General features: G+C 44.1%; 5 protein-coding genes across 12 annotated transcripts; 3 read left to right on the plus strand and 2 right to left on the minus strand.

Moving 5' to 3' along the window:
* Nucleotides 1–5409: 5409 nt before the first annotated feature.
* On the plus strand, nucleotides 5410–12912 carry LOC135524008 (male-specific lethal 1-like 1). 3 transcript variants are annotated; one of them, XM_064951110.1, is made up of 10 exons: nucleotides 5410–5508; nucleotides 6245–7023; nucleotides 7125–7321; nucleotides 7409–7737; nucleotides 7879–7943; nucleotides 8089–8156; nucleotides 8348–8472; nucleotides 8650–8722; nucleotides 9160–9221; nucleotides 10413–12912. In XM_064951110.1, coding segments are annotated over exons 2-10 (1581 nt in total). In that variant the 5' UTR covers nucleotides 5410–5508; nucleotides 6245–6363; the 3' UTR covers nucleotides 10415–12912. The 3 variants fall into 3 exon arrangements, with proteins under 3 accessions (XP_064807182.1, XP_064807181.1, XP_064807179.1); XM_064951109.1 differs by lacking the exon at nucleotides 9160–9221; XM_064951107.1 differs by lacking the exon at nucleotides 10413–12912 and having other exon boundaries at nucleotides 9160–10406.
* A 384-nt stretch (nucleotides 12913–13296) lies between these two features.
* Nucleotides 13297–18471, minus strand: LOC135524009 (charged multivesicular body protein 2a). The gene is made up of 6 exons (XM_064951111.1): nucleotides 18314–18471; nucleotides 17613–17780; nucleotides 17315–17494; nucleotides 16996–17126; nucleotides 15177–15238; nucleotides 13297–15024 (listed from the first exon to the last, which is right to left on the minus strand). The coding sequence occupies exons 2-6, from the start codon at nucleotides 17778–17780 to the stop codon at nucleotides 14903–14905; spliced, it is 663 nt and encodes a 220-aa protein (XP_064807183.1). The 5' UTR covers nucleotides 18314–18471; the 3' UTR covers nucleotides 13297–14902.
* Nucleotides 18472–28071: 9600 nt separating this feature from the next.
* LOC135524010 (autism susceptibility gene 2 protein homolog) lies at nucleotides 28072–52183 on the plus strand. 5 transcript variants are annotated; one of them, XM_064951113.1, is made up of 17 exons: nucleotides 28072–29972; nucleotides 34418–34570; nucleotides 44308–44343; nucleotides 44461–44490; nucleotides 44602–44650; nucleotides 44801–45161; nucleotides 45350–45570; nucleotides 45783–46102; nucleotides 46208–46249; nucleotides 46412–46498; nucleotides 46585–46668; nucleotides 46899–46937; nucleotides 47434–47505; nucleotides 47738–47891; nucleotides 48380–48463; nucleotides 48563–48752; nucleotides 48950–52183. In XM_064951113.1, exons 1-17 carry the CDS (start codon nucleotides 29664–29666, stop codon nucleotides 50520–50522), a joined length of 3804 nt encoding a protein of 1267 aa, XP_064807185.1. In that variant the 5' UTR covers nucleotides 28072–29663; the 3' UTR covers nucleotides 50523–52183. The 5 variants fall into 5 exon arrangements, with proteins under 5 accessions (XP_064807185.1, XP_064807184.1, XP_064807186.1 ...); XM_064951112.1 differs by having other exon boundaries at nucleotides 28073–29972; nucleotides 46400–46498; XM_064951114.1 differs by having other exon boundaries at nucleotides 28073–29972; nucleotides 46400–46498; nucleotides 46600–46668.
* A 958-nt stretch (nucleotides 52184–53141) lies between these two features.
* Nucleotides 53142–82955, plus strand: LOC135524011 (helicase SRCAP-like). Its single transcript, XM_064951117.1, has 32 exons — nucleotides 53142–53352; nucleotides 55100–55174; nucleotides 55316–58452; nucleotides 60588–60842; nucleotides 61004–61189; nucleotides 61362–61701; nucleotides 63490–63674; nucleotides 63846–63924; nucleotides 64048–64137; nucleotides 64333–64509; nucleotides 64745–64956; nucleotides 66233–66410; nucleotides 66518–66654; nucleotides 67061–67230; nucleotides 67531–67723; nucleotides 67940–68076; nucleotides 68344–68530; nucleotides 68637–68964; nucleotides 69219–69440; nucleotides 69614–69778; nucleotides 69944–70105; nucleotides 70235–70741; nucleotides 70824–70966; nucleotides 72223–72533; nucleotides 72741–72943; nucleotides 75145–75314; nucleotides 75551–75747; nucleotides 75877–75991; nucleotides 76086–76211; nucleotides 76518–76700; nucleotides 76799–76882; nucleotides 77016–82955. Exons 3-32 carry the CDS (start codon nucleotides 55570–55572, stop codon nucleotides 81423–81425), a joined length of 12735 nt encoding a protein of 4244 aa, XP_064807189.1. The 5' UTR covers nucleotides 53142–53352; nucleotides 55100–55174; nucleotides 55316–55569; the 3' UTR covers nucleotides 81426–82955.
* Nucleotides 82956–83974: 1019 nt separating this feature from the next.
* LOC135524013 (syntaxin-4-like) lies at nucleotides 83975–93938 on the minus strand. 2 transcript variants are annotated; one of them, XM_064951119.1, is made up of 12 exons: nucleotides 93910–93938; nucleotides 93686–93762; nucleotides 93232–93336; nucleotides 92764–92863; nucleotides 90086–90160; nucleotides 89887–89957; nucleotides 89693–89801; nucleotides 89443–89516; nucleotides 85817–85954; nucleotides 85423–85533; nucleotides 85246–85332; nucleotides 83975–85107 (listed from the first exon to the last, which is right to left on the minus strand). In XM_064951119.1, the coding sequence occupies exons 2-11, from the start codon at nucleotides 93713–93715 to the stop codon at nucleotides 85255–85257; spliced, it is 891 nt and encodes a 296-aa protein (XP_064807191.1). In that variant the 5' UTR covers nucleotides 93716–93762; nucleotides 93910–93938; the 3' UTR covers nucleotides 83975–85107; nucleotides 85246–85254. The 2 variants fall into 2 exon arrangements, with proteins under 2 accessions (XP_064807191.1, XP_064807190.1); XM_064951118.1 differs by lacking the exon at nucleotides 93910–93938 and having other exon boundaries at nucleotides 93686–93902.
* Between the last annotated feature and the right edge of the window lie 50241 nt (nucleotides 93939–144179).

Raw genomic sequence — 144179 nt, forward strand, 5'->3', positions numbered from 1 at the left:
GGACAACGTAGCACGCCCGGTGAACAGGTCAGGATTCCATAGCCGCAGGTAGAACAGTTGAAACTGGAGCAGCAGCACAACCAGGTGGACTGGGGACAGCCAGGCCATATAGTCCTGAGGCATGGTCCTAGGGCTCAGGTCCTAAGGCAAGGGAGGAAACGAGGGAGAAAGAGAGAATTAGAGGGAGCATACTTAAATTCCCACAGAACACGAAATAAGACAGGAAAATTACACCAGATAAAACAGACTGACCCTAGCCCCCCAGCACATAGACTATTGCAGCATAGATACTGGAGGCTGAGACAGGTGGAGGGTCTGTGGACACTGTGGCCCCATCCAACGATACCCCCGCACACAGGATATCAACTTACTACCCTGAGACAAGGCTGAGTATATCCCAGAAAGATCTCCTCCACAGCACGAGCCCGAGGGGGTGCAAAACCTTACAGGAAGATCACGTCAGTGATTCAACCCACTCAAGGCATGGAAGATCACCAGTAAGCTAGTGACTCAGCCCCCATAATAGAAGAGATGAGTCTTCAGTAAAGACTTCAGCCGAGACTGAGTCTGCGTCTCTCACGTGGATAGGCAGTAAGTTCTATAGGAGAAAGTCCTGCCTCCAGCTGTTTGCTTGGACATTTTAGGGACAATAAGGAGGCCTGCGTCTTGTGACCATAGCGTACGTGTAGGTATGTACAGCAGGACCAAATCGGAGAGATAGGTAGGGGCAAGCCCATGTAATGCTTTGTTGGTCAGCAGTAAAACCTTGAAATTAGCATTAGCCTTAACAGGAAGCCAGTGTAGAGAGGCTAGCACTAATATGATCAAATTTTGGTGTTCTAGTCAAGATTCTAGCAGCCGTATTTAGCTCTAACTGAAGTTTATTTCGTGCTTTGTCTGGGTATCTGGAGAGTAGAGCACTGCAGTAGTCTAATCTAGAAGTGACAAAAGCATGGATTAGCTTTTCTGCATAATTTTTTGACAAAAAGTTTCAGATTTTTTCGATGTTACGAAGATGGAAAAAAGCTGTCTTTGAAATATTCTTGATATGTTTGTCAAAAGAGAAATCAGGGTCCAGATTAACGCTGTGGTCCTTCACAGTTTTATTTGAGACGACTGTACAACCATCAAGATTAATTGTGTTTCCAATCTCTCCAAAAGAATGTGGTGATCGATGGTGTCAAAAGCAGCACTAAGGTGTAGGAGCATGAGGACAGATGCAGAGCCTTGGTCTGATGCCATTAAAAGGTAATTTACCACTTTCACAAGTGCAGTCTCAGTGCTATGATTGGGTCTAAAACCAGACTGAAGCGCTTTGTATACATTCTTTGTCTTCGGAAAGGCAGTGAGTTGCTGCGCAACAGCTTTTTCAAACATTTTGGAGAGGAATGGGAGATTCGATATAGTTCAATAATTAGCTTTTTCAAGAGGCTTTATTACTGCCACTTTTAGTGAGTTTGGTACATATTCGGAGGATAGGGAGCCATTTATTATGTTCAACATTGCAGGGGCAAGCACAGGAAGTAACTATTTCAGTAGTTTAGTTAGGATAGGGTCCAGTATGCAGCTTGAAGGTTTAGAGGCCATGACCAGGATTTTAAAAAACTTGAGTGGCTCCATTGATCCTAGGTCCTGGCAATCCTGTGCAGACTCAGGACAACTGAGCTTTGGATATTTTTGTCACTGCTGAAATGAAAGCCATCCTCTCTTGGGGAATGCTGCTTTTTAGTTAGCTTTGCGTCAGTATCAAAGATGCATTTAGGATTTTTCTTATTCTCCTCAATGAGTTTGGAAAAATGGATGATCGAGCAGCAGTGAGGGCTCTTTGATATTGCACAGTACTGTCTTTCCAAGCTAGTCAGAAGACTTCCAGTTTGTTGGAGCTCCATTTACATTCCAATTTTCTGGAAGCTTTTTTTTGTGTATACCATGGAGCTAATTTCTTGTGACAAAAATTTTTCCTTTTTAGGGGTGCAACTGCATCTAGGGTATTACTCTAGGTTAAATGTAGATCCTAAATTAGGTGGTTAACCAATTTTTTTGTACTCTGACGTCTTTGGGTAGGTGCCTCCAGTATTTATGCTGCAGTAGTTTATGTGTCGGGGGGCTGTCGGGGGGCTGGGGTCAGTTTGTTATATCTGGAGTACTTCTCCTGTCCAATTCGGTGTCCTGTGTGAATCTAAGTGTGCGTTCTCTAATTCTCTCCTTCTCTATCTTGGAGGACCTGAGGCCTAGGACCATGCCCCAGGACTACCTGACATGATGACTCCTTGCTGTCCCCAGTCCACCTGGCCGTGCTGCTGCTCCAGTTTCAAATGTTCTGCCTTATTATTATTCGACCATGCTGGTCATTTATGAACATTTGAATATCTTGGCCATGTTCTGTTATAATCTCCACCCGGCACTGCCAGAAGAGGACTGGCCACCCCACATAGCCTGGTTCCTCTCTAGGTTTCTTCCTAGGTTTTGGCCTTTCTAGGGAGTTTTTCCTAACCACCATGCTTCTACACCTGCATTGCTTGCTGTTTGGGGTTTTAGGCTGGGTTTCTGTACAGCACTTTTCCTATATCAGCTGATGTACGAAGGGCTATATAAATAAATTTGATTTGATTTGATTTGGAGGGAGTTTGGAAGGGCATCTAGGAATCTTTTTGTTGTCCAAGAATTTATAGCATAGCTTTTGATGATCCTTGGTTGGGGTCTGAGCAGATTACTTGTTGCGATTGCAAATGTAATAAAATAGTGGTCTGATAGTCCAGGATTATGAGGATTTTTTTTTAATCCACAATATTTTTTCTAGGGGACAAAGCTTGATCCAGGGTATGACTGTGACAATGAGCAGGTCTGGAGACATGTTGGACAAAGCCCACTTAGTCGATGATGGCTCCGAAAGCCTTTTGGTGTGGGTCTGTGGACTTTCCCATGTGAATATTATCTGCCATGACACAAGGTCCGATAGGAATTCAGGGAACTCAGTGAGGAATGCTGTATGTGGCCCAGGAGGCCTGTAAAACAGTAGCTATAAATTGTGATTGAGTAGGCTGCATAGATTTCATGACTAAACGCAGTCATTTATTTTTTAGTAAATTTAAATTTGCCGTCGGAAATGTTAGCAACACCTCCACCTTTGCAGGATGTGCAGGGGATATGGTCACCAGTGTAACCAGGAAGAGAGGCCTCATTTAACACAGTACATTTATCAGGGTTATTTCAGTCAGGCCAATCACATCAAGATTATGATCAGTGATTAGTTCATTGGCTATGACTGCCTTGGAAGTGAGGGATCTAACATTAAGTAGCCCTATTTTGAGATGTGAGATATCACAATCTCTTTCAATAATGACAGGAATGGATGAGGTCTTTATTCCAGTGAGATTGTCAAGGCGAATACCGCCATATTTTGTTTTTCCTAACCAAGATCAAGGCACAGTCACGATCTCAATGGGGAAAGCTGAGCTGACTACACTGACTGTGCTAGTGGCAGACTCCGCTAAGCTGGCAGGCTGGCAAACAGCCTGCTGCCTGGCCTGCACCCTATCTCATTGTGGAGCTAGAGGATTTAGAGCCCTGTCTATGTTGATAGATAAGATGAGAGCGCCCCTCCAGCTAGGATGTTGTCTGTCACTCCTTAGCAGGCCAGGCTTGGTCCTGTTTGTGAGTGAGTCCCCGAAAGAGGGCCAATTATCTACAAATTCTATCTTTTGGGTGGGGCAGAAAACAGTTTTCAACCAGCGATTGAGTTGTGAGACTTTGCTGTAGAGCTCATCACTCCCCCTAACTGGGAGGGGGCCAGAGACAATTACTCAATGCCGACACATCTTTCTAGCTAATTTACATGCTGAAGCTATGTTGCGCTTGGTGACCTCTGGTTGTTTCATCCTAACATCGTTGGTGCCGACGTGGATAACAATATCCCTATACTCTCTATGCTCGCCAGTTTTAGCCTTAGCCAGCACCCTCTTCAGATGAGCCTTTACCTCGGTAGCCCTGCCCCCTGGTAAACAGTGTATGATCGCTGGATGCTTATTTTTAAGTCTAATATTGTTGCTAAAGGTGTGACAAGGTTAAGCCCACCTGTGTCTCACAATATGTATCACAGAGAACGCAAAAAATACAAAACATTCCCCATTCATCTCTACCTTGCCCTCTGAATATAATTTTAAATAGGTTTCATTGTGAAGCATAAACATACATGTATACAATTGCATCAGACGGAACACAAGCTGCTTTTTGCAGGCCAAATGTCAACTGAGCCTTCATTTATGAGTACAAGATTAAGAAGCACAGGTGTGAGAAATTGGTAATTGAAGAGAATCACCTGACCCACCTGATATGTAAGAACATGTTTTGCTACAGTTACAGAGGCAAATAAGTTTCAAAACATAGGTCTATCTATATATACTGAACAAAAACATAAATGCAACATGTAAAGTGTTGGTCCCATATTTTTGAGCTGTAATGAAAGATCCCAGAAATGTTCAATATGCACAAAAAGCTTATTTCTCTCAAATTTTGTGCACAAATTTGTTTACATGAGAATTTATCCTTTGCCAAAATAATCCATCTACCTGACAGGTGTGGCCTAATCATTACACATATGCGTGTACTGGGGACAATAAAAGGCCACTCTAAAATGTGCAGTTTTGTCACACAACACAATGCCACACATGTGTCAAGTTTTGAGGGAGCAAGCAATTGGCATGCTGACTGCAGGAATGTACACCAGAGCTGTTACCAAAGAATTTAATGTTAATTTGGATTTAGACCCGATAAGCCAACTCCAACGTAGTTTTAGAGAATTTGGCAGTACATCCAACTGGCCTTACAACTGCAAACCATGTGTAACCACGCCAACCCAGGACCTCCACATCCAGCTTATGGTTTATTCACCTGCGGGATTGTCTGAGAGGGTGCTGAGGAGAATTTCTATCTGTAATAAACCATTTTTGAGGGGTAAAACTCATTCTGATTGGCTGGGTCTATGCCCTCCCAGGCCCATCATGGCTGCGCCCCTGCCCAGTCATGTGAAATCCATAGATTAGGGCCTAATTAATACATTTCAATTGACTGGTTTCCTTATATGAACTGTAACTCCTCAAATTCTCGGAAATTGTTGCATGTTGCTGTTATACTATTTTGTTCAGTATATTGGGGAGGACGGGCTCAGTGGAATTATATCAAATACCTCAAACACATACATGGTTTCCATGTGTTTGATTCAATTCCATTTGCTCTGTTCCAGCCATTACTATGAGCCGTCCTCCCCTCAGCAGCCTCCTGTGATATGGACCCTCTTTGACAAAGGTCAATAAACTATAATATATTTACAGAGGGAAGTAAAAACGCTGTGGGCCAAACCTATTTCCAGCTCATCGATGTCATCTACTGATGCTTTTCTTCAACTTTATTCTTCACAAAACACGAAAACATGACCATTTGCCGTAACTACGCATGCGCCATCTTGGGCGCTTTAAACAAGTATGCAAGAGTGGAACATGAACATACTAGGTGAGTTTGAGAAATATTACGAAAATGAGGGATAACACAAAATACCATACTCGGTGAAACTATATGCTAACTTATTATAACTTATTTTCAGTAGGTTGTTACGTACTTCCTCCAAGTCCCTTTCGCGTGCAGCGAGTCAGTGGCAGTGCAGTGAAATACTGTTCGCTATGATTTTCATCAATGGCAATGCGTGATGGGCTAAAATGGAGGAAATATCGAAGTGCTAGCTAACACTTGCAAGAAGCACGAACCACTCTAGCCAACTGCTACCCACGTTCACCCTTGTATTTTTCAGTAAAAATGGCTAGCTACCAAACCATTCGGCAAGACCATGAGGGTGTGCAAGCCATATTTGTTACCCAATTTTAAAATAATATACCCTACGTAACAAGCTAGTTAGCTAGCTAGCTACCTAACGTTAGCTACAAACGTTAGACGCTAACTAGATGCTGGGAGACTCAGTGTTCGTTAACTAGCTAGCTAACTTGTTTGTCCTGCACAGTTAGCTTGCTAGCTGAAATGTTGTATAGTTTTAGATAGTTAGCTGGTGAAAGGGTGCCCAGCAGTCAGGCGCAGTGCAGTATTTAATGTCAGTCAGTTGTAGTAACTAGTGAGGTTGCCAGTCATTGAGCAACATTGTGCCTAGCTAGCTTGCTAGACAGCACATTTGATTTAGACCCGATAGCAGTCAATGAATGTTGGTTGCAATACTGATTATAACTTATTTCTATTACAGGAGGAAGACTGATCCAGGCTCAATGAAACAGGAAATAGGCATCAATGACACTTGACTGCTTTGCAGAATAAGCAGTTATTCTGTAATGATAGTTCAATAACACCTGAGTTGTATTCGCCATGACTATGAGATCCACTTTGTTTGCTAATGCAGGATTTAAGCTGGACACTGAGAGAATTGACTTTGACAAATCACAAGTTGGAAATGCAAATGTTGTGAACTCCATAACAATCAAGAGAGAAACCTGTGACTTTGTCATAGATGTCCATGACGTACACGGGGACATCCACAACACTGGAGGGGAGAACCTCAGCAAAACTAAGATCATAGACCAGAAATACATAATTCGGGCCCCAGTGGTGGCTGCACAAAATAAAGCAGGAGGGGCACTAGTTCAAGGTGACAATTGGGAAAGCACAGGGGTGCCGTCATCCTCTGTCAGACAAATGGGGGGTGAGGGAATCCCAATGAAAGGTAAACACTTTCTGAGTGATGGTATGGATAATAAAGAGTTGGTTTCAAACAATAACTCCAAGGATGCTGGTACTGATGAGAGCACCAGAGGGGTCTCCCCTGGAGGAGTTGTCAACACTGCATCCATTGAGTTCAGCACAGAGGGCAAGTGGAGGAACATCAGAAAAACCCCTGCCAACCCCCACACACAGGCCACCTGCCTCCGGCAGATTCTCCTCCTTCAGCTGGACTTGATTGAACAACAGCAACAACAGCTGCAGTCCAAGGACAAGGAGATAGATGAGCTGAAAGCAGACAAGGAGACGGTATGCACAGTATATTAAAGTGTCTAATTGTTTGTAGATGACAGTAACGCTGTCATTTGTTTAGAACCAAATCATTTAAAGAAACATGTCTGCATACATAGTTGCTGGCGCGTATTGAGCGCATGGAGCGTCGCTTGCAGCTGACGAGGAAGGACCCACGTGATAAGCGCCTATTTCAGCCACTAGAGCCCTGGACCCCAGATAAAGAGGACCTGTGGGATCTAGAAGTGTGTGACAGCCCACAGACTCCCACCCCCAGGACAATCCCCTTCAGTCGAGGCGGCAAAGGCCTCAAGAGGTAACAGACCCCAAATACTACTCTGCATTCACTTATCCTCAGTCAAACTATCTTCTACTCACTAATACATCTGCTCTACTCATGCAGGAAATTTTGCTTCCTGGACTCAAAAATCCAGAAGTCACGAGGAGGGAAAGGCTCTAAGTTCACCTCCCCTAAGTCAGAGTGTGGAGCTGGCTCACCATATCAGAGGGAGCTGCGCAGTAAAGAGACCCCAGAGAAGATGGGGTTTGGTCGGTCACCGGTGGAGAGGGATACTCTGTACCCGAGCAAAGAGGACCCGGAGCGCACCGATCAGATGGAGGAGCTCCCTTTCATGTCTACTACTGAGATGTACCTGTGTCGCTGGCATCAGCCGCCCCCCTCCCCCCAACGTGAGCCATCCCCATCCCCGAAGAAAGAGGAGGTTGTAGCCAGTGAGTAGTCCCACCACACATGCCAGTTGTTCCGGTCCAAGTGTTAAGCTGTGTAATATTGCCTCGCAATGAATAATAATGTAGAAATCCAAATAGTATTGCTATTAGTCCTGTCTTTTTTTACACGGTTCTGTTTTCCAGTTCCATCCTGGAAGGAAAACAGTATGGAGCCCTTGGATGAGGAGGCTGCCAGTGACATCCCAGAGGTGAGAGAGGAGAGCACACAGGCTTTACAATTTAAACTGAGAGTCAGAAATCAAGCCTGTAATACCACACAATATTCAACTCAGCATTTAACCCTGCAAACGGTCCTTAACCACATCAACCATGTGTTTGTGTTGTTTTACCAAGATGTTGGACGACAGTGTCTTTTTGAAGCGCCATGCAAAGCTGGAGTTGGATGAGAAGAGAAGAAAAAGGTACAAATGGGTTTTCTGACTTCCAAGTTACTCTCAATGCCTCATCATGGTCAGTCTCTAACCTCACTCACTACGGCTCCTTTTTTGTGTGTGTAATGCAATCTCAATTTACTATATTGAACCACTAACGTTTTCATCCATTCCTTGCTCTCTCATTATCTCTCTTTATCACTGAATCCTGTTTTTTGTAGATGGGACATTCAGCGTATCCGTGAGCAGCGCATGTTTCAGCGCCTCCAGCAGCGCATGAACAAGAAGAAGGGGATCCAGGAGAGTGAGCCAGAGGTCTCCTCATTTTACCCGGACACTGAGGATGGTATGACTGGTCACTTCGTCTGCTTTCTAAACATGGAACTGTTGTTTTTTACAGAACCATAAAGTTGCTACGCCTTTAATACTGTCATTTACTTACTGAAGTTTTACGAGCAATGTTTTCATTGCATGCAGACACACAGTCTTGATTTTGACACTCCCTTTTCTTTCTTTTCTCCAGTCGAGTCCATAATCATCACCCCTTTCCTGCCTGTGGTGGCCTTTGGCCGGCCATTGCCGAAGCTTACTCAACAGTAAGTTTTTTTTTTTTGTATTTTTGATTTCATCCACCAGTAGTCCTGTCACTCTTTTTCAACGACAACGCTCATTGTAGGTTCTGTTCAACATGCAGGGAACAACCCTATCACACATCATGGCACCCTTTTTCAAGCACTTGGTCCAAACAAACACATCTATGCATTTTTTTGTGTATCTTTCATTCAAAGGAGATAGTTTGTGTGATATACCATTCGTATGCAGAGATGTTATTTGTTTGTCTATTTGATCTTTTATTCAGGTTTTGACATTTTCCTTTAGGTTCACTTGTAGGACTATATAAGCAGGCTTTTTTTGTTAGGCTTGTCACTGGACATTTCTTTGTATAGTTGAGTTAGTGATTTACATACCTAACTTATCCCCTATGTCCACTAGCTTGAGTTCATCCAGTACTATGCGTAATTTATTTTTCAAGATGGTACCATGGTGCAGGTGGCGGGGCAGGGCGAGTTTCACAGAAAGACCTTTCATCAAAATGCAAGTATTTATTCTTCCCCCAAGTATGTCTTTAAAGTTTTAAGCAAACTGTGAATATTTTACACCCCAAGCACTCATAGGCAAGCATTTTGATGCCTATTCCTTCCTCTGTTCTCAAAGAAGGGGGCATAGGCCTAATGATTTACAAAAGAGGGCAATAGGAATGCAAAAACGTTAATGCTATTTTGAAGACATTGTAATTCAAGTAAGTTACCTGTTGACCAGTGTTGGAAAAAGTACCCAATTGTCATACTTGAGTAAAAGTAAAGCGATCTTAACAGAAAATCACTCAAGTAAAAGTTAATGTTACCAAGTAAAATACTACTTGAGTAAAAGTCTACAATTATTTGCTTTTAAATATACTTAAGTATCAAAAGTAAATAGAATTGATCAAATATACTTAAGTATCAAAAGTAAAAGTATAAATTATTTCAAACTCCTTATATTAAGCAAACCAGATGGCATAATTCTCTTGTTTTTAATTTTGTTTTATTTACATACAGCTAGGGGCACACTCCAACACTCAGACATCAATTGCAAATGAAGCATGTGTTTAGTGAATCCACCAGATAAGAAGCTGTAGGGATGACCAGGGATTTTCTTTTGATAAGTGTGTGAATTAGACCATTTTATTGTCCTGCTAAGAATTCAAAATGTAACGAGTACTTTTGGGTGTCAGGGAAAATGTATGGAGAAAAAGGTACATACTTTTATTTAGGAATGTAGTGAAGTTAAAGTTGTCCAAAACATAAATAGTAAAGTAATGTACAGATACCCCCCCAAAAACGACTTAAGTAGTACTTTTAAAGAATTTTTACTTAAGTACTTTCTACCACTGCTATTGCCCGAGGATATTTATATACCGTTAGTTTTGCAAGTCCTTTAAAGAAAATGGAGACAAAAAATACAACATCTCTATACAATACAATTTTCCTAAACACTTTTTTTTATACATTTATCCATTCCAACAGTCATTATTATTAACATGTCTGCATGTGTGCATATTGAGACAATGTTCTATACAATGAGTCTGAAAACAATTGAGACTATCTTTATTTAACACATGCTGTGCCAATTGAATGATAACCAAATGTGAAATGCTTTTTAGGTTATGGGGGTCGGATTTTCCCAGTAACCTTTCCCTGCTTCCTCCAGTCAACATTTGTATTTCTGAATTGTCTTCCTCTGTAGGAACTTTGACCTGCCTTGGCAGCGAAGCCGCTGCCGCATCGAGGTGCCCAAAAAACACACGCCACACCGTACCTGTCGGAAGTGAGGTGGTATCTGCGTGTGTTAAGCAAAAGAGAGAGCCCTCTTCTCTCCCCAGAAAGGTTCTCTTTTCTTTTGTGGGATTAGGCTGTCACTGGCATAGCATGCACTATTCTCAATAGTCTGTGGAAAAGTAAACCATTGTTCTCCGTGTTGTCACTTGCCAGCTGTCTTAGAGAAGGAGCTGTTGTACATTGGGAAAATGGCTACCAAATTTGTTAGCTATGGTACATTTGTTGCCCATGCTACTCAAAATGAAAGAAAAGCTGTACCCCTCCCCTCAGATAACAGTCCCCCTACTAACAGCTAAGTGATTATAAGGTAAACCACAATAGTTGCTTAGTATGTCTCTACTGTAGCAATTTAGTAATAAGCACGTTCTGTGAAGCATAATTGGGGAGCACATGTTCTAATGTTTTGGAATTTGGTGTAATGTACCTAGTCATCCTTAATTACTGCATCATCACTAAAATGTGTAGCTTTTGATCATTACTACATTATTACATAGTTGTCACCTGACTTAGTAACTTGGGGACTGTGATCTAAAGGGTAAGAAGAGAAGTGGCGTTTTCTGATTTGACTGAATGGCAGTGCTTGAATTGTACAATATACAACTAACCCTGTGCGCTGGAAGCACCATTGGCGTTTACATGCTCTGGGTTTTGCTTTGAAACTGTAAATAATTTTTCCTGTTTGTGTATTTACTGGAATAATATTTCCTTATGTGGACACCGCTTCAAGCGTAAGGTTTTATCATTGTGCACTAAAGTGTGGATATAAGGTGTTTGATCCTTTCTCGGCATGTATGTTTTTTAAATTACAAATGCAGTAAATATTAGATTTTTGAAAGTCCTCCTTTGATGCTAAAATTATTGATATTCTGCATTGTCCATACTTTGCTTCATGAAAGCAAGTTTGTTTGACTGCTTCTTGGTAGACAACATTGGCTTTTAAATGAATTTGAGAACCTTTGATCTTCTACAGTATGCTTCTTTGTTTTGTTTTCATAATTTTATTATGCGAGTCTGCATGACAAATTTGGTCCAAACGATATCAACTGTTAACACGGTAGAGCTGTAAATGAAACAACATCCTTTCCACTTATTGTAATTCAGAGAAGAGAAATAACATCTGTTTGAATTTCAAAAGCATGACAATTTGGCTGCTTTATTCAAAAAGCACTGCTTTGTTCAGACAACTGCCTTGTCTCCAGCCCATTCTCTAATGTGATAAATTTGCTTGAGTTTTACAATTTTATGTTTTTTTCCAGTACATCAGAATATGCTTAATTGCAGTAGATAACTGAGATATAGACATCAGTCCTATGGTGAAGTTTAGAAAACATGGGTTTTGTTGGCATTAGAGTTTAGCCTAATCAGCTGGAGCACTCAAACTTAATGCTAGGTATTTTCCTTCTTAAATTCGAGCTATATTTAAAAATCTTGGTAACTTCCAAAATAAAGGAAACACAAACATATAGTGTCTTAATAGGGTCTTTTGCCACCACAAGCCAGAACAGCTTCATTGCACCGTGGCATAGATTCTATATGGCTGCGTTTACACAGGCAGCTTAATTGTGATCTTTTTATTCTAGTTGGTCTTTTGACCATTCACATAAAAGTATTTTCACATCAGCTATTTTTCAGGGCTGATCTGATTGGTCAAAAGACCAGCTAGTGAAAAAAATATTACAATTGGATTGCATGTGCAAATGCAGCCCAACTGTCTGGAGCTCTATTGGAGGGATGAGATGGCATTCTTCCATGATAAATTCCCTCATTTGGTGTTTTGTTGATGGTGGTGGGAAACGCGGTCTCAGGCGCCGCAACAGAATATCCCATAAGTGTTCAATTGGGTTTACATCTGAGGACTTCAACGGCCATATCATATGGTTTACATCATTTTCATGCTCATCAAAGCATTCAGTGACCACTTGTGCCCTGTGGATGAGGCATTGTCATCCTATGGGGATTTAGCCATGGTAGCTAAAATAATGGCCTGCCCAGAATTTGTATAAATGACCCTAAGCATGATGGGATGTTAATTGCTTAATTAACTCAGGAACTACACCTGTGTGGGTGGGAGCACCTGCTTTCAATATACAATACGTTGTATCCCTCATTTACTCGTGTTTCCATTATTTTGGTAGTTACCTGTAGCTCCTGGTGATGCGTTATCGCTTAAATATTTTACTTTTGGCATAATGGCCTCCAACGCTACAGACCACAAAATACAGAATGGTTTTCAAATTATGTGAAATTAGTCTTCAGAAACAAATGTTGTAAATATGAAAAACATGGCTGTTTTATTTTTTTTTATTTAAACGTGTTGAGTACATTCAATATTATTGTTCTATGATAATGATTGTATGTTGACAATAATTGACAAGATTGTTTTGGAATAAAACAAAAAACATCTAACAGTTAAGCCTAGTCTTCAGTTATTGATTTGTAGATTAACAAGCTCTGAAATTGATTGATAATGGTAATTAATAATGGAGCCATATCCGTCAGTGAAATGGAGTGCAAACACAATTTTTTTAGAAAACGCCTTGAATTATACTATTGGGATACCAGAGTTTGAACAACATTGGCATATAAGCAATGAGAATGTAGAGGCAAGCAGGTTACACCATGGGAGCTTAGTGTATAATTACCACTGCTATAATGAGAATGATCTTGTTGGTCAGGGGGGGTAGTCTGGCTGACACCAGCTCCCTGTGTCGTTACATGGGTCGGGCAATGTATGTAAATTAATGTTATCACATTTCTAGGTATTGAGGGAAGACGATTAGCTCCAGCATCTGTCAAATGTGAAAAATGTTTATTGAATAAAGGCAAAGTAGGACATTTCTTACAAATATAAACCACACCCTCAATCAACCTTTCGATAAATATTATGTTATCAGGAATTCATGATGACTACACTTTTATGGATAAAAGGCTATTTCAGCTCTATCAGGCACCATCGAGTAAGTGCCCCTTTTTTGGACATTTGACATGGAGGAAAATTAACCAAATTGTACATACATTTTACCACACTTGAGTTTTTTTAAATCCATTCCGCAGTCCCATTAATAATTCTAAACCTAGGTTATACAAACTCCCACAAATATAATTATACAAAGTAAATCAAAAGCAAGCAAGAAACTACAAACCGTAAAACCATTACGAAATCCTGTTAATATCTGACAATGTGTAGTGAATGCTCTTAGGCACACCTATGAAAGGTAAGAATGTACAAATGTAGTGATGCTTGTACATCAAATATACAAAAGGTTTACTTTATTAGAATAGTCTAAATTCACTAACTTTGGGTTCCTTTAAATAATGTTCAATTTCCCCCTGAAGCAAAAATAACATGCCTTTGGGCTTATTCAAACTCAATTCATTAAAATATTCCCTTTAAAAGAGAACGTTAATTTTTTTTAGAACAATTGTGTATGGATAATGATTCTGATCAGTCATTGATAAAAGATAACAATACCTGCAAACAAAAGGCCATATACCGTAATAACATGGACTTCTCACTGAAATCCTCCAGTGTTCATCCACCACTCTTCTACAAGAAATCTATACTGAACAAAAATATAAAAGCAACATGCAACAATTTCATTGATTTGACTGATTTGCAGTTAATATGAGGAAATCAGTCAATTGAAATAAATTCATTAGACCCTAATCTATGGATTTCACATGACTGGGATTACAGATATACATCTGTTGGTCACAGATACCTTAAAAAATAGGCCTCGAACTCGTCACGGTATTTTTGTGCATTCAAATTGCCATCGATAAAATGCAACTGAGTTTGTTGTCCGTAGCTTATGCCTGCCCCATAACCCCACCACGGGGCACTTCACAACGTTGACTTCAGCAAACCACTCACCCACACAACACCATACACGGTTTGCAGTTGTGAGGCCGGTTGGACGTACTGCCAAATTCTCTAAAACAACGTTGTAGGCAGCTTAGGGTAGAGAAATTAACATTCAATTCTCTGGCAACAGCTGTGGTGGACATTCCTGCAGTCAGCATGCCAATTGTATGCTACCTCATATCTTGAGACATCTGTGGCATTGTATTGTGTGACAAAATTGCACATTTTAAAGTGGCTTTTTATTGTCCCTAGCACAAGATGCACCTGTGTAATGATCATGCTGGTTTAATAAGCTTCTTGATATGCCACACCTGTCAGGTGGATAGATTATCTTCGCAACGGAGGAACACTAACAGGGATGTAAACAAATTTGTGCGTATGGAAAATGTCCGGGATCTTTTATTTCAGCTCATGAAACATGGGACCAACACTTTACACGTTGTGTTTATGTTTTTGTTCAGTATAGATACAGAAATCTAAGTTGCTGAGTACATCTAGCTGTATTAACACCAGGCAGCCAAAGTGCTGTTGTGTCAGTCTCTCCTGAGGTTATTCAGTCTCTCCTCCAGGTCAGCATCTGCATCTGCCAGAGCTGGCTGGGGTTCAGATTTCTTCCCACCTGCCACTGAGAGGCTACCTCCCGTGGATGGCAGATCTAAATGAACAGGAAGGATATGATTTAAATCAATCAATAGGAACCGTGATGAAGAGATGACCAGCTGTATCACTACTACAGCATATTAGAGAAGTGAATGCAGTTTTAAATCTTACTAACTGCAAGCACAATAACTTCACTTCATTCCTTACTTGAGAGTTCGTCAGAGAGATTGAGACCCAGCTCGTCCAACACTTGGGACACAACAGCATCACTGAAAATAAAACAGAGTTAGTGTTTCCATACATTTACCAGCTAACATAAGTATGCCAAAAATATAAATTATACAATTTAAAATAACATTAACAAATAACGATGTCTTCATATTGAAGGTTTTCATTTTTAGATTTTTTTTTAACCAAATCTGTATTTTGGATGTAAATTACATTTTTTTTGCGATTTCACTTGGTCTTAAGAAACTTACCCCACCCGCAATAGACTTCTTCATGCACAGATAAAACATTAACAAAGGCTCCAAAAACATCCAAATACATCCTTTTAGAAATTACAATTCTCTCAGTATAGTTATTTTCCATTTTGTTGGACTAGAATGATAACTTCTCCAAGTAGCCGGCGCATGCGCACACGGAAAAGTATCACGAGTTCAAAATGGAATTAAAAAAAAGTTTGGAATGACACAATTTCATGTGTAATAATAATAATAATAATATGTGTACAACATCTAAAGACTTACATCACTATACTGATAGTGTTGCTGTTTCTAATTAAGTGATAATGCCCGAGAAGCCAGTGTTTGGAGGATATATTTGCACGGGTGTTGTTAACCGTGCCAATATATCCTCCAAACACTGGCTTCTCGGGCATTATCACTTTTATACAACAGATTACCAACATATTCAAATCAAACTTCATTTTGATGAATTTATTCATACTATTTCATTCTTCCACAAGATATAGTCCCGAAACAAATCTAGGGCTGCTACCCAAGCCGGCTGGTGGTTCGTTTTATTGGTTCGGTTGCCAGAGACCCAGTCGTTCAGTCTTTTTGATCTGTATCTATGGACGTGACCCAGTCGTTCATCCTAAATGTTCCATTGCCATACTGGCTGGCAACGTTATGACTTGCTTTCTAGCCAACTACGCCTAACTTACAGTCACGTCAAACAGTGCAGACAGAATAACAACAGCAGCTGCATTTGTTTAAGTTTATTAAGTTGTTTTCTAGTTACATTTATTTGGATACATCCATAACACTGAGCTAATGAGGCAGGATTTTGCCTGGCATAGAAAATGTGCTCTCTCGTCAGGACAGAGCTAGCCAACATCACAGCTAACACGATCACTTTAAACTGAAGCTGGAAAGACTGCAAACTAGCTGCACTTAATTTTGTGTTACCTTTTTTTAAATCAAATTTCTTTATATATGTATCCATAAAAATTATGCAAGCTGATTCATGATTTCGATTGGCTAAGAAACTGCCCGCCTCTCTCTCTCGACCCGACTCCTAACACGTTCATTACTATGGAACAGTTGGTGATCGAATTTGAATATTGAAACAATGTTGCAAATGTCGGAGACAGACACCAAGGTTTATACAAATCTCCCATGTTGAAAACTAAATGTTAGTCTAAAAGAAATGTGAGAATGTCTAGATGTTTTTTATGGTGGAGATCAGTTTATAACTTCCCTGCCTGGGCTGATGAGACAGTGGATTGCGCAGTCGAATGGAACAGAGTAAATAGGCATTTTAACGTCATAGATTTAACCGGTGGTAACTTGTGGAATAGACACCGGCTGGAATGCACTTTTAACAAACCAGCATTCATGGTTCATGTTTTATCTGTGCCTCTGCAGAATGAGCATTAGGAAGTCTATCGCCGGTGGGATAAGTTTCTCAAAACCAAGTGAAATCGCAAAAAAAAGGTCTGGACACTTCTATGACATGACATTTAAAGTGTACCTATCCTTTAAAGGATTTGGCTGGAATTTCTCTGTCATGAATCCCCTACCTCTCTTCTTCATCATCCTCATCACCCATGGCATCATCTATGGCATCATTCATCATCTCCTCTTTCATGTCCATGATCTCACTCTGTCTTTCAAACTCCATCATGATCTTCTGAATCTGTGGCAACTTCATCTGTGTAGGGGAAGTGGACGTTATGTTGTGAGCCAATGGAATGTATGGGCACAATTCAACCGGTAACAAAAATGACTACAAAAGTTTGAGGCTTTTTAAGTGTGTTACAGTTCTAATGGCAAGTTTTCTCGATACAGAATTGAATCGTGTTTTTAACAGGAATCATGAAACAAAGAAAAGATACACACCTGTCTGTTCATGGTAGCCATGGCTTTGGTGACTCCTTTCATTGCCTGTGCCATGCTGTTGTTTGACTTGAGAGTCTGGATTTTCAGACTGACTGCCTGGATATTTGCCCTCATCATAATAAATTTCTTCACATAGTGCCTTGTGCGAACCAAGTCCTTCGCCATGATCTTGACAGCATCCTAGAATGGTGTGTGGATAAGTGTGAAATAATTGAAAATTATGCATGACAATTTACATAAAGGCGTGAAGCCTTTTTCCCTTTTAAACAGCCCCTTATATTTGTCCTCATTCTCTCACCATTTGTCCTTGTTTGGCCATTTTCTTAATGTCAGCTATTATTTTCTTCTCCTGCTGCTCCAGTCTTTGTCGCTCTCTGTCCAGATCTCTCATGGCTCGATTCAGTGCCCTCTGGTTCTGCCTCAGCATCTCCTCTGGGGTCTTCCTCTTCCCAAACAGGAACTCCATCTAATGTACAAAATTGGAAAAGAAAATCAGGAAATAATTAGGCTACACATATCATCCAAATCCACCTCTCTTTCTTGTCAGTCATTATTACTTAGAATTTACAATGTGTCCGTTTTCCCACTAAACAGGCACTAATTTTCTGTACGTTTCATTTGTAAGATGGCTACATTATAAACATGAATTAGTGTAGGATAACTCCTTATCTGATCCATTTACTGTAGCTAGCTGGGCTTTTTAACAAGCATCGTTTACGTGATTTATCAAATTCCCAGAATTCAATAAACAGGCCTACTATGCATAGCTAAAGGGGCTTGATTATGTAGACCTTTAAACTATTAGCTAGCTAGCTAGGTATGCTTGCTTCCTTGTTAGTTTGACGTTAGTAGCTAACATTAGCTGCTAGGTAGCTAACTACGAAGTTAAGTCATAGTAACAAGCTAGTTATTATTCAATTTTATGTTACAGTGTATGAAGTATTTCGTGGCGGGGCTGTTTAAGTCGCGATAATGACTACTGTTATGGAAAATAGCTACCGTTTGAGAGTTCTTCACCGGTTTAAAATCGGAAACAGACTCCCTATTTGCACAGATAGATGGATTTGTTTTCCTTTATGGACTTCCGCAGAAAGTTAGCTTCACTTCCGTCCTACTCCTAATCCTTCTCCTACTTCTACTTCTTCTCCTTCTTCTTCTTGATTTGATTCTTCTTCTATGGCATAATGGCGTTCGCAACAATTAAAGGTGCATTCCGCCACTTACTGTGCTGGTGGATAATAAGTATCCCAAAAAAGGAAAACATTTTAGGTAAAAATAAATAAATAAAATATAATGCAAACTACCAAACAAAAATAAGTGAACTAAACAAAATCAACCTGCTTTTCTGTAAAAAGTTAAATATAATTCTAATCAGATCCCAACACAGGCTCAGAAGCCTCCTGTGAGGGCGGGACATTTCCTAGTGACAAAAGTCATTGTAGTGCTTCTGCTGTAAAGTCTTGGAGCCCTAAAAAAGTATCAGCTGCAGATATAATGATATCCAGCTTATTGGGCTTCTTAGACACAATTAATCACTATGGCTCTAAATGCCACAAAATCCACCTTCTTCACAATGAGCGTATCCAGATCACCCGATTGACTTAAAACACTAGCAACTGGTTGCAATGTATCCACCACCATATCTTCAACACTGTTGCCTCTTGCCCCTTCGACTCTCTTCACCTCCTCCACATAGGTGATCCGCTGCGCAGCCCAGATCCTTGACACCTCGACCTCCTTCACTCTAACAGGTCACTCAAGGATGTCCAGAATATGATCCCCACCACAGTTGCAACAATATACTTCTCCCGTCTGCAAACATGTGACACGTGATCATATCCTTTACAATTTCTACACTATAATGGTTTGGACATGCTCTCCCCGCATACCTCATATATCCATGCTTCACATATTCAGGCAGAGTCTCCTCAAACAACAATAATATCGACCAGCTTTTCTTCTTCCTTACGTCTACCATATGGGTCAGCCGTGATGCACTGACCATTCCTGGGAATTTCTGACGAAGGTACTCATCATCTACAGTGCCAGTCAAAAGTTTGAACACACCTACTCATTCAAGGGTTTCTCTTTATTTTTACTATTTTTATACATTGTAGAATAATAGTGAAGACATCACAACTATGATATAACACATTCAAAGTAGCCACCCTTTGCCTTGATGACAGCTTGGCACACTCTCAACCAGCTTCACCTGGAATGCTTTTCCAACAGTCTTGAAGGAGATCCCACAAATGCTGAGCACTTGTTGGCTGCTTTTCCTTCACTCTGCAGTCCAACTCATCCCAAACCATCTCAGTTGGGTTGAAGTCAGGTGATTGTGGAGGCCAGGTCATCTGATGCAGCACTCCATCACTCTCCTTCATCAAATAACTCTTACACAGCCTGGAGGTGTGTTTTGGGTCATTGTCCTGTTGAAAAACAAATGATAGTCCCACTATGCACAAACCATATTGGATGGCGTATCGCTGCAGAATGCTGTGGTAGCCATGCTGGTTAAGTGTGCCTTGAATACTAAATAAATCACACAGTGTCACCAGCAAAGCACCCCACACCATCACATCTCCTCCTCCATGCTTCACGGTGGGAACCACACACGTGGAGATAATTTGTTCACCTGTGTTTCACAATGGCATGGAGGTTGGAACCAAAAAAATTATGTTGATGTTGACATGTGTCTGTTACTTGAACCCTGTGAAGCATTTATTTGGGCTGCAATCTGAGGTGCAGTTAATTGCCGATTTCTGAGGCTGGTAACTCTAATGAACTTATCCTCTCTCTTTGCTTATTTGAGCTGTTCTTGCCAAAATATGTACTTGGTCTTATACCAAATAGGGCTATCTTCTGTATACCTACACTACCTTAACACAACACAACTGAATTGGCTCAAACGCAACCTTTTGTGACTAGGGGGCAGTATTTTCATTTTTGGAAAAATAACGTTCCCGTAGTAAACGGGATATTTTGTCAGGACAAGATGCTAGAATATGCATATAATGGACAGCTTGGGATAGAAAACACTCTAAAGTTTCCAAAACTGTAAAAATATTGTCTGTGAGTATAACAGAACTGATATTGCAGGCGAAAGCCTGAGAAAAATCCAATCCGGAAGTGACTCATGTTTTGAAAGCGCTGCGTTCCAATGTGTCCTTATTGAGCAGTGAATGGGCCCCTATTGAGCAGTGAATGGGCTATCGACCAGATTACTATTTCTCCGTATTCCCGAAGGTGTCTACAGCATTGTGACGTAGTTTTACGCATTTATGTTTAAGAATACCCGTAGGCGGCTACATTGCGCAAGTCGTCACCTGATGCTCCCAGAAAGATTCTTGCGTAAAATACAGAGGTAGCCATTACTCCAATCGGTCCTACTGAAAAACTAATTGTCCCGATGGATATATTGTCGCATAGATATTTGAAAACCACCTTGAGGATTGATTATAAACAACGTTTGCCATGTTTCTGTCGATATTATGGAGCTAATTTTGAATATTTTTCACGTTTTTGTGACTGCAATTTCCGGGTGATTTCTCAGCCAAATGTGAAGAACAAACAGAGCTATTTCGACTACAAAAAAAAATATTTTTGGAAAAAAGGAACATTTGCTATCTAACTGGGAGTCTCCTGAGTGAAAACATCCAAAGCTCATCAAAGGTAAACGATTTAATTCGATTGCTTTTCTGATTTCCGTGACCAAGTTACTTGCTGCTAGTAGGACAAAATGCTATGCTAGGCTATCGATAAACTTACACAAATGCTTGTCGAGCTTTGGCTGTAAAGCATATTTTGAAAATCTGAGATGACAGGGTGATTAACAAAAGGCTAAGCTGCGTCTCAATATATTTCACTTGTGATTTTCATGAATAGGAATATTTTCTAGTAATATTTATGTCCGTTGCGTTATGCTAATTAGTGTCAGAGGATGACAACGCTCCCGTTCACGGGATGGGGTGTCACTAGAGGTTTTAAACGCTAGTAAATCTAAGTGCATACTCTTCAACCGATTGCTGCCCGCACCCTCCCGCCCGACTAGCATCACTACTCTGGGCGTTTCTGACTAAGAATATGTGGACAACTACAAATACCTAGGTGTCTGGTTAGACTGTAAACTCTCCTTCCAGACTCGCATTAAGCGTCTCCAATCCAAACTTAAATCTAGAATCGGCTTCCTAGTTCGCAACAAAGCCTCCTTCACGATTGCTGCCGAACATACCCTCGTAAAACTGACTATCCTACCGATCCTTGACTTCGGCGATGTCATTTTCAAAATAGCCTCAAACACACTACTCAGCAAACTGGATGTAATCTATCACAGTGGCGTCCGTTTTGTCACCAAAGCCCCATATACTACCCACCACTGTGACTTGTATGCTCTTGTTGGCTGGCCCTCACTACATGTTCATTGCCAAACCCACTGGCTCCAGGTCATCTATGTCTATGCTAGGTAAAGCCCCGCCTTATCTCAGCTCACTGGACACCACAGCAACACCCACCCATAGCACGCGCTCCAGCAGGTATATTTTACTCGTCAGCCCCAAAGCCAACACTTTCTTTGGCCGCCTGTCCTTCCAGTTCTCTGCTGCCAATGACTGGAATGAATTGCAAAAATCAATGAAGCTGGAGTCTTATATCTCCCTCTCCTAACTTTAAGCATCAGCTGTCAGAGCAGCTTACCAATCACTGTACCTGTACACAGTGTCATGATGCTGGCCTGTGGGTAAGGTTTAGATTAAAAGCTATTTTTGTCTCATCCGACCACATGACCTTCTCCCATTCCTCCTCTGGATCATCCAGATGGTCATTGGCAAACTTCAGATGGGCCTGGACATGCGCTGGCTTGAGCAGGGGGACCTTGCGTGCGCTGCAGGATTTTAATCCATGACGGTGTAGTTTGTTACTAATGGTGAGACTGTGCTCCCAGCGCTCTTCAGGTCATTGACCAGGTCCCGCTGTGTATTTCTGGGCTGATCCCTGACCTTCCTCATGATCATTGATGCCCCACGAGGTGAGATCTTACATGGAGCCCCAGACCGAGGGTGATTGACTGTCATCTTGAACTTCTTCCATTTTCTAATAATTGCGCTAACAGTTGTTGCCTTCTCACCAAGCTGTTTGCCTATTGTCCTGTAGCCCATCCCAGCCTTGTGCAGGTCTACAATTTTATCCCTGATGTCCTTACACAGCTCTCTGGTCTTGGCCATTGTGGACAGGTTGGAGTCTGTTTGAGTGTGGACAGGTGTCTTTTATACAGGTAACGTGTTAATACAGGTAATGAGTGGAGAACAGGAGGACTTCTGTGAGAGCCGGAATTCTTACTGTTTGGTAGGTGATCAAATACTTATGTCATGCAATAAAATGCTAATTAATTACTTAAAAATCATACAATGTGATTTTCTGGATTTTTGTTTTAGATTCCATCTCTCACAGTTGAAGTGTACCTATGATAAAAATTACAGACCTTTACATGCTTTGTAAGTAGGAAACACTGCCAATTTTGCAGGTTATCGAATACTTGTTCTCCCCACTGTATGCGTTGGTACTTAATGAATATGATGTCAGTTCGGTTGTCATCTGAGACATTCTCATCAATGATAGGATGACAAACTCAGTGGAAAGTCTACACATTATAGTTATCAGATTCACATGGTATGGTTGGGCAATTTAAATGTTTGAATATAAAATTATTGGTGAAAAGATTAAATGTAATTTTAGCTTCTAAATGAGAGATTTGGGTTTTCATATGGTTGGAGACATGGGTTATGAAACTATGAAAACACACCCTTCTTGTCACGTTCTGACCTTTATTTCCTTTGTTTTGTATTTATTTAGTATGGTCAGGGCGTGAGTTAGGTGGGCAGTCTATGTTTGTTTTTCTATGATTTGGGGATTTGTATGTTTCGGCCCAGTATGGTTCTCAATCAGAGGCAGGTGTCATTAGTTGTCTCTGATTGGGAATCATACTTAGGTAGCCTGGGTTGCACTGTTTGTTTGTGGGTGATTGTCTATGTTAGTTACTTGTATCAGCACAGGTCTCATTTATAGCTTCACGGTCATTATTTGTTTATTGTTTTTGTATAGTTTGTATTCAATGTTCAGTGTTTTCTTTTATTAAATACTCACCATGAACACATACCACGCCGCATTTTGGTCCTCCGATCCTTCTCGCCTCTCCTCTTCAAATGAAGAGGAGGACGACTGTGACACTTCTCCCTCCACTATATAAAGCCCTTGACGAAAATGTAACCTCCTGTTCCGAGGATGTGAGGACGACGGTCCATGCGTTAAAAGGACTAACATGTCAACTGTTCCGGGTACATTAGGATGACGATCCGATGTCAGAATGGTTCAGACAACTACAGAACGAAGCTAACCTCAGCGTGAGCTTTAGTTGCGAGTGGTATGAACTTTGAACTCTTATTCACTAAAGAAGTGATACCTCCTAGCCGTTGAGTTAGCAACAGCAGCTGCAAACGTGGGCTAGGAAAGAACAGACAAGAGTATCCCGTCTACCACACAACGACGTTACTACAACAGATCAATTTACCAGCAGAGACATTCTTCAAAGGACTGTGTTGGGCAACACGGCCTTCCATCTACCACCAACCTACCGAAGCACAGCTCAGAGTAAATATTGATTGCATTTTCCTTTTCCAAATGGGTGGTAATTTTAGAATGCATAAGATACTGTATTTATGATAGCATGGTTTCTCCCTTTGTTCCTCAAGTCTTTCACTCAAACCCAGCATTTTCTTTTGTGTAACCAGCTGTCATATCTGTTCCGTCCGCTAGGAACGTTTTCCTTTGACGTAATTTGTAATCAAGGTATGATTCATTCAGTGTATATGTAATTATGTGTGATTAGTTAGGTATTTAGTAAATAAATAATTAAACCCAATTTTGTATTGCTGATTCAACTTGTTAGCCAGGGTTCGTGCAGATAACCAAGAATTTACAACTTTCAGATGAGACTGAATTAAGGTGACGTTTAATATTACCTGCTATTGATGTAAAATATTACTAGGTCTTTAAGAGTTTATTCAGAAGATAACAGCTCTATAAATATTATTTTGTGGTTCCAGGACTTTCTAGTTAATTACATTTACATGATTAGCTCAATCAAGTAATCTTAATTACAGAGAAAGGATTTTATAGAATAGCATGTCATATCACTTAATCCGGCATAGCCAAAAACATGACAACAGCCAATCTGTAAATAGCACACCCAATTACCTCATCCCCATATTGTTACTTATCTTGCTCTCTAGAGTAATTGCATTCCTCGTTTTACACAGTAATTATTTGATTGACTAAATGCTTATAATTTAGGTCTATTGGTAGTTATTTATTTATTAGATACATGTTTTCCACCATAATTTGCAAATAAATTCATTAAAAATCCTACAATGTGATTTTCTGGATTTCTTTTTCTCATTTTGTCTGTCATAGATGAAGTGTACCTATGATGAAAATTACAGGCCTCTCTCATCTTTTTAAGTGTGAGAACTTGCACAATTGGTGGCTGACTAAATACTTTTTTGTCCCACTGTATTTACAGTCCTTTTCAGTGTGGCGGCAAATTAGTTGAACAGGAGAAGAGGATGTGTTTGCTTGTGGAGGGAGAGCAGTTTGGGTGGTTGTAGAACAGCTGCAGTGACGATGATTGGTTTCTGGACCAAAATAAAGATATAGAAATGAGTTAGACATTGCCATAATACAGCTCAAAAACCTTCATTAACATACTCCCAGAGATATTCACTGAATGAAGTGACCTACCGTCCCCATTTACAATTTCATTCATCAATGAAATACGTTATACTATAGCACATTCAATTACATTATTATTGTAGACTATAGGCTAATCCTGTATCTACCTTTTACAATATCATAATCAATGAATGAAGTAGCATACCCATCCAATTTCATTCATCAATAAGATAAATAATACTAGCACATTCAGTTACATAATTGTAGGATAGGCTACCCCTTTATCAAGACTATATTAGGATCCCGTTATGATTTCATTGGTCTTGTCAGGCATGATTTTAGGTTTTCGATCAAAGTTGTATGTTGTACCTAGTTTCTCTTCTTCAGTGAAAAGTAATTATGCATCCCCCATTTAATTCAGTTTGAGTGTGAATGTCTAGGCCTAGTGACAGTGGAAAAATAAACCCATAGCTCCAGCACACAATGACATGTAGGGGTAATCGTTTTCAGTGTAAAATATGTATATGTCCTATAGTACAATGACATGTAGGGGTAGTGTATTACAATGTAAAATATGTATATCCTATTGCACCACATGTATATATTTTCCATTAAATAAATAATACAAACACATCAAATGATGTTAGTATTTTACAATAGCCTACTCGACACAGTAAATAATATTGTCTACGTGCTTTCAACTCGTTATCAGCAAAAATGTATTATTTTCAAATAAAGCAAATTTGCTCTATCAACACAGTAGGCCTTAATATTTCCTAACCATATCACAACTTAAATATAGCCTACTTACTCCTCAATCGGATCAAAGACATCTTAGTAATTCTTCTCATTGTCTCTAAGGAAACTATCTGGGGCAGACACTCTTGAAAATGGCATCTGCCACTTGTAATTAAAAAAAAAAAGTCTGTGTCACCGCTGAGCTGTCAAATACTGTGCCCGTCTCTCACCTTATGAACAGTCACTGCTATCCGGATTCCTTGGGACATCCCTAACCTGAACCCTAAACTTTCACCCTTAACTAACACTAAACTTAACCATTTTACACATATACTTGATTGAGGTAGGAACCTCCCAAGGATCCTGGTTTGCACAGACCACCTGGGAAAGCCTATGAACTCCTCTATTCCACTGAAAGCCACGGACACAAGTCTTATTGGTTGTCTGATACTGGGAACTGGTAACAAACACCACCTATGATTGGCTAACAATATTTAGATACGTATACAGCGAGATAAGATAACATACCATCCCATGAGCTGTTGAGGGAAAGACAGATTACCTATAGATTGGACATAATATTTTCTAGGCCATTAGCGATAACATGAAATACACAATCCGTAGGCTACACTATACCTCAGGGTGGCTACATCGGAATGTCGGCTTGCACTCAAAAAACTGTACATTTCTAACATTTATGGTTGAGATTTAATCAATATAAATATAAACTATAAACCTTATGACTTTCATTAACATGCAGGCGTCACACAGATGTTAGCCACACGGTGGAACTGCTGCCTAGGTTTCTTAACACGCAGGCGTCAAGCAGACATTAGTAAGGTGTTTGTGTCATGTTAGTCAGACATTCAATGGTTGGTGGTTGCGGAGGCTTAATTCTAGCACATATCACCCCCTATAGAGGTGGTTTAAACTGTTTTCTAATGTGGACTGCTTAAAGAACAGTATCAAGGGAAGTGGTTTATGCATGCTTAGTTCTTGAGTCTCTGGGGCCGCCGAGTGGAAATTTGAAATGGTAGTTATGGAACTCCCTCGCGAGGTTCTTTTTATGGGGAATAGTCCTCAATGAAACTAAATGTGAAGAATTATACATTTGCCTCTGTTGGCCACCCAGTAGCCTATTAATGTATATGCCATTGTGGGCTACCATTTGATACAATAAATATGTTTAAATTACGATATCACTGGAGTCATTGCACATCAATTTATGCCACTTGTGTAGCCTATGTAGAGCTGGCAAACCCATTTAATTAAGAGTCTATAACTTCAGTTTAATAGTGTTGTAGGCTTGCGTTATTATGCAATTATTAGTGGACATCTTTAGTTAATTATATTGGAAATGCTCTATCGCAATTGCCGATCAGTTGTTAGAACGCAATTAGATTGAAGGTAATAGGTGTCAGATTAGGCTACAGGTAAAACAAATTCAAAAAAATAAACACTGGCTGTTGTTGACAAGCATATTCAGTTCATATACATGTTATTAATATTGAATTCAGTGATTGAAATTATTACCCCATCCTCAGCCTATACCAGCAGGCTATTGGGAAACACAAACACTTCTTACCTCTTAATCGCCTCGCTATTCATGTTGAATAAATTAGTCTGTTAATTTGAACTAAGGAAGCTGCTAAATCGTTCAGTTCACATCTTGTCTCCATCTTGTCAAGGCTACTGTAGACCATCTGAAATTAGATCTAGGCCTATCAGGGGCTATTGGTTACCTGTCTCTAAGCAAACCATGGCAAAATTGAATTACAATCATAAACCCAGATTTTTGTCTGAAGCCAATGTCCATTGAAATGATAAATCAATCTCGCAAATGGGCCATTTGTAGTCTTAAACAGTTGGCACATAATAACAGCACAATTGCCAGAAAATAGCATTACATTCGTTTTTTATGTTCATTAAAGTTTTTCTTGCTCAGAGATTTCGAGATCCTCTGTCCAACTTTCAAAACTCAAAATCTCCTGTCGGATTTATCTGTAGTTATGGACATGCGCAAATGGGATTTATTTATGCCGTGTGCAAATGATCTGACAAGTTCAATTAGGGCGAATTATCTTTTATCTTGCCACATATTCAAATGATTTTTTTAACTTCATGTCATAGCTTGCAATAATTATTATTTTGAGGAAACTCGAATTTTGCTTCTACAAGTTACTATGATATTCCTTCTTAATTGGCTCGATAACGTTATCGGAGAAAACAAATTGTATAAATATGGCAGCAACTCTCTTACTGTGAATTTTTTTAAAGGCTAGTTTCCAGGCCTTTTGTGTAGGTTTTAAGTGGTCATTGGTCTAGAGATTTTAGCTTGACCTGGCAACCCTGACCCTGATAGGCGAGGACTCGCTGAGGCGCACAATGCACATTGACAAGGGTTGTCTCACAGATCTTTAAATTTCATATTTGTTTCCAAATGAAAGGTCGTTAGAGAATCGTTCTATTTTGTTTGTACTTGAAGACTGGTTACGATATTTGGTTTAACCGGAAATATCGGCAAATAATTCAACTTCCCCGGACACAAGTGGATTACACTGTGGGCCGCTGAAGGAGTTGTCCTGCCAGGGGCTTGGTCGATGCCCTCCTTGATGGAACTCAAGACCGCGGCTTCAGTAGGGCCTTGAATAATTGAGTTTTTAATGGTTGTGGAGCAAAAACAAATGAGTGTAGGGAGAGACATCGATAACACACGAATAGTGGGTGACTAAACAGTCACAACATAACGTCAGATTTAGTGTATTAAAAAAAAAGTACAGTTTGGATTAGCTAGGTATCTAAATTAGCTCGCTACCCAACTACGGCTAGCTAGCTACGTCTTTCTTTGATAATTCAACCATTCGTATTGGGCCCATCGTCAGGCTGGAGAAAATGTTCGCTTTACTGTCAGCTCCAGGGTAACAGCTAGTTGTGGATTTTGTGCTAATCAATACTTTGGAAGGTATTTTAAATAATGTTTTTATTTACTATAACGTTGTCTATTCCGTGATAATTAGCTACATTGCGTTTGCAATAAACTGGCTAGACAATTATTTAACTAGCTAGCTAATACTAGCATAATAAAGCACTTGAATACGTTTAACGTTAGCTAGGTAGCAACTACCAAGTGAACATAATTCTTATGTATGACTAAAGTTGGCTACAGAAACAGTTAATCAAACTGTTTAACTAAAATGCTTGGAATACTTGTGGATGCACTAAATGAGCTAGCTATATAGATGCTTTAAATTGGCAACAAATGTTCTGGTGATTTGGCCGTGGCAGGTAGCTAATGTTATCGTTCGTTAGCTAGTTATCATTGGCTAATGTGCGATTTGGCTAGTTCGCTAATTTGTCAGCTCGTGCCGAAATTGTAATTAGAACGAGATGGGTGTGTATTTACATTGTAGCAATACCTCAGTAAATGTAACATTCGTATAAAATAGGCGTTTTTAGTTAATATTAACTAGCAAGTTAAGTTGGACAGCTAACTAGCGTTAGTCCTTTTTATTTACATACGCATATTTGGTTGTTGGTTTGCCAGCTAGCCTTATTTGAGACTGCGAATCAGCCATGTATTGACAGCTTAACTTGGATATACTTCTGCTGAGCACACTAGCTAATACCACCAATTCTGGAAATAAAGATTTAATCTTCGTGAATTGACATGACAGTCAAATTTAGCCGAGAGAAAGGCACAGATGCCATTCTGTCCGCAAAAGACACTAGTTAAATAGACTAACGTTACTTTTAACGCCATTTTAAACAGGGGCTCCGGTGTGGGCCTTTGTGGTGGTGTTTAACTTTTGGCTAAGGAAAGTGCCTTCGACTGGAACGGATTTTTAAAAGTGCCTTAGGTCAGACTGGGACTGGTGCTGTTTGTTTTGACATGGAAGGTCCGAGTCAAAGCAGTGGGTTCAGACAGAGCCGACGCTCCCGTTCTCAACGAGACAGAGAGCGGCGCAGGAGAAGAGTAGACCTTGCTGAGCAGCGGGCCACATCGCCCTCATCGGGCTCGGAAAAGGAGCTTTGCGGGCCAGGATCTGTACTCGGTCCTGGAGGTAGAGAATGTCGACCCGGGTTCGCCGGCCCCAGACACAGGCCTCCTCGACGGAGGAAGCGCAAGTCGGTGTACTGTGAGGAGGACATCATCGATGGCTTCTCAATTGCCAGCTTCAACAGCTTTGAGGCCCTGGAGGTAAGTCTGTGTATTTCCTTATGTGAGCACAATCCTACCCTACCACAATACTCAGATATGATGGACTTCAACTGTATCTAAATAACATTTGTCAATGGTCTCCACAGATGTGAATTGTCCTCCCTCAATCTCTACTTTAAACCCCCTAGAGTCGATTTCTGTGGCCCTGCATACATCTAATTAGCATAATAAAAACTATAATTAAAATTGTCAGTTTAAGCTAAAGATATGTTTTTTTGCATTGGATGCATTCTCAATCAACCGCATCTGCCGATGTTATACTTCCGCATCTGTGGTGAAAGTTGGCAGAAGTAGAGTGTGTTGTCAGACCATGAGACATCCCGAAAATCGTTGTCACGAAAACCTATCATGATCCCTCTATGGAAAGAAGAGACTCTCAAATCCGATGGCGTTCAAGCAAGTTGGGACTCATCTGAAGTCGGTACAGCCGTTCTGCCAACTTCTGTCTGTAGCTTCCGAACAGTTTGGGCTACTGGCAACCTACATGTTGGTGGTTTTGCTCTAGGACACTCACAAGACTCAACTGAAGGTCCCCTTACCAGTTAAAAAAAAATGAATGGAAGTATGTATGGAGATTGTTTACTGCCAAAAATAAGGGGTCAAATCTTTTAAAATACTTTCCTGATCTTATCTCTCTGATATAAGACACACTTCAGAACAAACTTCCTTTTAGAATAAAAAAAAAAGATCAGTTTGTCCATGTAGTGAATCTGTTATTCAATGTGTTTGTATGGGCTAATAGCAGTTCATCCAATTGCTTCTTGTAAATCTTAACATTTGGTACATAATAACAGCACAATTGCCAGAAAATAGCCTAACTTTCATTTTTTTTTTTAATGTTCATCCAAGTTTTTCTGCCTCAGAGATTTTGAGATCCTCTGTCCTACTTTCAGAACTCAAACTCTCCTGTCGGAGATATCTATAGTTATGCACATGCACAAAGGAGACTTATTTAACCAATAAGGCACAAGCGGGTGTGGTATAAGGCCAATATACCACGGCTGAGTGCTTGGATACAGCCCTTAGCCGTGGTATATTGGCCATATACCACAAACCCTGAGGTGCCTTATTGCTATTTATAAACTGTTTACAACGTAATTAGAGCAGTAAAAATCCTGGGTGGTTCGAGCCCTGAATGCTGATTGGCTGAAAGCTGTGGTATATCAGACCATATACAACGTGCATGACAAAACATGACTTTTTAATGTTGTAATTACTTTGGTAACCAGTTTAGAATAGCAATAAGGCACCCCCGGGGTTTGCAGTATATGGCTAATATACCACTCCTAGGGGCTGTATCCAGGCACTCAGCATTGCATCATGCTTAAGAACAGCCTTTAACCGTGGTATATTGGCCACATACCATACCCACTTGTGCAAATGATCTGGCAAGTTTAATAAGGGTGAATTATCTTTTCTCTTGCCACATTCAAATGTACTTTTCCACGTCATGTCATAGCTTGCAATAGTAAGGCTAAATTCAAATTATCATAGCTAAATGATCCTTGTTATGACCTTAAAATAATTCCATATATAGTGCATTCAGATCCATTTACTTTTTTTCACACGTTGTTACGTTACATCCTTATTCTAAAATGTATGATTTTTCATCCATCTACAAACAATACCATAATGACAAAGTAAAAACTGTTTAAAGAAAACAATTTTTTTTACAAATGTGTAAAATATATTTTTATTTACATAAGTATTCAGACCCTTTGCTATAAGACTCGAAATTGCATCCTGTTTCCATTGATCATACTTGAACCACCAAGACTTTCTAGAGCTGGCCTCCCAGCCAAACTGAGCAATCGGGGGAGAAAGGCCTTGGTCAGGGAGGTGACAAAGAACCCGATGGTCACTCTGACAGAGTTATTCTGTAGAGATGGGATAACCTTCCAGAAGGACAACCATCTCTGCAGCACTCCACCAATCAGGCCTTTATGGTAGAGTGACCAGATGGAAGCCACTCCTCAGTAAAATGCACATGACAGCCCGTTTGGGCTGTCATGAATTTCAGACCATGAGAAACCTGATTCTCTTGTCTGATGAAACCAAGATTAAACTCTTCAGCCTGAATGCCAGGCATTCAGCCAGCTACCGCTCATCATCTGGCCAATACCATCCCTATAGTGAAGCGTGGTGGCAGCATCATGCTGTGGAGATGTTTTTCAGCGTCATGATCCGGGGAAAGATGAACGGCACAAAGTATTGAGGTCCTTGATGAAAACCTGCTCCAGAGCGCTCAGAACATCAGACTGAGGCGAAGGTTCACCTGCCAACAGGACAACAACCCTCAGCACACAGGCAAGACTATGCTGGAGTGGCTTCGGGACAAGTCTCCGAATGTCCTTGAGTGACCCAGCCAGAGCTTGGACTTTAACAGAGCTTGAGAGGATCTGCAGAGAAGAACAGGAGAAACTCCCAGATACAGGTGTGCCAAGCTTGTAGCGACATATCCAAGAAGATTCGAGGCTGTAATCGCTGCCAAAGGTGCTTCAACCAAGTACTGAGTAAAGGGTCTGAATACTTGTGTTATTCACATTTTTTTATAAATTTGCAAATATGTCTCCACCTGTTTTTGCTTTGTCGTTATGGGGTATTGTGAGTAGATTGGTGGGAAATCCATTTTAGACTAAGGCTGTAACGTAACAAAATGTGCAAAAAGTCAAGGGGTCTGAATACTTTCCGATTGCACTGTAGCTTAGACAGGGCATAGACTGTAGAGGCTTAAAAGGACAAGTCCCACCTTGGAACTATTTGGGTATCTCCTCACACCTCCAGGTGTGAATCAGTTGTAGATTGAGTTTCCAAAAATTCACAGTTCATTTACACCTTGTACACTTAGGTGAAGCAATCTGATCAACAACCACAATGAAAGAAATCAGACACAATGATCTTCTATGATGCGTTTCTTAACAATCGATTACAAATAGCCTATGTTAATCTGCTCATCATTAGACCAACAATTCTTGTTGAATTGAAACGCCACACAATGCAGAATTTCAGGATTAGAATTTGATATAGCATGCTCTGAGGCGTTCAATGGCACCAATCCAGTATCCATGCACTGACCCATATTTCGACAGATCCTTCAAAGTGTAGTTTCTAAAACATGCAATGTCATTGTAACAGGAACTTATTGGCCAATCTGAGTCATCTGTAGGTTCCCTTACCAGTTCAGGCATCACTGACTGCTATTCATTTCCCCCAAAACATTTCTCAGTCAAGGCTTCCTCATTTGTTTGTTTTTTTTGGCCAATTTCAGTGGTAGGAATGTCCTTGGTGGTTGTCAAGGCAGAACATGGGCAGCGAAAACCTGTGTGGGAAATAATAGGGAGCCAATCAACACATTGTCATTGTTTCAGTGAACCTAATTGTTTTGTACTGCTTGTTTAACTTCTTGGCGCACCCATCCCGTTAGCGGGATCATTTTCGTCAACATCCACTGAATTGCGGAGCGCCAAACTCAAATTAAATGACTAAAAATATTATATTTTCATGAAATCACAAGTGCCATATAGCAAAACATAGTTTAGCTTGTTGTTAATCCACCTGGCGTGCCAGATTTCAAAAAGCTTTTAGGCGAAAGCATGCCAAGCGTTTATGTAAGGACATCTCTCTCAGCCGACAAAACATTACAAACAGCTAGCAGCCAAGTAGATTGGTCAGAAAAGCAATAAAATTAATCGCTTACCTTTGATCTTCGGATGTTTGCACTCACGAGACTCCCAGTTACACAATAAATGTTCCTTTTGTTCCATAGAGATGATTTTTATATCCAAAATACCTCCATTTGGTTGGCGCGTTATGTTCAGAAATCCACAGGCTCGAGCAGTCACGACGGGGCAGACAAATTCCAACTAGTGTTCGTAGAAACATGTCAAAAGTTTTTTAGAATCAATCCTCAGGTTGTTTTTACAATATATAATCAATAATGTTTCAACCGGACGATAGTTTCTTCAATAGGAGAGAGAGAGAAAATGTCTGCTCGACTCTGTTGGCGCATGCAAAACGCTGCTGGCACTCAGCCATCCACTGACGCGCTCATTTTTCTGAATTAAAGCCTGAAACTGTCTAAAGACTGTTCACATCATGTGGAAGCCATAGGAAAAGGAATCTGGTTGATATCCCTTTAAATGGAGAGAAGGCGTGCAATGGAACAGAGAGCTTTCAGGAAAAACGTCACTTCCTAGTTGTATTTTCCTCAGGTTTTCGCCTGCAATATCAGTTCTGTTATACTCCGAGACAATATTTTGACAGTTTTGGAAACTTTAGAGTGCTTTCTATCCTAATCTGACAAGTATATGCATATTCTGGGCCTGAGAAATAGGCAGTTTAATTTGGGTACGTTTTTCATCCAAATGTCAAAATACTGGCCCCTACACTCAACAAGTTAACACTGGGATGCATCTTCTCTCCAGATGGACTGCTCCATGAAGCCTACCCAGCGTGCCGCCATGCTCATGGGAAGGGGGAGGAAGAGGAAGAGGGTCCCGGAGGAGAATGGTAAAAGGCCCCTCTCAGAGCCCGAGGAAGGGGCCCCACCTAGCTGTTGGAAGAGGAGAAAGATTGAGGTAAAGGTTCACCGCATGAGATACGCAGGTGTTATATGTAGTTGTCATGTCACATTTGGGTTTGAAAGTAGCTTATTTAAAGGCAGCATTTGCATATCTGGTCTGGATCCTGTTGGTCTTGTTTGTGGGAACTAGCTGGCCGAGCTCAAATATTCAGACTGAAGTCATCAACTTGTAATGGCCTAGAGGCCTAATGAGAGCATTAGCTGGCTACACACACCTGTTGTTGAAGAGTAAAACTTACTAGTGACATCTTTTTAGCACCCTGATGGCTAAGCTTGTGATGAATCAATGGTGATTTATTAATTCGAGGTCAGACAGACATGAGGATAATTTCAAGTTGCTAAATACCATGTCGCTGGGTAAGCTATATCTAGAGTACTGTTCTTTGAAACCAGATTTTCATGTGGTGTGCATCCCAACCTAGTGACCTTTAGCCTACACAGCAAGTATAATTTGGAAATTCAAGAGTGTTTTCGTACTGAAATTAGTGATGCACTGATATTACTTTTTTGTTGTTGTTTTGTTAGAATTTTGCCCCTTTTTCTCCCCAATTTCATGGTATCCAATTAAGTAGCTACTATCTTGTCTCATCGCTACAACTCCTGTACGGGCTCGGGAGAGACTAAGGTTGAAAGTCATTTTTAAATGTAAAATTTTTATTTCACCTTTATTTAACCAGGTAGGCTAGTTGAGAACAAGTTCTCATTTGCAACTGCGACCTGGCCAAGATAAAGCTTAGCAGTGTGAACAGACAACACAGAGTTACACATGGAGTAAACAATAAACAAGTCAATAACACAGTAGAAAAAAGAGTCTATATACATTGTGTGCAAAAGGAATGAGGAGGTAGGCAAATAATTACAATTTTGCAGATTCGATGAGGTAGGTAAATTTGGGTGGGCTATTTACTGATGTACTATGTACAGCTGCAGCGATCGGTTAGCTGCTCAGATAGCAGATGTTTGAAGTTGGTGGGGGAGATAAGTCTCCAACTTCAGCGATTTTTGCAATTCGTTCCAGTCACAGGCAGCAGAGAACTGGAACGAAAGGCGGCCAAATGAGGTGTTGGCTTTAGGGATGATCAGTGAGATACACCTGCTGGAGCGCGTGCTACGGGTGGGTGTTGCCATCGTGACCAGTGAACTGAGATAAGGCGGAGCTTTACCTAGCATGGACTTGTAGATGACCTGGAACCAGTGGGTCTGGCGACGAATATGTAGCGAGGGCCAGCCGACTAGAGCATACAGGTCGCAGTGGTGGGTGGTATAAGGGGCTTTAGTGACAAAACGGATGGCACTGTGATGAAGTGCATCCAGTTTGCTGAGTAGAGTGTTGGAGGCAATTTTGTAGATGACATCGCCGAAGTCGAGGATCGGTAGGATAGTCAGTTTTACTAGGGTAAGTTTGGTGGCGTGAGTGAAGGAGGCTTTGTTGCGGAATAGAAAGCCGACTCGAGATTTGATATGAGTCTGGAAGGAGAGTTTACAGTCTTGCCAGACACCTAGGTACTTATAGATGTCCACATATTCAAGGTCGGAACCATCCAGGGTGGTGATACTAGTCAGGTGTGCGGGTGCAGGCAGCGAACGGTTGAAAAGCATGCATTTGGTTTTACTAGCGTTTAACTTCTTGAAACTCCCCATCCCGGATCCGGGTTTGTGACTAAAGCCTCAGGCTCATTAGCATAACGCAACGTTAACGATTTCTGAAAATCGCAAATAAAATGAAAATAATGCGTCTGCTCTCAAGCTTAGCCTTTTCTTAACAACACTGTCATCTCAGATTTTCAAAATATGCTTTTGAACCATAGAAATTGACTAATTTGTGTAAGAGTATGCAAAGCTAGCATAGCATTTTGAGTAGCATTTAGCACGCAACATTTTCACAAAAACCAGATAACCAAATAAATAAAATCATTTACCTTTGAAGAGCTTCTGATGTTTTCAATGAGGAGACTCTCAGTTACATACCAAATGCGCAGTTTTTCCTGAAAGCGTCTGTGTAGGAGAAATCGTTCCGTTTTCTACATTGCGTCTGGCTACCGAAACGAACCGAAAATCCAGTCACCTACAACGTGAAACTTTTTCCGGATTAACTACATAATATCGACCGAAACATGGCAAACGTTGTTTGGAATCAGTCCTCAAGGTGTTTTTTCACATATCTCTTCATTGACATGCAGTTCGTGGAAGCTTGCTTTCCTCTCTGTATCGCATGGAAAAATACTGGCAGGTGACTTTTGCGCACCAATTTCGGCGCAGGACACCGGGCGGATACCTGGTAAATGTGGTCTCTTATGGTCAATCTTCCAATGATCTGCCTACAAATACGTCGCAATGCTGCAGACACCTTGGGGAAACGACAGAAAGGGTTGACTCACTCCTCTCGCGTTCACAGCCATATAAGGAGACAATGGAAAACAGAGCCTCAAAAATCCTTGTCATTTCCTGGATGCCATCTCATCTTGGTTTTGCCTGAAGCTCACGTTCTAGGGCACGCACAGAGAATATCTTGGTATTTCTGGACACGTCAGAGTGTTTTCTTTCGAATGGTATCAATTATATGCATAGTCGAGCATCTTTTTGTGACAAAATATCTTGTTTAAAACGGGAACGTTTTTCATCCAAAAATGAAATAGCGCCCCCATAGATGTAAGAGGTTAAGAGCAGTTGGAGGCCACCGATACACAACCCAACCAAGCCGCACTGCTTCTTAACACAGTGCGCATCCAACCCAGAAGCCAGCCGCACCAATGTGTCGGAGGAAACACCGTGCACCTGGCAACCTTGGTTAGCGCGCACAGCACCCGGCCCGCCACAGGAGTCGCTGGTGCGTGATGAGACAAGGATGTCCCTACCGGACAAGCCCTCCCTAACCCGGACGACGCTAGGCCAATTGTGCGTCGCCCCACGGACCTCCCGGTCGCAGCCGGTTACGACAGAGCCTGGGCGCGAACCCAGAGTCTCTGGTGGCATGGTGTTTCCTCCGACACATTGGTGTGGCTGGCTTCCGGGTTGGATGCGCGCTGTGTTAAGAAGCAGTGCGGCTTGGTTGGGTTGTGTATCGGAGGACGCATGACTTTCAACCTTCGTCTCTCCCAAGCCATAACCACTGCGCCACCCGGGAGGCCATGACTTTTTTGACCGATAACTAATATTTTCCTTCCCAAAAAAACGATAACGATATTTAAAATATGAGGGGACTTTTAAGCATTCTAGTACATTTAAATACACTGCTCAAAAAAAATAAAGGGAACACTAAAATAACACATCCTAGATCTGAATGAATGAAATATTCTTATTAAATACTTTTTTCTTTACATAATTTGTGTGATTGTCAGCACATTCAACTATCAATGGAAATCAAATTTATCAACCCATGGAGGTCTGGATTTGGAGTCACACTCAAAATTAAAGTGGAATACCACACTACAGGGTGATCCAACTTTGATGTAATGTCCTTAAAACAAGTCAAAATGAGGCTCAGTAGTGTGTGTGGCCTCCATGTGCCTGTATGACCTCCCTACAATGCCGGGGCATGCTCCTGATGAGGTGGCGGATGGTCTCCTGAGGGATCTCCTCCCAGACCTGGACTAAAGCATCCACCAACTCCTGGAGAGTCAGTGGTGCAACAAAAGTCAACAGTCTGTTGGTGGATGGAGCGAGACATGATGTCCCAGATGTGCACAATTGGATTCAGGTCTGGGGAACGGGCGGGCCAGTCCATAGCATCAATGCCTTCCTCCTGCAGGAACTGCTGACACACTCCAGCCACATGAGGTCTAGCATTGTCTTGTATTAGGAGGAACCCAGGGCCAACTGCACCAGCATATGGTCTCACAAGGGGTCTGAGGATTTCTCGGTACCTAATGGCAGTCAGGCTACCTCTGGTGAGCACATGGAGGGCTGTGCGGCCCCCCCCCCCCCCAAAGAAATGCCACCCCACACCATGACTGACCCAGCGCCAAACCGGTCATGCTGGAGGATGTTGCAGGCAGCAGAACGTTCTCCACGGCATTTCCAGACTGTCACGTCTGTCACGTGCTCAGTGTGAACCTGCTTTCGTCTGTGAAGAGCACAGGGCGCCAGTGGCGAATTAGCCAATCTTGGTGTTCTCTGGCAAATTCCAAACGTCCTGCACGGTGCTAGGCTGTAAACACAACCCCCACCTGTGGACATCGGGCCCTCATACCACCCTCATGGAGTCTGTTTCTGACCGTTTGAGCAGACACATGTACATTTGTGGCCTGCTGGAGGTAATTTTGCAGGGCTCTGGCAGTGCTCCTCCTGCTCCTCCTTGCATAAAGGCGGAGGTCGCGGTCCTGCTGCTGGGTTGTTGCCCTCCTACGGCCTCCTCCACGTCTCCTGATGTACTGGCCTGTCTCCTGGTAGCGCCTCCATGCTCTGGACACTACGCTGACACAGCAAACCTTCTTGCCACAGCTCGCATTGATGTGCCATCCTGGATGAGCTGCACTGCATGAGCCACTTGTGTGGGTTGTAGACTCCATCTCATGCTACCACTAGAGTGAAAGCACCGCCAGCATTCAAAAGTGACCAAAACATCAGCCAGGAAGCATAGGAACTGAGAAGTGGTCTGTGGTCACCACCTGCAGAACCACTCCTTTATTGGGGGTGTCTTGCTAATTGCCTATAATTTCCACCTGTTTCTATTCCATTTGCACAACAGCATGTAAAATGTATTGTCAATCAGTGTTGCTTCCTATGTGGACAGTTTGATTTCACAGAAGTGTGATTGACTTGGAGTTACATTGTGTTGTTTACCTTTTATTTTTTTGAGCAGTGTAGTTAAAACACACATCTCAGTGCAAGAGGCATCACTACAGTCCCTGGCTCGAATCAAGGCTGTATCACATCCGGCCGTGATTTGGAGTCCCATAGGGCGGCGCACAATTGGCCCAGCCTCGCCCGTGTTGGTCTGGAGTAGGCCGCCATTGTCAATAAGAATTTGTTCTTATTAACGGACTTGCCTAGTTAAATAAAGGTTACACACATCAAAAAGTTATTTCGTTGGCATTTACTTATGCCCCCATTACCAGTAAAATATCATCATAACCTATTTCTTTCACTTACTTGCTGTGCTGTTTCATTGTTTATTTGTTAAGTCATTTCATTCTCAACCAGTCTTTCTATGGAACGATGTTTGGGTCTTTGCGTGTCAAAAAAGATGCACGTCAAATAACACTATTTGACGTGTCAAATAAGTTTGTCGACCAATCAGGACCTGAATATGATTGCACGTCACATAATAATTTAACGCGTTCATACATTTTTTACGTAGTTATTACACTATCACTCATATTTCATATGTCACAATGAGTCATCGATATGTATGCTATGATACTGGTAAAGTTGTCTCGCGCACCTACAGTGCTTGGTCATAAAAAAGCTAGCTAGCTCATGGATGCAAACAATGTTCTTCCCCAAAAACATAGCAAAACGACAATCTGTTTCAGTAGCTATAGTTAGTTAACTAGCAAACTATATAGCAAGGTGTCATCTAAAATAACCCAGTTTAAGACAGTTCTTATTTGATTAATGGTGGTCGGACCCATCTATGTGAAGCTAGCCACAATAAGGATTAGCCACAATAGTGGACTTTGCGGTTAGCCTTCAAAATTAAAAAAGTATGTCATTGACAGTGATGCAAATTAATACAAATAGTAGAATTGTGCCATAATTGAATAGATCATGCTAAACGAGGTTGGAGTGTTATGTCAAATTAACAAATTGTATTTTGTTGATTTTATATATCTGTTGAAATCACACTAGATGTATTATGCTGTAGAATGGCTTTGGGGCCATACTTATTTCACTGTACAGCCTTACCCCATGTCATTGATCCACAATCCATAGGTATCAGTCTACTCAGTGACACCCAGAGAACATTAGCATCGTAGAGCTTATTGCGGGACTCTGAAACAACTGTGAATTGACCACATGTATTGTCAACCTATGTGTAGGAAAAACAATACTGTGTGCATGTTTTGGAGTCTTGATAACTCTGAGGAGGACGTTGGGAAAAAATATCTTGGGTATTGAGTAGAGGTCGACTGATTTTTCAACACAGATACCGATTATTGGAACACCAAAAAAGCAGATACTGATTAATTAGACAATTTTTACATGTAATATTGACAATACCAACAATACTGAATGAACACCTTTATTTTAACTTAATATAATACTGAAATAAAATCAATTTGGTCTCAAATAATTAATGAAACATGTTCAATTTGGTTTAAATAATGCAAAAACAGTGTTGGAGGCAAAAGTAAAAGTGACATATGTGCCATGTAATAAAAGCTAACGTTTAAGCATTAAGAGCTGCTGGCAAATGCAGTAAAGTGCTGTGTGAATGAATGCTTACAAGCCTGCTGCCGCCTACCACTGCCCAGTCAGACTGCTCTATCGAATATCAAACCATAGACTTAATTATAATATAATACACACAGAAATATGAGCCTTTTGGTAATTTACATGGTAAAATCCGGATACTTATCATTTAGAACGTTTATTTTTTCAGTGAAATACCGAACTGTTCCGTATTTTATCGAACGGGTGGCAAATTAATTACGGTCTTTGTTAGGAAGAAATTATGTTCTCAACGATCCAGGCTGCCCAAACTGCTGCATATACCCGACTCTGCTTGCACGGAACGTAAGAGAAGTGACTTTCTGAATATTGCCTGCTAACATGCATTTCTTAACTAAATATGCAGGTTTAAAAAATGTATATAGACTTTTGTGTATTGATTTTTAAGAAAGGCATTGTTTATGGTTAGCTACATTTGTGCAACGATGGTGCTTTTTTTCACGAATCCGCTTTTGTTAAATCATCACCCGTTTGGCAAAGTTGAAGTAGGCTGTGATTTGATGATAAATTAACATTTATTATATGCAATGCAGGACAAGCTAGTTAACTTAGTAATATCATCAACCATGTGTCAACTATGTGATTGATTGTTTTTTCCAAGATAAGTATAATACTTGCTAGTAACTTACCTTGTCTCCTTGCAGCCACAGGTCCTTTTGATGCTGCATTCTTGTAACAGGTGATCATCCTGCAACGCAGTCTCCTCGTGGATTGCAATGTAATAGAGGTCGACCGATTTTAATCGGAATGGCCGATTTCAAGTTTTCATAATCGGAAATTGGTATTTTTGGACACCGGTTTGGCCATTTTTACACCTTTTTATTTAATCTTTTTTTAGCTAGGCAAGTCAGTTAAGAGCACATTCTTATTTTCAATGGCGCCCTAGGGACGGTGGGTTAACTGCCTCGTTCAGGGGCAGAACGACAGATTATCACCTTGTCAGCTCGGGGGATTCAATCTTGCAACCTTAGTTAACTAGTCCAACGCTCTAACCACCTGCCTCTCATTGCACTCCATGAGGAGACTGCCTGTTACGCGTATGCAGTAAGCCAAGGAAAGTTGCTAGCTAGCATTAAACTTATCTTATAAAAAACAATCAATCAATCATAATCACTAGTTAACTACACATGTTTGATGATATTACTAGTTTATCTAGTGTGTCCTGTGTTGCATATAATCGATGCGGTGCGTATCGTTGCTCCAATGTGTACCTAACCATGAACATCAATGCCTTTCTTAAAATCAATACATAGAAGTATATATTTTTCAACCTACATATTTAGCTAAAAGAAATCCAGGTTAGCAGGCAATATTAACCAGGTGAAATTGTCACTTCTCTTGCGTTCATTGCACGCAGAGTCAGTGTCTATGCAACAGTTTGGGCTGCCTAATTTGATAGAATTTGACATAATTATGACATAACATTGAAGGTTGTGCAATGTAACTGGAATATTTAGAATAATGGATGCCACCCCTTACATAAAATACGGAACGGTTCCGTCTTGTTTTCGAGAGAGTTTCTGGATTTGACCATATTAATGACCGTAGGCTCGTATTTCTGTGTGTTATTACATGACTAAGTCTATGATTTGATAGAGCAGTCTGACTGAGCGGTGGTATGCAGCAGCAGGCTCGTAAGCATTCATTCAAACAGCACTTTTGTGCGTTTTGCCAGCAGCTCTTCGTTGTGCGTCAAGCATTGCGCTGTTTATGACTTCAAGCCTATCAACTCCCGAGATTAGGCTTGTGTAACCGATGTGAAATGGCTAGCTAGTTAGTGGGGTGCGCGCTAATAGCGTTTCAAACGTCACTGACTGAAGCTATACTGTTACACTGGTAATACTATAGTGCCTATAAGAACATCCAATAGTCAAAGGTTAATGAAAAACAAATGGTATAGAGAGAAATATTCCTATAATAACTACAACCTAAAACTTCTTACCTGGGAATATTGAAGACTCATGTTAAAAGGAACCACCAGCTTGCATATGTTCTCATGTTCTGAGCAAGGAACTTAAACGTTAACTTTCTTACATGGCACATATTGCACTTTTACATCTCCAACACTTTGTTTTTGCATTATTTAACCAAATTGAACATGTTTCATTATTTATTTGAGGCTAAATTGATTTTATTGATGTATTATAAAGTAAAAATAAGTGTTCATTCAGTGTTGTTCCAATTGTCATTATTACAAAAAAAAAAAAAAAAAAGGCTTTTTTTATCGTCTTTTTTTGGTCCTCCAAAATCGGTATCGGCGTTGAAAAATCCTAATCGGTCGACCTCTACAATGTAATCGCCCATAATTGGCATCCAAAAAGGCCGATTACCGATTTTGAGAACTTGAAATCAGCCATGCCGATGAATCGTTCGACCTCTAGTAATTGAGTAGACTGATACCCCATTTCATTAATCCCCAATCCTTAGGTAAAGCTGTACAGTGCAATATGAATGCCAATACACACAATAGTCTGCCTGGGGAGGCGATCCACAGTCCCCTGATAAGGGCTACAATGCTAATATTTTCGTAAACTCTTCACGGTTGTGTTCTGTGGGTGTCACCGAGTTGACTGATACCCCATATCAATGCTTCACATTCCAACCTTGTTTAACATTATCTAGTCTAAATATGGCATTGATTCCACCTATTGTAATATTCTGCATCACTTTCAAATAGGTACTTTTATTTTGAAGAGTCGGCGGCGCCCGTGTCGGCGGCGCAATGTTTTGTTCGAAACAGGCGAAGGTCTTTAGTAAATCCTGGAGCAAGGCACGACTTTCCCTTTATAATTTGTGATTGGCTGTAGTCTCATGTCTGAGATGTTGAATTGTGACTCCACTTCGTCCCTGTACTGTCGTTTTGCCTCCGATTGCTTTACGGAGGTCGTAACTGGTCTGTTTGTACACGTCCATGTTCCCAATCACCTTGCAATGGTTAAATGCGGTGGTTCGCGCTTTCAGTTTTGTGCAAATGGGTTTTTGGTTTGGATAAGTTCTAATCATCAGTGGGAACAACATCCTCTATGCACTTCCTGACGAACCTAGTCACAAAGTGAGTGTATACGTTGATACTGTTCAGAGTTCACCAGGAACATTTCCCAGTCCATGTGGTCAATCTTAAAGCATAGATTCTGATTGGGAGAGTAGCAATGATCCATGGTCCGTGTTCCACATGTAGCATAGGAGATGCATTGATTTGTTTTGGTTGCATTTTCCTCAGATTTCCTTTAATAAAAGTCCCCAGCTACAATAAATGCGGCCTCCAATACTTTTGCAAGGCACTGTATGTTGAAGGTGAATACCATCAATCTTACATATTAACTGTTATAATTGTTTTAGGGTGGGGGCATCCTCTTCTTGGAGACTGGCTACATCGTAAGTTTCTTTATACTTCTATCAATTACAATACATAAGATGACCACAGCTGCCTCCTATAATTGTAGTTTATGAATGTTGTGGCACACCTAAATGTTGCTTTTTGTGTTATTTTAGTGTGACACAGAGAGCGAGTCAGCAGATAAGGTGGGTACTGTTTGCATCAAACTGAATACAATTATGATTGTTGGAAGAGCAGTGTTTTTCCTGCTTATTATTGGGTTTAGATTTATTTGTTTTCCTCATCTCATCCCCTAGGCCTCCGACAGTGACATGGGGCCAATATTCATTGTTAGCACAAGGAAAGGTAAAATGCAGTTCTCTTCTTCCCTATCTGTATGCCTTTGCTTTATAAATATGCTCTCGTCATTTGGTGTTTCTTTTTTTTATCCCAGTATGTGGTGTCCTTTATTTTTTTCACGTTTTTGTTTAAGTGCAGTTCTTTCTCACCCTGTAGTTTTGGAACCTATCCCTGTGAGCATGGCCTCTATAGGCAAAGGCTGCCCTACACTTCCGCTGCCAGGCCGCTGTGGCCTCTCCCGGCTGGCGGTCACCCCGCGTGTCTCTGGCCTGGAGCGCAGCCAGGAGAGGAGTCTGGAGCCGCCTTACCCTGAGCCCCTGTCTACCTCACCCTCCTTCTCCTGCCTGCCGTCCCTCTCCCCGGCAATGGTCGCACGGCCCGGACAGCTCAACGGCAGCAGCGATGGCCTTCGCCACAACGCCCACCACAACCCCAGCCCGCCGCACTCCAAACACAAGTCCTTCCTCACCTTCCCCGGGCGACACCCATCCATCTACAGCATCGGCATCAACAACAGGTCAGTCACTGCCAGATCTGCCTAATAGTCAGCATTACTACTGCAGTACAAATACTACTTCTTCCACTTTTATAAAACAACTGACAACTCTTTTTGACTTGCCTGGTTAAATAAAGGAAAACATTTAAAATCAAGACTGCTGACTTAAGAAAATGTATATTTTCTAGTCAACTTTTCTCTCTCCTTAGGAACGGTACATCAGTCAAGCCCCCATCCTCTTCTGCTGCTTCTTCCTCGTTGTCTATACGACCTCCAACTCCCTCTTCCAGTATGTCGATGTCCCTAATTAGAGGTCCAGGGTCATTAGCATCTCTGCGCCCCCCTTCACGTGCTGGCTCTGGTGCCATGTTCACCCCCTCCCCTGGGCTTCCTCCTCCACCTCCTCTCCTCACTTCCCACTCAGGAGCAGGTACTGTACATTTGGCACCAATGTGTATTGCTATTCACCTTTTTTCACAGCCTTAGTCAGTGTGTTTTTTATTTACCAATCAGGTCTACTTCTAGCTTAATTTGGGTTCTTGGACAGCCTACTGTCAGTGTTGTAAAGTTAGTTATTTGGGCTCCATATCCACCTATTTAAAATATATTCTCCATTCTTCTCCATCTGTCCCACTACTGCAGACCAGGACCTGCTGCGCCAGGACCTGCTGCGCCAGGGCCTGAACTCTCACTTCCTGGCCTCGCAGGATCGCGAGGGCCGCCGCAGCGTACCTGGGGCTGAGCTCAACGGTGGCGGGCCAGGCCTCTCTACTCCCGGTGGTCCATCGGGGGCCAGCCCCAGCTCGGGCTCCTCAGGCCGCTCCTCCCAGGCCCAGCCCGGAATTCAGCCCCTGGCCTTCCAGTTCCACCAGCACAACCACCAGCACCAGCATACACATACGCACCAACACTTCACCCCCTTCCTGCACCCCACTCCCTCTGCACCACCGCCTCAGCACCTGGTAAGCCATTACATTCTACCTTGTCAAATTGGGTTTCACAGAGCAGCTTCTGCTTTGAAATGCCAGTGTTGTGAATTTGTCATTAATTGGCTTTTTGTGTTTTAGTTTGAGAAATATGGCAAGATGGAGGGACTCTACAGAAACACTGTGAGTTTGAGTTTACATGCTCCAGAATTGGTTTGGTTATACGTTGCTGTGGTGGTTGTTGAGATGAATGTGGTAGGACTTAGGCAGAATGGGGTCTGGGGAGTGTAGTTTTAACCAGCCTCTGCTTGTGTGTGTGTGTGGCTGATTTAGTTCTTCCCACAGTACCCTCCTCCCCCAGTGCCAGGCATCCAGCCCGTGCTTCCTCCCAATGGGCCCTTCAGCTCTCTGCAAGGAGCCTTCCAGCCTAAGGTGAGTGGTGCTTTAGCTACATAAGTCAGTGGATGATATGTCATGTCGTGTCTGGATGACAAACTGTTTGCTGTGTTTTGATGCAGCCCCTTGTCCCCCAGGGAACAAGTCCTGAGATGACAGCTCGACTGGGGGTTGTGCCTCACCACCTGCAGCCCAAAGACCCCAGGGTAAGATGCACAGTATAAAATGGCCATTTTGGAATATATGATGCCTATAGTTACAACTGAAGCTTGTAGTCTAGGATTGAGCTGGGATCGATGGACAATGCACATGCCTCTAAAGGCATTATGTGCAAAGACTTGGGCCTAGTAGTCAGTGCAGGAAAGTGTGAATAACAAATAGTAAAAAGAGTGGAGAATCTTAACAAACATGGTTTACTATTCTTTCTTTTGTTTAGCTAACTGATCCATTTGGGACATCGTTGAAAGTCAGTAATGTAAGCAAAGCCAGATGCTTCATCACTTGAATACTTCATTTTTGAAAGTATTATGATACTGTACAGCTTTTTTTCTTTCTCACTTTTGGTCATGACTGCTACATTTTAAAACTATTTGACTAAACGCCCTTGCACACCGTGTCTGATTTCTTCCAACTTTTGGCACACCTACTGTGAAACTCCTTGCAACTTTCCATCATTACTCATCCCAGAATCAGAAGTATAAAAAAAAGGTTTTATTCGTCCAGGAAAAATAAACTGACCCATAATATATTGTTTATTACCGACGCTTGCCTTTCTAAATTGTACCCCCCCCCCCCCCCCCACACACACACACACACACACACACACAATTCTCATGTTGATGCCGTGCCAGATGAACATTTCATATGGCAGACATTAACACCATAGCATCTGACTCGGTGTGCAAAGGCCTTGAGTCTTACTGCAAGCAAAACAGGGTCACCGAGTCAATAATGTGTTTTTGTCTACACAGAAACCAGGGAAGTGGTGTGCTATGCATGTACGTGTGGCGTGGATGATTCTGAGACATCAGAAGAAAGTGAAGGTGGGACTTTAAAATTTTTTTTTTTTACTACAATTCAATCTGATCCTATCAATTGTGATTTTTATCAAATAAGTAGAAAGTATTTCTCATTTTAATTTGACCACTGAAGCATCTCAAACATTATCGGATGTGATCAACTCATCCCCCCCAAAATAATAGATACTGGTCAAGTTGTCCATGTTTATTGAAAAAGCTATGGTCATTGCATTGACTGACCACTGTCCTCTCTCAGCTGATGCAGGCTGATCCGCACAAGCTGGACTTCCGTAACGAGATGTTGGCTCGTCTTCCGGGCTCCGGGGGCCTGGGCACACTAGGGCCCCTTGGTGGTGGCCTCCCCTCTGCCCACGACCTTAACCGACCTGCCAGCCTCTTTACAGCCACTGGTGGGTGCTTGTTTTGTGTAGCAAGATATGTTTGAAGAAAACGTGCTGCAATTGTATTCACCATAAGGATAAAACTATGGGCTTTTTCAAAACCTCATGCACAGAGGAAAGATTCCTTGACATTGCAAATAGTTAGTCAATTATTTATCATTTTTAGTCTAATTTTGTCCCCCCCATCAACCTCTTTCCTCACTCCAACTGCGCTCTTTGGTAAACAACTGTTTCAAAGGGCGCATCTGTACCACTTGCACCCTCAATAAACCCTTCTCATTTTGATTCACCCGCTCAAGGAACTGATTTGCCTACTCACAGGTCACTAAAACACCTTATTAGCCAAGATATTACATTTAAAGCGTACTAACTCTTCAGCATGTGACTCTAATAGGCCCCAGTGTGTCTGAACACTAGTAGTGAATATTGCCAGAGGTCTTAATCTGTAAGGCTTGTGTCCGCGCATCAGTCCAGATGTTTATCATTATGTGTTGCAGATCCGTACGGCCGCTCACCTCCATTCACCCCTCTCGGAGCCCTGGGCTCTGGTGCCTTTGGGGGACTTGGCAGCCCTACGCTGGGTGAGTCACCATTTCTCTTCCTCAAAAAAGATGCATAGTTTGTCTTTATTCCTTTGTCCTTACTCTCCACTAAAATTACTAACTTTATTCTGTCTCCAGCTAACGGCTCGGTGTTTGGCCACAAGGAGCCTCCTGCCGTCGGGGGCTTACCCAACCCTCATGACCCCTGGAACCGACTGCACGGTGGGCCTCCCCCCTTGGCTGGCCCCAGTTGGGCCAAGGGGGTTGAGAAGAGGGACGAGCGGGACACAGGGAAGGACATTATTCACATCAAAGATGAGAAAGACAGGTGAGACACAACAGCCTCGACTCAGTTTACAGTTTATCGACTTAGTTCCTAAATTTGCTGTTTGCACTCGTCTTATCTTTCTATAATATTTTTCTGTCTGATTCTGTTCTTGTTACTCTTAACAATTTCAATACTGGAATTGATTTGAATGCTGAATTTGCATACCTCTCCCCAACCATCCTCTATTTTTTTTTCAGAGACAATATGCTATATGGTCGTCAACCTGTGAGGATGTCTCCAGTGGCCCCGGCCCTCAGTCTCCAGCAGCACCGCGGCAGCACCCCTGTCTCCCACATCAATGGGCACGGGGGCCCTCTGGGAGGCCCCAGCAGTCTCACTGAGGATCTGACACGTAGAGATGGAGACAAAAGACTGCTCCTCTCGGTCTCCTCCAGGCCACCTCCTCTAGGCCCTTCATCCTCAGCAGCTGCAACAGACAGAGACAGACCTCGCTCCTCCTCTTCCTCTGTGCTGACGACTCCACCGCCCTCTGGACTCGGCGCCCCCTCCCCCTTGGATCTGTACCCCCGTCAGCAGCCTGCAGTGCTGCACTGCCTACACAGCGAACCCTCTCACTCATCACAGAGAGAGGGAGGCCCCCCTGCCTCATCCTGTTCCTCAGCCACGGTCACCTCTCTGTCCCAGGTCAAGAAGCCTGACCGAACCAACACCCCGGTGCCCAAGCCTCCCCCAGTCAAGGTCAAGGAGGAAAGGAAGGAGGAACCAGAGCTCGTGCCAATCTCCTTGCCACCGCCTCTGCCCCCCAACTACGACAGGCCCAACAGCCGCCCTCACCACCGCTCCGCCACCCCCTCTTCTCTCTCTCTGACTTCCACGTCCGGGGTGCCCCTACCTCCTCCCACCCCGCACAACCCTCACCATCATCTCTCCCTCCTGGAGCGCTCTCGAGCGCAGGCCGCCATTGAGGCCTACCTGGGGAGCACACAAGGGGGTGGGGGGATAGTAGTGGGTCCAGGGGGGGAGAGGTTCTCCACCCACCCTCATGGCCCACCCCAGGGGCACGGCCAGCACCCCCACAGCTTCCAATGGGACCCATGGAGGGAGCTGGCTGCCCAACAACAGCAGCAGCAACGCCGAGAGGCCATGGCCCTGCGTTCGGACCCCCACCTGGCGCTGCGCTCTGACCCCCACCTGGCCCGGCTGCTCCAGGCCCAGCACGCCCAGCGCTTCCTGGAGGCCGAGAGGGCGGCAGCCTTGGCAGCAGCTGTGGCTGCCAACAACCCTCACCACCACCCTCCTACCTCTACCTCCTCGGTCCGCCAGGAGTTTGGCCTGATGGCCCACCACTTTGACCGCCCTCCTCAGCTGGGGCCCCCAGGTGGTGGCCTCATGGATGAGCAGCAGCGTGCCCAGATCCTAAGGGAAGACTTTGAAAGGGCACGCTACTTCGGGATGCACGCTCACCCGCACCTCTCGGGCTCCCACCACCCACCGGGTTCTCACGCAGCCCACCTGGAGCAGCTGCATGCCGGGATGCTCTCCCACTCACATCTCCATCAGCCTGGAGCCTCCAACTCTTCGCCCCACCACCCCGGCCTCTACTCCCGCCTGGGGCCTCTCCACACTCACCACGTGCCCAATGGCATCCTTGCCAAGACCCCTGCTGGCCTGGTGGGGGCACTGTCCGTAGGCGCCCCCCCTCCACTCATTCCATCTGTGACAAGCAGGTCTTCCACCCCGACCCGTAGACTGGGTGGGCCAGGGGACTTGGCACTGTACAGCTCTCACAAAGAAGGCGAGTCCAGATAGTACAGGAACACATTGTAGGAGTAGTAGGGAAATGTCAGGATTACTGTGCTGCTCTCACTGTTTCCTGTAAGATGGAACACCTTTTAGGAACTACAACACACACAGCTTACTCAGGCTCTAGACCAATCACGGTCTCAGCTCCCCCAAATGGTGTTGCTGGTTGATTGGGTCGAAGGCAGTGAAGGGAAGGGATACGGAGATTTGTCAGGGTGACTCAGTACATTTATCCACAATGGTTCTATCAGTGCAATTTTCAGGTACATGGTTTATGTGCATCCTGGTGTGTTATTTTAAGGTTTGTTTTTTTCCATTTGAGAAATCTATAAAATGATAGCTGTATGAAGAGGCGGAGGCTTTTCCAATTGGATATGATCAGGTTTGAAGCAGGCTTTTTCAGGTTGGGTAAGATGAACTCCTTGATGTGCATATTTTGTACATTTGAATGGTTCATCCTCTCATTCTAAGTAATGAGATCTATAAATCCCTTTGCATAAATCAAACATGTTGGGCTGTTTTCTGGATGAGAGCTGAAGAATTATGGTAGTACATAGTGCTGGGACGATACCAAGGGGCAAAATATTTTTCCATGGCAAAAATTAAAACACACAGCAGACAACTCTTTGGTCTGTTAACCTGCCATGTGTAAAATATTGAGTGCTATAGATAATTTTTTGACTCTGGATAACAACGTTTGTTTCCAACATTTAGGGCTATTTGTCTAAAGTTTAATCCGCTTCGTGTTTTGTTTTCTTGCCACGATACTAACGAGTATCGTGACACTGGTATCGTCCTGGCTCTAGTAGTGTATTTCTATGGTTTTATTTTTGTGTCCTCTTTTATTGTGAAAAGACTAGATTACCGATGAAACTTCTAAAGATTCTAAATCGATAAAGAACCATAGGCTTTGGTTCTTCGGTTCTCCGCTCCTCACAAAAAAATGACCCCGCTACCCTCAACTTCACCACTCCTCTGTGCTCTATGAACCTCTGTTCTAGCTCTTGTATTTAAAATAATGATGTTATGAACTATGCGGCCACGGTGGACAATGTCTAAAACTGAAACTTTCCCATTCACATTTCTGACTCCACATTATGAGCAGGACCAGTAGTCTAGTGAAATTGCCTTTATAATTATTATTATTGCTAACATTAATTATCTTCTATAATGATAATAAATATATTCACTGTTTTTTTGTTCATGTTATTTGTCATTGTTTTCAGGTATCACGAATGCACTCCCCTGTTAGTAACAAATTAAAGTTGTTCCAGATCAGGCAGTAAAAGTTTTGTATGACTGCGAAAGGAAATGCTTGTGAACGTGAGTAAGACACAACCATAAAAACTTCTGGCCTCTTCATGGATCAGATCTTTGAAAACACTGAGAGGGAGCTTTGTGTTTGTGTCGCATCACATTTTGGACTCTGAACGCCTGCTGGCAAGTCATTTTCACATTGATGTTCCATGAGCAGATAAATTATGTACGTGGAAGAATGGGACATCTACTGGACGACTGAGAAAAGAATCCGTAGACTTGTGCGTACTACACGTGACTGGACTGAGAGGAGGAAAATACATTTGGGTCGATTATTTTAAGACCATTTTATACCTTTCAAACCCCTTCTAGAGACAACAAAGATGAATTATTAAATGAATTGTTGGTTACTTGATTGTGTGGGTCTTGTTTTGGTGCCTAAAAGAGTTCAGCCACTTATTTTATTTAACGAGGCAAGTCAGTTAAGAACAAATTCTTGTTTACAGTGATGGCTACAGTGATGGAACAGTGGGTTAACTGCCTTGTTCAGGGTCAGAATGGCAGATTTTTACCTGGTCAGCTCCGGGATTCAAACTAGCAACCTTTCGGTTACTGGCCCAACGCTCTAACCACTAGGCTGCTACATGCTGCCCCTTGACCACATATATTTAGACGTGGTCATATTGTTATTCTTCATGCTTTCCAGACAATGTTTATTTGGAGAGAGCATACAGTGTGAATCTCCAACTCTGACCTTGGAGAGCAGGACTTTGTTCCATCCCAGCATTAACACCTTAAGTAGTGAATGGTGGGCAACCACCTAGTTCAATTGCAACATCCTGATCCCTCTGTACAATGACCCTTTTACAATAGCTAAACTGTTCTGTGACCACTGAACAAGTAATGGTAATTAATTTGCCCTGTCAGGGATACTGATATGACAATGGTGTAGTGCTCATTGACACCTGTTTCACAATTAACACTTTATCTATTATCTAGTAACAGCATGATATTTGGATTTAGTGTGCTATTGAAAGGTTTTTTTTTGTATATTGAGTCCACTTGGGTTAAGTGGAAACCACAAATACACCACAAATAGGTGCCGGAGTAAGAATTGTAAGCTTTTCTATGGATGAGAAACATTTGCAATAACAGGTAAATTAAATCCTAGAGGAGTACATTGAATAAAAATAAAATCTAAACAGATAATGAAAACATTGCCCCCAAATTATCATAGGATTTGCTATAATTTTAACAAAAGCAATAAATGCACCGTTTTACCAATCCCAAAAATTGCAGCGGCGCGCCGTTCAACTTCTCGCGAGATAATACTTTCGTCTGCACTTTGTCAGCAGTGGTTCTCCACCATTTCGCTGCGTCTAAAAGTCTCCTCCCCGCAACCACTAGAACCCGCTCTCTTTCAGTCCGTATTATAACTTCTTCCCACGGACCTACTCCTACCTCGTTGGGTACCGAGAGACAGTTTAGAATATTATCATCTCGGATTGAGTACGATTTTATCCGGATGACGACTACATCAACAAGAATTTTGTAAAAGAAAACTGGTCGGAAATTTCAGGTAGGTGGGAACTTAAGATGGCGGCCACTAGAAGGGGGGCATGGAGGAAGTAGTAGGGGGCACCAGGGGGGCTTGTTCGCGGCGGGACATAACATCCAGTTAATTCTGACAAATATATTTATAAAATTGAGGGTTACGAAAGTTTTCCTTGTCTGCATACTTCACTACAACACATTAAAAAACAGGTGTCAATGACGGCGCAATTACAAAGTTGCTAATTATTTGGCTTGTTTACCTTCCCTGTAACGTTAGACTTCACCTGCAGCCAGAACATGTACTTCTTAGCATCATGGCCAAACAGTGGCTGTGGCATGGAATTGGCCTAATGCAAGCCAATTTAGCTGCGGCGCGAAAAGATTTAGCTAAAACTATCTGTACTAACAAGGCTGCCGCTAACGTTAGCTCTCCACAGAATAAGACGATACAAAATTAACAATGGCAACTTATATTCAGGCGAAGGTGTTTGAGTGTAATCACGTTGGCCATATTGGAACCCAGAATAAAATGGATTTACACTAAATCTACTTGGGATATCACTTCTCAACAGGAAAAGTAAAAAAACAAAACAACTGGAGGACATCTTTTAATTCATAATTAAGTGTGCCTGTGTGGGATCACTCGACCCCCCCCCTTATCCCTCTCGTAATCACTGCTACATTTTAGCGAGAAACATTGCAGGAATAAATTATTTTGTTAGTATTTTAACGTGGTAAATCATTTATATTTACTGACTATATAGCTAAATGTATGATTTCAATGTTTCGTAGTTGTGGTTATTTGACCCCGTGCGATGACGTCACAGGTAATTGTTGGGAAGCGGGGTTTAATTCGACTTTTTAAAACCCCTTTTTCGCTTCAAGCGAATCAGAAATGCATTTATAAAGACCCAGACCATTACATAACTTCGGGTGGGATGGGGCGCGTGCGCACCTAGTTTAAAGTATTGGGAGTATTTGGGCCAACAACGCTCATCTAGATATAAAGGCAAGCTGTATAGGTAGCTAGTCAACATGCTAGCCATGTAGTTAGCCAACTAACAACAATAGTACCTAACTAGCTAAATCAACAGTTATTGAAACGATACCACCCGAAGAGCGCACGAAAACATTGAGCGTACGAGTGTTACGTTGCTTCTGGAACACCTACATGTCCCCGCTGCACATGCCATGTCCAGATTATTATAAACTACAATACATTTCATTTGCAACAGTGTAATACTGTTGATTTGAATGGCTGGAGGCCCTTTCGTCAATTTGTGCCTGTAGCAATATGTTTGATAATGCCACATATCAGGGAAAAGGTCAGGGGCTACAATTGTATAAACCTAACAAAGTTGCTTTTGTTTTTTTATTAAGTCATTCTAGAGATTGTATTAAATATTTGATTCCAAGTAAAGCATATATTGCATTTGCTAGCAAGTAGTCGCTAAATCGAAACACATATGCAAAAGTCTGTTGGAAAATGTTGTGAACTATGCCTCAAACACCTCACCTGCCTATATAATACAATGTTTGTTACACTGTACACTATTCATGAATCAATGTTGCCACCCTCATTCATTGGCCAGTATTGTGCAGTTTTGGAACTCTTCAGATAAAGGGGAAAGGGGATGCCTAGCCAGTTGCACACATGGACCAGAGTAGAACAATAATTTGTGGTTCTATGATTCTATGGAATTGAAAATTGTATTATAGTCCAGAGAACAGTGGCATTGATCATTTTACTTACCGATTGTCTTTTTATTCAGAATATGTGGACGGGACCTTAATCAGCATCCTGGAAGTGGAAAGCACGGAAGCGCTGTGTCCCACACCACAGACAGGTGATAAGTTCTTCCTTAACCAGGGACATTGACTAGTTAGACAAATTGGTCTTTGCTGGATACTTATTGAAATATTTGTCTATAAATGCATGTACTGTACTTCTATCCGTCAACTGAACTACATCCTCTCACTGCTTCCAGGTGCAGTGTGTAGCCGGAGCAGCACAGAGGGAGGAAGCTCTGGGGAGGAGGAGGTGCAGCAGCGCACCCCTCCGGCTGTGGATGTGCTGGGTGACAACCCCCAGGCTGCGCAAAATGTGGCCGCTGCCCCTCTCCCACCACTGGATAACACGACCACGTCACACCCTGAAAGACACGGACGCGTCAGTGAAAATAACACACCCACAGAGACTCATCCCAACGACAACACTAAGGACAGCCTTGAAAGAGGGGCAATGTCAGATAGTGGTGGTGGTGGAAGATTGGGCCCGTTGCACCCCAAGGACCCGAGTCTCTCTACAAAGTCCCATTCAGACAGGCTCTCTGACACACAGACAGACGGAACAGGCCAATATTCGCATTATGTGTCACAAACTGATAACAGCAGCCACACAGACAGACAAACGAGTGCTGCTGGACCAGGCCAGGCTTTGCATCAGAGAGTTGCAGGTGGACTGGTGGTCATCAGTGGGACAGAAAAGGGCCAGCCTCTCCCAGAGAAATTGGAATATAAACAAGAGACTGGAATCGAGGAACTTGGCAGAGAACACCCAGCTAGAAACCTTCCCTCTAAATCCTGTTCAACAGTGTCCCCACTTCCCCTCAGCCCAAATAAAGATACAGTCCCAGACCACAACGAAGACCGAGGGATGGAGCAGTCTCAAACAACCCTGTCGACTCAGGCAAATCAGGCCAGCCACATACCTCTGTCTGAAGTCAAAGAGCATGCAGGCATTCTGCAAAATTCTGAGCAGCCTATCCCCCCATTGCTCATCACTGACAACCGTAAGAAGAAACAAACAGACCTCTCCACAGAACCTAAAATCATGCAGAACTCGAATTACGGCCAAGAAGAGATACAGGGAGCTAATGCGGTGGATCAGGGACCACAAGAATCTGAGAGATCTACAGAACCGTCTGAGAGTAGACACGTCACACTTGGGAGTTCACAAATGCTACTCCCAGACCCACCAACTGACATATCCGGGACCCCACAGTCAAGAGAAACATACTCTGGTCTTGTCCCTTACACGCCCCCTGGCAGTGGTAATTCCACCCCAGACTACACAACTGACAGACAGAGTGAGAGCGATATCCAGACAAATCCCCCTCTCCCAACAGAAGAACAGATTGAGACTAACAGGGCAAAGGAGACTGAAATGGCGAAGCACTCACCCAACTTTACAATCCAGTCACAAAGCTCTTTTCTACAGGAGACAACAGCAGCAACCCCTCCTATCCACGACCTCCCCAGTACAGAAATAGACTTAATGCAGACAGAACAATCTATTGAAGTTCAGATGTCTAATCCTGACCACAAAACCAGGATGGAGACTCCACTGGTCTCTGAGCTCGTGCTGTCAGCTGATGCTCAAGGAGCTGTGTTTCATGGAGGAGAGACCAGCCTGGAGTTGCCTGAGGAGGTGCAGGTGGATCAGTGTGTCCTCCTGGAAGAACATCTTGTCAGTGGTGATACTGCTGTTATTGAATTAACCTCTGAATATTCTGACAGAGAAACAAAGTCGTTTATTGAAGGGACCCATTTGGATATCGAAATGGACCCACTGGCTGCAGGAGAATTTGAGATTTATAGCTTTGTGGAGGAGGAGATTGCGATAGAAGTTGTTGGAGAGAGACCGTCCCTCTCCCCAAGCTACGAAGTAAACTTATTCACCCCACTCATGGATCACTCTGAGAATTGTACAGCCAGTGAGGGACGAGAAATATGCCTGCTATCTCACCCTCAAGCGAGTAATGACAATGATCAAGTCATTATCCAGCATCGAAATGACTTTACCCCTAGTCTCTCCATACAAGATGTAGAGATGACTGATGAAGGGCAGAATTTTGAGCCCAAAAACACAACTACTGAAATTGACAATACTGTGTTGGAAGATTCAAGTGAGGTTTGTGTAGTCCAAACTGTCCCAGTATCAGATACTCCAGATGGACAGGCGGACACCTTTACACAAGCTGTATTACCTTGTCTGGAGACCAGCACAGCTGTTTCAGACAATAGAGGGGTGAGCATGTCCCCAGCCACATTACTGAGTGACACACAAACGCTGCCAGGGGAAACGGAAGTGAGAGCAATGGCCAGTACATCTTCTCTTGTCTCCCCAATGGATGAATTAACAGAGGGGGTTGTTGTACAGTCAAACAGTCAACACAGTATTGAGGTCCTCTCGTCCCCAATTACCATACACTTGCCAGAGGGTAGAAAGCAGAATTGTCCTCTAAAAAAGGTACCTGTAGCCACCTTACAAAATACTACAGAACCCAGGTCCTGTGTTTCTTCTCATGAAGGGACCAAGTATCCACAGCCCTGTCCAACACTGACAGAAACCCCAGTGGAGACCCAGCAGGATGTTTATCGTACCGTTAATGTGACAGCAACCGAGGTCAACCCAGAGGCTTCCCGGTCCACACTCTCTTCTGGCATCATTGACCCAAAACTCCTCCTACTAAAGCGTGGGGACACCCCTCTCCTCAAACATCCTCCCTCCTTATTGTTGGGGGTATCTAGGCAGCAGAGCAGCAGCCTGTTGCAGGCTAGCACTAGCAGCTTCAGCTGTGGCTCAGACACAGCACCTGTATTAGAGTGCCTTCCAAAAGCTGTGTCAGTCGCTGTGCCTATGCCTGTAAGCAGTCATAGAGACCAGACAGAGTCCTCTGTCAAGAGAGAACCCACAGCAGCACCTCCTGCTATTCCCGCTACAAACACCCCAACCCAGTCCCGTATGACCCCTCCATCTACTCCCACACCATGCAAATCTGACAAAGAGGCCTTAACTCCAATCAAAACATCCACAGGCAAAGCAGTGACTGTGTCTCAAACCCTAAACCCTCCGAATATCATCAATGCGTCTTCCAAGCCCCTCTCTGCCCCCAAGTTGCCCTCAACATCAGGCAATGTGAGGAGGAGTAAACTCTCCAGTTCCTCCAGTGATGGGAGCCAGTCCGGACCACCGCCTGTCATCCGGCCACGGCTAGCCGGTGTGAAGGCCCCAGGGCTCAGCAGCCCCACAGAGGAGAGCAGTGATGAGGAGGCTGACCTGGCAGTGGAGGCCCAGGCTAGCCGCAGGAGCATGGTCAACCCCAGCCCAGCAGTGAGCAAGGTATGCCCCAAAATGGCTTTCTGTGTAGCTTAGCAGTTTTCTTCAGATGTGCTGCCAAATCAGCGATTATATGTATCAACAGAGACCATTCTTTTAGCAGGAAAGATGGGCTAATGTTTGCTCTGACAGTTTTCTTAAGCAGCATACAATAAACATTTTGCTACTGTGTGAATAGTTGTTTATTATGCTTATAATGAAGGCATAATGTGTTTAAATGCAATTCTGTGATATTCAATTCAGCAAAAACTGAAATGGAGATATATAAATCAAATTTAGATTTTATTTGTCACGTGCCGAATACAACAAGTGGTATATCTAGCCTTACCATGAAATGCTTACTTACAAGTCCTTAACCAGCAATGCTGTTTTAAGTAAAATAAATACATAAAACAACACAATAAAATAACAATAACGAGGCTACATACAGGGGGTACCGGTACCGAGTCAATGTGCGGGGTACAGGTTAGTCGAGGTAATATGTACAGTATCAGCCAAAAGTTTGGACACACCTACTCATTCATGGTTTTTGCTTTATTTGAACTTTTTTTTATCATAACTAAGAAATAACACATGGAATCATGTAGTAACCCAAAAGTGTTAAACAAATCATAATATTTGAGATTCTTCAAAGTAGCCACCCTTTGCCTTGATGACAGCTTTGCACACTTTCGGCGTTCCAAAAGGTGTGTCCTAACTTTTGACTGGTACTGTACATGTAGGTAGGGTTAAAGTGACTTTGCATAGATAATAAGCAGCGAGTATCAGCAACGTACAAAAAAAAAAGAGATGGTCAATGCAAATAGTCCAGGTAGCCATTTGAAGAACCTTTCAGCAGTGTTATGGCTTGTGGGTAGAAGCTGTTAAGGAGCCTTTTGACCTAGTACCGGTACTGCTTGCTGTGCAGTAGCAGAACATAAACTCCCTTTTCAGTTTTGAAGACTTTGGAACTTGATGGCTATGGTTAATTAAATGTAGAAAAATGTAGCTGGCTGTGTCGGTGCTGCAATATCCACTATATATACAAAGTATGTGGACACCCCTTCAAATGAGTGGATTCGGCTATTTCAGCCACACCATAATATTAAGCACACTGCCATGCAATCCATAGACAAACATTGGCCTTACTGAAGAGCTCAATGACTTTCAATGTGGCACTGTCATAGGATCCCACCTTTCCAACAAGTCAGTTCGGCAAATTCTGCCCTGCTTGAGCTGCCCCGGTCAACTGTAAGTTATTTTATTGTGGAGTGGAAATGTCTAGGAGTAACTGGCTGAGCTGCGAAGTGGTAGGCCATACAAGTTGACAGAACGGGGCCGCTGAGTGCTGAAATTCTGTCCTCGGTTGCTCTGGAAGCAACGTCACACACTAACTGTTTGTCGGGAGCTTCATGAAATGGGTTTCCATGGCCGAGCAGCCGCACACAAGCCTAAGATCACCATGTGCAATGCCAAGTGTAAGCTGGAGTGATGTAAAGTTCGCCACCATTGGGCTCTGGAGCAGTGGAAATGTGTTCTCTGGAGTGATGAATCGTGCTTCACCATCTGGCAGTCTGACAGACAAATCAGGGTTTGGCGGATGCCAGGAAAACGCTTTCAGCGTGTTTTCACTGTTTTCCAATTATAGCATTTCATTCTCAGTTTTCAAAATTGTTTCTCCATTTGTTTCATGCAGTGATCTTTCATATGCAGTGTTCTGCTTTAGTGATTAAGTTGGCCACGTTTTAAGCAATGTATGTTTTCCAGCATGAGCAGAGACAGAGCAGGCCAGACAAAGGCCCTTTTCTCAAAGGTAAGTGGTGGGTGTCAGACGCTCCGATAGTTCACATTTGCAGGATGCTCGCTGATCACTGAATGATTACATGAGATTGCAGTGTACACAACCTGCTAAGTTTGTATTGGTGTAAGCTACAGAATAGTAAACTTTTTTTGTTTTGTTTTCAATGCAGCATGTGATTTCTTGAGGTATAGCCTACGGTATCAAAGAGAATTGTTGATAGCTTGATATACAACATGTTTGAGACAGATTTAGCTGTGATATCTATGCATGTTTGTTCCTACTGGAACAGAGGCAATCTTGTTATGGTCCTGCTCAAAAGTCCTCATTTCCTTCTCGCTGCCTTTCCCTTCGTTTCCAGGTACGCCAGTGGATAGCAGACAGGGTCACGCAAAGTTTGTCACCCGCCTCCTCATCCACTTCATCCCCCTCTCCCGGCCTATCACATTTCATTGACTGGACTCCCAGCACTACTCCCCTCATTCTCCGAGGTGCCCAGGGCAGGTTCCTCTCTCCGCCCTCTATTGGCCCAGGAGGCTCCTCCCCATCGGACCCTGTCACTACCCATCGACCCCGCATGGAGCGTCACGCAGACATGGCTGAACTCGCCAAACACGTGAGTTAGTGTTCTGATTTGGACCAGGTCTCCTGCTCATCCTTCTGACCTTTGTTCCAAATTGTCAACTGTGAATAGTGTTTCACTTAATAAACTGTCTAGACTGGAACAATCTGAGTTGCTTTATTTCTATAATTCCGGATGTGAACTATGTGTTGTAGGAGGCGGAGATAGAGGGCAGGACCGTAGCGTTGAAGAGGGAAGGCTTTTGGTCTGTGAAGCGACTGACCCGCCTGACGGAGCCGGTCCGGCCCAAGGTTCACTGGGAATACCTGTGTGAGGAGATGCAGTGGCTCTCGGCCGACTTTGCCCAGGAGAGGAGGTGGAAGAGAGGGGTCGCCAGGAAGGTAAGAAACCCTCTTATATCACTTTTATTTTACACCACTTGGCATCCCTCCAAAGTGGCATCCATATTGCAGAGAGATTGGTATTACCTATTGTTTGCTTAACCACTGCCATGATTTCAGGTTAGGTCCAACAAGTTAAAAATAACTCAATTAGATATGCATGTTTCTCCAGGTGGTGCGGATGGTGATGCGACATCACGAGGAGCTGCGGCAGAAGGAGGAGAAGGCCAAGAGGGATGAGCATGCCAAAATCAGACGAGTCGCCTCTAACATAGCCAAGGAGGTCCGGGCCTTCTGGAGCAGTGTTGAGAAGGTGGTGCAGTACAAGCAGCAGTCCCGGTTAGAGGAGAAGAGGAAGAAGGCTCTGGACCTCCAGCTGGACTTCATCGTGGGCCAGACAGAGAAATACTCTGACCTCCTCAGTCAGGCCCTGGAAACGGCACCGGCTGGGAACCGTGAACCTGCACCCTCACCACCCAAAAAATCTCTTCCACTTGTTGTGGATGAAGATGGTGAGAACTGTTTCTTTGCTAATTGTTTCTTGAGTATCCATATTGCCACCATTCAGGCTCTCTAGTTATACCAGTGGAGGCTGCTGAGGGGAGGATGGCTCATAATAATGGCTGGAATGGAGTGAATGGAATGGTATCAAAAGCATGAAAACCATGTTTTTGATACCATTCAACTAACTCAATTCCGGACATTATTATGAGCCGTCCTCCCCTCTTCAGCCTCCACTGGTATAACTAGAGAACCATGAATAATTTACAACATAAGGAGGTCGTTGTAGCCACTGCTCTTACTTCAGCTGATGTATTGTGCATCCTGGTGCAAAATGCCACGTTGGTGATGGATGTGTTGCTTTGAGACTTTGTGAAAAGCGCTGTTTTAAAATGCAATTAATTGCTATTGTTGACCCAAAGCATCTTCTGTAAGATTCAGTTGCTAAGGTGTACACTAGTACTCTTCAGTGTGCCTCTGTTTAGTCTCTATTAGCAACTGTCAGACTCAGTGACGCTAGTCCAGCGACCCCCGCCCGGAAATCTAATTAGCATTTTTTTAATCCCCCCCTTTTTTTTTTTTTTTTTTATCTGTCAATTTTAAGCTAGAGATATTTGTTTTGCATTGGATGTGTCTCAATGACCCCACTGTAGAAAGAGGAGACTCGTGAACACGTACAGTGCATTCAGAAAGTATTCAGACCCCTTGAATTGTCCACGTTTTTTTGGTACGTCTCAGCCTTATTCTAAAATTGATCCATCTGCACACAATACCACATAATTACAAAGCAAAAAACGGTTTTTAGACATTTTTGCAAAAGTATAAAAAAAAAAACAGACCTTCAAACCCTTTACTCAGTACTTTGTTGAAGCTCTTTTAGCAGCAATTACAGCCTTGAGTCTTCTTGGGTATGACGCTACAAGCTTGGCACACCTGTATTTGGGGAGTTTCTCCCATTCTTCTCTGCAGATCCTCTCAAGCTCTGTCAGACAATGATCCAAAATACACAATCAAGTCAACGTTAAAAAGCAACAAATTTGAAGTTTTGGTCCAGACCTAATCCCAATTGAGATGTTGTGGCAGGACTTGAAACGAGCAGATCATGCTCGAAAACTCCCAAATGTCACTAAGTGAAAGCAATTCTGCATGGAAGAGTGGGCCAAAAATCCTCCACAGCGACATGAGAGGCTGATCAACAACTATAGAAAGTGTTTGGTTGGAGTCATTGCAGCTAAAGGTGTCACTACCAGTTATTGAGTATAAAGGGGCAATTAATTAGTATGTAATTGTTGTGTTATTTGTTCACTCTGGTTGCCCTTTAATATTAGGTTTTGGTTGAAGATCTGATAACATTCAGTATTAAAAAAAAATATGCAAAAGTAGAGCCAATTCTTCTAAAAGGGGCAAATACTTTTTCACAGCACTGTAGCTCAGTAGAACCCACCCCGGTTTAGACCGGGCTTAGACTCTTACGGGTTAAAGTGCAAAACTGATTCTCAGCGTAATTCCGCTATGTTGGAATTGCCCAAGGCAAAAGGACCGTCATCTCCTGCCTTCAATTTCGGACTAGAAACGATGCAATTGTTGCATCTCTGAAGTGCAGTGACATTCCAGTCATCAGATGTGACTTAGTAGTTAGCATAATGGAAGCGAAGCTTTGCCAGAGATTGGAGACTGTTCAATGCTGTTCAAATAAGCATGATGCAGTGTCCTGCAGAGTTTCTTGCCCAGGTGCCTTAACAGACTGGCCAATTGGAGACCAGGTTTAACGTTCTTCTCTTCCTTCGTTCCGTCTGCAGACAGAGACTTTGAGCCTCCGTGTGGTGGTGAGGAGGAGGAGGATGATGAGGAGACCATCGAAGTGGAGGAGGAACAGGATGGGAATGACCCTGAGACCCAGAGGAGGGAGATTGAGCTGCTAAGACAGGAGGGGACCATGTCCCTGGCAGAGCTGCTCAGCACCCTCAAACGGCCCCTTTCACAGGTGGGTACCATTGACACAGGAGACTGGGCAGAGCCCCTCACTCAAACACATGCGTACTGCATTCCCATGCCCTTCCTTTGTATAAGCTGGTGCCCATTAATCTAATTGTTCATACTTTAAAATGTTGTAAATGTTGTTATTTGGTGGAGACTGCCTTTGTTCCTTCCACAGGACTCGGAAGAAGAGTGCTCAGAAAATTCGTCCACAACAGTGGACGAAGACGCAGAGTTCACAGCCAACGAAGAGGATGGTAAGTGAGGCCTTGTTATCCAATTGCAGTGAATGTTATATGCACGTAAAGTATCTCACTTGTCAGTATATTGACTTGGTTGTGAGTATTGTGTAATTATTTGTCCCTGTCTGTGGTGCTCAGCTGAAGATGAGGAGGACACCATCGCAGCCCAAGAGGTGGTGGAGGGGGAAGCAGATCACGCGGGCGAGCTGGATGACTTGGCCAAAGAAGGTAACCTCCCACACTACTAAAATAGTATAACAGCTGTATCTGCTGCACAGATGTTGAGTCCAATGTGCTGTCTAGTTGTTTTTAAGCTATTGTCATTACAAGCTCCACAAGTCACTTTTCTACTCCTTTCTGTTGCCATGATGTCCATTATTCAAGACCATTCTAAACTTAATTTTCTTCCAATTCCCCTCCCAGGTGACATGACTGTGGAGGAGCTGCTGGAGAAGTACAAAGGAGCATATGCCTCTGATTTCGAGGAGCCCTCGGCATCCGCCTCTCCTGCCAGCTCCGATGAGTCTGAAAATTCTGTAGACGAGCAAGAGGAGCGCGAGGAAGACAAAAGTGACGTGGAAAGCAACATCACCACCTCAGGTACTGCCCACTGTAACAAAACAGAACATCTTTGCTCTCTAACTTAGTGAAAACTCTACGAAGCTTCACACTGAGCTTTCAGATTGAATTGATACTGTAGATGGACCTACAAACCAAAAACCTACTTTTCCCAGGGCCTTTTACCTTATGGATTTGACTGTCAGGCTAGTGCATTTGTCCTGATTTTATACCATGCTCACTGCATTACCCCTCTTCTCACCTAATCACTCACCAGATAATGAGGACAGTGGTGAGGAAGAGGTCATAGACAATGATGAAGAGGACAGTGATGAAGATGAGTGCGGCGAGGGGATGGAAATCCTGCTGAAGGAGGGTGACCACAGTCCCCCTCTCCCAACCGGCCCGCGGCCCAAGAAGGAGATCAGCCACATTGCTGCTACTGCAGAGAGCCTGCAACCCAAAGGCTACACCCTAGCCACAACCAAGGTGGGTAACCCATGCCCTACAACACTGGCCAGATGATCGAATAAGGATCCTTTGCTATTAGTTTGTAGTTGACTTAAGGGAAAGGTTAATATTGTTCCATTCATTCCGTTCTAGCCATTACAATAAGCCTGTCCTCCAATAGCAAAATACACTACATGACCAAAAGTATGTGGTCACCTGCTTGTCGAACATCTCATTCCAAAATCATGGATGTTAATATGGAGTTGGTTCCATATTTAAAAAAAATGTGCACATTGATAAAATATTCTAAACATAAATACCTTATTTATATAAGTATTCAGATCCTTTTCTATGACACTCAAAATTGAGCTCAGGTGCATCCTTTTTCTATTGATCATCCTTGAGATGTTTCTACAACATGATTGGTAAATTCAATTGATTGGACATGACTTGGAAAGGCACACACCTGTCTATGTAAGGTCCCACAGGTGACAGTGTGTGTCAGAGCAAAAACCAAGCCATGAGGTCGAAGGAATTGTCTGTAGAGCTCTGAGACAGGATTGGGTCTCTGCAGCACTCCACTAATCAGGCCTTTATGGTAGAGTGGCCAGACGGAAGCCACTCCACAGTAAAAGGCACATGACAGCCTGCTTGGAGTTTGCCAAAAGGCACCTAAAGGACTCTCAGACCATGAGAAACAAGATTCTCTGGTCAGATGAAACCAAGATTAAACTCTTTGGCCTGAATGCCAAGCATCATGTCTGGAGGAAAGCTGGCACCATCCCTACGGTGAAGCATGGTGCGTGGCAGCATGCTGTGAGGATGTTTTTCAGCGGGAGGGACTGGGAGACTAGTCAGGATCGAGGGGAAATGTGAACGGAGCGAAGTACAGAGTGATCCTTGATGAAAACCTGCTCCAGAGTGCTCAGGACCTCAGACTGGGGTGAAGGTTCACCTTCCAACAGGACAACGACCCTAAGCATATAGCCAAGACAACATAAGAGTGGCTTCGGGACAAGTCTCTGAATATCCTTGAGTGGCCAAGCCAGAGCCCAGACTTGAACCCGATCTAACATCTCTGGAGAGACCTGAAAATAGGCAGTGCAGATATGCTCCCCATCCAACCTGACAGAGCTTTGAGAGGATCTGCAGAGAAGAATGTAGAGTCAAACCCAAGTACTGAGTAAAGGATCTGAATACTTGTAAATGCTTGTAAATGTAAATGGGATATTAAAGTTGTTTTTTTATATATATACTTTTGCTAACATTTCTAAAAACCTGTTTTTGCTTTATATTGTTTGTTCTTCGTCAATAGGTTAAGACTCCCATTCCGTTCTTGCTGGTGGGCCAGCTGCGTGAGTACCAGCACATCGGCCTGGACTGGCTGGTCACCATGTACGAGAAGAAGCTCAACGGCATCCTGGCTGACGAGATGGGCCTGGGGAAGACCATCCAGACGATCGCCTTGCTAGCTCACCTCGCCTGTGAGAAGGGTAAGACATTGAGTCATTCATACACTAACATTTCAACGTTTTACCAGGACAATAGAAGAGATGTACACAACCTATTTATCGGATACTAAATCAAGTTGGTTGTTCAGGTAACTGGGGGCCCCATCTTATTATCGTGCCAACAAGTGTGATGCTGAATTGGGAGATGGAGCTGAAGCGCTGGTGTCCTGGATTCAAAATCCTCACTTACTACGGCAGTCAGAAGGAGAGGAAACTCAAGAGACAGGTAAACAATCACCAATCGATCAACAATCGTAAATGGATACAAATCGTCACTGGCACTTACGAACTCGGGCCAATCGCTACTCACGATGACCCCTCTCCAGCGCACTCTGTTCTGGGCAGTCCTCTCCATCTTGTTTCACCCTTTGCCGATTTTTCTAATTGTCTGCCTTAAGCTCCTGCCTCCAGGTATTTCTTTGGCAACCTCTTATCCTTTTCCCTTGCGAGTTCCAAAATAATCTTCACTGGCGCTGCCTCATCTCCTTTCTGGTGCTCCGTGTCTCATTCCAACTGAACAAAAAGTCAGCCTTGCATACTGAAGTGGATAAAAGCCCTGGCCCACTTGAAGTGGATCAATTCAAGTGCCAGATCCTTTCGATAAGCTAATAAAAACGTCCTCTTTTTTTCAGGGTTGGACCAAGCCCAACGCCTTCCATGTGTGCATCACCTCCTACAAGCTGGTGCTGCAGGACCACCAGGCCTTCCGTCGCAAGTCCTGGCGCTACCTCATCCTGGATGAGGCCCAGAACATCAAGAACTTCAAGTCCCAGCGCTGGCAGAGCCTGCTCAATTTCAACAGGTCCGCACTAAGGGAGGAGGGAGTAGAAGGTTATAGATGGCCAGTATAACTGTTGCCATTGAACATCATAATCCTAATTTATGAAGGAATAAATAATAATAATAACACAAAGGATTCTTATAGCGTTTTCTAAAAACCTTCAGACAAGTGCTTCCATTTCTCTGCATTCTTCCTTTACTAATATCAGTCAAAATTATGACAACAAAAGCTGAAAGTTCTTTGTCCAGTAGAATACAAAAATCTTTAGTCGCAACCTCTGGTCATTATAACGTCTTCTATGGGTTTTTTTCCTGGCCCCAGTCAGAGGCGCCTGCTCTTGACGGGAACCCCGCTGCAGAACAGCCTAATGGAGCTGTGGTCCCTGATGCACTTCCTCATGCCCCACGTCTTCCAGTCTCACCGGGAGTTTAAGGAGTGGTTCTCCAACCCACTCACCGGCATGATCGAGGGCAGCCAGGAGTACAATGAGGGCCTGGTCAAGAGGTTACATAAGGTAAGAACTCAGGCTGCCATAGATGGAGGAACATGCAGGTGGTCAAGGGGGGGTGAATTGGTCTGAATATTTAGGAGGGTCAAGATTATTTGTTAAATAAGAATGTACAATTTATCACCATGAACTGTTTTAGATGTTTGTGCTCATTTGAGATGTTTTGAAATATATTCTATTCCCTAACCCGACATATCACCACTTTTTGTTTTTCCCTTCCAGGTGCTCAGGCCGTTTCTGTTGAGGAGACTCAAGGTGGATGTGGAGAAGCAGATGCCTAAAAAATATGAGCATGTGGTGCGCTGCCGTCTGTCCAAGAGACAGCGCTTCCTCTACGATGACTTCATGGCACAGGCCTCGTAAGTATCTATAGACAAGGGTGTTACTGGAAGCAAATTAATGCATTGCAGGAGGGCTCATTGGTTTGAAAATCTGCCAGTAATTAGCTAATGACCTGTGCAGTCCTATTTCTAACATTGCCCAGAATGGTTTTACATCTATGATGTTGTACTTTAAACAGCTACTGTTGCTTAGATCATCTACAAGTTAGCATTGTAAAGGAATTCCCCTTTTCTTTTTCGTCATCTCACTGTATTTCTCTCCCTTTCTATCGCTCTCTCTCTTAGCACCCGGGAAACGCTGGCCAGCGGTCACTTCATGTCTGTGATCAACATCTTGATGCAGCTCCGTAAAGTGTGTAACCACCCCAACCTGTTTGACCCGCGGCCCATCCACTCCCCCTTCATCACCAAGCCCATTGTCTTCCACACGGCCTCCCTGGTACAGAGAGCCCTGGAGATCTCCCCATTCAAGGTTAGTGTGTGTGTATGCACATATAAACATTTTAGATGCATATAAAATGCATTTTATATGTATCTAAACCTCCATAACCGAACCCCTCCACTCCTCTGTCCCTCAGCGCGGTGACCTGTCTTTGTTTGACCTGGTGGGTCTAGAGGGCAGCGTGTCCAGGTACAAGGCCGACGTGTTTCTGCCCCGACGGAAGGTCAGCCGCCAGCTGATCCAGGAGGTCATGGAGTCCCCCGACCCTCCTCCCCGCCCCAAACCTGTCCGTATGAAGGTCAACAGGATGTTCCAGCCCTTACCTAAGGCTGATGGTTGCACAGTGCTGGTGGTGAACAACCCTCGGCTCACCTGCCCGGTCACCCCTGCTGCTCAGGCCCCAAGGCCCCGTCTCATCCAGGATGTGACCCCAACCCTCACCCCTTCACCTCTAGTCCAACAAGGTTAGTACTAAATAGCATGGATTTAGAAGTAAATAATACATGAATAGTTGCTGATTTGACATTGAAAAGATCAACACGATCCAAGTGTTTTTTTTTTTTTTCCCCGTTTTTTTTCTTACGGTCCGATTTTAACATTTATTCCGTTCAACGTTTCTTGTGGAAACTTCTACACAGCCAGACAAACTATTGTATTCTACACAACCCGGATCTAAAGTTATCCTGTCTTCTCTTCCCTTGTTTCCATGAACCCTCAGCGGTGTATTCAGTGGCACCCACTGCCCCTTCACGCCCACCTGTGCACCCCAGCGGCCCCTGTGCGGTGGGAACTGTCATAAGGTCTGGCTCTCCAATGCCAGTCTTGGCTGTGCGCTCGCCCACCGCCTCCTGCAACCCCGCCAGCCATTCCACCCCTACTTCCAGCAACGTCATGACCCAACGGGTTCTGCTCAGCCCAGACATGCAGGCCCGACTTCCCTGTGAGTACCTGCCATTCTCTCAAACACTATCGGGCAACCAATGTGTGTGAACAGTGCATAAGAACAAACTGAAAATGCACTGGATTACCTTAAAAAAAAAAAAAAATGTATTCCTACTGGTGATATGACCCTCGTCAGCATTTCTTTAATGACTCTCTCTTTCTCCATCTCAGCTGGGGAGGTAGTGAGTATCGCCCATCTGGCCTCATTGGCTGGGCGTCCTGTGTCGTCGTGCCAGGGCAGTAAGCCTGTTACCTTCCAGCTGCAGGGCAACAAGCTCACCCTGTCTGGAACCCAGCTCCACCAGGTCCCTGTGGCCCCTCCACGCCCAGTACAAGGTCCACTCAGATCCTAACAGTAACTAAAGTATCATATGAATGGCCCATGTCATAAAACTCTAGAATGTGTTGGTATAGGCAGCCATCTTGGTGTTCTATTAAATTTAGTGGTACAGTATCTATCCTATACTGCGCTAACAGGAGTGTCTAAATGGGTTCTTACAGTGGGCTCCGCAGGTAACTTCATGCATCTGGTGACCAGCGGAGGGCAGCACCACCTCATCAGCCAGCCAGCCCAGGTAGCAGTGTTCAGTTCAGCCAACACCCATGCTGCCACCCCCTCTCCCGCAACCTCGGAAGTCCAGCTGCCTCTCAACGCTTCTCAAGGTACAGCAGCGTCCCCCTTCAAGACTACGGTCACTGATCTGATCTTCTCTGGTTAGCCGTCTTTTACCCTGGACTTGTTTTTTAAGCGGTTCATGGATGGTCATGTTCTTACTCGTCTTTTCTCTCCAGTGCCCTCCTCCATGGTGACCAGCTCTGGGATCGTGAAGATCGTGGTACGCCAGTCAAGTAAGGAAGGAGGAGGTGTACCCACCTTGGCAGTGCCCCCTTCTCCACGCGTAGCCCCCCAGGCATCACCCTCCATACACCACCATGCCAATACCAACATTGCTCTGAGATCCCCCCTTGCACATTGCCACCCCGGACACGCCACTGCTCAATACACCCTGGCCCCCCCTAGAACCCCTACGTCGGTCACAATTAGAACCTCTACCCCAGCCCCTCCTCGTATCCCTGCCCCTCCTCGAATCCCTATCCCAGCCCCTCCTCGAACCCCTACTCCTGCCCCCTTTCAGAACCCTACCCCAGCCCCTTCTCGAATTCCTATCCCAGCCCCTCCTCGAACCCCTACTCCTGCACCCCTTCAGAACCCTACCCCAGCCCCCAGTCAGCCTGAGCCCCCTTGCCCAGTGCTGAAGGTAGTAAAGGGGCCAGCAGAAACCAGCACAGAACAGAAAGGTGAGTTGATGAATGCAAGTCATTTGAAAATTGTTTCTGTATTTACAATCCCTGTATTGAACAAGTCACTTCTCCTCTCTAGCTCGTCTGAATTCTTTGTCAACACGTGAGGAGAGCAGCGACACTAAATCAGCCGTTCCTAAATCAGGGTCCCATGTTGGTGGATTTGTCCCCCCTCGACCTCGGGCACAACCTCGCCCACATCCTCGCTCCCCCTTCTACATGGTACTTCCACTACATCCGCTTTTTTCTTTTTCCCCCCTTGCTACTTGTTTAAATCACCATGTTGGTAGTAATGAGGTTGTCATATTTTCTAGCATATCCCACAGTAGTACCTTCTTGAGTTATGTCAGTCATCAGTCCACAGCATAATTCTTAAACTGACTCCTGTCATGTTCCTTTAAAGAGACTTCATAACTTTTTTGTATATTTTTTGACAATGCTGTGCCGATCTGATCCCGCCTCCCACTTTAACCTTGCAACCTCATTGGACATCATTCCCACTGCCAGTCAACATTGGGTGAGTTAGTTTTGCATGGCCTGGTGCTGGCACTGGGCCATGTAAAACTAACTCGCCCAATGTCCCTCAAAGTTTGGTTGTGGCTAATTCCTTGTTGTAGTATGGCAAGAAAGCAATTGTGAGGAAGTAATTGTATACTTATGGAAAAGTTATAGCTTACTTATGTTTGCATCAAATGTCCTACTCCTTGAAAGTTGTGTAATAATTTATATATTGCATTTGCGTACGTGATAAATTATGATTGCTGAAAATCAACTGCAGTGTTGGATTGTTGCATATCATGGAATGAATACCTGTCTGCATGTTTATAAGGACAGATGGCATGGAATTATTTGATTTGGATGGATGGTTGTAAAACAGAAAGGTACTTTATTTATTTTTTGAAGGAGGTGAAATTTGCAGTATACATTTCTCGAGAGTTGTGTTTGTGCCTGTGATTCCCGCAATATATTCCACAATTCAAACAAAATATACAGGCGGCAGCATTTAGGAGACACATGGTGTTTTTGATTAGTTTGACAATTGTCTTCTAATGTATTTGTTTGGCTACATTACCATCAATGGCGCACATCATTTTCTGCTTGGTTTCCAGATAAATGTAGCCTATTGAAAGAGAATGATGCAAGGATGTGATTGAAGTGTTTTTGCTGTGATCAGAATAACTAATGTTAAGTGCATGTAACAAGGCAATCCCACTCATTTCAGTGCGCTCACTCACTACATGAACGAGCGTGTCTCTCATGCACTAAATTATGCCAAGTAAAAATATAATGATTCTGTGCCTTTTGCCGCTGGGAGAGAACTGCAGATGGTTTATTATTCATGTATGAGCCATACATTGACGCGTTGAGTCCAAAACGGGAGGTAAAAAAAAGAACAAGGTTGTTTTCAGTCCTTTGGAGCTCCTCTTTAATTGTTTCTGTCTTATCAACTGACAAACTGTTCCTTTCCTCCCTGTCAGTCATGGCTGGCAGACAGCCGCAAGAAGCAGCGAGACAGCCGCCTGGCCCAAATCATCCGGATCAATGACCTGCACTGCAACGCCAAGCCCGTGTACGGCCATGAGGTGCTGGACTTCCTCACCTTCCTCCCGGGCCCCTGCCCTGCTCCGGCTCCCAGGGCCCTGGGTCAGTGGGGCCGCTCGGGCCACACCGCTTGCTTGTTCGCCCAGTCCAACAGCACCGTGGACTACTGGGACCAAAGCCGCGCCCTGAGGGAGGCCATCCACACCACTGAGGACAGGCTGCAGCTGCTCAAAGATGTGATAGAAAGGTAACAAACTGACTGCTGCTTTCCACTGTCTGGAATCACAAGACAGTCTAGATTTTGGTTCTAGCCCTTCACTAACACCTGTTGAAAAAAACAAAAAAAAACAAATCACCAAGCCCTTCATTAGTTAAATCCGGTGAGTCTGTTTTCAAACACTTTCTGTTTATCTTTCTTGTGATGCCTACCTGATTCTTTTTCCTACTCCTCCAGGTTTACGTTTGTGATTCCACCGGTGGAGGCTCCGACCATCACCATGCACAGCTGCCACCCCCCTCCATCTCTGAGCCACAAGCAGGCCATGTTCACCTCGCTGCTCTCTTCCCAGGTGGCCCCGCTCACACGAAGTCTGCACCGCATCCAGTGCAACATGAGGACCCACTTCCCTGACCTGAGGCTGATCCAGTACGACTGCGGTGAGGCCCCACTCCTCAGACATCACACTTGTTTGTTCTATAGGACTTAACACCCTAGAGTCGATTGACACACCAGTGCGTCAATCTAAAAAAATATAAGAGTTAAAAAATGAACACTCTATGGAAAGGGGAGACTCTAGGGTGGTCTCAAGCGCAAGGGAACTCGTCTGAAGTCGGTACCATTGATGTACCAACTTGTTTGGACGCATCCGAACCGTTTGGTTTACAAACTAATGTAATCCCACTGTGGAACTCGATGGTGTTCTCCGTTATGATCTATGACCCCCCACAATTGTCACGGGACTTGTCTAAAAGTAACCGTTTCAGGTTTTAAAAAATCAATGGCAGTGTGGAGGTAGTTTTGTTCCTACCCTAAAGTGGTTCAAAATGTGTAACAAAATAATATTTATGTATTTTCTGAGCTATCTCATATTTTCTAGATATCGAACAGACACTTCAAAACCTTATTCCTTATGACATTTTTTTACTGTCTTTTTTTGACATTTAAGAATGTGTTTTATTAAATAATTGTTTTCTATTTTTTTGTGGATACCTAAAGGGGTCTTAAAATTCTAAATCAAATGGCTAAATGATCCATCTTAAAACAATTCCATATGTCAGCTTAGAACAATAGTTGGGGCTGGTGCATCCTGTGTAAACACAAACTCACTTTCTTGACAACAAACATGGAGAACTTTGACGAAAGGCTATCAGAACAAGTTCACAAATAAAAATGTCTTTATGATACCTCGTGTAGGGATTTCCAAGACAGGAAAAGGAGTTTGAACTTCTGGAAAGCGATTGGGAGATAATGGGGATAGATGTGGTAAAAGTGGCTGTTCCACTATTGTAAAGTGGCTGTTCCACTGGATGTCAGAAGGTGAATTCACCAATTTGTAAGTCGCTCTGGATAAGAGCGTCTGCTAAATGACTTAAATGTTAATGTTAAATGTTAAAAAGGTCGATGGAATGCAGTGTGGTAGAAAGACGCTGGATTGGCGCACATTCAACAAATCTGATCTAACATAGTTGATATTTCTTAGGTCCGTCATGGTGATTTTGATGTATAGTAACAAACCCACAATGTGGTTAATAAAGTCCGATATGGATATACACTGGAAAACATAACTGAAGTTTTGGTCCCATGTTTCATGAGCTGAAAATAAGATAAAAAATCCCTGAAATTTTCCACACGCACAAAAAGCTTATTTCTCAATTTTGTGCACATTTTATATCCCTGTGAGTGAGCTTTTCTCCTTTGCAAAGATAATCCATCCACCTGGCAGGTGTGGCATATCAAGAAGCTAATTAAACAGCATGATCATTACACAGGTGCACCTTGTGCTGGGGACAATAAAAGGCCACTTTAAATGTGCATGTTTGTCACACAACACATTGCCACAGATGTCTAATGTTTTTGGGAAGCGTGCAATTGGCTCGCTGACTGCAGGAATATCCACCAGAGCTGTAAACACACCTGCCCAGGACCTCCACATCTGTCTTTTTCACCTGTGGGATTGTCTAAGGGGGGCCTATGGCCTATGCCCACCCATGGCTGCACCCCTGCCCAGTCATGTAAAATCCATAGATTTGGGCCTAATGACTGATTTTCCTTAATGAACTGTGAAATCTTTGAAATTGTTGCTTTTTATATTTTTGCTCAGTATGTTTGACTTTTTGCTGCATAACATTTAGAAGTTGTTAGAACTGAATAACTACGAGTGGTGCGGTGCAGACCAATTTATTGTATGCGTATGAAAGCTTGCTAAAAGATCGCAAGATAAATGAATGCTCTGACTTCTGCGGGGGCAGCATTGCAGCAAATGTGGTCAGGCCATTGCAGACATTGGATTGACCATGCAGTCTTTTAGGAAACTTATCTTGTTTTAGCTTGGCATTTGTTGAGGAATTTGAACTCCGACGCCTCCCATCAGTTTGGCTGTGTGTTTGCACACACCATGACACCAAAAGCCACTGTGTTAACTAGAAGTGTTGTTACTTCAATGATGATGAGTCGGAACGGGACACAGTCTCTCTGGGTTCACTGGGTCAGGCTCGGGTTCTGTGTCTCTGGGTTCAGTTCTCCAGAGCAGCGTGTCTTTCAGTTGAAGACAATGAGGCATTTGTCTGAGGGTGGGAAAAGTGCTTTTAACTCAATACAGCCTTTGGACAATAACACTGTGGTGTGTGTGTGTGTGCAGGTAAGCTGCAGACGCTCCACACTCTGCTGCGACGGCTGAAGGAGGGCCAACACCGCGTGCTCATTTTCACCCAGATGACCCGCATGCTGGACGTGCTGGAGCAGTTCCTTGGCTACCATGGGCACATCTACCTTCGCCTGGACGGCAGCACCCGTGTTGAGCAGAGACAGGTGAGTGGCGCTGTGACTCCTGAGCTCTATGGGATTCTGTTGTTGTGTTGGTCTTCAGCAACTGTCAGTAGGAGTCAATTCCATTCCCGAAGGAATTTTCCGTCTATTCGGTTTCTTGTGTTGAATGGAATTGACTCGGAGTTCAACACTGTGCTGAAACTGCGGGTGCTGTCGGTTGAAAACCAAAAACATTTGTTTTCTCCTGTGTCCATCATACATCTTTCTCTCCCTCTCAGTCCCTGATGGATCGCTTCAACGCTGACCGCCGCATCTTCTGCTTCATCCTGTCCACGCGTAGCGGCGGCGTGGGGGTGAACCTCACGGGCGCCGACACGGTGGTGTTCTACGACAGTGACTGGAACCCCACCATGGACGCCCAGGCCCAGGACCGCTGCCACCGCATCGGACAGACCCGCGACGTCCACATCTACAGGTGCCCAGTTGAAACCCTCCCCTGAAAGTCTCCAGAAACAGCATGAGCTGTCCGCGTACTTCGACTCCGAAGGTATGACAATGTGTTGAACGTCTGGTATGACTATTCTCCCCCCCCACCCCCTTCCAGGCTGATCAGTGAGCGCACGGTGGAGGAGAACATCCTGAAGAAGGCCAACCAGAAGAGGATGCTGGGAGACATGGCGATCGAAGGAGGCAACTTCACCACTGCTTTCTTCAGACAGGTACGTCTCCACTGACACTGGTCTTTGACGTCGTCCATTTGCTCTGACTTGAGGGCAGTTCAAAAACGAACTACGCTCCTCTTTCTCCTCTCAGCAAACCATCAGGGAACTATTTGATGTGACGGAGGGGGAGAAGAAGGAGATGATCGTGGAGCTCTCTGTGCCCCAGCCTGAGGAAGAGGAGACTGTCAACAAACAGAGCACCACCATCCTGGAGCAGGTCAGTCACAACCAACACACTGGCAATAACAGGATGTATAGGAGGTTTACTGGTGTGTTCAGAGCAGGTGTCTCTCAGACCATAGAAACCTGTTTATACCACAACATACAGCAGCAGGAGTCTGGAAGAGACCCAGAGACTAGCACCTGAGTGTTTGGATCAGCACGGACTCCATACGAACAAGCTTTGAAAATAGAATGAATAAACTTGATTATTAGAGGTCAAATGATTGTGTTTTTTAAGTCAGCGAACATCTTACTCCAGGTGGCACTGTTCCCATAAACTAATTTTCTCTCTCTGCCACAGGCCCTGTGTCGTGCCGAGGATGAGGAGGACATAGTGGCCGCCTCCCAAGCCAAAGCAGAGCAGGTAGCTGAACTGGCAGAGTTCAACGAGGCCATCCCATTGGACGAAGCTGGTGAAGGGAGGGACCCAGAAGAAGAGGAGCTCTCCAAGGCCGAGCAGGAAATAGCGGCTCTTGTGGAGCAGGTGATTGTTGCTCAATATCCCTGTTTTTGGCCTATCCCATCTGTTATTTGACGATGTGGAGCAACTCTGACCGCCTGTCTTTTTCCCCCACGTCTCAGCTAACTCCTATAGAACGCTATGCTATGAACTTCCTAGAGGATTCACTGGAGGATGTGTGCAAGGAGGAATTAAAGCAAGCCGAGGTAAGATTGCTATTTCTCAGTGCATTTAAGAGAGCTTGACATGTGTCCATGTTTACTTGGTTCACCCTATTACAGACCTGAGTTAAAATAAAAATCACTAGCGACTGCCCATCTCTCTGCTCTGTGTTTACAGGAGCAGGTCGAGGCTGCCAGGAAGGGGCTGGACCAGGCAAAGGAGGAGGGCCTGAAGCTGCAAGCAGGCTCCTCAGACAACGACGTCGAGGACTTCTCATCACAGCCAGTAGAGGAGCCCTCCACTCCCGGATCTGGCCGCCGCCCACGCAAACACAAAGAGAAAGGCGCCCCCTCCACCAGGACCAGCGGCAGGCTCCGAGGGACCACGGCCTCCCCAGAGCCCGACACCCCAACCCCCACCCCCAGAGAAGTGCCTGAAAGACTCCGCTCTGCTCTGAGAGGACGAGGGGGGACCAAAGACACCACCACCCCGGCTCACACAGAGCACCCAAGGGTCCACACCACCTCATCAAGGCTCCAGGAATCTACCAAACCTGCAGCAACAACCACGGCCTCTCCTCGAGACTCCAGTCTCATATCCGGGGCGGCAGCGCCACTTCTCCGGACCCAGTCCCACTCCAGTTCAGTGCCTTCCACTGCCACCAGTCCTCCAGCTGGGAAACCACTGACACAAACAGGGGAGTTGGACACTGAGTCACCCAGGAGGGAGCAGGGAGAGTGTGTCTCCTCGGATTCCATGTGTCCGGTGGACCACCAGTCATACTCTGCCCAGGCCAGGGATTATGACAGCAGGGACCAGAAGTCCCTGTCTCCCCCCTTGGTGTGCTCTCTCTCCCGGTCGCCACGCAAGCGCCAGTCAGCCGACGGGGAGGTCCTGCTAGGCCTCCCGGAACATTCCCCATCGGCCAAGGTCCTGCGGAAGCTCCCTGGTCGCCTGGTGACAGTGGTGGAGGACAAGGAGCCCAGGAAGAGGAGGAGAGGCAGCGGAACAGGAGGAGGCTCATCAGAGGAGCTGGAGCATGCAGAGTCGGGCCGAGGCTCAGATGTGCCAAGTGGAGACGCTACATCCCAGGTCCCTGACAAAACCAACCAGTCCCCCAAAGAGAAAGATAAAGGGACGGCCTCAAAATACTCCTCAAAGATCACCAACCTCCCAGAGGACCTTTTAAGACACACCCATCCTGCCAGAAACTACCCTCCTTACTCCCCACCCCACCACTCCCCTGACATGCCGGTGCTGAGGAACCTGCCGGTGCGGCGGCGGCTTGAGAGTGAGTCTCGCGTGGCGGCCCAGTTAGGAGAGCAGGGTCTGGGCCGAGGGAGAGGAGGGAACTACCACAGGAAAATGGACACTCAGCCAGGAAATGAAGGCACCGCGTCCTCGGGCACTAATGTTGCTAACTCGACCCCGCCGTTGAAACGGAAGAGGGGCCGACCCCCCAAGACTCCCCTCAGGGTGGTGGAACCCCAGCCAGAGCATCTATCCCCTCCCCACCCTAACTTACCAAGTGAGGAGGGGAGCCCCCCCTTCTCCGCAAAACGCAAGAGAGGTCGTCCCCGCAAAAACTTTGGGTGCAACAATGCAGTGGGTGCAGGAAAGAACTCAAACGCCCTCACTGCCAGCATCACCAGCCAAGCTCGTTCCCTGTCTGACACTGCTGCTGCAGACACAGAGCCACTAGCCCAGTCTGCACCCACTAAGCCTCAAACTGTGGCCACCTCTGCTGTCTGCACCAGCCAAGCCTCTCCGTCTACCAAAGCTGAAGACTCCACCGCAACATTAAAAGCAGACACTAAGACTGAGTTCCCTACCACCACCCCAACTGCTGTCCTTGCGACAAACCCAGCTCAAGTCCTTACCATAACTGCTATTCCTGCGCCAAGCCGAACTCAAGTTCCCACCTCAATTCCAATCTCTATCTCCACCTCAAACTCAACCTCTGTTCCTGCCTCAAGCTCACCCACAGTTTCCACCCTAAGCTCACACACAGTATCCACATCGAGGATGACCTTTGGTCATGCCTCAAGGTCAACCTCTGGTCCCATCCGAATTCCAACCGCAGTCCTCACTTCAACACTGGCCCAATTCCTCACTTCAAGACCTAGAGTCACCACTTCACCGCCAGTCTCCACTTCTCCATCAATCTCCACAACAACTGCCACACAAATCTTCACCCCTACCCCCAACAAGATTTCCACTCCTCCCCTTGCCCAAATCTCTATCCCTACTCCAGCTCTAGCCCAAATCCCAAAAATTGCCACATCAGCCTCTACTCCAACCAGCACCTCCACACCAACATTCACACATGTGAAACCAACCCTTACTCCGGTCCCTACCACAGTTGTCACAACTAATCTACCAACATTTAGTAAACCCACCACAACCTCAATCGCAAATCTAACCACAATTTCCACACCGGCCCCACCCAGAATTGTCACCACCGTTACACCAGCCCCAACCACAGCCGCAGCAGCAGCTCCAGCCACAACCTCCATACCAACTTCAACCAAAATCACCACCACAACCCCCACACCAGGCCCTACGCCAACCATCACGTCAACTGCTACACCAGACCCTACCACAACGGTCACAAATGTCAAACCAACCCACACACCAGTCCCTACCATGATCAACACAACCTCTGTTCCAATTCCCAACACTATCCCCACAGCAGCCTCAACCAGAATTGTCACCACCGTTACAGCAGCTCCTGCCACAACCTCCATAACAACTTATACCAAAATCACCCCCACATCAACCATCACATCAACTGCTACACCAGGTCCTACCACAACCGTCAAACCAACCCACACACCAGTCCCTACCACGATCACCACAATCTCTGTTCCAATTCTCAACACCATCCCCACAGCAACCACAACCAGAACTGTCACCACTGTTACTGCAGCCACTACCACAACACCAAACCCCACCCCTTCCCAAGTACCCATCACCACCAAAATCCACACCCAGATATCCACTCCAAGTTCAACAGAAGTACCCCCCCGAGCCCAAATTCCTGTTACGTCCAACATCTCCACTGCTGTGGCTGTCACCGAGAACCAGGCTTTGGAGCCTGCTCCAGTGGAGACTGCCCATAACAGAGACTCCGAGAAGATAACAGACATGGAGGTAGAAGAGGATGGAGAAGAGGAGATTAGTGACTCTCAACCGAAAAAGAGGAAAGTGGAGAATTCTGAAGCCAAAGACACTGTCCCAGAGGCCCCAGTGGCTCCTCGGCCAGAAGAAACTGATAACCAGAAGGTAGAGGAGAGCATCGGCGATGACAGAGCCACCAGCAAGAAGAGGCCTCTCAGTCGCCAGAGCAGTCAAGAGTCTGTGCGCTCCTCCTCTCCTTCCTCGGTGTGTTCCACATCCACTCCCACACGGTCAGCCCAACACAAGAAGGGTGCAGAGAAGAGGGCACCTGCCAAGAAGATGCGAAGGGAGGTTTCCTCTGACCCAGAGAAGGGGGAGGGAAAGACAGAGAAAGATTTCACCAATGCAACTCAGAGGAAGCAGTCCAGGTCCTCCTCTTCAGACTCTGAAACCAAGAAGGAGTGCCTCCTCACCCACTCAGCCCAGAGCCGACAGGAGACCGAGGGGGATGGAAGACCCGCCAGGAGCTCTGAACGTGTGGGCAGGAATGTGTCCAACAACACCGGTACTGATGAGTCTGGCAGCCAGACATCCTCAGTGAGAGTCACCCGGAAATCTTCTGTTCCTCAGCCCACTCCAGAGAGAAAACCCCAGTCCAACAGTGTGCCCTCGAGCCAGCCAGAGGTCCTAGGGAAGAGGTGTTCAGCTCTGAACGCGGCAGCCAAACTCCTTGCCATGCGAGGCAGGATCGACACCCCTGGCAGCAGGAAAGACCCTGCGGCTAAGACCAGTGGGCAGAATGCCACTTCTCCTGCTTCCTCTGACAAGAACCAGAAGTCCAAGTCTAAAAGTGCACCTGCCACTCCGCCAACCAACTGCAACAACAAAGTAGGAAGCAGCAAGACAACCCCAACCCAGTCAAGCCGCACCGCTGCGCGTTCCACCCGCCAGTGCCCTGGTCCCCTCGTCCCGGCCTTGGAGACGAACAGCAAGAGGGGGAGCAAAAAGGAGGAGAAGGAAAAGAAGCCCTCCGAGGGAAAGGAGGAGGGTGAGCGGGAGACGCGCTTGTCCAGGGGCCACAGTGCATGCAGCAGCATGAGTAGCGATGGTGGTGGAGGCAGCAGCAGGAGCCAGAGCAGCAGCAGTAGCCTCAGCTCCCAGAGCACCGGGCCCAGGCGCAACCACTCACGAGCACCCTCCTCCGGCAGTGAACGTGAACGCAGCACCGAGAGGGGCAGGAGGCGCAGCCACAGGAATGAGGGAGAGGGCCGTGGGAGGGAGACCCGGAAGGAAAGAAAGGAGAGGCACGCCCAGAAGCGGGAGAGGCTTTCCCAGGAAGGGAACGCCGGCTCGGGAGAGGGCACCCCGGACAGGGTGCTGCGCAGCGTGGCTGCTATGGCAGCGGCTCAGGCCCGCACACCAGCCGCTAACACCCGCTCCTCCTCCGCCCAACACAACAAGACATGATGGGAGGACTAGAGATGAGGAGTGAGGGATTCTGACTGGAAAAATAGAGGGGTAGGTTGTAACAGAGGAGAAATGACCTCTAAGTTGCTGCTTTGTCTACACTGACAGACCAGAGCAGAACAATGAGTGTTGTGCAGGTCAGTGACCTCTCTCCCTCTTGGACCCCTCTCCCCCCAACCCACATTAAAGCTGGTCTCCTCTCCAGTTCAGCCATCATCAACTGGGGGAAAGGCTCAGGGATGCCAGACTGTGTGCAAAGAGAAAGGTGGCACCATGGTAGTGCCATTCCAGAGGTGAGGTGTTGCTAGTCCTGAAGGTGTCACTTCATGCAGACAGTGACTTGATTGCGGGGACTTTGTTGCGAGTGAGTAAATTGTTAGTTCACACTATGTACTGTAAAACATTTAAAAAGACTGGAATACTAAGAGATGTATGTGTCCGAGAGAGGTTTAAATTGTGCCCTATGTACAGAGTTTATTCGCTGCCAGGGTTATTGATTCAAAATAAGCTTGTGAGTGACAGTTGTATCGTAAGATGAAGGTTTTAGACAGTTGGGTTCTGGACATATTGTCAACTGTTCTGTTTCCAGTCAGTTGATAAGTGATGGATATTTTATGGTTTCTTCCAGGGAAATGGGAAGAGAGCAGATCTGTAAATGTGATCTTTGCTGCACTATGCTGGAGTTGGTCTTTGCTTGGGCCTCCCTATCTTGTGATTTTCTGCCCACCTTTTTAAATCCAGACTGCATTTTTTTATTTACACATCAGACATGTTGTCCTCAGCATAATTTGAGTGCATCATTGTGTAGTATTTTTATTACATCAATTTCAATCAAAATACTATGTTCCTGGTACCTCACACAATGCATCTTTCAAGCTCTAAATATGTCTGTCTTTCTTGAGCTTCTGCATCTTGAAGATAGTACTTATTTTGCTTACTGGCAATGCAGAAACAGGAGCAGAACTTTGATTTAATTCTCCTCACCTTTCCAAAGTCAGTCAGACATTATGGTCAACGTCATGAAGTTGATCTAAAAGGGGATTGAATCCATGTGAATAAAATGAGTGCCTATTAGGCCGAGCAGGTGGACGGAGATCCCAGTTTGCCTTGTCAAGTACCTGACGTTGGGGTGTCGTCATTAGTACAAAAAAAAATATTTAAAAAATCCACCTTCTGTAAATCACAAGTAAAGCACCCTATGCATCAGTGCTATCAAATTCTATATCATTTTTTACTATTGTAATTTCTTCATTGCACCTCTTTCATGTAAGTACTTGGACAAAACATGTGAATAAAACACTGGTACAGTTCCAGGTGGCTCTATATATTGTCAATTTACTTTGAGGACTTGCATTTGGAAAAGCTATTTTTGGGCAGGGTGCTGTTTTGAGTGAATGGGTGGGTGGAATATGGTAATGGTCTTATCTTGATGTCTTTCATTTGTTACATTCCTCTGTTCCCTTGTAATTCCACATCGTTTTACTTGAAAGATTAATAGACAATGAGTTGAATAAAAAGACCAAAAATGTATTGGGTTTTTTGGATGTCTTACTACCTACCTTAGTTGAATCAACTGACTAATTTATGGAAAACAGCATCTGCTAAATGACTAAAGTGGAAATGTGTTTGTGCACGGTGCTTGTATTATACATCTCATTAGGTGTCATGCAGGATTTGTTGTAATATTAATATTGCTAGTTGGAATGTAGGCATATGGGGCAAATGTATACTGAACAAAAATATAAATGCAACCTGCAAAGATTTTTCTGAGTTGCGTAAGGAAATCAGTCAATTGAAAAATTCATTAGGCCCCAATTTATGGATTTCACATCATGGCTGTGCCTCGGAGGGCAACGGCATACTCACTTGGCAGCCAGGCCCAGCCAATCAGAATGAGTTTTTTCTCCACAAGGGCTTTATTACAGACAGAAGTACCCATACACGATCCTGCAGGTGAAGAAGCCGGATGTGGAGGTTCTGGGCTGGTCTGTGGTTGTGAGGTCTGCCAAATTATCTAAAACAACGGAGGCAGTTTATGGTAGGGAAATTTACTTTGAATTATCTGGTGGACATTCCTGCAGTCAGCATGCCAATTGCACGCTCCCTCAACTTGAGACATCGTGTTGTGACAACTGTACATTTTAGTGGCCTCTGCACAAGGTGCACCTTTAATTGAACATGCTGTTTAATTAGCTTATTGAAATGCACACCTGTCAGGTGGATGAATTATCTTGGCAAAGGAGGGATGTAAACAAATTGTGCACAATTTGAGAAGCTTTTTGTGCTTATGGGATTTTTTATTTTAGCACATGGGACCAACACTTTATATGTTGAGTTTATTTTTGTTCAGTGTACCATAAATCTTTGTCCGTCAGGGATTTGCTTATGTAGCCATGTCTTTAATAGCCATCAGATTTGATGTACTGAGAACATATACAGTACTAGAAAATGTTACATTTTAAATGCGCAAGATGTCCCCCCTACAATATCTGAGGACTGTTTCCCTCAGAATATATGCAGCAGTAGCAGAAAAAGGCACGGAGACAAACTATACTCTGCTAACTTTAATCTGGGCAACAGTTAAACCCATTTCATTTTTTTAAATTAAAATTGCTGAACGTTTGATACAAAATTCAACAGCCACATAATATACAGTAACAATGTACTTCACAGCTCTCCTCACTCATCCCGTTTCTCCCTTCGCCAAATACTGTACAAGTATTTAGCTCCTCTTGTCACTTCATAGGGAGGAGCTAGTGGGCACAGAGAATTAAGGCTAGGGTAAAGTACCATGGCTGATCTCTTTACGGTTTGAAAAACAAATCTGATATAAAATGGTTAGAGTTCTTGAAGCAGAAGAGCATTGAATAATTACAGAATAGATTCCATCCCTTCTTTAAAATAAGGTAGTGCGCTACTATACTCCATGATCTCAGACAGAGCCCTTAGATGTCTGCAAACACAAGAAAATGTTAGTTATGGTGCCTTTTTTCCCCTAATTATAAGGGTTCCTATTACTGTGGCAAGACTAAACATAGCAGCTTCCATAATATTAAAATTATAAATAAATACTGAAGTGAATAGGACATGCTTAGACCACATTCTCCTAATGGGAGAGACATTTCAAGTGCCAATTCTTTATAAAAGAGTCACATGGAACTCATTTCTGACACCTTTCAAATTTGATAACTGCACGTCTTAATTACTCACCAAATAATACATTGGCGATAATTATATTATTCTAGATCTGCATTTAAAAACAAGAAGCCATAAGCGCTTTTTTTTCCCGCTTTGTACTAATACAAGACTAATACAATAAGAATCACTTTAGCACTTTAGTTTTCCTGAGCAAATCTGATCAGCACCTTGTCAGTGTCGGTTCAAATACTGCGTTCTTCCTTGGGGACACGTATGGTTCCAACAAGTTGAGTAAGTAACGGAGTTGTCCACACATTTTCATTTAGGGTGCCATTGAAGCACCACAGAGAGCCAAAAAAAAACTTCAGCATTGCCTTTTGCTGAAAGTGGGGCAGTTAACCTATGAGCATGAGACAATGGCTGTTTGTGCATGTGTGCCTCCCGGTCTGTGCCAGGGTATCGATAGTTAAGAGGTCAGTGATATCAATAAGACAGGACTTCTCTTCAAGGTCCCAGGGCAGAAGTGGGTTAGAGGAAGATGACACTGCAAGGAAGAATTTCAAAAAAGTACAAAATAAGTTGATTTGATTAGGTCAATGTATTCATAAATGGTTCATAGTTTTGTATTTCAGTAAATTAATGTTGAAATATGGCTATTTTTGCTAACTACGAGAGAACTCACATCAGGATCTCAGGAGAAGCTGATAGCCAATGAGATTGCTAAAATGAGGAGGAGAATGGCACAGCATAACGCAATCCATATCTTCTTCTGTAGAGGAAGAGAGCGATAGAAAGGTAGTATCAATGTTCATTAGCTAACCTGTCCAATAATTGGCACAACCTTAAAATTAATTCCTACCTTGCGTGCTTTGTTTTGGTAGGTGGCAGCCTTCGCAGTGTTTACCACTGCCTTTTCCACATAGCTAGTTGAATTGATGATGTTGGCTTCAATGCGGTTGACCATCTCCCCCTGCATAACAGAACAACAGTTTGTCAATTCAGCAAACGCTTCACTAAAAAGGTATTTTGCCAACCAACTTTCTCAGTAACAAGTCTCCAAAGCCCATTTCTCCTTCCTCCCCAAAGTGTGTGCACTTGTACTGGTGTGGGAAATAGAATTTGAAAAATGGATTCTGCCCATGCTTGCACCAATCCAAAGCTTTTAAACCTTTGACAGGGAGTTAACAAGTGCACACTTGGGTAAGAAAGGTAATAGGGCTCCAGTTTGTCCTCCTGTGGTATGACAGTCTTACCTGAGCCTCCACCTCCATGGCCAGGTACCGGAACATGTCATGCAGGTCGTTAATGCTCCTTTCCAGTTTAAGGATCTCGTCATGCCGGGACTCAATCTCATTCAGTGCCTGCTTAGTGGCTTTAGCGTCAATCAGGATCTACAGGAAGGAGAGAGTAAATGTTACAATCAGGTTCTTTAGAACCTGACAAAATGTCTGAGAAATAATGACAAGTGTCTATTTAACTGCTCATAAAACTTAACATCTAGTCAAGAGAACATCAACTATGCTTGAACTGAAACAGCTATAATCACACTAAAGCAAGGGTGGCCAAAGGGTTCCATCTATGGGGTTCTCTTTCACAACTATGGTGACTATACAGATTTCTAAGAATGTCCCCAGACACAGGCATTGCAATGAGTGCTTACCAAATCCAAACCTGTAGTCCAATGCAAGCAAACAAGAGTGTCTTAAAACAAATGTCATTTTACTCCCAAGTGCCTTCAGAAAGTATTCAACCCCTTTGACCTTTTCCACATTGTGTTGTTACAAAGTTGGATTGATCGGTAATTTTTTTGGTCAAAGATTTACACAAAACTCTTCAGTGGAAGAAGAATTAATTTGAAAAAGTAATGAAACATATCTTGAGTAGATTAATATTCAACCCCTGAGTGTTAGAATCATCTTTGGCAGCAATTACAGCTGTGTCTTTTTTGGGTTAGTCTCTAAAAGTTTTGCACACCGTACAATATTAGCCGTAAAAAAAAAAAAAAAAAAAAGTTGGTTGTTGATCATTGCCAGACAGCCATTTTCAATTCTTGCCATATATTTTCAAGCCAATTTAAGTTAAAACTTTAACTAGGCCACTCAGGAACATTGAATGCAGTCTTGGTAAGCAACTCGAGTATGTATAGTTGGCCTTCTGTTTTAGGTTATTGTCCTGCTGAAAGGTGTATTGGTCCCCCAGTCTGTGTTGGAAAGTAGACAATCAGGTTGTCCACTAGGATTTTGCCTGTGCTTAGCTCTATTCATTTTATTTTTATCCTGAAAACCTACAGTCATTATCGATGACAATTACACCTAACATCATGCAGCCACCACCATGCATGAAAATATGAATAGTGGTAGACCGTATTGTGTTGGATTTGCCCCTAGCAAATGTATAAAAGACAAAAGCTTTGTTTTGTTTCTTTGCCACATTTTTTGCAATATTACTTAAGTTCTTTATTGCAAACAGAATTCATGTTTTTGAATATTTGTATTCTGTATAGGATTCCTTCTTTTCACTGTCATTTAGGTTAATATTGTAGAGTAACTACAATGTTGTTGATCCATACTCAAGTTCTCCTAAAAAAAAAAAAATTGGCCTCATGGTGAAATCCCTAAGCGGTTTTCTTCCTCTCTAGCAACTAAGTTAGGAAGTATGCCTGTATATTTGTAGTGTCTGGGTGTATTAATACACTATTAGTGATGTGCAGTTCGCTAACGATTCGTTCTTTTTGAACTACTCTTCACTGACTCAAGTCATGATTCGTTTTCCTGAGTGATTTGTTCATTTTAGTTGGATGTTTGACCTAACTTACTATTGCTGGCCGCAACGAGTCCAACAGCAGGATTAATACACGCTCCTCCGGCTCAGCAGCTCCAGAGACATGCGCCGACCACCAACTGTCTGTCATAAGCACGCAGGTAAATACTTCCCTACCAAGCAAAAGAGCAGTAACTACACATTGTCAAAAATTAGTAATGACATTTTTGATACATGCTTTATCAGGTGGACAAATATCCTGCCTCCACTGTGTTGAGAAAATGGGGCTCATTTCTGCAGTAACTGGAAAAAGTGGCAGTGAAACCAGGGACAAAAAGCAGTAAAATGGAAAAAGTGGCAGTGAAACCAGGGACAAAAAGCGGTAACTGGAAAAAGTGGCAGTGAAACCAGGGACCAGGGATCAGTTGTGTTAAGGTAGGGGTGGTATACAGAAGATAACCCTATTTGTTAAAAGACCCAGTTCATATTATGGCAAGAACGGCTCAAATGAGCGAAATGACAGTCTATCAGTACTTTAAGACCTGAAGGTCAGTCAATCTGGAAAATTTCAAGAACTTTGAAAGTTTCTTCAAGTGCAGTCGCAAAAACCATCAAGCGCTATGATGAAACTGGTTCTCATGAGGACTGCCACAGGAAAGGAAGACCCAGAGTTACATCTGCTGCAGAGGAGAAGTTTATTAGAGTTACCAGCCTCAGAAATTGCAGCCCAAATAAATGCTTCACGGAGTTAAAGTAACAGACACATCTCAACTTTTCAGAGGACACTGAGTGAAATCAGGCTTTCATGGTTGAATTGCTGCAAAGAAACCACTACCAAAAGGACACCAATAAGAAGAAACACGAGCAATGGACATCAGACCAGTGGAAATCTGTTCTTTTGAAATTTTTGGTTCCAACTGCCATGTCTTTGTGAGACGCAGAGTAGGTGAACAGATGATCTCTGCATGTGTGGTTCTAACGATGAAGGAGGAGGTGTGATGGCGCTTTGCTGGTGACACTATCTGTGATTTATTTAGAATTCCAGGCACACTTAACCAGCATGGTTATCACAGCATTCTGCAGCAATACACCATCCCATCCGGTTTGCACGTGGGACTATCATTTGTTATTCAACAGGACAATGACCCATAACACACCTCCAGGCTGTGTAAGGGCTATTTGACCAAAGAGTGATAGAGTGCTGCATCAGATGAGCTGGCCTCCACAATCACCCGACCTTAACCCAATTGAGATGGTTTGGGATGAGTTGGAGCGCAGAGTGAAGTAAAAGCAGCCAACAAGTGCTTAGCATATGTGGGAACTCCTTCAAGAACGTTGGAAAAGCATTCCTCATGAAGCTGGTTTTTCAGTTCCATTGTTTGCCAGTAGGGGGTTCTGCATGCTCTGGGCATTACTGACTCAAATGAACATAGTCTAAAGATTTGTTCTTTTGACTGAACGAGTTGAAAATATGAGTCATTAAAAACAGCCAAACTTCTCATCACTATCCAAAGCGTAATTAATAACTTCTCAAAGGGTTATTCAGTGTCTGAGTGACCTTACAGATAAGTGTATGTGTAGGGTACAGAGATGGGCAAGTCATTCAAAAGTCCATGCAACTTATGTGACTTGTTAAGCACATTTTCACATTAAATTATTTAAGCTTGCCATAACAAAGGGGCTGAATACTTATTGACTTAAGATGTTAAGATGTTTCAGTTAAAAAAGAAAAAGAAATGTGTAAACATTTCTAATAATAAAATTCCACTGGCATTATGGGGAATTGTGTGTATATCAGTGATACAAAATCTCAATTCAATCAATTTTAAATTCAAGCTGTAACATGTGGAATAACACAAAGGGGGTTGAATACTTTCTGAAGGCACTGTATATGCATTTGTCTTTGTCCCAAACACTAAAGAGCTTAACTAGACAATGCAATTTCTATGTTTTTTGGTCATTCTGCTATATCAGAAAAACACAGAGCCTGAAAAGTCAGTTAACAGAAAATTACGCAACAAAAAAAGGAAGAGAATAATGTTGTGGGATTGCCAGCAGGTGGTCTCATCGTGAATCATGAATTGTGGTTAATTTAAGTCAGTCAGTCAGTCATACTCACATTCTGTGTGAAAACATCAGTCTGTCCACTTTCAAGCATACCGTCCAACTCCTCATCTGTAACATTGGTGCCCGCTGGAGGGATATAACAACAGTTGATGCTTTTGGGTATATTTCATTTTCACATGAAATCACCTTTGTAAATGAACTTCTACATTGTCGTCTTGAATTCAGAAGATAAAAATCCATGGTGTTGAAATCACTTTCTGATCAGTAGTATGATAACAGTAACAGATGACATTCAGCCTTACTTATTCTGAGCTGCCTTTGTATCCTCTCCACGTTGCGATCTCTGTAAGAAGCCTGGATGGTGTTACAGTGGTCCATCAACTCCACAAACTCTCGAGACAAGACACCATGCTAGAGAAAGAGAGAGATGGAAGTGTTAAATTAATGTCAGCCTACAGTATATTGGAAGACTTTATTAATTATATAGAAGCCTCACTTGTGCTCTCTGCATCCTTAGGTTTATGGGAACGTATTTCCCATCATCATCCCCTTTTTTGGGTTCAATGGCTGTAAAAAAATAAATAAATAACAATCGGTCAGATATTTCTGTATTCAGGTTTATCCACTGGGGCCACCGAATCACCTGTGATCATTAGTCAATATCTCACCATATAATTTCAGTTTAGAATACTCACTGTTCAGTTTCTTCTGGATCTGCATTGCCATTGTTTTGATCTCTTCCCGAAGGGTTTGGAGTTCCCTTTTCATACCTGAACAACAAAGAAACGTTACGACCTCACCTTTTATTTACTGTCAACAGGCAGAGTAACAAATCCCTCAGCCTGTAGGGTACCTGCTTCTATAAACCAATGAGGAGATGGGAGAGGCAGGATTTTCAGCGTGTTCTGCGTCAGAAATAGAAAGGATTTCTATTTTAGCCCTTGGCAACGCAGACGCTCGTTGGCGTGCGCGAGCAGTGCGGGTGAAATAATTGAATAACATAGATTTCTAAATATATTTTGCGACGCTCACGCACGCGACCGGTCTGGTCAGCATGTCGGCTGGAAAGACTACAAACTAACTGCGTTTCGTTTTACTTGTTCATTTCTTTACATTTCTTTGTGTATCCATACAAATGATGCTGAATCATGATCTCGACTGGCTGAGAAAATCTGACTGTCTGTATTGCAACAATGTTGCAAATGTCAGAGATAATGTCTTGATGCTTTTTACAGGAGATCAAGTTTCTAAATTGCATGATTGAGCCGATGAGACACTGGATCTGTAAAAGTAATAGTAGTGTGATGCTAGGTAATGACAAATGATGGCACTTTTTATGAATGTTAGTCTATCCTGCCCATGATATACTAAACAACAATGGGAAATTCAAACCACCTGTTGTATAAAATGTTTTAACTGATAAGAATTTGGTTTATGATTTATGAAGTTATTAAAAACGTGGCATTCTGTTCCCAAATCGACCAAAAAAAATCTGTAACAATGACTGCAACTGAATTAGCTACAGTGAGAATTCATAGTATTTTATTTTATTTAACTAGGCAAATCAGTTACGAACAATTTCTTATTTTACAATGACGGACTACCCCGGCCAAACCCTCCCCTAACCTGGACGACGCTAGGTCAATTGTGCTCCACCCTATGGGACTCCCAATCACGGCCAGTTGTGATACAGCCCGGGATCGAACCAGGGTCTGTAGTGACATCTCTAGCGCTGAAATGCAGTGCCTTAGATAGCTGCGTCATTCGGTAGGGTTGTTCCATGTCATATCATCAAGCCATGACACCCACCATCTCAGATTGTTCTGATATCATTTCTGTAGTTAGAAAACAGATAAGATTAGCATTCCTGCAACAATATTTTATTGAAATATAATTTGAGCTCTGAAAAATTAAGCTAATTGATAGCACCCAAATTGGCTATTTTAATTTATAGGATTCATATAATATTAAATAAATAAATAAATCTGATTTGGACCAAACTTTTTTCTAAAAGTAGCTAGGTTTCTATCCAATTGGCGACAGATTGTCATGCGAATATTCTAAAATCAGCATAAATAAAATATGCGCATTTCCCCACCAATGGTGCGTTTCCACCAAACTGACTTGTTGCGGATAAAAATCTGTATGCGATGACATAGCACACACAAAATGTCCATTTTCAATTAAGTTTTCATGTACCGAATAAAAATCTAAAGTTCAATGTGTTTCCATCACATTTTCAATTCTACCGATAGTCACAAAAAGCAAATGTGCCTACTCCGGTCTTGCCGCGTGCGCTCTAGCCAGCTCGCAGATACAGTGCGAGTAGGTTAGTCTACATGAGATTATTTTTTTCAAAACGGCAGTCAAGCATCAAATCACCATGACATCAGAATAAGACCCTTGAAATCTATTGGAAAAGCGCATCAAGCTAATCACAGTGCACTTTCACCACTCTGTGAATTTCATCATTTATTTCACCTGTAGCCTAATAAATTGCATGCTTTCCCAGGCCATAGTGGGTGAACCATGCACCATATCATCTCGTGACTCCAATTTTACTTCAATAGGATGGTTATAATAATCAATATTTGCGCATAAAATGGTGTTTCTGCCATTTCTCACATAATTAATTTTACCAATATAAAAAGATCCATTTGTCGAACAGACAAATAACGTGTTGCCATTTATAAAATTGCACCGAAACTTCCCGTTTCCATCACAGATCTACCTGTTACAAAACATAACATCTGCACTGTTTTTTTGAGTAAATGTGTTTCTGTTAAATTCCCAGTGGAAATTGTTCAAAGTAGTCCTTGTGCATTGAGTTGTATGGTTTGTTTAAATTTGCAATCAATGTTTTTTGTTTGGTATACATTTAAAGTAAAAAAATCTTAGTCTCAGTGTCATTCTGTGGGTGGGGAGAATTTGTGGAACGTTCCAACAGGAATCTGTTCCAAAAACGTTGTAAAGTACAAGGTTGCCAACAAACAACGCATACAAAGGAGAATGATCTATTGACCTAGCTAATTAGCTGGGCATCAACCCACCACATAGATTATTCTTAATGTTTGTCCATAGGCTAACAGAGTGAAGACAGACATTTTTCGGGAAATAAACGTGTTGAGTGACAAACTCAATGAAATTGCCCACTCCCTACCCGGTATCTTATTCTGCCGCTATACAACATTGTATGCGTTGTTGGCAACCTTGTTATTTACAAAGTTTCGAGAACAGATTCCTGTTGGAACGTTCCACAAATCATACCCACCCTCATTCTGTTACCGTGGAAATGCAATATTCTATGCATATCATATAATAACTCCTACATCATATTATGTATATATTAGTGTGTTAGTGTTGCTCTACTGACCGTCCTCTGGCAGTGCCACACCCAACACTGTCTTCTGTTTGTTCTCAAGTTCAGAGACCACCTTTTTAAGCATCTCCATTACCCCTCGAATCTCTAGGACCTGATGAGAAGGGATAAACAGGCTGGTAAATGTAATAGAAGCTAAACTGCAAACTAGTTTTTTTGGGGCACTAAGAAAAGACCAGGAGACAAATTCCGCATCACCCTGTGTCTCACTGACGAGATGACTGTGTTCGCATAACATGTACATAGGGCATACAGAAAAGCTACTGATTTTGACTTGGCATTATTTTGGCCAGATCACATTAGAATGATAGTTTATGTTGGCACAACAAACTGTTCCTGTGCTTGGCATCCACAAGCCAAGATAAAAGTACTGCAGAGTATCATAACATTGAAACTGACATCAAGTCACCATAAAAATGCAAACATATGTCTCAACTCCTGAATTAATTTGCATGATTTCACCTTCTTGAAAAAAGCATCATTCTCCTTCTCTTCCTTCACTGTAGAAATCCCCGGTTTGACCATAAGGGCCCTGCCCTCTTCATCCTCGTCTGACGCCTCTGCGGTCTGGTGTGTGAGGAAGAGAGAATAGGGAAAGAATGGACACATTCATTACGTCATTAACAGGTAAATCCAACATGCAACCCATATTGAGTGCGGCATTGCACTTTCAATACACGTTTAGCCACTGGCCCATCCTTGGTTCTAGACTATCTTAATTATGCTAATTTAGCTGGATATCCGAGGTTTACAAAAAACTAGCTAGGTTCGCCAATTTAAATCAATGTAGCTAGCACTAATAGCTAACAGATAAAGACTACCCTATGAAATAGCTACACATTATGCATTTGACCATGCATAAACGTCTATATTCATTGATATTGGTTAGCTAGCCTGTTTTTATTTTTACACTCACATTGCCAAGTTCCTTAGTTCGGTCCCGCATTTCCTCTCAGTCCAAATGCAATGTATTAACGAATGTATTACGATATCCTATATCAAGGTAAATATTTGTTTAATCAAATGAGCAATAAAACACACAAAAAAGTTTGTCATTCAACAAGTAAACTGCTACCACAGATATAAAACATATTTGCTGCTACTTCCTCTCCAGCTAGTATTTCAGAGAAAAATAGTCACCATTAGAACACACGCCACCTATCGTACTGTAGTTTAATATAGGTAATTGACGGCGCATGCGTGTGTTTTTTTATACTTTCGAACAAGCCACTGCGTAATGTTGCCCTCTACTGTAAACACGATCATATTTATAATTCATTTGCGCTTAATTTTAACCTATTTAATCCCATCAGTCACAATAGTGACCGAAAAAAACGTTCCCAGTTATAAGCCTCTAAAACGTTTACTGACTGATATATCGATGCATTTCTAGCGAATATTAAAATAATAAAGGGTCAATTAAATATGTGCAGCGCCATATGTTTGTACATTTTGTACATTTTCACATGACCAGAGCTGTTTAGTTCCTGGTTGCACCATGAGACGATGATGGCTGCATCAAAGCTCCCCCCAAAAAGGTTAAAAAGATTTTTGGTACACATCATCTTTAAGGTGTCTAGTATTCATATATGAATTTGCAATTACTCAACTTTGTTCAGTGTGGTCATAGAATGAGTAAACATGTTAACGGCAACAATAGTGACAGGCAGGATAACACAGTGCACACCCTATATAGTTCTTGTTCTACCTATCTTTCTGCTCTGTTCTTTCTTTTAGTTTTACTTTGAGTCAAGTTCTGGATCTGTTGCTCAGGCAAGGCGTGCAACATTGCAGTTATCCCTCAGAGATTGTGATAGCGATGGGTCAGATATGGACTATGAGGGGGAGACAGGTCATTTGCCAGCTAGGCTGTTGAATGTATATGCTGAACCTATGCAAACTGATCATGACAGGAACAACGTTATACATTTTACATTTAAGTCATTTAGCAGACGCTCTTATCCAGAGCGACTTACAAATTGGTGAATTCACCTTCTGACATCCAGTGGAACAGCCACTTTACAATAGTGCATCTAAATCATTTAAGGGGGGTGAGAAGGATTACTTTATCCTATCCTAGGTATTCCTTGAAGAGGTGGGGTTTCAGGTGTCTCCGGAAGGTGGTGATTGACTCCGCTGTCCTGGCGTCGTGAGGGAGTTTGTTCCACCATTGGGGGCCAGAGCAGCGAACAGTTTTGACTGGGCTGAGCGGGAACTGTACTTCCTCAGTGGTAGGGAGGCGAGCAGGCCAGAGGTGGATGAACGCAGTGCCCTTGTTTGGGTGTAGGGCCTGATCAGAGCCTGGAGGTACTGCGGTGCCGTTCCCCTCACAGCTCCGTAGGCAAGCACCATGGTCTTGTAGCGGATGCGAGCTTCAACTGGAAGCCAGTGGAGAGAGCGGAGGAGCGGGGTGACGTGAGAGAACTTGGGAAGGTTGAACACCAGACGGGCTGCGGCGTTCTGGATGAGTTGTAGGGGTTTAATGGCACAGGCAGGGAGCCCAGCCAACAGCGAGTTGCAGTAATCCAGACGGGAGATGACAAGTGCCTGGATTAGGACTTGCGCCGCTTCCTGTGTGAGGCAGGGTCGTACTCTGCGGATGTTGTAGAGCATGAACCTACAGGAACGGGCCACCGCCTTGATGTTGGTTGAGAACGACAGGGTGTTGTCCAGGATCACGCCAAGGTTCTTAGCGCTCTGGGAGGAGGACACAATGGAGTTGTCAACCGTGATGGCGAGATCATGGAACGGGCAGTCCTTCCCCGGGTGGAAGAGCAGCTCCGTCTTGCCGAGGTTCAGCTTGAGGTGGTGATCCGTCATCCACACTGATATGTCTGCCAGACATGCAGAGATGCGATTCGCCACCTGGTCATCAGAAGGGGGAAAGGAGAAGATTAATTGTGTGTCGTCTGCATAGCAATGATAGGAGAGACCATGTGAGGTTATGACAGAGCCAAGTGACTTGGTGTATAGCGAGAATAGGAGAGGGCCTAGAACAGAGCCCTGGGGGACACCAGTGGTGAGAGCGCGTGGCGAGGAGACAGATTCTCGCCACGCCACCTGGTAGGAGCGACCTGTCAGGTAGGACGCAATCCAAGCGTGGGCCGCGCCGGAGATGCCCAACTCGGAGAGGGTGGAGAGGAGGATCTGATGGTTCACAGTATCGAAGGCAGCCGATAGGTCTAGAAGGATGAGAGCAGAGGAGAGAGAGTTAGCTTTAGCAGTGCGGAGCGCCTCCGTGATACAGAGAAGAGCAGTCTCAGTTGAATGACTAGTCTTGAAACCTGACTGATTTGGATCAAGAAGGTCATTCTGAGAGAGATAGCGGGAGAGCTGGCCAAGGACGGCACGTTCAAGAGTTTTGGAGAGAAAAGAAAGAAGGGATACTGGTCTGTAGTTGTTGACATCGGAGGGATCGAGTGTAGGTTTTTTCAGAAGGGGTGCAACTCTCGCTCTCTTGAAGACGGAAGGGACGTAGCCAGCGGTCAGGGATGAGTTGATGAGCGAGGTGAGGTAAGGGAGAAGGTCTCCGGAAATGGTCTGGAGAAGAGAGGAGGGGATAGGGTCAAGCGGGCAGGTTGTTGGGCGGCCGGCCGTCACAAGAAGCGAGATTTCATCTGGAGAGAGAGGGGAGAAAGAGGTCAGAGCACAGGGTAGGGCAGTGTGAGCAGAACCAGCGGTGTCGTTTGACTTAGCAAACGAGGATCGGATGTTATCAGTGATTATGACCTACCCCTCACCACCCCACACTCTCCTCCCTGAGACTGGGTTGGGTCATGGACCCAGTGTCGTTCTTGGTGTTGCAGAGCAATCTCAGGTGCCTCAAGGTTGCAAGTTCCTTCATAACAACCTCTTCACTTCACTTGCACTCCTCGATGAAATGACAAAAAGAGGATATGGGAGTTCTGGAATGATGAGGCAAAATCGTCTGTTTGATGTCCAATTCAAGCCACAGAAGGACTTCATGAAGTTACCTCGGGGAACGTCTGAGGTTCTGACCAAAGGATACAAGTTGCTGGTCCGTTAGAAAGACAATAACATTGTCACAGTGGCAACAAACATAGACAAGAAATACAGTGAGACCTCTGTCAAGAGAGGAACAAGGAGCAATGTGCCTTTTGACAAAGTCCCACAACCAAAATGCATCAACTGATAAAATGAGAAAATGGGTGGTGTTGAACTTCACAACCTACAGGTTTGAAGATACCATATCTCCATAAGGTCTAAGAAGTGACGGTGGTCGATCTTTTCATGGTCTCTCAACAGTGCACTTGTAAACAGCCATTCATTTTACAGAGATGTTATGGGAGGGACCATCAACCTGCTCACCTTCTCATGGATAGTGGCACAGTCTCTTATGCAAAAGTTTGGCACGTAACCACTGAGCCACGGGAGGAGATCTCTACTGCTACTACTGTTGAAGATCAGGCAAGATATGACAAAGCTTCCCACTGACCAATCATCATGATGCACAGGTTCCATAGATGTTGTCATTGTGACAAATGCACTACCTATGTGTATAATATATGCATATATATAAATATATATTTTTTTTGTAGGCTTCTACTTGAATGCATGTTCTACAGGCTACCTCGATCCTAAATGTTAGCTTTATGTTCAATGTGAATGAATGACACGACTGCTATACAGTTGTTAGTGAATGTTGCACTCAGATGTCACAATGACAATGTTACAATGAATATTGCACTAAAGTACAAGTTCAAATGTTACAATAAAGTTACAATATTGATGTTTCAATACGTTACAATAAAGTAACAACGTTGTAATACGTTGATGTTTTTTGTTGTCTTTGCTCTCAGTATTCATATATCGGTGTTGTATAGGGGTTTTTGATATGTAAAATAGTCACACTAGAATGTGATGGGGCATTCTAGTAGCAATGCTGGGGACTGCCAGTGACAGAGTTTTAAATGTGTTAATGACTGGGCTGGGATATTTAAGAATTTTCATGACTGCATATGAGAAATATGTTAGTTCAGTATACATCCCATCATCCCACCGGTCACAATTGTGACCGACCATAAACCACACTTTTTCACCTACTTTTCCATGGAAATGTAAAAAATTATATTGATTATTTCAAAGGCTTACTAAGATTTGTGGTTAATTGTTGTACCCCACAACAAAATCTGAAAGACCATTACCTACTGTTTGTAACATGACTAACATGCAGCCCAAAATTAATTTCAGATACTTCAATCTTTCAAAATGGCTTCACCTGGAATCTGTCCTTCGGAACACATTCTGGACTTTACAGCAAGTGAAATGCCTTTGTGCTAAACTGTATTTATTTGAGCCTGGTAAATCTATGAAGAGGACTCCAGATCCACAAATGGAGGGGATCGGAAGTTGTACTCTCTATAAAAGCTCTGAGCCTAGCAGAAGGGAAATCACATTTTCAATGCAAAGATAGATACAAGACACTGATCATCCAAGTCAAATCAAATGTAATTTGTCACATGTGCTAAACACAACCTTAATGTGTAAAACAAAGTAAGCTAAGTAAACTAAAGGAAACATAGCAGCACAATAAAATAACAATAAGGAGGCTATATACAGTTGAAGTTGGAAGTTTACATACACTTAGGTTGGAGTCATTAAAACTCGTTTTTTAACCACTCCACAAATTTCTTGTTAACAAACTATAGTTTTGGCAAGTCGGTTAGGACATCTACTTTGTGCATGACACAAGTAATTTTTCCAAAAATTGTTTACAGACAGATTATTTCACTTGTAATTCACTGTATCACAATAACAGTGTGTCAGAAGTTTACATACACTAAGTTGACTGTGCCTTTAAACAGCTTGGGAAATTCCAGAAAAGGATGTCATCGCTTTAGAAGCTTCTGACAGGCTAATTTACTTAATTTGAGTCAATTGGAGGTGTACATGTGGATGTATTTCAAGGCCTACCTTCAAACTCCGTGCCTCTTTGCTTGACATCATGGGAAAATCAAAAGAAATCAGCCAAAATACCTCCACAATTCTGGTTCATCCTTGAGAGCAATTTCCAAACGCCTGAAGGTACCACTTTCATCTGTACAAACAATAGTACGCAGGTTTAAACACCATGGGACCACGCAGCCATCATACCGCTCAGGAAGGAGACATGTTCTGTCTCCTAGAGATGAACATACTTTGGTGCGAAAAGTGCAAATCAATCCCAGAACAACAGCAAAGGACCTTGTGAAGAAGCTGGAGGACACAGGTACAAACATATCTATATCCATAGTAAAACAAGTCCTATATCAACATAACCTGAAAGGCTGCTCAGCAAGGAAGAAGCCACTGCTCCAAAACTGCCATAAAAAAGCCAGACTACTGTTTGCAAGTGCACATGGGGACAAAGATCATACATTTTGGGAGAAATGTCCTCTGGTCTGATGAAACAAAAATAGAACTGTTTGTCCATAATGACCATCGTTATGTTTGGAGGAAAAAGGGAGAGGCTTGCAAGCCGAAAAACACCATCCCAACCGTGAAGCACAGGAGTGGCAGCATCATGTTGTGGGGGTGCTTTGCTGCAGGATGGACTGGTGCACTTCACAAAATAGATGTCATCATGAGAAGGAAAATTATGTGGATATATTGAAGCAACATCTCAAGGCATCAGTTAAAGCTGGGTGGCAAATGGGTCTTCCAAATGGACAATGACCCCAAGCATACTTCCAAAGTTGTGGCAAAATGGCTTAAGGACAACAAAGTCAAAGTATTGGAGTGGCCATAACAAAGCCCTGACCTCAATCCTATAGAAAATTTGTGGGCAGAACTGAAAATGCGTGTGTGAGCAAGGAGGCCTACAAATCTGACTCAGTTACACCAGCTCTGTCGAGAGTAATGGGAAACTTGTAGAAGGCTACCTGAAACGTTTGACCCAAGTTAAACAATTGAAAGGCAATGCTACCAAATACTAATTGAGTGTATGTAAACTTCTGACCCACTGGGAATGTGATGAAAGAAATAAAAGCTGAAATAAATCATTCTCTCTACTATAATTCTGACATTTCACATTCTTAAAATAAAGTGGTGATCCTAACTGACCTAAGATAGGGAATTTTTACTAGGATTAAATGTCAGGAATTGTGAAAAACTGAGTTTAAATGTATTTGGCTAAGGTGTATGTTAGCTTCCGACTTCAACTGTATAATGGGTACCGGTACCGAGTCAATGTGCAGGGGTACGGGTTAGTCAAGATAATTGAGGTAATATGTACATGGAGGTAGGGGTAAAGTGACTATGCATAGATAGTGAACAGAGAGTAGCAGCATATGTGAAGAGTGTGAAGGAATGTGTGTGTCAGGTGGGGGGGTCAATATGCATGTGTGTGTAGTATGTACGTATGTGTGTGTGGTTAGAATCCAGTGAATGTACATTGAGCTTGTGCAAGAGATAAATACAAACATAAATAAGGGGGTCAATGCAAATAGTCTTGGTAGCCATTTGATTAACTGTTCAGCAGTCTTATGGCTTTGGGGTAGAAGCTGTTAAGCTTCTCTTTCTCTTTGGGGTTTTAGTTTGAGTTTCTGTATAAGCACTTTGTGATGTAAAAAAAGGGCTTTATAAATCAATTAGATCTGAAACTCTTGACCTGCTCGACTACAGTCTCGTTGATGTATATGGATTCGTGTTCGGCCCTTCTTTTCCTGTAGTCCACGATCAGCTCCTTTGTCTTGCTCATGTTGAGGGAGAGGTTGTCCTGACACCACACTGTCAGGTCTCTGACCTCCCTATAGGCTGTCTCATCGTCGTCTGTGAACAGGCTTACCACCGACGTGTCGTAGGCAAACTTAATGATGGTGTTGGAGTCGTGCGTGGCCACGCAGTCGTGGGTGGCCACGCAGTCGTGGGTGAACAGGGAGTACTGGAGGGGACTAAGCACGCATGCACCCATCAGATCAGATTATATCAAAACCAACATCAAGATTTCTAGGCTAAGAAAACACAACATGGCTTGTATAGGTATTATATTCTCATTAATTTAATAAATAAATGATGTGTTGTTTGACAACTCACAGTATTATCGCTTTAAACGCATGCTCTCAGTGTAGTAATGTTTTGCATTACAATGCATATACTTGGGAAGTTCCCAGATATGGTAGCCTAATAATAAATAACTGCATAGCACCCAAAGTCATTTCTGTCTTCGATGACAGCATATTCTTTGGATATTTTTCCTTGAGAACAGAAAGTGTATGTGTTGCTGTAAAAAGCTATCACATACTTTTGCAGCCAATGCTAAGCACAAATTATACCAATTAAATGAGTCAAGAATCTGTGTGGTACTCTGCTTTAATAGCCACAAGATGATGCTGTTTTCCTTAGTAAACCACAGAATATGTTTTTTCTGCAGACTAGGCCTACCTAAACTAGTTATACTATCTGACTGCATTATTGTACTGTCAACAAACCAAATTGTTCAACGTAAGGACATTTTAGGGACATGTGCCAGGGACTGTGTGTGACCTACCAGGTATCAAACCACGTTCCTTAGACATTATCTGACATGTTGTATTAGATGCATATTTCACCTGATATTGTAAGTAGATTAAATTGTCTATACTGAAATGCAAAAAGTATATTTTGATACTTGTTGTCTGCAAGTAGACCTTGGAGCATACGAACAGTGAATGCCCACTCAATTCTTGTTTTTCAATGTAACCTACTTATAGAGCAATGGAATTGCTTTTAAACTGAACAAGGGTGTTAGCTAGATATTTTGTCAGGTTGAAAAAAGTGTATACACTTTGTTTTAAACACTGTATCATGTAGAATTCATGATGGTCTCTTTGTAGGCTCAACGTTTGGTCGGTGGAACTACATTCCCCATACTGCGCTACTGCGCAGCGTCGTGTCGTGAGCTGTCACTCTGACCGGAGAAAATGGTACAGCATCTCTGAGCAGTGGACTGCGTGACAGGGACCATAAAATGCGTTGAAATTGTCTCCCCTATTACTCTTGATTTGCGATGCGTTCCTTATGGCTATGATAAAAAAGGATTGTTAAAAGGTGGGCTGTCTTGTAATTCTCGTTGGAGATCCGGACTGTTTTGTCAATGAGAAATGTGGAGTCGCTCTATCCATCGGTGTTAACCAGAAAAATAGAAGATGAAGAAGCAATTCAATAGAATGCGACAGCTCGCCAACCAAACAGTGGGCAGGTAAGGGCACATTTATTAAGAGACCCATTTAGTTGTGCAATCTTGGACGTACTTCGATGAGGCAGAAAAGGCTGCCTATATATGCTCCATCCGACTTCTCGGTCGAAAATTATTGAATCTTACGTGAAGTTTGCATGTTCATGTTGCAGGTGACATCTGTATGCACCACTGCTGGTTTTAGAAGTTTTCTTTATAAGGCCTTAATTGATGTAACAGTGGTCGCGCGGTTGACCATGGTTCGCACGCACAATCGGGGAGTGTGCGAATGTGACACGACGCGAATGCGAGGCATTCTCTGCTTGGGTACTATTCCAAACTGATGTTGGACACCTGGACATCGCAAAAGCAAATTAGTCAATGCTTTACTGTAATGGAATAGCATAATGCGTATGCAATTTAAAGGTAAAGTCCAAACAAAATCTCATATAGCCTATTCGCTAATCAAAGGAAGAGTCATTGATGTTGAAACTATGTTGTACTAGAATTCCTGAGTATTAACCACATTTATTCACTACATTCAAGAGTGCTATCCAACAATAGAAAATACATGTCGAAATTGCATAGAATTTGAAAACACATGGCTCACTGTAGAATGTAGACACGGGTTGCATGCCATTTGCCTGTTCTGTCTACTATGTCTTGACAGAAGGCCTGCAATATCAGATAGTCTGAACTGGTGTTTTCTACCAATTTGAATATTTGTGGGGCAAGAATGTGCCCCCTATTCAGTGAAATGAAATCCAAGATCTGTGTGTCTCTGTTACTACGGTAACAGCAGAGCCAAGAGCACTAGTGGTTTTTATGTCTCTGGGGTAGTGGTATTAGTGAGGCCAAATTGGGTTGTGACAGACAGGGATACAGTAAGAGAGAATGGGACCCACCCATACCTTATACGGTAACTACACTAACCAAAAATATAAACACAACATGTAAGGTGGAGGTCCCATGTTTCATGATCTGAAATAAAAGATGCCAGAAATTTTACATGCACACAAAAAGCTTATTTCTCTAATAGTTTGTGCACACATTTGTTTACATCCCTGTTAGTGAGCATTTCTCCTTTGCCAAGATAATCCATCCACCTGACAAGTGTGGCATATCAAGAAGCTGATTAAACAGCATAATCATTACACAGGTGCACCTTGTGCCAGGGCCAATACAGGCCACTCTAAAATGTGCAGTTTTGTCAAACAACACAATGCCGCAGATGTTTCAAGTTTTGAGGGAGCGTGCAATTTGCATGCTGACTGCAGGAATGTCCACCAAAGCTCTTATCAGATTATCACATTTCTACACCATAAGCCGCCTCGATCGTTGTTTTAGAGAATTTGGCAGTACTTCCAACAGGCCTCACAACCGCAAACCATGTGAATAGCGTTGTGTGGGCTAGTGGTTTGCTGATGTCAACGTTGTGAACGGAGCGCAGGAACTTCGCACAGCCATTGAAGAGAAGTGGGACAACAATCCACAGGCCAAAATCAACAGCCTGGTCAACTCTATGAGAAGGAGATGTGTCACTCTGCATGAGGCAGATGGTGGTCGCACCAGATACTGGCTGGTTTTCTGATCCATGCCCCTACCTTCTTTTTTTAAGGTATCTGTGCTCAACAGATGTGAAATCCAACCAGTCATGTGAAATCCATAGATTAGGGCCTAATGAACTTATTTCAATTGACGGATTTCATTTTTGAACTGTAACACAGTAAAATCTTTGAAATTGTTGCATGTTGTGTTTTATATTTTTGTTTAGTATAAAAGTCATGTCAACATTGTGTCTTTGTCGCATGACTGAGGAGATTTTCTCTGTCACTGATGCATAACCCAATGCACAACCCAATGCACAATCGACTCATTATTCTTCAGGTAATCAAAATTGGCAAACAGGACCTGCTAGTCAGATCAAACACAAAGACAATGATGTATGCACCACAACCAGATTAACTCGTTTTCGTTCTCAGGTTAATGACTTCCGCATTGTCAGTGTTGACTCTAATACAGCCCTGCGGTGGTAAAAGTATGTTACAACCACTTTGTTTTTCTTGCCTGAGTCTGAGATAATGTATGACGCTGGAACACCTACAGGATATTCTATGTCATAACATCCTTATAGCATAGCCTTCTGACTTGCTCTTTAAGGCTTCGCTGAGTCAGTTAGTTAGACACTGATACAGACGCTGATCAATGCAAAAGGTATAACCTCTCAACAGAGTGGACTTGGCAGGCAGAGGGAATAGGAAACTGTGATGGAAGCAGTTTAAGGGAAAAGGGATACCTAGTCAGTTGCACAACTGAATGTATTCAACCGAAATGCATCTTCTGTGTGGGGGGCTGGCTTGATCAACATCATCGGCACCTGGGGAGTAGTTGTTGTTGTCATGCCCTTATCTGTTTCACCTGTCTTTGTGCTTGTCTCTACCCCCCTCCAGGTGTCACCCATCTTCCCCATTATCCCCTGGGTACTTATACCTGTGTTTTCTGTCTGTCTGTGCGAGTTAGTTTTGTTCATTCAAACCTACCAACGGTTTACCTTGCTCCTGTCTTTGATGTAGTCCCAGTTCTGACCTTTCCTGACTGACCTGACCCTGAGCCCGCCTGGTGTTCTGGTGCCTTTCACCCCCTCTGGATTATTGACCCCTGCCTGCCTTGACCTATCGTTTGCCTGCCCCTACTTAATGAATAAACATTTGTTTCTTTAACACCGCCTGCACTTGGGTCATACCTTAAAACGTGATAGTTGTTGGGGGTTAACTGTCTTGCTCAAGGGCAGAACAGCAGACTTTTCCACCTTGACGGCTATAGGATTTGAACCCGCAACGTTTTGGTTACTGGTCCAACATGCTTAACTGCTAGACTACCTGGTTGTAGTACTGGAACGAAGGAGGAGTCTTAGACCATATTCTCCGACTACTATCATCTGGGCATTTAGAAAGCATGAGTCACTATTAAAGAGCCTTTGTGACCATTGAATGCAATCTGGAGCTACAGTACCAGTCAAAAGTTTGGACACACCTACCCATTCAATCATTTTTCTTTATTTTGACTATTTTCTACATTGTAGAATAATAGTGAAGACATCAAAACAATTAAATAACACATATGGAATCATGTATAACCAACTAATATATTATATTTTAGATCCTTCAAAGTAGCCACCCTTTGCCTTGATGACAGCCTTGCACACTCTTGGCATTCTCTCAACCAGCTTCACCTGGAATGCTTTTCCAACAATCTTGAAGGAGTTCCCACATATGCTGAGCACTTGTTGGCTGTGTTTCCTTCACTTTACGGTCCAACTCATCCCAAACCATCTCAATTGGGTTGAGGTTGGGTGATTGTGGAGGCCAGGTCATCTGATGCAGCCCTTACACAGCCTGGAGGTGTTGAAAAACAAATGTTAGTGCCACTAAGCACAAACCAGATGGGATGACATATCGCAGCATAATGCTGTGCTAGCCATGCTGGTTAAGTGGCCTTTAATTCTAAATAAATAACAGACAGTGTCACCAGCAAAGCACCATCACACCTCCTCCATGCTTTGCGGTGGGAACTACACATGCAGTGATCATCCATTCATCTACTCTGTGTCTCACAAAGACACGGCGGTTGGAACCCAAAATCTCAAATTTAGACTCCAGACCAAAGGACAGATTTCCACCGGCCTAATGTCTATTGCTCGTGTTTCTTGGCCCAAGCAAGTTTCTTCTTCTTATTGGTGTCTTGTAGTAGTGGTTTATTTGCAGCAATTTGATCATGAAGGCATGATTCACGCTGTCTCCTCTGAACAGTTGATGTTGAGATGTGTCTGTTACTTGAACTCTGAAGCATTTATTTGGGCTGCAATTTCTGCAGCAGAGGTAACTCTGGGTCTTCCTTTCCTGTGGCGGTCCTCATGAGAGCCAGTTTCATCATAGCTCTTGATGGTTTTTGCGACTGTACTTGAAGAAACTTTCAAAGTTATGGAAATTTTCCAGATTGACTGACCTTCATGTCTTAAAGTAATGATGGACTGTCATTTCTCTTTGCTTATTTGAGCTGTTCTTGCCATAATATGGACTTGGCTTTTTTACCAAATAGGGCTATCTTCTGTATACCACCCCTACCGTAACACAACACAACTGATTGGCTCAAATGCATTAAGAAGGAAAGAAATTCCACAAATGAACTTTTAACAAGGCACACCTGTTAATTTAAGTGTTGCGATCTCATTTAGTATCTTTGTAAGAGAGTCAAAGCATGCATGTACCTCTGCCCTGTGGGTGTGGCCAGGTGTGGTGTGTTAATATCACCACACTCTAGGGACCTCATCAACATGTTGTCCCATCCAGGTGTGTGTGTGTGTGTGTGTGTGTGTGTGTGTGTGTGTGTGTGTGTGTGTGTGTGTGTGTGTGTGTGTGTGTGCCCGGTACTGAGTTATAACCTGTACCCTAAGAAGCAGAACTGTAGGATCAATTAATCACATTTAGAGGGTGGAGGCACCAGCAGGGCTCCTGACTGCTGGGCATCCATGTAAATGGGGATGTCTCTGTGACCTTGGCAGCTGCCTGGCTTACACTGGCTCACTCAATAAGCTATGGGGAAGAAGATGCATTACCGCAAAGGCTTTTTCAATTATATGTTGTACAATTTTAGCGTGGTCCTGTGTAATGGTGTTGTATAAAATGTGTCTGTGTGAAAATGTGTGACAGTCTGGGCTGTGGTGAGGAAGGCAACAGGCAAGTCACAAAGACAACTGCTTTAATTCCTCTGGCTGTTTTTTTTAAATCTTCTCATTCACAGTTTTTGTGTTGATTGGACTTTCTGTGAGAGGTCAGGTCTTGATTGGGGGAAACTGTTATGTTAGCGGGAAGTGCCGGGATCTCTTTAGGAAAGGATGTTTTCATCTCAAAAACATGAAAAAGAGATTTGTGTTTTGGAACTTTCGGCCATGCTGCTGGGTCAGCAGCGGAAGTGAAAGAATGTGGGCACTGATAAAAGAGCAAAAGGAAATGGGGGAAACTGTTATGTTATCCCCATTCCCTGTTTTCCAGGAAATAAGGATGTCAGAAAATGGGTTCCTAATCCTCAGCAACAGTGAGAAATGTTCTTTTTTTTTTTACTTCATGATTTGTTTCGACTATCAGACCCAAGGGGCATTATTTGCCTTCATACATTGCATTTCTGGCCTTACCATTACTGACTGACTGTCATTCTGCCCTGTTATTGCTGATGATTGAAGACATTGGCGTAAATTGCATGTTATTCTCAGGAAAAAAGCAGGCACGCCACTAATGTCTTCATTATTTTTGGGTATCCATCTTGTGCTTTTACTGTTATCCATTTCAAAACGAAGTTGGAATGATGTATAACCGTGCCTGGAACCATTATTTGATTGATGAACGGGTTTGTTCAATGGCAAACAACAAACTATGCTTGTAACTTAGGGCAGTGTGTATGGCTTTTCTTTGGACCTTGGCTGTGAAGCTTTGAGTGCCATACTGGGGATGGTAAACCCTGTTCAAGGCCTTGTGTGATGATAGGTGACATTACATACCCTGAGGTAGCAGGCAGTGCCAGTGTCCCATAAAGCAGGGAAGAGAATGATGGGACATGGCTGCCAAACATTGCATGTGGAATCCCAAGGATACCTGAAGTCTCATTGAAGACAGATCCAGAGTTTCTTTCTCGAGCTGCTGTACTTACAGTAAGCCTGGAGTCACCAGCCCTTTTGATCGCTGGACAAGTCAATCTTGGAAGCATTCAAAGTTGATCGCGAGGAGTTTTCAAAATCATAGAAAAAAAATCATAAACGTCTAAATGTATTAATTATTATTTATAAATGTAATTTCAAATGAAATGCTCCATGTGTGAAGTGATGGGGGTGGAGAGGCGGGGCAGGGGTATATCTGGCCAATCAAATACCGTTTCTAGGTTTAACCTGAATAGCTCAGGCACTTGTAACGCTCACGAGCTATCAAGCTAACGATACGCAATCTAACGAAACGATGGCGGAGGCACAACGGAAAGAGCAAAAACTTTATCATGTCATGAAGAATGGGAACACGATTTTATGTTCACCGTAGTTAAGGACAAAAGGATTTGCCTGGTTTGTCACCAGGCTGTAGCCCTCGCAAAAAGGAGTAACGTGGAGCGGCACCACAAACACCATTCACCCCAAGTAAAATTTTAAAAAACTACCCGCTAAAGAGCACACTTCGCTCAAAGAAAGTTGACGAGCTCAAGTCTGTATTGAAAGCACAGCAGTCGCTTTCTACCAAACCGACAGCTTATCCTGCGCACTTAAGGTGAAGGCCTACTTTGGATCAACATATCTCTGTGAGATGGCCTTTTCACAGATGAAAAGAATCAAGTCAAAGAACAGGTCTTGTCTAACTAATAGACATCTTACAGACATTGTCAGACTTGCTGTGTCAAACTATGAGCCAGACTATAGAGCACTTGCTGATAGTGTGCAATCACAGCCATCACATTGAATGCGTGTGTGTGGTGAGGTGATCTCATCCACAGCCATCAGAGTGAGTGAGTATTGCCAGTTTGAAATCTGTTTGTAGGCTATATTGTTTACAAAAGGATATGATCTGTGTTGTATGTTGTTCAAAAGGGAAAGTGAAACAGTACTGTACATGATTGGCTTAGGCCTGTAATTGACTGATTATTGAGGTAATGAATGGTGGTAGGGCTGTGATTTGTGTGAACATATTTTTGAACAATTGAATGATGTGACTGTCATAATATTTTCAATGCTAGTTGCATTTACTTGAGTATTGTCATTTTGTCATCCACCATATGAATGGTGAATGAGTAATAGACCTGTGGAAATATTGAAACATGTAATATGACTGTTATAAAATGTTAAATGATAGTTGCATTTCTGATTATACTATTTGTGTGATTAAATGAAAACGTTGCGTGTGACTGACAGGTAAGAAAATAAAGAATGTCAAAGTGGAACTACTTTGTGGCCTTGTTTTGTCATCATTATTTGCAAGTGGTAGATCTTGGTTTTATTTACGTTTGGACTTGGGATGTGATCTTTGGCTTGAAAAGGTTGGTGACCGCTGCCGTAAGCCTATGTGTCTGTGACAATGCTCTGTGCATGTGCTATCTAACCGTCTCGGAGTTTGAGTGTTTTCTTAGCTTTGTTTCAGCGTTTACTCTATGCTGATACAAGGGCAGGCCTGTGGCACTTGTGTGTGTCCGTCAGGGTATAGAATCCACCAGGGATTCGCTGTCAACCCCGGACTTCTTTAACCACTGCATGGATGTCCCCATGTGGCAAGCACTACTGTGTCCTTGTACACATATGAGAGGCATTGTTTTCTTGACCCTGTCAACCCTCAATACCATTAACCTGGTCTTGGTTTGAAGACCACCGCCACCCAACTGCTGGGTCTTAATGAGAGTGTCTTTCTACATGTTTTCGGGTTAGGACAAATTATTCCATAAGGGGGTGAACATAAATTACATTCATCTGTTTTTCCTCCTCACCGACTGCTGGACCGTTAAAAGTTAATGAACCCCATTTGTCAAACATTGTGCGAATACTCAACTTAATTCTGCAGTGCAGTGTATGTATGGTCATTTTCAGGGCTTGTGAATTGATAGCCCTTTACTTGGAACGTAATCAGTATTCTGTGGTGTCTCAGATGCCTAATGCAATGACAAAATGTTTTTGTGCATGCCAAATTCAATCTTTTAGGTATGACAGACTGGGTTTAAACTTAAGGTTGTTTGCACACTATTGTGTTAACACTCTGAGCTAAAGCCTAGCCATTAGCAGGGGGTTGCTAATGTGAGTTCTGAGGTCAAACAAGATGCAGTGAGTGGTGTATTGCTACAGGGGGTTCAGTAGTGGACCGGTTAATGGGAGGTGACAGAGGTGGCATTACCTTTTATAATGTGAAGTGTTGCACCTCACCGATGTGTTGAAAGGCACTGTCATCAGCTTCTTCACACACGATGAGTGTGTATGTGTACATCCTCGTTAATCATGGCGATAGGGCAGTAATAGATTCCTACAAGCAATCAGAGACGGGCCCCATCTCTGGTCTCCACTGATATTATGAGAAAATGAAAGGTGCATGTCACGTTTATATTTTTTTCAGTGTAAATGCGTTTTTGTACAATTTTCTGTGGAAATTGTTGAAAGTTGTCCTTGTGCATAGAGTTTGTTAACTTTGCAATCAATGGTTTTTGTTTGGCATACATTTGAAGATGATAGATTTTTTAAGTCTCAGTGTCATTCTGTTACCATGGAATTGCCTCTCTTCATGTTCCTCTCTCTTCCCCATTCTCTCCATTTTTACATATAACTCTGACATCAGTCCTTTTCCCCTGCAGTCAACCCTTTTTGTGGATCCTGATTGCTTCACAGAAAACAGGCCACAACCTTTCAGAGCTGTTACATGCGTGCCGTGAAAGTGACAGAAATTAAGGAAGAGAAGATAGGGGGATGGTATTGCCTCTCGAGATATGGTTCAGAAATGTGCCTCTCAGAGAGATGGAATGATCTTGTTTTCTGTGCGCTCCCCTGATCATGATCAAACAGAACTTGCAACTTACAAGTGGTCCATAATGAGATCCTGTAGTTAGGGTTAGCGCCATGAGTTGTTCTTGGTCAGGGAAAACTCAGGGCCTTACCGGTAGCTATACTACTGAAATGGCATAAGGCAATTTTAGACGGTAGTCTCAGTCAAAAATCATCTGAGACAGTTCGATTTTAAGAGCTTCTGAGTGTGTTCCTGTGGGACGTCATCAGCCCTGTTCTCTCTGTAAACTGTAGAGGCTCTCGGTCAGAGACGTTGCTGTCTGCAGCTGAGCGTTGCTGCAACCACTGTACTGGTACGCTGGGAGACATGCAGGCGCTGCTGAGAGTTATGAGTTGGAGCCCCTTAGGACCATGCAGACGCCACACCCAACCATTCTTTGCTCTTCCCGATGACAGCATCTTCTAAATCAGTGGATTTATTATTTATTTACCTTTATTTTACTAGGCAAGTCAGTTAAGAACAAATTCTTATTTTCAATGACGGCCTAGGAACAGTGTGTTAACTGCCTGTTCAGGGGCAGAACGACAGATTTGTACATTGTCAGCTTGGGGATTTGAACTTGCAACCTTCCATTTACTAGTCCAACACTCTAACCACTAGGCGGTGGACTGGAGGAAGCCAATGGTCTGGAACAGTGTGTTTCTCCTAGCTGTTTGGCCTGTGTTTATCAACGATGACAGACAGCAATGATAGCCTCAAAATGGCTGCCCTTTATGTCATTTTGGCTCATACTTTGATTAGATGCCATGTTTTTCTCCATGAAAGACCAAAGAAAGATAGAGCTTGTCATAATGATGCAGCAAATCCTCAAAGAGTGATCTGTCATAGGAACTGGAAGAGGGTGGGGGCAGGGAGGGAAAGGAACCAATGATGTGGAGTAAGTCAGAGAGATGGCCGATGGGCATTATAGCATGGTAAATTCTATGACATCCTTCCATCACCAGGGCAACCTGGGTGATTGAGTGAAGCTGAGCCAGGGATTCCTTACTCTGGCAGTGCCAGTGAGTGGCCTCACAACCCTCCACACCTTTCCTGCATGCCCGCTTCTCTCCACTGCCAAACTCTGGGATTTCAACATTACAAAACAAGACTTGACAATTTTACCCGCAGTGTGCCTAGAAAAAGTAAGGATTATAGCTTTAATATCTCAAATATTTTTAATTGTGCCCTAAAATTTCTTTGTATGGGCCTACATTTTTCAACGTAGGCACACACTTGTTCCTTGTAATTTAAAAAAAAGGTCAGCATAGAACTCTGCAAAAACTGATTGAAATCCCAACTTGCATGACTTTATCTCTGGACACACTCTTAAGTAAACATAAAACTTACTCTACACACAACGTCTTTTCATACATGTTGACGAAATACTAATGTTTCAGAGTCAGAGGGTTTTACAGTGCATTCGGAAAGTATTCAGACCCCTTGATTTTTTACACATTTTGTTATGTTACAGCCTTATTCTAAAATGTATTAAATATATTTTTTCCTGATCAATCTACACACAATACCCCATAATGACGAAGCAAAAACAGTTTTTTAGTAATTTGTGCACAATTATAAAAACAATAAATGGAAATATCACATTTACATAAGCATTCAGACCCTTTACTCAGTACTTTGTTGAAGCAACTTTGGCAGCGATTACAGCCTCAAATCTTCTTGCGTATGACGCTACAAGCTTGGCACACATGTATTTAGTGACTTTCTCCCATTATTCTCTGCAGATCCTCTCAAGCTCTGTTAGGTTGGATGGGGAGCGACACTGCACAGCTATTTTCAGCTCTCTCCAGAGATGTTCGATCAGGTTTAAGTCTGGGCTCTGGCTGGGCCACTTAAGGACATTCAGAGACTTGTCCCGAAGCTACTCCTGTATTGTCTTGGTTTCATCAGACTAGAGAACTCCAAGCTGTCAGGATTTGGCCAGGGTTGTTCCGGGTTTTTGTCAGTAGATGTCCCCATTGTGCATTTGTCCCTATGTTTTTCCCTTGATCCCCATTATTATTTGCACCTGTGTCTCGTTTCCCCTGATTGTATTTTAACCCTTTGTTTCCCTCAGTTCTGTGCTCTGTGTTTGTATGTTAGCACCCTGCCCTAGTGTTCTGTGTGCTCTTGTCGATTCCGGGTGAAGTTCTTGTGGTATTCTGTTTTTTGTTTTTGTTTATTTTTGGTGAGTTTCTTTTGAGGTCTTTTTGTGTTTTTTCCTACCACCTTTTGGATTTGCCATTTTTTTGTTTTTTAGGATTTTTTCTTTATTAAATACACCGTCTTAAGTACTGCTGTGTCTGCCTCATCTTCTGGGTTCTGCTTTCTATTCGTGGCTCAGTTGGTTAAGTGACTGTTTCTCACTCCGGAGACCCAGGTTTGAAACCGGGTCCTGACAGAAACACAGAGCCAAAAATGAACCCAGAGGCAGCCAGTTCCCAGGACCTTTTGCCACGCTGTCCCACCACCAGGAGACTGTCCAACGCCACGAAGCCGCCCTGGTTCAGCAAGAGGCCTTAATGGCTAGACATTCTCATCTTCTGTCGGAGATGCTGACTTCCATTAAGCAAATATCTGATCGACTTACCCCGGCAACAGTTTCCGTCCCAGTACCTCAGGTTCACGTACCCATGGCAGTTAACCCCTGGCTGAACCTCGTCTTCCACCTCCCCAACGGTTCTCAGGTGATCCAAGTGCTTGTAAAGGCTTTCTCACTCAATGTTCTCTCTCCTTTGAGCTGCAACCCTCGTCGTTTCCCACCGACCGGTCTAAGATCGCATATATCATCACCCTGCTGTCGGAAAAAGCCCTGGCCTGGGCTACTGCTGTGTGGGATGCCCATAGTTCCTGCTGTGCCAGCTACTCTGCCTTTGCTGAGGAATTCAAACGAGTGTTTCAAGGCCCAAGCAGTGGTTCTGACTCAGCCAAACAGCTCCTGACTCTCCATCAAGGTTGGCGCAGCGTGACGGACTATGCCATCCAGTTCCGCACGGTGGCAGCAGCGAGTGGCTGGAACAACGAGGCGCTCACGGTGTGCTTTCTGAAAGGCCTTTCCGACACTATCCAAGATGAACTGGCCACTCGGGAACCACCGGACAATCTCGAGTCCCTGTTCAAGTTGGCCTCACGCATTGACCAGCGTCTGAGAGAGAGAGAACTCAACCGTAGACCTCTAGCTCCTATCAGTCCCAGCTCCGAGTCCCCACCTTTATCATCGCTGGCTCCACCGGAACCCATGCAGATTGGACGCATCTCCCAGGCTGAGAGAGACCGCCGGATGAGGGAGCGACGCTGTCTATATTGCGGCAAACCGGGCCATTTCCGTTCCACGTGTCCCGGGCTCCAGGGAAACGCTCTGTCCCGTACAGACCGGGGGAACTGTAACGGGAAACATAACCTCCTCCCATCCGTCCAACTCCCGTCTGCTCATTCCAGTCACCCTCTCCTGGGACAACCACAAGCTTCACCTTCAAGCCTTGGTAGACTCTGGAGCCGCAGGTAACTTCATGGATGGTGTCTGGGCGAAGGAGAATGGCGTTCCCTCTGAACCTCTAAGTGACCCCATGAGGGTTACTACATTGGATGGAAGCCCTTTGGGATCTGGACTTGTCACTCATGTCACTACCTCCTTGAGACTTTCAGTTTCACAACACCAGGAATTGATGAACTTTCATTTGATCTCCTGTTCCGAGTTCCCTCTCGTCCTTGGATACCCCTGGCTTCACAGCCATAACCCTCACATCGACTGGTCTGTGGGCACTATCAAGCAGTGGGGTCCTACGTGCCAAGCTACTTGTATTTTCCAGAATTCCCGAGTTCTACTCCCGAGTCTTTAGAATCCATCGACCTGACCCGAGTTCCCGAGTGTTACCATGACCTCAAACTGGTGTTTAGCAAACAGAGGACCACCATGCTACCACCCCATAGACCTTACGATTGTCCCATCGACCTGTTTCCGGGCACTTGCCCCCCAGGGGTCGGATCTTTTCCCTATCTCCACCCGAACGAGCTGCTATGGATACCTACATCAAGGACGCTCTGGAAGCAGGCCTCATGCGTCCATCCACCTCCCCGGCGGGAGCAGGGTTTTTCTTTGTGGCCAAGAAAGACGGTGGATTACGTCCTTGCATCGACTACCGGGGACTCAATGACATAACCGTCCGTAACCGTTACCCGCTACCCCTTATGGCCACAGCCTTCGAGCTGCTCCAGGAAGCAGTTGTTTTCACTAAGCTTGACCTGTGGAACGCATACCATCTTGTGCGGATCAGACCTGGTGACGAGTGGAAGACCGCTTTCAACACGCCTACTGGTCACTATGAATACTTGGTGATGCCCTTCGGCCTGACCAACGCCCCAGCGGTGTTCCAAGCGCTCATAAACGATGTGCTTAGGGATATGCTTAACATATTTGTGTTCGTTTACTTGGATGACATCCTCATCTTTTCGAGCTCCCTTCAAGAACACACTAAGCATGTCAGACAAGTACTCAAACGCCTCCTGGACAGCCATCTGTACGTTAAGCCGGAAAAATGTGAATTCCATTCATCCCGAGTACAATTCCTGGGATTTGTAGTAGAACCCGGTCGAGTCCAAATGGACCCTAGGAAGGTAGGGGCGGTAGCGGATTGGCCCACCCCCAAATCCGTTAAGGATGTTCAGCGTTTCCTGGGCTTCACAAACTTTTACCGCAAGTTCATCAAGAACTTCAGTTTGGTGGCAGCTCCTCTCTCAGCTTTAACCAAAGGTGGCAATGCAAGGTTTTTGTGGGGAAGAGAAGCTGAGACGGCCTTCCAAGGACTCAAGCAGCGCGTCCTCTCTGCTCCCATCCTGATACTACCGACTACGGATGAACCATTTGTGGTGGAGGTAGACGCATCAGAGGTTGGTGTTGGAGCTGTCCTGTCTCAGAGGGGTGAAGACAAGAAGCTTCATCCGTGCGCTTTCTTCTCACACCGGCTTACCCCGACTGAGAGGAACTACGATGTGGGGATCGTGAACTCCTAGCGGTTAAGATGGCATTGAAGGAATGGAGACACTGGCTCGAGGGGGCTTCTCACCCGTTTCAAGTGCTTACGGACCACAAAAATCTGGAGTATATCCAGCAGGCGAAGCGATTGAACTCTAGACAAGCTAGATGGTCTCTTTTCTTCAATCGATTCCAGTTTATCCTCACCTATCGGCCCGGGTCGAAGAATCTCAAACCGGATGCCCTGTCCCGAGTCTACGCTCCTGCCATTCGAGATGACACGGACATGCCTGTCCTTCCTGCTGCTAAGATTGTGGCTCCGATCTCGTGGCAAGTTGAGGATACCGTGAGACGTGCTCAAGCTAGCGAACCGGACCCTAAAGGAGGCCCTGCCAATCGGTTGTTTGTCCCCAAGGCAGTGAGGACTCAGGTCCTTCTGTGGGGGCACTCCTCTCGCCTCACCTGTCATCCGGGCGTAGGTTGCACCTTGGAGTTCATCCAGCGTAAGTTCTGGTGGCCTACCATAAGAGAAGACGTTGCCACTTTCGTCAATGCCTGCCCCGTGTGCTGCCAGGGCAAATCTTCTCACCTCCGCCCTCAAGGACTCCTTCACCCTTTACCTGTTCCCCACAGACCCTGGTCCCATATCTCATTGGACTTTATTACTGGACTTCCTCCATCCCATGGCAATACTACTATCCTAGTCATAATCGACAGGTTTTCAAAGGCGGCCAGGTTCGTCCCTCTGACTAAGTTACCTTCTGCCAAGGAAACGGCTGAGTTGGTAATTAATCATGTGTTCCGAGTCTTCGGCATTCCTCAAGATGTGGTTTCTGACAGAGGTCCCCAGTTCGCCTCAAGGTTTTGGAAGGCCTTCTGCCAACTCATGGGGGCTTCTGCCAGTCTATCTTCAGGGTACCATCCGGAGTCCAACGGCCAAACAGAGAGGATGAATCAAGAGCTGGAAACCACCCTCCGATGTATGACTCGTGACAACCCGTCCACATGGTCATCCTTTATTGTTTGGGCCGAATACGCGCACAACACCTTGCGCTCCTCCTCCACTGGTATGTCCCCGCACGAGTGTCAGTTTGGCTATGCTCCTCCATTGTTCCCGGACCAGGAGGCAGAAGTCAGAGTGCCTTCAGCCTTGAGGTTCGTCAGACGCTGTCGGCTTATGTGGAGGAAGACCCGTCTTAATCTGATGCGTTCCTCACAGAGGTATCAACAACAAGCCAACAGACGTCGCCGTCCCGGGCCTACCCTGCGCCCCGGCCAGAGAGTCTGGCTTTCCACAAGAGACTTACCTCTACGGGTGGAGTCTCGCAAGCTGTCCCAAAAATACATCGGTCCCTTCAAGGTTGCCAGGAGAGTTAACCCAGTTTCTTATCGCCTACACTTACCCAGATCCCTTAAGATTAATCCCACATTTCATGTGTCATTGTTAAAACCTGTTGTTTTTTCTCCCCTTGTCCCGGCAGACAGACCTCCCCCTCCGCCTCGTGTCATTGGAGGCCAGCCGGCTTATACCGTCCACCGGATACTGGATTCCCGCCGGGTGCAGCGGTCCTGGCAGTATCTGGTGGACTGGGAAGGCTACGGTCCTGAGGAGCGCTCCTGGGTTCCTGCCAAAGACATCCTGGACCCTGACCTCATTCGTCAGTTCAGGGTCCTCCACCCTGAGAGAGCTGGTAGGAACGTCAGGAGCCGTTCCTAGGGGGGGGATTCTGTCAGGATTTGGCCAGGGTTGTTCCGGGTTTTTGTCAGTAGATGTCCCCATTGTGCTTTTTGTCCCTATGTTTTTCCCTTGATCCCCATTATTATTTGCACCTGTGTCTCGTTTTTCCTGATTGTATTTTAACCCTTTGTTTCCCTCAGTTCTGTGCTCTGTGTTTGTATGTTAGCACCCTGCCCTAGTGTTCTGTGTGCTCTTGTCGATTCCGGGTGAAGTTCTTGTGGTATTCTGTTTTTTGTTTTTGTTTATTTTTGGTGAGTTTCTTTTGAGGTCTTTTTGTGTTTTTTCCTACCACCTTTTGGATTTGCCATTTTTTTGTTTTTTAGGATTTTTTCTTTATTAAATACACCGTCTTAAGTACTGCTGTGTCTGCCTCATCTTCTGGGTTCTGCTGTCTATTCGTGGCTCAGTTGGTTAAGTGACTGTTTCTCACTCCGGAGACCCAGGTTCGAAATCGGGTCCTGACACAAGCGGACTGTGATGTGCCTATTACTGAGGTGTGGCTTCCGTCTGGCCACTCTACCGCAAAAGCCTGATTGGTGCAGTGCTGCAGAGATGGTTGTCCTTCTGGAAGGTTCTCCCATCTCCACAGAAGAACTCTGGAGCTCTGTCAGAGTGACCATCAAATTCACAGATGAATGACCCTTCTCGCCTGATTTCTCAGTTTGGCCGGGCGGCCTGCTCTAGGAAGAGTCTTGGTGTTTCCAAATTTCTTCCATTTAAGAATGATGGAGGCCACGGTCTTCTTGTGGACCTTCAATGCTGCAGAAATGTTATATTATCCTTCCCCATATCTGTGCCTTGACACAATCCTGTCTCGGAGCTCTACTGACAATTCCTTCGACCTCATGGCTTGGTTTTTGCTCTGACATGCACTGTCAACTGTGGGATCTTGTATAGACAGGTGTGTGCCTTTTCAAATCATGTCCAATCAATTAAGTTTACCACAGGTGGACTCCAATCAAGCACCTAAACTCAATTTTGAGTATGAATACTTGTGTAAATAAGCTTATTTAAAAAAAAAATGTTTTCCCAATGTCATTATGGGTTATTGTGTGTTGATTGATGAGGAAAAACATTTATTGAATCCATTTTAAGGCTGTAACGTAACAAAATGTAGAAAAAAGGCAGTGTCTGAATACTTTCTGAATGCACTGTAAAACCCCCGGACACTGAAACATTAGTATTTCGTCAACATGTACGAGAAGACGTTGTAACGTATAGTCAGAAAGCAGGTGCAGAAGGTGAGTTTAATATGGAACAGATACAAAAGAACAAACATGGGAAGCGTTCTGAACATGAGAGAAAAACAATAACACCTAAGGACTGATGACTACTGAGGGCTAAATAAAGGGGGAATAATCAGGGTTGTGATGAAGTTCAGGTGTGTCTAATAATAGGGCGCAGGTATGTGTAATGATGATTGCTAGGTGTGCGTAATGATGGGTTGCCAGGATGTATAGTTAGTAAATCAAATCAAACTTTATTTGTCACATGCGTTGAATACAACAAGTGTAGATCTTACCGTGAAATGCTTACTTACAAGCCCTTAACCAACAGTGCAGTTCAAGAAGAGTTAAGAAAATATTTACCAAATAAACTAAAGTTAAAAAATAAAAATAAAAGTAACACATTAACATAACGAGGCTGTATTTATTTATTTTTTATGTTACCAGGCAAGTCAGTTTAGAACAAATTCTTATTTTCAATGACGGTTAACTGCCTGTTCAAGGGCAGAACGACAGATTTGTACCTTGTCAGTTCGGGGGTTTGAACTCGTAACCTTCCGGTTACTAGTCCAACGCTCTAACCACTAGGCTACCCTGCCGCCCTGTGTACAGGTGGTACGGGTACTGAGTCAGTGTGGGGGAGTACAGGTTAGAGGTAATTTATAAAAAACAATTAATCATAATCATAATCACTAGTTAACTACACATGGTTGATGATATTACTAGATATTATCTAGTGTGTCCTGCGTTGCATATAATCTGACTGAGCATACAAGCATACAAGTATCTAAGTATCTGACTGAGCGGTGGTAGGCAGAAGCAGGCATGTAAACATTCATTCAAACCGCACTTTCGTGCGTTTTGCCAGCAGCTCTTCGTTGTGCGTCAAGCATTGCGCTGTTTATGACTTCAAGCCTATTAACTCCCGAAATGAGGCTGGTGTAACTGAAGTGAAATGGCTAGCTAGTTAGCGCGCGCTAATAGCGTTTCAAACGTCACTCGCTCTGAGCCTTCTAGTAGTTGTTCCCCTTGCTCTGCATGGGGAACGCTGCTTCGATGGTGGCTGTTGTCGTTGTGTTGCTGGTTCGAGCCCAGGGAGGAGCGAGGAGAGGGACGGAAGCTATACTGTTACACTGGCAATACTAAAGTGCCTATAAGAACATCCAATAGACAAAGGTTAATGAAATACAAATGGTATAGAGGGAAATAGTCCTATAATAACTACAACCTAAAACTTCTTACCTTGGAATATTGAAGACTCATGTTAAAAGGAACCACCAGCTTTCATATGTTCTCATGTTCTGAGCAAGGAACTGAAACGTTAGCTTTCTTACATAGCACATATTGCACTTTTACTTTCTTCTCCAACACTTTGTTTTTGCATTATTTAAACCAAATTGAACATGTTTCATTATTTACTTGAGGCTAAATTGATTTTATTGATGTACTATATTAAGTTAAAATAAGTGTTCATTCAGTATTGTTGCAATTGTCATTATTACAAATACATTTTAAAAATCGTCCGATTAACCTCTTGAAACTCCCCATCCCGGATCCGGGATTGTGACTAAGCCTCAGGCTCATTAGCATAACGCAACGTTAACGATTTCTGAAAATCGCAAATAAAATTAAAATAATGCGTTTGCTCTCAAGCTTAGCCTTTTCTTAACAACACTGTCATCTCAGATTTTCAAAATATGCTTTTGAACCATAGAAATTGACTAATTTGTGTAAGAGTATGCAAAGCTAGCATAGCATTTTGTGTAGCATGTAGCACGCAACATTTTCACAAAAGCCAGATAACCAAATAAATAAAATCATTTACCTTTGAAGAGCTTCTGATGTTTTCAATGAGGAGACTCCCAGCCACATACCAAATGCGCAGTGTTTCCTGAAAGCGTCTGTGTGTAGGAGAAATCGTTCCGTTTTCTACATTGCGCCTGGCTACCGAAACGAACCGAAAATGCAGTCACCTACAACGTGAAACTTTTTCCGGATTAACTACATAATATCGACCGAAACATGGCAAACGTTGTTTGGAATCAATCCTCAAGGTGTTTTTTCACATATCTCTTCATTGACATGCAGTTCGTGGAAGCTTGCTTTCTCTCTGTGCCCCATGGAAAAATACTGGCAGGTGACTTTTGCGCACCAATTTCGGCGCAGGACACCGGGCGGACACGTGGTAAATGTGGTCTCTTATGGTCAATCTTCCAACGATCTGCCTACAAATACGTCACAATGCTGCAGACACCTTGGGGAAACGACAGAAAGGGCAGACTCATTCCTCTTGCGTTCACAGCCATATAAGGAGATCATGAAAGACAGAGCCTCAAAAATCCTTGTCATTTCCTGGATGCCAAGTCATCTTGGTTTTGCCTGAAGCTCACGTTAAAGGGCACGCACAGAGAAGATATTTGTATTTCTGGACACGTCAGAGTGTTTTCTTTCGAACAGTAGCAATTATATGCATAGTCAAGCATCTTTTTGTGACAAAATATCTTGTTTAAAACGGGAACGTTTTTCTTCCAAAAATGAAATAGCGCCACCATAAGTGTAAGAGGTTAATCGGTATCGGCTTTTTTGGTCCTCCAATAATCGGATTCGGCGTTGAAAAATCATAATTGGTCGACCTCTATAACAGATGACAGTAAAATCAGTTAAATATCTACTCCTAATTATGACTCAAAGATGTCTGCAGAAAAAAATGGGGTGTCACCATACAGTCATGGAAGCCAATAGTAAATACACGGTTTAACATGGCACTGACTGGTTGGCATTACTGACTCGGTCCCAGGAGTAGTCTATTGGCACAGTGGAAGGCTGCTCCTCCTTACAACATATACACAATCTATTTTGGTTGTTGAACTACAGTAAGTGAAGTGGCTCGACAGTATCAGAATGACAATAACAGAATGACATCATCGTTCCTTGATCTTTACTATAATGTAATGCATAATTATGAATGTAATTTTCTTGTATCCTGAACAAGTACAAAAATATCAGTATCCTCCTTTGTATATTTGGATATTATTTTCCACACATTCTAATGAACTCCACCCCAAACAGACCGGACCAAATCTATACCAATCATAGACATCTATGTTTCACAAGTTTGGACATCACAGTACAGCACAGTAGAGTACAGTACAGCACATTGCAGTACAGAAGAGCACAGTACAGTACAGTAAAGTAAAAAATAGTAAAGTATAGTTCAGTACAGGAAAGTAAAGTAGATAAGAGTATAGTTGTTACAACAAATGAGTGAGGAGGTGTGGAGTCAGGCGCAGAGAGCAAAAGATGTGGGAAAAAACACGCTTTAATGTCCCGGAAAAATAACATGAACAAAAGTAGGAAAACAAATGATCAGAAATATTAACGGACAGCGTGAAACCCAAAATACAAACAAAATACACTCAAACATAGAACAGACGAACAAGCCCGCACGAAACAGAAGCGGGCTGAACAAACTATATATAACCCTACCCTAACAACCAAACAAGAAACATGTGATACCAATCAGACAAAACCAAAGGAACACAGAACAACGGATCGGTGATAGCTAGTAGACCGGCGACGACGACCGCCGAGCGCCACCCGAACAAGAAGGGGAGTCACCTTCGGTAATATTCATGACAGTACCCCCCCCCCCCTGATGCGCAGCTCCCGCAGCGCGCCGACGCTGGCCTCGGGGACGACCCGGGGGCCGAGGCGCTGGGCGATCCGGACGGAGGCGATGGAACTCTCTCAACATAGATGGATCTAGAATATCCCTCACCGGAACCCAGCACCTCTCCTCCGGACCGTACCCCTCCCAATCAACGAGGTACTGCAAGCCCCTCACCCGGCGTCTCGAGTCCAGAATAGCTCGTACAATGTCCAGAGGGGGCGGAGGAACCTCGGGAACCTCACCTTCCTGCATGGTACCAGCTACCACCGGCCTGAGAAGAGACACATGAAACGAGGGGTTAATACGATAATACGAAGGAAGTAATAATCGATAACAAACCTTGTTTATTCTCCTCAGGACTTTAAATGGCCCTATACACTGCGGAGCCAGCTTCCGACAGGGCAAGCGGAGGGGCAGGTTTCGGGTCTAGAGCCAGACCCTGTCCCCAGGTGCAAACATGGGGGCCTCACTGCAGTGACGGTCAGCGCTCTTCTTCTGCCTTACACTCGCTTGGCGTAATGACTCTTGGACAGCCCTCCAGGTCTCCTTAGAGCGCTGCACCCACTCCTCCACCGCAGGAGCCTCAGTCTGGCTCTGATGCCACGGTGCCAGGACTGGCTGGTACCCCAACACGCACTCAAATGGTGACATGTTGGTAGAGGAGTGGCTTAGTGAGTTCTGGGCTATTTCTGCCCAGGGAATATATCTCGCCCACTCCCCTGGCCGGTCCTGGCAATACGACCGCAGAAACCTACCCACCTCCTGGTTCACTCTATCCACCTGCCCATTACTCTCGGGTGATACCCTGAGGTCAGGCTGACCGAGACCCCCAGACGTTCCATAAATGCCCTCCAAACACGGGAGATAAACTGGGGGCCCCGATCAGAAACTATATCCTCGGGCACCCCATAGTGCCGGAAGACATGGGTGAAAAGAGCTTCCGCAGTCTGTAGGGCCGTAGAGAGACCGGGCAATGGGATAAGACGGCAGGACTTAGAGAACCGATCCACAACGACCAGGATCGTTGTGTTACCCTGAGAGGGGGGAAGGTCAGTAAGAAAATCCACCGATAGATGGGTCCACGGCCGTTGTGGAACGGGAAGAGGTTGTAATTTACCTCGTGGCTGGTGTCTAGGAGCCTTACTCTGGGCGCACACCGAACAGGAGGAGACATAGAATCGCAAATCCCTCCTCAAAGTGGGCCACCAGTACTTCCTCTGAAGACCTCGCACTGTCCTAAAAATACCTGGGTGACCCGACGAGGGTAGACAATGAGCCCATCGAATCAATTGATCACGAACAGCCAGCGGCACGTACCTACGACCCTCCGGACACTGTGGAGGTGCAGGTTCCTCCCTTAGCGCCCGCTCGATGTCCGCGTCCACATCCCATACTACTGGTGCCACCAGCTTAGCTGCCGGAATGATGGGAGTAGGATCGATGGACCTGTCCTCAGTGTCATAGAGTCTTGACAGCGCGTCGGCCTTAGTGTTGAGGGAACCTGGTCTATACGAGATAGTGAAACGAAATCTGGTGAGAAACATGGCCCACCTTGCCTGACGAGGATTCAGTCTCCTAGCTGATCGGATATACTCCAGGTTACGGTGGTCAGTCCAGATAAGGAAAGGGTGCTTAGCCCCCTCAAGCCAGTGTCTCCACACCTTCAGGGCCTTAACCATAGCCAACAACTCCCTATCCCCCACATCATAATTCAGCTCCGCTGGCCCGAGTTTCTTCGAAAAAAAGGCACAGGGGCGGAGCTTCGATGGCGCACCCAAACGCTGTGAGAGCACCGCTCCAACCCCAGCCTCGGATGCGTCCACCTCTACTATAAATGCCAAAGAAGGGTCCGGATGCGCCAACTCCGGCGCCTCAGTGAACATCGCCTTCAACTTATGAAAAGCTCCGTCCGCCTCTGCTGACCACTGTAAACGCACCGGCCCCCCCTTCAGCAGTGAGGTAATAGGGGCAGCTACCTGACCAAAACCCCGGATAAACCTCCGGTAGTAATTGGCAAACCCCAAGAACCGCTGCACCTCCTTTACCGTGGTCGGAGTCGGCCAATTACGCACGGCCTTTACGCGGTCACCCTCCATTACCAACCCAGAGCTGGAAATGCGATAACCCAGGAAGGAAACTGATCGTTTGGAAAACTCACATTTCTCCGCCTTCACATACAGGTCATGCTCCAGCAGTCGTCTAAGAACCTTGCGCACCAGAGATACATGCGCAGTGCGTGTAGCGGAGTAGATCAAAATATCGTCAATATACACCACTACACCCTGTCCGTGCAGGTCTCTGAGAATCTCATCCACGAAGGATTGAAATATAGCTGGAGCATTCTTTAAACCGTATGGCATGACGAGGTACTCATAATGGCCAGAAGTAGTGCTAAATGCAGTTTTCCACTCATCTCCATCCCGAATACGCACTCCTGAGATCCAGTTTAGTGAAGAACTGCGCTCCGTGAAATGATTCCACTGCCGTAGCAATGAGAGGTAGTGGGTAACTAAAACCCACCGTGATGGAATTTAGACCTCTATAATCAATACACGGACGCAAACCACCATCTTTTTTCTTCACAAAAAAGAAACTCGAAGAGACAGTGACATGGAGGGCCGAATGTACCCCTGTCCCAGAGCCTCGGTGATATAAGTTTCCATAGCCACCATCTCCTTCTGGGACAAAGGATACACATGACTCCTGGGGAGTGCAACATTACCCTGGAGGTTTATCACGCAATCCCCCTGCCTATGGGGTGGTAATTGGGTCGCCTTCTTTTTACTGAAAACGACAGCCAAATCGTCATACTCAGCTGGAATGCGCACGGTGGAAACCTGGTCTGGACTCTCCACCGTTGTCGCACCGATGAAAACCCCTACACACCTGCCTGAACACTCATCAGACCACCCCTGGAGAATTCCCTGTTTCCACGAAATCGTAGGATTATGAATAGCTAGCCAGGGAATCCCCAGCACCACTGGAAACGCAGGTGAATCGATAAGGAACAAACTAATTCGCTCCTTGTGATTCCCCTGCGTAATCATCTCCAACGAAATTGTGGCTTTCCTCACCAGCCCTGACCCTAATGGTCGACTATCTAAAGAGTGCACGGGAAAAGGGGGGTCTACTTTTACTAACGGAATCCTCAACCTCTGAGCGAGTCCGCGATCTATAAAGTTTCCAGCTGCGCCTGAATCTACCAGTGCCTTATGCTGGAGAGAAGGAGAATAATTAAGGAAACAAATTAATAAGAACATGTGACCAACAGGAAACTCTGGGAGAGTGTGGTGCTTACTCACCTGGGGTGACCGAAGAGTGTTCTGCCTGCCTTCTAGATTCCCAGATGAATTCCTCCAGCACCGACCAGACGTGTGCCCTCTCCGGCCACAACTGGTACATGAGGAGCTTCCTCCTCCGATCTCCCTAGACGCGGTCCCTCCTAGCTCCATCGGGATAGGAGCAGGAGGGTCAGGAGGTAGAACTGACAGGACCCTTTCAGAATGTCCGCGAGCAGCTAGCAGATGGTCCAACCGGATCGACAGGTCTATCAGTCCATCCAGGCTAAGTGTAGTGTCCCGACAGGCCAGCTCACTGCGGACGTCCTCTCTCAGGCTACATCTGTAATGGTCTATCAGGGCCCTGTCGTTCCACCCTGCTCCAGCGGCCAAGGTCCGGAACTCCAGCGCGAAGTCCTGCGCGCTCCTCGTGCCCTGTCTGAGATGGAACAATCTCTCACCCCCCGCTCGACCTTCTGGAGGGTGATCGAACACGGCCCTGAAACGGCGGGTGAACTCCGGGTAATTGTCCTTCGCTGAGTCGGGCCCGTTCCAGACCGCATTAGCCCACTCCAGGGCTCTACCCGTAAGGCATGTGATGAGGACCCACACTCTCTCCTCGTCCAAGGGAGCCGGCCGAACGGTGGCCAGGTAGAGGTCTAGTTGAAGCAGGAATCCCTGGCACCCCGTCGCTGCTCCATCGTACTCCCTCGGAGGCGTAATGCGCAGAGCTCTGGAACCGGATCCAGATGGGGGAGATGGTAGAGTTGCTGGTGGGAGGGTCGGTGGGGTAGTAGGGAGACCATTCCTCTCCCAACGATCCATCCTCTCCATCATTTGATCCATCGCTGATCCTAGACGATGGAGGATGGACGTGTGATGAAGGACTCTCTCCTCCATAGTGGGAAGAGGAGTGGTCGCTGCTCCTGCTGACTCCATATCGTGGTGCGGGCTTCTATTACGACAAATGAGTGAGGAGGTGTGGAGTCAGGCGCAGAGAGCAAAAGATGTGGGAAAAAAACACGCTTTAATGTCCCGGAAAAATAACATGAACAAAAGTAGGAAAAAAAATTATCAGAAATATTAACGGACAGCGTGAAACCCCAAATACAAACAAAATACACTCAAACATAGAACAGACGAACAAGCCCGCACGAAACAGAAGCAGGCTGAACAAACTATATATAACCCTACCCTAACAACCAAACAGGAAACATGTGATACCAATCAGACAAAACCAAAGGAACACAGAACAATGGATCGGTGATAGCTAGTAGACCGGCGACGACGACCGCCGAGCGCCACCCGAACAAGAAGGGGAGTCACCTTCGGTAATATTCGTGACAATAGTTCAGTACAGTAGGGCACAGTAGAGTACAATACAGTAAAGAAACACAGAGTAGAGTATAGTTCAGTAGAGTATAGTATATTATGTTGTACTGTACTCTATTTGTGTGTGCTGTATTAAACTCTACTCTACTTGACTTTACGGTAACCTACTCTATTGTGCTCTACAGTACTGTACTCTGCTCTATGGTACTGTACTCTATTGCGACTGTGGTTTTTGATGACTCTTTTTGATGACTCTTTCCACGGTAACATGTATTTACATTGTATATTTATATTTTTCATAAGACACTCGTTTTTTTTTTAAATTTAATTTAAAAAAAAATTACCCCGTTTTCTCCCCAATTTAGTGGTATCCAATTGTTTTAGTAGCTACTATCTGGTCTCATCGCTACAACTCCCGTATGGGCTCGGGAGAGACGAAGGTTGAAAGTTATGCATCCTCGTTACACAACCCAACCAGTACACAACCCGCACTAGCGTCGCCGTGGGGCGACGCTAGTGCGTCGCCCCACGGACCTCCCGGTCGCGGCTGGTTACGACAGAGCCTGGGCGCGAACCCAGGGTCTCTGGTGGCACAGCTGAAGACACTCATTTTAAACACCTTGCTACGAAAGCACCTTGCAACTTAGTTTCAACGTTTCATCATGCTATGTAAATGCATGTTACCATGGAAACAGTATCAACTCCCAAGTTGAATGCCCGGTCTTGAGTCGGCTCAGCTGTCCTAGAACACAATATTCTATAACTGGCTAGTGTTGCCTTGTCTCCTCTCTCCTTATGTCCTCTGTTAGATTGCCCAGCAGGCAGAGTTCAATAACTACAGGCAGATGGGAGATGCAGGAGGATGGCACTCTTCTCACACCACTCTGTAGTCTACTGACCGAGTCAAAGCTTCCTCCAGGAAGTAGCTTTGCATCGGTCACTAGCCGACAGAGTAATATAAAAAAAGTGACGATAACAGTGATGCACCAATTGCCGAGCTTATGTAAAATAACAAAGTGCTTCGATCACTTTCAAGTGTAACAGTTCCATGTAGAATGAACCAAACTTCACATAACACTGTAGAAGCAGTGTTCTGCTTATATAATGATGTGCAAATAAGACAGGAGTTCCTTGACCTGTTTTGACGAATACTCCTATATCCGACCCAGATACTATATCACAGAGGGAGGGAGAGAGAGAAAGACTGTCACCATACAGTCATGGAAGCCAATAGTAAATGCACGGTTGAACATAGCTAATGAGAGATCCTGATTCGCAGCTAATTCACAAGGGACACATGCCAGCATGACACACATATACAGTGCCTTTGGAAGGTATTCAGACCCCTTGACTTTTACAGCCTTATTCTAAAATAAAATAAACATTTAAAAGAAGAAATCCTTAGCAATCTACACACAACACCCCATAATGACTAAGCGAAAACAGGTTTTTAGAAATGTTTGCACAGATTCAAAACAGAAATACTTTATTTAGATACGTATTAAGACCATTTGCTATGAGACTCGAAATTGAGCTCAGGTGCATCCTGTTTCCATGGATCATCCTTGACATGTTTCTACAACTTGATTGGTTGGACATGATTTGGAAAGACACACACCTGTCTATTTAAGGTCCCACAGTTAACAATACATATCAGAACAAAAACCAAGCCATGAGGTTGAAGGAATTGTCCGTAGAGCTCCGAGACAGGATTGTGTCGAGGCACAGATATGTGGATGGATAATAAAACATTTCTGCAGCATTAAAGGTCCACAAGAACACAGTGGCCTCCATCATTCTTAAATGGAAGAAGCTTGGAACCACCAAGACTCTTCCTAGAGCTGGCCACCCGGCCAAGCTGAGCTATCGGAGGAGAAGGGCCTTAGTCAGGGAGGTGACCAATAACCTGACGGTCACTCTGACAGAGCTCTAGAGTTCCTCTGTGGAGATGGGAGAACCTTCCAGAAGGACAAACATCTCTGCAGCACTCCACCAATCGGGTCTTTATGGTAGAGTGGCCAGACGGAAGCCACTCCTCAGTAAAAGGCACATGACAGCCCACTTGGAGTTTGCCAAAAAACACTTAAAGACTCTCAGACCATGAGAAACAAGATTCTCTGGTCTGATGAAACCAAGATTGAACTCTTTGGCACCTGGCACCATCCCTACGGTAAAGCATGGTGTTTGCAGAATCATGCTGTGGGGATGTTTTTCAGCGGCAGGGACTGGGAGGAATAGTCAGGATTGAGGCAAAGATGAATGGAGCAAAGAACAGAGAGATCCTTGATGAAAACCTGCTCCAGAGCTCTCAGGACCTCAGACTGGGGCGAAGATTCACCTTCCAACTGGACAACGACCCTAAGCACACATCCAAGACATTGCAGGAGTGGCTTCGGGAGAAGTCTCCGAATGTCCTTGAGTGGCCCAGCCAGAGCCCTGACTTAAACCTGATCTAAAATCTTTGGAGAGACCTGAAAATAGCTGTGCAGCAACGCTCCCCATCCAACCTGACAGAGCTTGAGAGGATCTGCAGAGAAGAATGGGAGAAACTCCCTAAATACAGATGTGCCAAGCTTTTAGACTCATACCCGGGAAGACTTGAGGTGATAATCGCTGCCAAAGGTGCTTCAACAAAGTACTGAGTAAAGGGTCTGAATGCTTATGTAAATGTGGTATTTCAGTTTTTTATTTCTCATAAATTAGCAAAAGTAGTAGTTTGTTGAATTCCAGGACAGATAGTATTTTTTACCATCGACCAGATCAAATGCGACCAACCTGATTCAAGTGTCCTCCATTAATCTGAAGCGGGACTGGAGTCTGGCCACTGCCTCAGCCTCCTGTAACAGCTCCTGATATGGGGTTCCCACAACCCTGCTGAACAACAAATCCACTAGATTTTGTATGTAGCCTGTGAATGAAATAAAAGATAATTAAGTGATAATACGCTCGAAGCCGGTGTTTGGAGGATATATTGGCATGGGTGTTGTTAGGCCCGAGACGATGTACCAATATCATCCAAACACCGGTTTGAAGGGCATTATAACTTTCATACAGCAGGTTACCAACATATTAAAATAATGATTATTCATACTAAAATAATGCATCTCCAAGCTGGCTACATCCTATGATTATCTAACAAGCTAGTATCCAATTAAGTGCCTGCTCTGTATTGAACCTAAATGCCATAGGTTGCAGTTAGCCTATTGGTAGCTAACTAGCTAAAGTGCGATATGCACATCTTTCTCTGACATGCTACATCACATTACACGTTAGCTAGATGTCTTTCACTAGCTCCAGTATCATTCCCCTTTCATCAAATCAAATCAAATTGTATTGGTAACATACACATGGTTAGTAGATGTTATTGCAAGTGTAGCGAAATGTTTGTGCTTCTAGTTCCGACAGTGCAGCAATATCTAACAAGTAATATCTAACAATTCCACAACAAATACCTAATGGAATATGGAATGGAATGCCACAGAGTGGCATAGACTAAGATGCAATCGATAGTATAGAATACAGTATGTACAAATGAGATGAGTAATGCAAGATATGTAAACATTATTAAAGTGCCATTATTAAAGTGACTAGTGTTCCATTTATTAAAGTGGCCAATCAATGATTTCAAGTCTGTATGTAGGCAGCAACCTCTCTGTGCCAGTGATGGCTGTTTAACTGTCTGATGGCCTTGAGATAGTAGCTGTTTTTCAGTCTCTCGGTCCCCGCTTTGATGCCCCTGTACTGACCTCGCCTTCTGGATGGTAGTGGGATGTACAGGCAGTGGCTCGGGTGGTTGTTGTCCTTGATGATCTTTTTGGCCTTCCTGTGATATTGGGTGCTGTAGGTGTCCTGGAGGGCAGGTAGTTTGCCCGGTGATGCGTTGTGTAAACCGCACCGCCCTCTGGAGAGCCCTGCGGTTGTGGGGCGGTGCAGTTGCCGTACAAGGCGGTGATACAGCCTGACAGGATGCTCTCAATTGTGCATCTGTAAACGTTTGTGAGGGTTTTAGGTGACAAGACAAATTTCTTCAGCCTCCTGCGGTTGAAGAGGCGTTGTTGCGCCTTCACCATCCTGTCTGTGTGTGTGGACCATTTCAGTTTGTCAGTGATGGAGCCAAGGAACTTAACTTTCCACATTATCAGTGGTATCATCAGTGGTATCATAGCTAGTACGTGTTGGATGTAATCCATTCCTGGTCATATTGTTGAATTGCATTGGAAGTTTTCACCAACTTTATGGATGCCCATTTTCACTCCTATTTGCAGAGCGAAATGTGTGTACGTTGCACCCATATGCAGATTTGGCAACAAATGTCCACATGGCAGCTGGGGGCGTGTTGTCTCTGGTCAATTTGGCATCATTGGCAAACATGGGCATGTAAGTAATCCATATGAACTCACTAACAAAACTCAGTTTTGGACGAGACTGATTTTATAACCAAAGTTATCCTATTTACACTTTGTAGGCAATTTTGACACTCAAATTCATGTTTCTGACTCATATCGATGTTACTTACCTGTAGGCTGTTTTAAACCAGAGAAGTTGGTTCTGAGGGGCAGTTGACTTTTAAACCTACAGAAGGCAAGTAATTTATGCAAAACTAAATATAAATGTTGATATTATTTGGCAGGGTCCTTTACCTTTTAATACTTTTCTAGTATGTTTTTTAAGACCCCCTTTCCATCTGTGTGACCAGAAATCAAAACTTTTGCTTATTCCAGGATGGAAAAGGGTAGGAAAATGTATCTATGCCTTAATTTCCACAAAATATAGACTCTTAGCTTGCGTTTGACACCACATTTTATATGCTCCTATAAACTTCACATGTTGGTGCTCATGGGTCCTTTTTCATGGAAATTGCCTGTTGTAAAAATAGACGCTAGGCTAATTGTTGCCTGTTGGGATTGGGAGTAAATATGAATCCCACTCTGTGACCACATGCTCTTTCCAGTACGTTGACATCTAACTCAGAGTTGTCACATACACTATACTGGAGTTTCGACTGCTGCCAAAGCTGTCAGACGAAGTCCAGAAGAAAATACATCACATCATGGTCCTCCTGTCGTCATCACCTCATTCAAATGGGAACATAAACATTTCTAAAGCATTAATGGGATCTCTAATGCTTAATGGGATCTCTAGTGCTCTAGTGCTCTAGTAGTGTTTTCACTCTCTTCTGTTATTAGATTAGTCGAAGGTAACGCTTTACATTATGTTCTTAATGTAATGCAGAAGCATTGTTATTACTATGGTAATATTACATTGCTACAGAATATAGAAGGAGGGGTCTTTATTCAACTTTGTGTTATAACAAAAAATAAATAAACTCAATACAGTACAATTAGAAAGCAATTACACTGATGAGGTTTTACAAGTAATCAACAGTGTCTGCTCCCTCTGTTCTTATCTCATTGCAGTTCAGAAACATCATAAAGCAATGGTGCTTGCATGGTCAAAAAAATCTCCTTCTCCCGTCCTCACCAATCCAGCAGTGTAACAGTGAGGAATAATGGATGGAATTATAAATTAGACTGATGTCGGAGAGAGAGGCCCTCCTCATTATATTCACATTAGCTTTATGCTCCTCTCAAATCATTCCCCAAATCATTCCCCGCGTTCTAATGGGCAAGATTCTTCTTCTTTCATGCTCCTTTCCCTCCACATATCCATCCTCCAAGGTCGTTTTAACATTCGCTGTAATGGTGGCCTTTGCCCGACACACTATACCCCCCCCCATGGAGTGACATTCACTGAGGAAACAGGGGAATTGTCCAGGGGAGCAGGCTGCCTGGGTAGATAGTCATTGGTTTATTTTTCCTTTTACAGGGCTTTTTATAAAGGCTGAGGCTACACATCCAGAGGTAACCGCCCCTGACATTGATTCAGCTTTGATTTAACTTTATTAAACGAGGACCATTCTCCAGAGTAGCTAGTTCTCTGGGCAGCCAAATGAGTAGAGCAGAGAATCCCGCATATGCGCAGAGGTTTCGGACCTCTAGCTGCATCCACTTCGCTTTTGAAAATGGGGACCATTTTGACTGTGACTGATTGTGACCATTGTGACTGTGACTGATTGTGACCGTGACTGATTGTTTTGAGACTATTGCATACGTGGGGGTTACAGACATTTCTGGGGAGTCACAGATATCTATTGTACAATTGGGCCCCCTTTATAAAGGATAAAGTAAGGCCTAGTTTGAATCAGTCCGAGCGTTAACCCGCGATAGCCGACACATTTCTTTGGCTGTGTCGGAGGTGTAACTGCATTAGAGCTGTCAAATCGGTGAGCGGATACTTTTGTGGTCATTGTCACGAAGCCACCCCCGTCCCACTCATGTTTCAGAACGAGAAAGTGTAGGCTAAATAGAAATAATGACACTCAAATTGGAAATCATTCAACTAAATAATGAGGATTTCTATCAGGGGCGGCAGGTGGTTAGAGCGTTGGGCCAGTAACCGAAAGGTTGCTATATCGAATCTCCGAGCTGACAATGTAAAAATCTGTCGTTCTGCCCCTGAACGAGGCAGTTAACCCACTGTTCCAAGGCCGTCATTGTAAATAAGAATTTGTTCTTAACTGACTTGCCTAGTTAAATAGAGGTTAAATAAAAAATCAGCCTAATTGAGGTGCAGGAGCGTGCACATATCTAACTGTATGTCTACGTGCGTCTAGATTTAGTACGTATTGTGTGTGTGTGTGTATTATAGATTGCTAAATAACCTCTAACACCATTCTTCCTACCTTTGACTGGAGTTTGCTTTATCAACTCCCCCAGGTCACTTGATCCATATGGGATCAGGATGCCAAACCTCCTCTCCTCACCCAGCTGTCAGAGGGTGTGGCCACAGCGACTATGTAACCTACACTACTATACCTGCCTGTTAAACTTTAATGGCAAGTCAAACCTCTGTGGCTCAGGTGTCACCCATGCCAGCCGCTGGGTGAGACAGGGGCCAGGGGTGAGCTGTGGGGTACTGGGTAGGTCTATGGAGGAGAGAGGAGGACTGGAGCAGGCACAGGACTGGCATAGGCCTAGAACTGGCACAGCCTCTGAGGAGCTGAACTGTAGTTTGACCCAGGTCAGCCATGAATGGTTGTGTAATAAAGTGAGTAGATGTGTGGCAGAATCAAAATGACTTTACTTAAATATAGCAATTATGCAGAGACAGTAGATTGCTATTACGAAACCATGATATGTCAACCTGTCTCTATTTAGTTGACATTCTATATTCACCACTGCTGCTTTATCTCTGAGAACCCTGAGGTAGGTCTAAACACTGTCTGGTAGTTGCAGTATTTTGGAAGTGGCTTCCTTTAGACCTTTTACTTATAGCTATCTCAGACCAGCATCACTCTTGAGTGTTAAATTGCTGCAGGTCAGTGACCCAGTGTAGAGTGCCTCAAAGTTAAGGGCTACTGAGCAATTCCCTTGCGGCTGGAATGACTGTCTTGATAGTGGCCTGTAGAGAGAGAGGGAGAGAGAGAGAGAGATAGAGAGGCAGAGAAAGTTGGAGGGAGAGCGCGAGAGAGAGGGAGTAAAGATATCAGTGTGAAAAGTGGCATTCTGGGAAGGGGAGTCCACTACAAAAGGCTGGCTAAGGGGGATCAAATCAAATCAAATTTTATTTGTCACATACACATGGTTAGCAGATGTTAATGCGAGTGTAGCGAAATGCTTGTGCTTCTAGTTCCGACAATGCAGTAATAACCAACAAGTAATCTAACTACCAATTCCTAAACTACTGTCTTATACACAGTGTAAGGGGATAAAGAATATGTACATAAGGATATATGAATGAGTGATGGTACAGAGCAGCATAGGCAAGATACAGTAGATGGTATCGAGTACAGTATATACATATGAGATGAGTATGTAAACAAAGTGGCATAGTTAAAGTGGCTAGTGATACATGTATTACATAAGGATGCAGTCGATGATATAGAGTACAGTATATACGTATGCATATGAGATGAATAATGTAGGGTAAGTAACATTATATAAGGTAGCATTGTTTAAAGTGGCTAGTGATATATTTACATCATTCCCATCAATTCCCATTATTAAAGTGGCTGGAGTTGAGTCAGTGTCAGTGTGTTGGCAGCAGCCACTCAATGTTAGTGGTGGCTGTTTAACAGTCTGATGGCCTTGAGATAGAAGCTGTTTTTCAGTCTCTCGGTCCCAGCTTTGATGCACCTGTACTGACCTCGCCTTCTGGATGATAGCGGGGTGAACAGGCAGTGGCTCGGGTGGTTGATGTCCTTGATGATCTTTATGGCCTTCCTGTAACATCGGGTGGTGTAGGTGTCCTGGAGGGCAGGTAGTTTGCCCCCGGTGATGCGTTGTGCAGACCTCACTACCCTCTGGAGAGCCTTACGGTTGAGGGCGGAGCAGTTGCCGTACCAGGCGGTGATACAGCCCGCCAGGATGCTCTCGATTGTGCATCTGTAGAAGTTTGTGAGTGCTTTTGGTGACAAGCCAAATTTCTTCAGCCTCCTGAGGTTGAAGAGGCGCTGCTGCGCTTTCTTCATGATGCTGTCTGTGTGAGTGGACCAATTCAGTTTGTCTGTGATGTGTATGCCGAGGAACTTAAAACTTGCTACTCTCTCCACTACTGTTCCATCGATGTGGATATGGGGGGGTGTTCCCTCTGCTGTTTCCTGAAGTCCACAATCATCTCCTTAGTTTTGTTGACATTGAGTGTGAGGTTATTTTCCTGACACCACACTCCGAGGGCCCTCACCTCCTCCCTGTAGGCCGTCTCGTCGTTGTTGGTAATCAAGCCTACCACTGTTGTGTCGTCCGCAAACTTGATGATTGAGTTGGAGGCGTGCGTGGCCACGCAGTCGTGGGTGAACAGGGAGTACAGGAGAGGGCTCAGAACGCACCCTTGTGGGGCCCCAGTGTTGAGGATCAGCGGGGAGGAGATGTTGTTACCTACCCTCACCACCTGGGGGCGGCCCGTCAGGAAGTCCAGTACCCAGTTGCACAGGGCGGGGTCGAGAACCAGGGTCTCGAGCTTGATGACGAGCTTGGAGGGTACTATGGTGTTGAATGCCGAGCTGTAGTCGATGAACAGCATTCTCACATAGGTATTCCTCTTGTCCAGATGGGTTAGGGCAGTGTGCAGTGTGGTTGAGATTGCATCGTCTGTGGACCTATTTGGGCGGTAAGCAAATTGGAGTGGGTCTAGGGTGTCAGGTAGGGTGGAGGTGATATGGTCCTTGACTAGTCTCTCAAAGCACTTCATGATGACGGAAGTGAGTGCTACGGGGCGGTAGTCGTTTAGCTCAGTTACCTTAGCTTTCTTGGGAACAGGAACAATGGTGGCCCTCTTGAAGCATGTGGGAACAGCAGACTGGTATAGGGATTGATTGAATATGTCCGTAAACACACCAGCCAGCTGGTCTGCGCATGCTCTGAGGGCGCGGCTGGGGATGCCGTCTGGGCCTGCAGCCTTGCGAGGGGTAACACGTTTAAATGTTTTACTCACCTCGGCTGCAGTGAAGGAGAGACCGCATGTTTCCGTTGCAGGCCGTGTCAGTGGCACTGTATTGTCCTCAAAGCGGGCAAAAAAGTTATTTAGTCTGCCTGGGAGCAAGACATCCTGGTCCGTGACTGGGCTGGATTTCTTCCTGTAGTCCGTGATTGACTGTAGACTCTGCCACATGCCTCTTGTGTCTGAGCCGTTGAATTGAGATTCTACTTTGTCTCTGTACTGACGCTTAGCTTGTTTGATAGCCTTTACGGAGGGAATAGCTGCACTGTTTGTATTCAGTCATGTTACCAGACACCTTGCCCTGATTGAAAGCAGTGGTTCGCGCTTTCAGTTTCACGCGAATGCTGCCATCAATCCACGGTTTCTGGTTAGTGAATGTTTTAATCGTTGCTATGGGAACGACATCTTCAACGCACGTTCTAATGAACTCGCACACCGAATCAGCGTATTCGTCAATGTTGTTATCTGTTATCTTTTTTTAGTTTTTGTCTGTAGGCAGGTATCAGAAAAATGGAGTCGTGGTCAGCTTTTCCGAAAGGGGGGCGGGGCAGGGCCTTATATGCGTCGCGGAAGTTAGAGTGACAGTGATCCAAGGTTTTTCCACCCCTGGTTGCGCAATCGATATGCTGATAAAATTTAGGGAGTCTTGTTTTCAGATTAGCCTTGTTAAAATCCCCAGCAACAATGAATGCAGCCTCCGGATAAATGGTTTCCAGTTTGCAAAGAGTTAAATAAAGTTTGTTCAGAGCCATCGATGTGTCTGCTTGGGGGGGGATATATACGGCTGTGATTATAATCGAAGAGAATTCTCTTGGTAGATAATGCGGTCTACATTTGATTGTGAGGAATTCTTAATCAGGTGAACAGAAGGATTTGAGTTCCTGTATGTTTCTTTCATCGCACCATGCCTCGTTAGCCATAAGGCATACACCCCCACCCCTCTTCTTACCAGAAAGGTGTTTGTTTCTGTCGGCGCGATGCGTGGAGAAACCCGTTGGCTGCACCGCTTCGGATAGCGTCTCTCCAGTGAGCCATGTTTCCGTGAAGCACAGAACGATGAAGCCCTGGCTCTCTGGTGGGAGTTACAGTATCACAACACTTTTATTTTATTTATTTATTTTGACCTTTATTTAACTAGGAAAGTCAGTTAAGAACAAATTCGTATTTACAATGATGACACTAGGGATGGGCAATAGAGGAGAGCGAGATAGAGAGGGATGGGAAATAGAGAGAGAGAGAGGGATCGTCTGAGGATACCTGAAGGGAAACAGCAGTGGGCTGAAAGAAATCCTCCCCTTCATTTCCTGCCTCCCTCTCTGGAGCGTATGTCTCCCCTCAGTGCAGCATTAATTAACCCCTTCAATGAGTCGCTAGGTTTTGCTGTCGTATATCACTTTAATAGGCCCCAGAACACTCGCTCTCATTTCCAGACAGGAATTCCATGGCAACAGTTGATTAATTCGCATAGGAGGCCTCAGTAATGATGTAAAAATGTTGCATTCATGCGATATTTCGCATATTTTAACAACATTATGGACAGTATCAGCTGGGGGAAATCATCATCTATGAGCATACTTCTAATTTTTTTTGCATTTTTAGACAGGAGATGTTATCATCTTTCCTACCACAACAGATTATGTTCTTTAATGTAGGATATCATTTGAACAACAAAGTGGCTATTGTCTCTGTGTGAAATAGGCTGTTATGGACCTTGGAATATCTCTATTTTATATACCATAATTGAAATCAATGCAGAATTTGATTTAACTAATGCTGGAATTGCGTTGAGGGGAGCAATGTGCAGGACTGGACTGTGTCTTTCCAGGCCTGCGAGTGACTGTGCTAGTTGTGTCTTGCTGTGCAGAGATAGAAAACATTGTTACGAGCTAGCTCTTCCTGAAATTAATCAGAGACTTACCTTCCCGGCAGGAGCTTCACACACCTTGTAAAGAACAGCATCATAGCTAATGCGCTAACTGAGCTCAGTTCTGCAACACAAAGTACTTCTTCATAATTAACTAACATAATTGGACAGCGCTGAGCGAGCAGAGCTAAGTGCCCCTTTAAAAAAAAATGCTAATCGACTCTTTTCTTTTTTGGATTGTAATGCTATTAGATTGGATGCGGAGACACTGAAAACTAGGTCACCGACACCCTTTCAGACTCCACTGTCTCAGCTTTTCTTTTATTTATCTTCCCTCCACTTTTTAATAACACTGGGTTGAATACTAAAATAACTGCTCTTGTTTTGTCCTTTTTTTTAAATACATCCTCATCAGCATTGTATATTGCCCCACACAGAGTGAACTTCCAATTAGTGTCTTTAAATCAACATGGTGGCTAACTTCACACTAAATCCTGCAACAAGACAGGATGATTAATTGTCCATTTTATAGCAACACTTTAGGCCATTTCCTTCAGTCTTATGACCAATACGCCCCCTAGTGGCCTCATGGGTGGAATGTTATTAGTATTTTTCATAATTTCATAATTAATCAACATTAAAAATCTGATGATTCTATGTCAAACAGTTTTGTTATATTTCAGTCTTTTGTGATGTATATAAAGTGCAATATTGGGATGCATATCTGACATGATACAGGTATCTTTGTTTTTAAAACCCATAACCATGTGTGTGAGGTGTGTACTTTTGTTTCAAAGTAGATTTGTTTAAGACTACCAAGAAGCACTTTGTGTGATCCTGATTTAGCCGACTGCAGTAAAAGGCTAAAAACCTAAGGAACGTATTGTCTGTGACACTGTGTGCACCATGTTAATGACTTTCCTGTGTAAGAAACTGCCACCTCCTGTATTGTATTTGAGGAACAATGCAGTGGGTGACACTGACAGCCAGACAGACAGTTCAGGAGTGGGCGTGGCACACACACACCTACACACCCGTGACAAGTGACGACACCCACATCCTCTTACACTATCACAAGTAAACAGGTGTACTCTTACAGGTAACCAGAGAGAGAGCGACATGACTTGGCTAAACCCTCACAGCCACCCTCTGTGTTTGTGAATTGTTGATGTTCCCTGCACCAGCAAGGCGGTGGAACTTATTTTAGCTCATGGACTTCAGTTGCCCTCTTTCTCTCTCTCCAAAAGTTTGTCTGCGAGCATCGCACAGCACCAATCATCCCTGCAACTCAGAGATTAAAGTCTTTGATGAAACATAAAGATGTTGCTCATGAAGTGATATGACATGATATGTCTCTATAATGAGCCAGCGCACAACAGGAGCAATGTTAGCCCAGATTCGGCTTCTTTCAAGCTCTAAAAGCCGTCTTCTACCCCGCTCAACAGCTTTTTACAAGGAGTGTGGGTCTTTGTTGCCTCCCACTGCGAACAGTTTCAGATCAGATAGAGGTAGATGCGGGTTGAAGGGGAGATTTAACTCTTGCACTAACAGAGCTACCTGTTACCGCTCTATGTGATAGACAGGGTCATGGGTTAAAGGATGTCTTTGCACCCTAGGTGAACAAACAGGAACATACCAACAACAAAGCGTCAAATGAGACATATAGAGCGGCTTGAGTGAATGACGAACCTGGTGTGTGTGTGTGTGTGTGTGTGTGTGTGTGTGTGTGTGTGTGTGTGTGTGTGTGTGTGTGTGTGTGTGTGTGTGTGTGTGTGTGTGTGTGTGTGTGTGTGTGTGTGTGTGTGTGAATAACTAATTGCAGTGATGATCTCTGCCAGCTAAATCCCTGGTTCATTGATCTCTGGATAGCTCGCTGGTTGGAAATTGATACATGCCTTTTCCCCTGTGTCCACACTGGTTTTATAGTGGTGAATATCTTTGTCACAGAGTGATGATTTTAGCATGTACATCTTGGTGGGGCAAACTCCCCCAAAAATGTAGATGCATGCCAGCAAAGCCACTACACAACAACACTAAACAATACATTAATTGCACTATAATGCCGAAAGCGGTGCCCACAAACGGTTATGGCCTACATAAAGCTGTCCCAACAGCAGAGCATTCTTTTCAGCACAATGGAGTGAATCCTTACCACCACTACACCTGGTTATCAGCGGAGCCTTGCCTGGCAGCGAAACTGTTCATTCAGCCTCATTTACTACCTTTTTAAAAAACGTAGCTTATATGGCTGACATGCTTAAACAAAGGAAGGCACATGGGCTACTAACAGCTTACTACAAAACATACACTTAGTATTACTTTCTTAGCTACAGCATACATATCTCCCTGGCATATTACATAATTTATGCAGCAGCATATAATACATTCTTGGACTCACCTTGTTGTAATGTGCTCACTTGAACAGGAAGGTTGCGCGGTGGTCCTTCGTGGGCAAATTATGTCATCAGAGAAAGATTTATAATTCAGAGTTGGATGACTGTTCAAAATGTATATTCCCAGTCTGAGCTTGTTTATTCCCGACTTTCCAGTTGCAATGCTTGCAGTTAGCCACTGTCACCGATTCCTTCCAAACCACTCATTGTTGAATTTGCGATTTCCAACTTGTTGTGTAATGTTTATATCCAATGGCCGATGAGCACCGATACATTTTATCTATAATTTATCTTCATTATTTCTCTTCATATGACAAGGATTAAGGATTTGGATTTGCCAGTAGATTGTCAACATGATTCATGATGATGACTGCTAGCTAAGATTTTGAAAGTAAGATGTTGTCATGATCCATCCAATCAAAGCTATGTCAGGATTTGGCCAGGGTTGTTCCGGGTTTTGGTCACTAGATGCCCCCATTGTGCTTTTTGACCTTATGTTTTTTCCCTTGTTCCCCGTTATTATTTGCACCTGTACCTCGTTTACCCTGATTGTATTTAAACCCTTAGTTTCCCTCAGTTCTGTGCTCTGTGTTTGTATGTTAGCACCCAGCCCTAGTGTTCTGTGTTTTCCTGTCGATTCCAGTGGATGCTCTTGTGGAATTCTGTTTTTGTTTTTGAGTGTCTCTTGAGGCTTTTTTGTGCTATTCCTACCACCTTTTGGATTTGCCATTTTTTGTATTTAAGGACTTCTCCTTTTTACTTTATTAAATACACCGTCTTAAGTACTGCTGTGTCTGCCTCATCTTCTGGGTTCTGCTGACTATTCGTGGCTCAGTTGGTTAAGTGACCGTTTCTCACTCCGGAGACCCAGGTTCGTAACCGGGTCCTGACAGAAACACAGAGCCAAAAATGAACCCAGAGGCAGCCAGTTCCCAGGACCTTTTTGCCATGCTGTCCCACCACCAGGAGACTGTCCAACGCCACGAAGCCGCCCTGGTTCAGCAAGAGGCCTTAATGGCTAGACATTCTCATCTTCTGTCGGAGATGCTGACTTCCATTAAGCAAATATCTGATCGTCTTACCCCGGCAACAGTTCCCGTCCCAGTACCTCAGATTCACGTACCCATGGCAGTTAACCCCCTGGCTGAACCTCGTCTTCCACCTCCCCAACGGTTCTCAGGTGATCCAAGTGCTTGTAAAGGGTTTCTCACCCAATGTTCTCTCTCCTTTGAGCTACAACCCTCGTCGTTTCCCACCGACCGGTCTAAGATCGCTTATATCATCACCCTGCTGTCGGGAAAAGCCCTGGCCTGGGCTACTGCTGTGTGGGATGCCCATAGTTCCTGCTGTGCCAGCTACTCTGCCTTTGCTGAGGAATTCAAACGAGTGTTTCAAGGCCCAAGCAGTGGTTCTGACTCAGCCAAACCGCTCCTGACTCTCCACCAAGGTTGGCGCAGCGTGACGGACTATGCCATCCAGTTCCGCACGGTGGCAGCAGCAAGTGGCTGGAACAACGAGGCGCTCACGGTGTGCTTTCTGAAAGGCCTTTCCGACACTATCCAAGATGAACTGGCCACTCGGGAACCACCGGACAATCTCGAGTCCCTGATCAAGTTGGCCTCACGCATTGACCAGCGTCTGAGAGAGAGAGAGAACTCAACCGTAGACCTCTAGCCCCTATCAGTCCCAGCTCCGAGTCCCCACCTTTATCCTCGCTGGCTCCATCGGAACCCATGCAGATTGGACGCATCTCCCAGGCTGATAGAGACCGCCGGATGAGGGAGCGACGCTGTCTATATTGCGGCAAACCGGGCCATTTCCGTTCCACGTGTCCCGGGCTCCAGGGAAACGCTATGTCCCGTACAGACCGGGGGGAACTGTAACGGGAAACATAACCTCCTCCCATCCGTCCAACTCCCGTCTGCTCATTCCAGTCACCCTCTCCTGGGACAACCACAAGCTTCACCTTCAAGCCTTGGTAGACTCTGGAGCCGCAGGTAACTTCATGGATGGTGTCTGGGCGAAGGAGAATGGCGTTCCCTCTGAACCTCTAAGTGAACCCATGAGGGTCACTACATTGGATGGAAGCCCTTTGGGATCTGGACTTGTCACTCATGTCACTACCTCCTTGCGACTTTCAGTTTCACAACACCAGGAATTGATGAACTTTCATTTGATCTCCTGTTCCGAGTTCCCTCTCGTCCTTGGATACCCCTGGCTTCACAGCCATAACCCTCACATCGACTGGTCTGTGGGCACTATCAAGCAGTGGGGTCCTACGTGCCAAGCTACTTGTATTTTCCAGAATTCCCCGAGTTCTACTCCCGAGTCTTTAGAATCCATCGACCTGACCCGAGTTCCCGAGTGTTACCATGACCTCAAACTGGTGTTTAGCAAACAGAGGGCCACCATGCTACCACCCCATAGACCTTACGATTGCCCCATCGACCTGTTTCCGGGCACTTGCCCCCAGGGGTCGGATCTTTTCCCTATCTCCACCCGAACGAGCTGCTATGGATACCCACATCAAGGACGCTCTGGAAGCAGGCCTCATGCGTCCATCCACCTCCCCGGCGGGAGCAGGGTTTTTCTTTGTGGCCAAGAAAGACGGTGGATTACGTCCTTGCATCGACTACCGGGGACTCAATGCCATAACCGTCCGTAACCGTTACCCGCTACCCCTTATGGCCACAGCCTTCGAGCTGCTCCAGGAAGCAGTTGTTTTCACTAAGCTTGACCTGCGGAACGCATACCATCTTGTGCGGATCAGACCTGGTGACGAGTGGAAGACCGCTTTCAACACGCCTACTGGTCACTATGAATACTTGGTGATGCCCTTCGGCCTGACCAACGCCCCAGCGGTGTTCCAAGCGCTCATAAACGATGTGCTTAGGGATATGCTTAACATATTTGTGTTCGTTTACTTGGATGACATCCTCATCTTTTCGAGCTCCCTTCAAGAACACACTAAGCATGTCAGACAAGTACTCAAACGCCTCCTGGACAGCCATCTGTACGTTAAGCCGGAAAAATGTGAATTCCATTCATCCCGAGTACAATTCTTGGGATTTGTAGTGGAACCCGGTCGAGTCCAAATGGACCCCAGGAAGGTAGGGGCGGTAGCGGATTGGCCCACCCCCAAATCCGTTAAGGAAGTTCAGCGTTTCCTGGGCTTCACAAACTTTTACCGCAAGTTCATCAAGAACTTCAGCTTGGTGGCAGCCCCTCTCTCAGCTTTAACCAAGGGTGGCAATGCAAGGTTTTTGTGGGGAAGAGAAGCTGAGACGGCCTTCCAAGGACTCAAGCAGCGCGTTCTTCTGCTCCCATCCTGATACTACCGACTACGGATGAACTATTTGTGGTGGAGGTAGACGCATCAGAGGTTGGTGTTGGAGCTGTCCTGTCTCAGAGGGGTGAAGACAAGAAGCTTCATCCGTGCGCTTTCTTCTCACACCGCTTACCCCGACTGAGAGGAACTACGATGTGGGGGATCGTGAACTCCTAGCGGTTAAGATGGCATTGAAGGAATGGAGACACTGGCTCGAGGGGGCTTCTCACCCGTTTCAAGTGCTTACGGACCACAAAAATCTGGAGTATATCCAGCAGGCGAAGCGGTTGAACTCTAGACAAGCTAGATGGTCTCTTTTCTTCAATCGATTCCAGTTTATCCTCACCTATCGGCCCGGGTCGAAGAATCTCAAACCGGATGCCCTGTCCCGAGTCTACGCTCCTGCCA

This window comes from Oncorhynchus masou, chromosome 31, assembly GCF_036934945.1.
Source record: "Oncorhynchus masou masou isolate Uvic2021 chromosome 31, UVic_Omas_1.1, whole genome shotgun sequence".
Taxonomy (NCBI): domain Eukaryota; kingdom Metazoa; phylum Chordata; class Actinopteri; order Salmoniformes; family Salmonidae; genus Oncorhynchus; species Oncorhynchus masou.

Excerpts from the sequence above, each read along its gene's own strand:
- LOC135524008 (XM_064951107.1), top strand. The coding sequence starts at position 6,364 with ATGACTATGAGATCCACTTTGTTTGCTAATGCAGGATTTAAGCTGGAC. Across the intron at positions 7,024-7,124 it reads TGAAAGCAGACAAGGAGACG|TTGCTGGCGCGTATTGAGCG; the intron begins GTATGCACAGTA and ends CTGCATACATAG. Across the intron at positions 8,157-8,347 it reads GATGAGAAGAGAAGAAAAAG|ATGGGACATTCAGCGTATCC; the intron begins GTACAAATGGGT and ends TGTTTTTTGTAG.
- LOC135524009 (XM_064951111.1), bottom strand. The coding sequence starts at position 17,780 with ATGGAGTTCCTGTTTGGGAAGAGGAAGACCCCAGAGGAGATGCTGAGG. Across the intron at positions 17,127-17,314 it reads TGGCTACCATGAACAGACAG|ATGAAGTTGCCACAGATTCA; the intron begins GTGTGTATCTTT and ends TCCCCTACACAG. Across the intron at positions 15,239-16,995 it reads GAGGATGATGAAGAAGAGAG|TGATGCTGTTGTGTCCCAAG; the intron begins GTAGGGGATTCA and ends TTTTATTTTCAG.
- LOC135524010 (XM_064951112.1), top strand. The coding sequence starts at position 29,664 with ATGGAAGGTCCGAGTCAAAGCAGTGGGTTCAGACAGAGCCGACGCTCC. Across the intron at positions 44,344-44,460 it reads TCTTGGAGACTGGCTACATC|TGTGACACAGAGAGCGAGTC; the intron begins GTAAGTTTCTTT and ends GTGTTATTTTAG. Across the intron at positions 44,491-44,601 it reads AGAGCGAGTCAGCAGATAAG|GCCTCCGACAGTGACATGGG; the intron begins GTGGGTACTGTT and ends CTCATCCCCTAG.
- LOC135524011 (XM_064951117.1), top strand. The coding sequence starts at position 55,570 with ATGTCAGATAGTGGTGGTGGTGGAAGATTGGGCCCGTTGCACCCCAAG. Across the intron at positions 66,655-67,060 it reads AGAGGAAACTCAAGAGACAG|GGTTGGACCAAGCCCAACGC; the intron begins GTAAACAATCAC and ends TCTTTTTTTCAG. Across the intron at positions 69,441-69,613 it reads CATGCAGGCCCGACTTCCCT|CTGGGGAGGTAGTGAGTATC; the intron begins GTGAGTACCTGC and ends TCTCCATCTCAG.
- LOC135524013 (XM_064951119.1), bottom strand. The coding sequence starts at position 93,715 with ATGCGGGACCGAACTAAGGAACTTGGCAAT. Across the intron at positions 89,958-90,085 it reads GATCCAGAAGAAACTGAACA|CCATTGAACCCAAAAAAGGG; the intron begins GTGAGTATTCTA and ends ATTTTTTTACAG. Across the intron at positions 89,802-89,886 it reads TAAGGATGCAGAGAGCACAA|CATGGTGTCTTGTCTCGAGA; the intron begins GTGAGGCTTCTA and ends CTCTTTCTCTAG.